The following is a 144,179-nucleotide window of genomic DNA, read 5'->3' on the forward strand; positions in this document are numbered from 1 at the left end:
GTTTATGGGTAGTTAGTTTGTAGAATAGACAACAGGTGTGCATGTGTGTGTGTAAATAACATGTGAACCCTATGCTCTCCTGACCTATACTTGCGCAAGGCATAACCCTATTCATTTTAGTGAATTAATAAGTGGCATTTGATTTATTAAAACACAAGTGAACCACATTAGTGATGTGGATTTAAATATTATATTGTCAGTTCACTTAAATTTAATTTTTATACTGTCAAGTCATTTCACTTTTATTTTTTAATATTGTCAAGTCATTTAACTTTCATTTTTTATATTGTCGATTCATGTAATTTGTTTTATTTTAAAAAAAGGAAAAAAGAATAAGTCTCACTTTTGTTCTTAAAAAATTGTGAAAGACAATACTAAGCGGTATTATGTATGACATTTTGTAATCACATAACTATGATGAACAATGTCTTTAAATGCAGTTGAGAACGTGAAAGCGAACCGGCTAAACTCTTACGAGACAGCGGGAGCAGCGAGGAGAAGGGCTAGTTGTAAACTAGCGGGTTTCCCAGCAGGACACGCTGTCAACCAGGCCACTTCGGGAGCGCGGCCGACAACAAAAGAAGGGCACGCAGCAAACACTTTCCCTTGCACCTGGAGCTAATGGGCGGCCGCCCCGTGCGACCCTTCCTGGAGGCGATGACCCGAGATGGGCGAGCGGTCCAGCGCGCGGAAATCCATCTGCTGGTAACGCACCACACGCACGCGACCGTGACGAGACGGCCGCGGTGAAACGACAGAAGACAGGGGAGAAAGGTAGGGGAGCCTTTTGACAGGTACTGTCCAGAGAAACTTGCAGACGTCAACGACGCCTATCGACATTTCCTGACGGATGCCTACTGTCGAGCGACAGTAAATCATGGTTCGATGTTCTCTGGTCGCTAAGGGTGGCACAAAAGAAGAGCCATTAAGTGTCATCCTTGCCCAGGAATATCAGCCTGGCGTGTCAAACGAGGATACTACACGAATTTGACAACACAAACATGGAACTAAATCGAGATGTACGTGACACAGACCACCAAGAGAAACTTCATGAGAGGGCAGAGACGGCGAGATTGCACGCAACAGATTGGCAAAAAATCCCTACTGACAGCTGCGGCGACGAACCCCCTCCCCCTCCCCTTATATTGTGCCTCGGAACAGTGGAACTACTGAGTGTGTCAGTGAACAGTGATTATACGGTTCTTAGTTCAATGCATATACGTGTGTTTCTGTCACAGAAACTTTGACTCGTGTGTTTTGTAGGGGCTCGATTTATTGGTGTTTATTAGACTGACTCTTGTATTTTGCAGGTGTTCTATTTATTGTTTTTTTTTTAGACTTTGACTCTTGTATTTTGCAGGTGTTTTATTTATTGTTTTTTTTTAGATGTTGACTATTGTACTTTCAGAGCTGTTTTATAGATCAATGTTTGTTCTTGTGTGATGTATTAGATTTGTGATATTTTGTTTCGTAAATTCATTCCTGTGGCATTGCTTCGTTTATCAGTCAGATAGCTATTCACTCTCATTGGACTGAGATCGATTAGCCTTTGCATGGGGCATATTTATAGTGAGGAACCCCATAAGGGTAACAATCACTTAATTAATTGTAGTTTCAGTATAATGACACAGTGGTCATTGTTTGCTAACTAATTGAAATATAGTAGGGTGATTAAATTAGTGCCACATAGTTATTTTAATTCTACAAATTATTAGTTTTATAAGATATAGAATTTTTTTGCGATAACCACTTTGTAAAACATGTTTTTTCTCTTATCATTTTTTTGCTTTTGCGGATTGTGCATTGTAATGTTCTGCTTTATAATATTAATGTTATTTCATGTTCTTTTTTAATTGCTGCGGCACCTTTGCTATTTTCATAAATTTTGCTTGTTAATAAACAGTCATAAATTTTCCTGTGATCAGTTGGCTCTTGCAATGAGCAAATACTGGTGAACTCCATAAGGGTAACAACCAGAAATTGTTTTCATATTAATGACAAAGGAACCATTGTTTTTACTTGCTGACCGAATTAGGTCTACACTATCTTTTAAATAGGTGTCACAGATTGTGTTCTTTTTTTTCTGTTTGAAATTAGTAGATTTTAAAGATTTGTTGAAATTATTGTGTTTTAGCAAGTAGCTGGTGACCTTTTGCCTTTTCTTTACACTTTTGGTTTAAGTAGGGTGTGAGAAGCCTGCTTGGGAATGTCCTAGCATGGCCAGAAAATTCCCTGCACAGTCTTTTCCCGGAGCGTTGGGTTTATGAAAGGTCTCTGTTGGATTCCTTTCATGTTTAATTTCTTAAATCTGTTGTCATTTACGGCATAAATTCCTCTTCTAAATTTACTGTGGCGTTTCTGACTATCTTGGAGGAGACTGAGTAGTGGAACGTGTTACTTTTACACATAAACACGAACGATCTGTCACACTACTACACTTTAAAACACAGTTTATATGTAATTCATGACACAGTCTCATACGGAACCTACATCTGCTTTCTTTTATATACTGTATATGATAAGATACTGTCATCCCCCTTCCCTTCTGTGTGAGAGGATGAATGAGCAAATGTGTTTCTAGTTGCATGCTTGAGGGTAGCAGACAAGCCTGTCTGCTAGAGAACAGTAGGACCAACGTTGGAACAGGTAGCTACGCTTTCTAAAGGCAGAGAGGTTTCCATTCTTAGCATGGTCCTGCCCGTCCGTTGTCATGTTGGTATAGGAAGCTGCCCCTCTGGCCACTTCCGTTTGTATCTGTGAGCCACCCTCAGGAAGCACGCTCGGTAGGAGCGCAGGGCAGTCTGTCCGTGGCGAGCGTCTGAAGTGGTAAGATCTCCGGCTAAGCGCGTGTCTGCTAAGTCCGTAGGACAATGGATTTCTTAAGTTCAGCCTAACTGAAAATTTAAACACCTTTATTTCGGGTTTAGCTCTAAAATATCTAGGGTTATCTTAAATTGCAGCGCAGTGTAATTCTCTTGTGAAGTTCAGATTATTTTCCGGTAGTTGCTTTGTCACTACTTTATGAGTAAAGTGGAACCACGTGTTGATCAGTAACTCTAACTAAGATCAATCTTAAATGCGAATGCTTGTGTGATTATAACGTCTCGTCTTGACAATATTTTTCAATATAGCAACTTTTCTTTATGTTCAACCCACGTGGGGTGTACTTTGCGAGACCAGTACCACGTGCTTATATAACTGTTTGACCCATCAGGTTAACAGTAAGACGTTAGTAACCTGTTTGAGGTTCTTCTTTTGTAAATTGCTTTTCGATCTAATTTATTTTAACTATCAAAATTATTGTGGAGTTATACGCTTTGTGTAAACCAAGTTGACCACGTGAAGCATGTGGTGTAATCATCAAAGTAGCCCTCAGCTATTCTTTTTGGGAAGATTTCACAGAGAGTTAGTCTGAATTTAGTATACCAGTGTGTGGTAACTACATGATGCATGATGGACAGGATTGTGCTACGAACGTAATTTCTTTGGGTGAAAACTGAATCGGTTGGTTGTGGTTAATTTCCTCTTGCTTATCTTTCAACGTTCTTCGTGTGTTATTTTATGAATGCAGTGTTGTATGCAGTCTCCCAATCTTGGCTCCATATTTTATGTGTTCCGTAAGACTACAATCTCACATTTTCACAATCCTAAATAAGGCACCAGCTCAGTTATAACTCACGTTTAATATGCTGAAATTTTAATGATCAATCTTAAAATAAATTTCCAAATATAAACTGATTTCTTTCTTTTTATTTAATATATATATATATATATATATATATATATATATATATATATATATATTACCGGTTGTTGTATGACTATTAAAAGATTATAATTAATGTTAGTCTGTTTGGGAATTTGGTAAACCTAGACTAGTTACCTGGTGAAACAGTTGTGCAGTAATGCAAGGTTAACTTCTCCAGACAGCTCACAGCTTTTAACCCGCTTTTATTGGCTAGCAGTACCGCTTACATAGCAAAATAAAGCAACAACGTTACATCGTCATTGTTAAAGTGAACTTTCTCTCGCGTGATAGGAAAAATTCTTTTCTACTGCCTGAACAAAGAGAATGTCAGTTTTCAAGTAACTTATTAACTCATTTGAATATAGATTTCCTTATAGTCCTATCTCGTCAATAGATGCTGTGGTTACTATTGCTTTCACTACATTAGATTATTGGTCTTTTTCTTTTAAACTTTGTCATCTACCATCACAGAGAAAATGTGGAAAACCTATTTACATCTGTCGGGGCTTATATTATCTTCCTCTTCGTGAGAGATAGTGTGTGTGTGTGTGTGTGTGTGTGTGTGTGTGTGTGTGTGTGTTTGCAGTATGTTTACACTTTCTTCTACAAATGGTTCAAATGTCTCTGAGCACTATGGGACTTTGCGTCTGAGGTCATCAGTCCCCTAGAACTTAGAAGTACTTAAACCTAACTAACCTATGGACATCAACACATCCATGCCCGAGGCAGGATTCGAACCTGCGACCGTAGTTACAGACTGAAGCGCCTAGAACCGCTCGGCCACATCGGCCGGCTTTCTTTTACAGATTTATACGATGTCACCACTGTGAATGTGTAGTTTACGATTTCTTAGTCTCCCTGTTTACAAGTTACTAAACCTAGATGGCGGACAATTTCAGTGTGATGGGGGCAGGAATTTTGAATCTTGTTTTGGCATTAGGCTTTGAGGAGTGAAATCTCTCTCTCTCTCTCTCTCTCTCTCTCTCTCTTTCTCTCTCCACATATATATATATATATATATATATATATATATATATATATGTGTGTGTGTGTGTGTGTGTGTGGTGTAAGATTGCGTGAGAATATATATATATATATATTCGTTTCACAGTCGTACAAAAATGTGCACTTCTTAACTGGCTGCCATTGTTTTCGTTATTGTTTGGTTTTATTTTGCAGTTACATTACATTTTTAGTTTCATAATGCTTATTTAATTCCCTATACCCTCTGAATCTAAATCTACACAGCAAGATGTGCAGGTTCTGCAGAACGTTTTTTGAGTGGTTCGTTTGGCTTTTGTGAATAGTTAGCAATTAAAATTCCACTCCACTTTTTAATGTTGTCGGATCTGCTTTGATGGTCAAATCAGGAGATCCTGTGGTATACCACTAACAAACAAATAACAGCTGACAGATATTAACGCATTGGCAGCGAAAATCGAACGCTTGATACTGCTACATTTGCAATGGAGCACAAAACGTTTTATCCACAACTACTGACTCACAGTAGCCACGTGAAAGTTGTGCTGCTCCTGAGGCGCGACCATATAATCATGGCCCTCTCATTTGTAGGCTGTTATCTTCAATCAGGGTCGACACGCGTGACAAATTTCGTCGTACGCTGTTGTTGTTCCGACGGAAAAAAGCATCTTATTCAGTCACAAGACTCCAAGATAAGAGACGTCACCCTTATCATCGAAATACTTACCGCCTGCAACACGTGCGTGTTTATCAACACGACACTGCTACTTAGCATGACTTGATACTCTTTTAATCCTTAGGAAATCGAAACCATTACACTTACTGTTTTTAGACAGACTAACGCAATAAATTATACGGTATTTGAAAAAGTTATTAAATGGTCTTCGGCAAACGCTGTATCATATCGGCTGAACTTCAGCCTATCAGGTGGTTTATGTTGATAGTAAGACCGGTCACTCTATAACCGCTTTTTAAACTAGTTTTATTATTCCAGAATGACATTTTCACTCTGCAGCAGAGTGTGCGCTGATGTGAAACTTTCCTGGCAGATTAAAACTGTGTGCTGGACCGAGACTCGAACTCGGGACCTTTGCCTTTCGCGGGCAAGTGCTCTGGAGCAAGTGCTCTAAAGCAAAATTTCAGTTTTATTATTCCATTAACTAGTTTTCGAGGCATAGTAGGTTCATCTTTAGATGTTACACTTTTACACGCACTTTACGTTTTGGTTGGGTGCTGGAATAGAGACGCTGGTAAAATAAAAGGCATAAAGGTTTTTCGCTCACTTTTCTTTGCATATTGCGTGTTAATTCCAACAGAGCCCATTAATCCTGTTAACCATCAACTTACTCAGACCTCCAGTGAATGTTTTGAACATTACATAACATGCTCCTCATTTAACGTTTTTGCACATTTCCATAACACCGTAACTCTAGTATCTGGGTAGCTATATTAAATCTCTTGTAGACCTTATTAAGCAAGAATATCCAGTCAACAGTTTGTAAGACGATTCTATCCCTTGCCTGAATCTTTAGAATCCGATCCCTACTGCATAAGCTTGTAACAAACTATTTCTACCTTACTATCACGTCTATAAATTCCTGGTATCAGTCTCTCGCCATCTCTACCTATGTGTTGGCTGATGTTCTGAAAGTAAAAATAAATCTAAATTTAAAAAAATAGTATCAATAGATTTAAAAAAAAAACATTTTCCACATTGAGACCCTTAGGCTGCTTGTTTGATGTGAATCAGAGCAAGCTGTGCCCGATTACATTAAAACTAAGGCCTTTTATTTCTCTATCGTAAACTTAATCGTAGTACTGCAGTGAATTGTAATTATGCTCTAAATGTCCGCACATTTAAGGTCACAACATCATATATATCTTCATGTAACCTTACACGAAATGGTTTTGACGTAGCTACAGATTATATCTTTCGACAACCGACTTCAGCATGCTAAAGTATGTGATATAGTAGAGTGTTGTACCTCAAAATTAAACACTCTTTGCGCATACGACGAGCGTCTTTACAAAAGTTGTGGTGTGTTAGCAGGTCTCAAATCAGTCACTGGATATAGAGACTTAAAAATGTCACTGACAGCCAAACTAGAGAAGTTGACACGGCTCCTTTAGGTCGTCTTCGCCTGAAGGAACGTTAATTTCTAAGTCCGTGTGTGACATGTCTCGAATTCCTTTTGCCGGCCTATACGCTGCCATTAGACACGAAGGCGTTCACAATCTTGCAAAAAGAAGGACCGAGAGTGAGCTTTCTCCAGAAAAGGAGTCGACATGCAAAGCAATAGCAGCCTTAACATTTCCCCTACGTTCTGCGTAAATAAGTATTATTTCAGTTTTTTCTTCTATGGCTGCAACATTCATCGTCCACTTGCACGTCTGTTCTCCAAATGACAGGTGGGTGTGCAGGTAATAAAGGCTGTGCGAGTATATTATATCCTATTTTTCCCCAGGAACTTGAAGATGTATCCAGTTGAAATTTACATCATATACTAAGGTATCTAGGAGGTATGATGAGGGTTAGCATCCAAGTCAATGTACAAACATTTATGTCACATATTTTGATACTCGCAAACTCACTCATCAAAACCTATAGGGTAGTTTGCTTTGATCTATAATGATGAAATTTGGCATGAATTAAGTAGGTATGATGAGGGTTAGCATTCAAGTCAATGTACAAACATTTATGTCACATATTTTGATACTCGCAAACTCACTCATCAACAACTATAGGGTAGTTTCCTTCGATCTACAATGATGAAATTTGGCATGAATTAAGTCTTCACAATACAAAAAAATCCGAAAATCGTCAGTTTGTAATTATATCACACAGAAATATTGCTTCTTTCATTTGTCATCCGAATAAACCTCGAAATTAAAACAATCAGTAGTGGTCCATTCAGACTCACTGGATTGAAACTGTAAACGTCAAATATCGCTCCTGGACATGTGACGATGGATAAATTGAGAAACGCGTCATATGGGGAACAGTCATTCCTTGCCTGATATTCGGCTTTTGCTACTGAAGACCACTCAGGCTAAATGGAGAACTACCGATTATTACACTAATGACCATCTGCGTCCTGCATGCCTATGTTACATTTATATTACTGGAATCAAAACACTCTCGAAAATCCTGGGATTCCTGGTAGCGATATCTCGCTAGTATCAATGTCGATAACACGTAAAAACGGTAGAGACTCTTGATTCCTAAACTGTTTATATACAAAAGTTTGTATGGAAACCTCAGTGCCCGAGACCTTCTCCCTCCTGGCCAATTTTTGATTTTTGCAATGGTTTTATTTTTTGTATGATCTAATCTGACTTCGAAAGGGAATATTAGCGGGAGAACCTCCGACATGAAATATTTATTCCTGAGCACTGCATCGCATAGACTTGTGTTAAAAAGTGTGTCATGATCCGTCATCCATGCTTGAACAGATGATTTCCGGAACATACCAGTAATGTGCTCCTTTTTACCTGCAAGGTGGTGGCGAGCCCTGGTCGAGTGTGTCGCTGATTTTGTTGTGTGTCGTAAGGTATGAAAATGGAAATGAGCGTTTGGCGTCATTGGCTGGGAGGCCCGTTACGGGGCAGGTCCGGCTACATTAGTGCAGGTCTTATTGCATTCGACGCCACATTGGGCGATCTGCGCGACAGATGGGGATGAAATGATGATGAAGACAACACAACACCTAGTCCGTGAGCGGAGTATGAAACTCTAGAATTTATTTAATTTATGAAAAAAACGAATGAACTGTTATATTTTAAACTTCATGTTTAGAAAAAACACAAATTTTATAGTTAATTGCCTCAATTTTTACCACAGTTTTTAATAGATTTGGAAAATTCTAGAGTTTCATACACCTTTAAGTATGGTTTCTATGCTGTGCAAAATTCATCGAAGAATCTCTCTTACTTCTGAAGAAAGGTGTACCTATAGCAACAAATGCTGCCATTAGTAAGTGAAAAAATGATGAAATTTCACACGTAAAACAATTACTTCGTTATGTTTTGGAACTTCCACTGCTGTGAGTGTGAATTCTGAATCCTTCTGGTCATGCTGACAAAGTTGTATGAACTTATTTGTAAAAGTATAGACACCGGAAATTGAAATGTCCTGTGGTGCCTCTCCTGCTCCAAGTCGGCCCCTTTGACGTCCTACGCCCGTTAAAGAAGAAATCCACAACATTTTGTTTTGAGCTGTAAATTAGTATTATTTATTTCGCATTTTCTTCGCCAACTGTTAATATACAAGACTATCACCAACTGTACAACTTTGATCAACCATATTAGATATTTTATCGGACCTTGTCATCACATCTGTACTTATTTCATGAATCTTACTTTTAATGCTAGTATTTATCTTGTACCTTCGACATTCTATCCCAAATGCTAATTTCTTTAGTACTTTGCATGCACTCTCACGTCTTACGTCGTCCTTTGTCCTTCCCTCCCCTGACTTACTTGGCTACAGGCCGGCAAAAAATAGCGTTACAGTTAAAAATCACAACTGATTGAGAAACCACGGTTTTCGCAGTTACAACGTATAAGCATCGGGCTGTGGTATCAATCACAACTACAACGCGCACCTTGTGTTTTATGGCATTCATACTACCATGGAAGTCTCAAGCTGTTTCGACTATTCTCAAAAAGAGTATAAGTAAGAAGTAGCAACTAAAATTGTAACATGCCGTTCCATGTGGCATGTATCATCTGTTGGCCAAAGTTCGTACTTTTCTTCAAAGAAACTTTAGTTATGTCATCGAGTATCAGCTATTGTTAATATTATTTCGACTGTTTTCAAGAACAGTATAAAGGCCCTCAAATGCTATCAAACCTACTGTCAAGTTCACTCTTATCTATCCACACATTCGTCATACAAGCCCGTACATGATCCGGCTAGTTTCGTTATTTAAACTCACGTTTGAAGCACAAGCTGTTCGTGTATGCTGTATTTGGACACTAGTCAGAAAGGCTACAACTGCAGATCAAGCCAAGTGTGCCCACAAGATAGTTTGTGTGGGGGTGGGGCTGGACCTGGTGGTACTGTATATTTGTAATATTTTGAAAGACGAATGGTGACTAGTATGCAGCACTAAAATTTTTTTATACCCGACCATGTTGAAAATATATGTAATACTGACTTTTAAAATTTTTTTAAAGAAAAACACCTACTATACCACATTTTTTCCCTTTCCTTGAGAGCTAGAGCCGGAAAGGGACGGAGCGGCGCCTCCTTGTTAGTAGGTAGGGGTGCCCTTGGATCAAGTGTTTCTAGAATTGACTCTGGTACTGTGTTTAAAAACCAACAAGAAGATGAAATCAACATGTTGCTCTAGGGAATTATTTAAAATGAGAGAAATAATCACATGAAAATCTATTACACTACTGCCCATTAAAATTGCTACACCACGAAGATGACGTGCTACAGACGAGAAATTTAACCGACAGGAAGAAGATGCTTGATATGCAAATGATTAGCTTTTCAGGCCATTCACACAAGGTTGGCGCCGGTGGCAACACCTACAACGTGCTGACATGATAAAAGTTTCAAACCGGCATTGCCTGGTGAAACGTTGTTGTGATGCCTCGTGTAAGGAGGAGAAATGCGTACCATCACGTTCAAATGGTTCAAATGGCTCTGAGCACTATGGGACTTAACATCTGTGGTCATCAGTCCCCTAGAACTTAGAACTACTTAAACCTAACTAACTTAAGGACATGACACACATACATGCCCGAGGCAGGATTCTAACCTGCAACCGTAGCAGTCGCGCGGTTCCGGACTGAGCGCCTAGAACCGCTAGACCACCGCGTCCGGCGTACCATCACGTTTCCGACTTTGATAAAGATCGTATTGTAGCCTACCGTGATTGCGGTTTATCGTATCGCGACATTGCTGCTCGCGTTGGTCGAGATATAATGACTGTTAGCAGAATATGGAATCGGTGGGTTCTGGAGGGTAATACGGAACGCTGTGCTGGGTCCCAACGGCCTCGTATCACTAACAGTCGAGATGACAGGCATCTTATCCGCATGGCTGTAACGGATCGTGCAGCCACGTCTCGATCCCTGAGTCAAAAGATGGGGACGCTTGCAAGACAACAACCATCTGCACGAACAGTTCGACGACGTTTTGCAGCATCATGGACTATCAGCTCAGAGACCATGGCTGCGATTACCCTAGACGCTGCATCACGGACAGGAGCGCCTGCGATGGTGTACTCAACGACGAACCTGGGTGCACGAATGGCAAAACGTCATTTTTTTCGGATGAATCCAGGTTCTGTTTACAGCATAATGATGGTCGCATCCGTGTTTGGCGACATCGCGGTGAACGCACATTGGAAACGTGTATTCGTCATCGCCATACTGGCGTATCACGCGGCGTGATGATATGGGGTGTCATTGGTTACACGTCTCGGTCAACTCTTGTTCGCATTGACGGCACTTTGAACAGTGGACGTTACATTTCAGATGTGTTACGACCCGTGGCTCTACCCTTCATTCGATCCCTGGGAAACCCTACATTTCAGCAGGATAATGCACTACCGTATGTTGCAAGTCCTGAACGGGCCTTTCTGGATACAGAAAATGTTTTAATGGCCAGTAGTGGACGTTACTAGAGTGTAGACAATCCTCACTGGTTACGGAAAGTTAACCAGCAACGTCCTTGGTTGGTTAACGTATGGTGTGGCATCATGGGGAATAAAGTCATAGGTTCGCATTTTATCGACGGGATGTTGAATGAACGCAGATATTGAACGTTTTTGGAACAAGAAGTACCAGTACTGTTTCCATTGACGTTCGACAAGAAATGTAGTTTCAGCCTTACGGTTGCCCAGCGCAATACGCAACTGAAGTACGGGAGATATCAGACCGTTTATAAACGTTCGGTTCATCAGTGGAGGTGGCCCTATCAACTGGCCCGCTAAGTCACCGGATTTGACGTCGCCAAACTTCTTTCTGTGGGGATATTTAAAAGGAAAAGTGTTCCAGTATGTGCCAACAGACCGTGAAGACATGGTCGACAGCATCAGAAACGCCTGTGTTGACATTCCCGCAGATATGCTTCTGTCCTGTGTATGGTCATTTGAAAAGTGGATCACTAACTGTATTGAAGTTGGCGGTACTGCGTGTGAACAGAACAGCGTTCGCCTCGAGCCATGGTTACAGTGACGCGTCGAGTAGTCCCCTGTTCGCTATGTCGGAGAAATAGAATGTTGTGAATGGGGTTTCCAATCAGAAGTTATCGAATACCATACCCTCGCAGCATGGAGTCTCACGTGCCATTCGATATTCAAGGGCCGTTGAGTTGCATTCCGTAATTGTGCTTTTGTACCCATTTATACTCCTCCGATTACAGAACCATCTATGCCGATACGAAGAAAATGCTTCTGACAAAACATACGTAGATTTTGCCGTAGCGTAGCATTATGTAATAAAAAACAGGGTTTCCCACTGAAGATTTCAAAGTTGCTCCTCGCCACCCATACATGTGTTGGGTTGCCGAGGGGGGGTGGGGGGGCGAGGCGAGTGTGGCATCATTGGATGTCCCCCTCCAAGGCAAACAAATTGCCGTTTTGACCGGATGTGTTGGTTTTAGAGATATTTCAATGTCTTCCATTAAAATGAACAGCCTGTATAACAAGTTTTAAAACTGCTGTCTTAGGTCTAAGAAAGTCAAAGTACTGTGAGAACCCTTCATAGACATTCATGGCAGGAGCTAAGGAAGTGTGTGACTGTATACGTGTTGAGGTAGTAGACAGATATTCTTCTTCTGGACACTTAGTAGCTGCTAAATTGTTCTACAAGAAAAGCTTCATTTGTTTTAAGAATGAACACCCGACAGACAGGTAGTATTGGCCATTGCAGCAAATCCCATGACTGACAAACAAAGGCCTGAAACTGAAATAAAACTATTCTGTTGTAGTCTGATAGTCAAGAGTAAAGTTGCGAAAAATTTATGCTGGAAATTGATATAGATGATAATCTTTCTGAAATTGCGAAACCGACAGAGAAACTTGTTGACAATTCCCATGATGCATTAGAGGCAGAACGTTGTTTTTCAACAATGAATAGGATAAAAACTTTTCTGAGAAGTGCTAAGAACTTGGGAAGTCTAAATACGCTTCTTGTTTATTCAATGGAGAAAAACTTCGTCACTTGTCATCCACAGATCAGGGAGAAAATTACTGGCCATTTTCATTTTTGAATGAATAGATAAAGCATGAACTGTAAACATCTAGGTTAAAGTAAAAAGGAAAATTTGATTTTGTTCTTTTAGGATTTTGTCAAGTTTCTGAATAAATTTGACTCTTACACGTGTTTCTTTAGTTACAAATTTTAAAACAAAGGCTAGCAATTTTCTGGAGTAGCGGGCCACTGACTTAAGCTATGAGGTGCCACTGACTGATGGGCTGATATTGTCTTATATTTCCTCTATCAGGTTATTTGCTTATACTACATAAGCGAGATATTTATGCTGTCTAACTTACGGTAAGGTCACTTCAGGAAATGAAAAAAAAAGCTGGTCGTAGGCTGTGTTCCAAAAATGAACAGCATAGAGACAGAAGTGATGACTTTTTCTACAGGACCTGACCATCATTTTGCAGGACAATGCTCAAGCACGTACTGTGCAAGCTGTTACTGATTTGTTTGACTGATGGGGCTGCTAAGTGCTATACCACCTACTGCACTCCCCTGACTTAAGCCCTCTTGAGTTCAGCTCTATTTCTAAACTGCAGGAAACACTTCATGGCATTCGCTTCAAGACTGCTACAAATTCGTTGGGCAACAGACCACGCCCCTCAAACTGTCAACACAACTGGCACTGCTAAGAGTACCCTAGACTCCCACACCGCTGCCAACGGGTTATACACAGTGCTGATGACTACTTTGAAGGTCAGTAAAACTTTGAAACAGGTATCCATTGTGTACGAGCTATAAATAAATAGTTGCCACTATTAAAGTTCCAACCCTCGTATATTTTCTCAGTCTCAGAGGGCCGAGTGCCTCTCTCAAGATCTCTACACGACATCTTCTCCTCAGAATCCCCAGGTGAAGTTCTCTCTTCCGAATCCTCAGACCACGAGATCCGTAACCAAAAGACCTTATCTCTCCTCTCTTCAAGTCCACACACCTGCTGTCCACATACGAAAAAGGATCTCCAAAATGCTGTCAATAATATTTATTTAACAAAATAACTAAGCCCCACTTGGAAAACGTTTTATAAGGTTAACCAATCATATACCTCCCGTAAATGTAAATGTCGTGTGACTAGGGCCTCCCGTCGGGTAGACCGCTCGCCGGCTGCAAGTCTTTCGATTTGACGCCACTTCAACTACTTATGCGTCGATGGGGATGAAATGATGATGAGTAGGACAACTCAACACCCAGTCCCTAAGCGGAGAAATTCTCTGACCCAGCCGAAAATCGAACCCGGGTCCTTAGGATTGACATGCTGTCGCGCTGACCACTCAGCTACCGGGGGCAGACAGAACTCCCAAGAACGCAGGTATTAACCAGTTTCTGTTACACTCACATTCTTCATGTAAGTTTTTCCCTTCAGCCACTACGCTTGTCCCCATGTCTGAGTTCCTCAGATACTGGGGTGCCCTCTTACAACTTTTTAGACAGGGACATGGCTTTCGCCCAACGCTAAACGGCGCCAGAATGTCGGCTCATCCCCATACAAAGACGGAAAAGAACCACTGAACGAAATACAGCTGTATCGCTCCTCAAGGAATACTGTGATCTGCATCTGTCACTGATTACCCCCTCCACAGCGTTCTAGCAAGACCAACCGTCAGCGAAAAACAAATTTCTTTTGACTAGATGGCACAGCTTGTAAAAAACCAAGACAGTGCACAAGCATAGGTATTTGTCACTGTACGTAATAGTGTTGTAGATGCTGTAGAGGCACTTGACTTGGAGTCAATGCCCAGTGCCCCTCTTTCTACTCTGGCTCATTGTGGCCTCGGCTAAACTACAGAAAATATTACATGCAAAACTGCCACTAAGAAAGAGGACAGCATAGTCTTGACAGTCACTGAAGTTAATTGACAGGAATAGAACTCAGATTGTGATGAATTTAAAACAATCATGAATGAAACATGAGAGGCACCAGTCCAGTAATGGATCGTCGCATTTGAAACGGAATGCATACGAAAATGTTGTGAGTGCCACACATGAAGAAGGAAGACGGAAACGTGTTGTAAATTTTTTCAATACTTTTCCTAAATGCGGCAACTTTGCTGAAAATATTATATGTCCACAATTTAGGTACTTTGTGAGAATCCTAAAATCGAGCAACGTGGGTTCGACGTAGCTGCTCTGCTGGCTAGCCCACCTGCTCTGTACACCCCCCCCCCCCCCTCCAGTTTATATGAGATGCATCCGGAACGGGCCACACACAGAACGTTTTTGGTTTTCGCAGTCCTTTTAATAGTCAAGCATTCGCATAACGAAACATTAAATCACATACCACTATCCCATTTGAGCAGGTATGGTTTCTTTGAAATTTTTCCTAAAAATGAGACCACTTGCTTTCTTCTCACCTATGAAACTGTGTTTGTGTGATTTTATGCAAGTGCCGAAATTTTTGCTTTTACTTCTATAAGGTTTATCAAAAACTCCTACACCTGACGTCGATGTGAAGGCCTTCAGGCATGACACAGCTTCATAATCTAAACTGACTTTCATAATATCATTAGCAACTTTGACGGCTGGTGAAAATGGTTGCCGGCCGTTGTGACCGAGCGGTTCTAGGCGCTTCAGTCTGGAACCGCGCGACCGCTACGGTCGCAGGTTCGAATCCTGCATCGGCCATGGATGTGTGTGATGTCTTTAGGTTAGTTAGGTTTAAGGAGTTCTAAGTTCTAAGGGACTGATGACCTCAGATGTTAAGTCCCATAGTGCTGAGAGCCATTTGAACCATGTTTTGAAAATGGTTCCTAGATAAACTGCAGTGACCAGGTCAAAAATGGAAGCAAACACGAAGTACTGAACAACTGCAACGATCACAACATGGCACCAGCTCCATGAATGTGATGTATAACCAAATTTACTGTTCGTACCTTTAATCTATGGCAAATCTCAATTTCAATTAAACATCTCTAAAATGCTAACACGTGGGCTACTGGTTACAGTGGCATGAATCTCCGGCTCCTAGGTATTTATATATACGAACACATATCCGTAATGAAAAGAACGGGTCATCATAAAATGCAGTTTCAGTACTCGACGTACTTTTAACAGTGAGGTCACGAATAACTGCTCGTTGGTCGTCTGCAGTGGCGGGACGCTCCGAAGTAACTGCCAAACGCACCGACATGGCAGTCTTCAAGAAACTGGAAATGAACCGAGATGTTCTACGTTTATACTCGTATATACTGGGCAATACAAATCCACTGTCAGAAAAAAAAAAATTAGGACACGCTTTTAGAGATTTCCAATTCAGTCAAGATTTACTGTGGTAACAGTGCATATGGAGTACATAAAGTGATTACATTTACAGATCAGTAGCACACACCTGCTCAACCTGTTCATCCAGTTCGGTAAAAGATGTTGACGAGTCGCAAGAGCCACCTCTTGTCCCATCACATCCCACACGCACTGGACTGGAGGCAAGTCCAGAGATTGTGCTGGCCAGGGATGTTGCTGCACGTCTTGCAGAGCACGTTGAGTTTCACAGGCAGCGAGTGGGCGAGCATTATCCTGTTGGAAAAACACATCACCTTCCTGTTGCAAGACCTGCAAAAGAACGGGCCTAACACCACTCTGCACATACCAAGCGCTGGTTAGCGTCCCCTCCAGAAAAAAGAGAGGTCAACGAGAGTTGTAGCTTATCGCACCCCAGACCATAAGACCTAAGGTGCAGCCAGTGTGTCTTGGACGAATGTGCTCTACGAGACAGCTCCAACCATCAGCTACGTGCAGGCAGAATCTGTTTTGATCGCTGAAGACCACGGCTCAGATTCCATGTTCCAAGTTATCCTGCAGTGCCACCAGTCGAGCCGTACATGTCGGTGGTGTGGCGTGAGTGAAAGATGAGATAGAGGTGTGCCTGCCTGTCGTCCCACTGGCAATAATCTGTGGTAGCTGTACGATCTGCCACTGCTGCTCTCTTACAATTCGACAATCCTGATAGGCGTCTGTGGTATGTGGACGTCCTCTGTGTCTGCCGATGATGCTGTAGTCTACAGGAAAGCAGTATCACAAGAGAGTTTTGAACAAATCAATGAGGATTTGCAGAAAATAAATGCGTTGTGTAATGATTGGCAGGTATCTCTCAATATTAGTAAGTGTAACCTACTGCGTACAACGAGGCTAAAATCCCCATTAATGCACGAGTACAAAATAATTGCCCAGTCTTTGAAAGCGGTAACATCCGTCAGGTATCTGGGTGTGACTATTCGAAATGATCTCAAATGGAATGATCAGGTTACCCAAGTAACGGGCAAGGAGAACTCTAGATTGCGATTTATTGGTAGAATCCTAAAGCGATGCAGTCCTTCAACAAAGGAAATAGCTTACAATACGTTAGTTCGTCCAGTCTTAGAGTATTGTTCGTTTGTATGGGACCATTACCGGTTGGGTCTGATCCAAAAGTTTCAGAAAGTCCAAAGAAGAGCGGCAAGATTCGTGACTGGTACATTTAGCCATCGCGAGAGCGTTACAAATCTCATAGAATGTTTGAAGTGGGACACACTTGCAGATAGACGGCGCTCTAAGCGAAAGGGGCTGCTCACTAAATTCCGAAATCCGATCTTCGCCGAGGATGTAGAGCATATATTATTACCACCAACTTTCAAATCGCGCACTGATCACCATTCAAAGATAATGGAAATTAGAGCTCGTACTGAGGCGTTCACACAGACGTTTATCCCTCGCGCGATCCGAGAGTGGAACAGACGGGGGAAATATGACTGGCGCGAATTGTGCTCTCCGCCACACACCGCTTGGTGGCTAGCGGAATTTATATGTAGTTATAGATGTAAATGTAAATGTAGAGTATTTTCACGTGACCACTGATATCAGTATTGTTGCACAAGTGACGCAGCACGTCCAACTCCTGTAGCAGTTCTCCGGAAGGACTATGCCGCCACTCGAAAGGCTACGATGAAACTTCTTTCGAATCACTCAGTTGGGTGTAGGAAGCACGAGCGCGTCTTCGTGGTATGGTTCCCTGCTTCCTTTACACGTTTGCACCACACTGAGCCTTCCGGCTGTGAGCTTTCCCTATTAAAGGGTAGATGCTGATGGCGATCTGTACCTGTGCCACTGCACTATCTGTTGGCGGACGACGTTGAAACCATTATCAGTACAGTCACTATCCCTCAGCTCCCATATGCCGTCAGTGGATCAAAATCGACGTTGCCTTTCCAGGTGTAATAATTTTTTTTCGGCAGTGTATGTAAAATATCTAGACCAGTGCTCATCAAAACTATTTTGCCCGAGAGCCGATACTGACATTGTGGGGTGTGACCGTGTGCCGTATATGTATCGATCTGATTATTAATTCATAACCTACATAGACTGGTATTTATGAGCTCCTAAGAGTCTAGCTACAATACGGGCGCAAAAAGTTGGCCGGCGACTACCATGTAGTGATGGTCCAAAGTCGGCAGCATTCGGGACATTCCTGTCGATTGTTCTCTGTTTCAAATTGCTACCGCCTTCGGTGACCCAAAAAGTAGTGATACTGTATTTACCTGACGAAGTGCTGTTGCACTGTCTGTGAGTGCGCATGATCGATTAATAACAATATTTTTACTTGTATTTTAATGCATTATTCAATTTGAGACTTGACCACAAATCATAATTTTAGATAAATATATTGCGAAATACAGATCTCTCATTTAATAACGGCATCAGTCATAGTTGGTTCCCGAAAAGTACCAAAAAAAATATTTTCCTTTCTTATTAGAAATAGTCAGATCTAAGAATTTGATGATTCGTTGTTTTTTTGTGTTCAGTTGCGAATGTCAAATTTGGATGCATATTATTTCTAACGCAAATTATTTTTAACGCAGTTTTATACGTCGACTTTTACTTCTCGAGATAAAAATTTCCGAATTCCAGTTTTGATTTCAGTTTAGTTTTAATAAACTGGTCTCTTCGCTGCAAGCATCGACTGCAAAATTTCAGCACACTGGTGCGCCGCTTCTGCTAGCAACGCCATTCTCTTTCATATTTGACAGTGCGCATCGACCACTGTCGTCAAGGCTACACACGGCGTCCATCGAATTCACCTTTGCCAACGGACAGCCATTTCAACCACGATGTCTCCTTGGAAACGGCATCCTTACGCATTCTAAACGATGACTCGAGAAGGCGCTCGTACACCACAAATCTTATAATTTTTCGTACTACTCTGAAGTATTTTTAACAAACCAATTACACTAATGTCAATATCTGTGTAATTAATCGTTATTTACGTACTTTTATTACGAATATATAAGTGATGACTTAACAGCAGTTGCTATGGACACAGTGTCTACGTAATGCTATTGCCTCCAGACGACGTTCTGGGTTACAGTTTACCCTGTCGCGTTGGCTTATTACTTAATGTCTTATAAAATCGATTTTAACGTACACGGTATCTCTAGAGTATTGAAATCCCTGTTTATTAGCCGTTTGTCGTTAAACTTATATACATTTTTGAAAATGGAAGTTCAAATGTTAACATACGACATATAAATCTCTTCCCATTGGCTGACATTGGCGTCGTGCGGCTCATGCGCGCCCTCTTTCACTCTAACCCGTGGCTGATCAGCTATCAGCATTTTTTCTTTTTCAAAGCTAGCAACAGCAGTTTTGCGAAAAGGGTCAACATAGGTGTTCCAAGCATGATCGTTAGCTGGGTGGGTAATGGTACTTCATTGTAACATGTATACTTTTCAATGTTTTCTGACTTTCTTATGTAAATCAGTGTTTTCAGTTTTTATTTTTACAATGCATTATCTGAGAATGATCTACTAATAAATTACTGTGCGATTCAGATTGTTTTTTACTAATTGTGCGATCACGGATGTTTACTAAATGTTCTGAATATCATTTCTCTTCTACTCACAGTGCTGAATTAAAGAGTCTTAATTTAATTTCATATTCCTTGCCACGAATATGTGCTGCATTTGAAGATGATCTTTTATAATTCATATGCACGGATTCATGTTGCTTCCGTGACAAAATTTATACGACAGCAGCTGATAGGTACAAGTCGCGCATGCCCATGCGTTGTCCGTACTGGAAGACAAACAGTAAAACATTCCCACTTTCCACGCCCTCTAACCCCCAAGCACCGACTTTCTTTGTTCCTCTTGCCCTTGAGGTAAGCGGCCAACTCTACTTATCTCAAGACCCAATTCATCAAAGTCAGTTTAATATGAACACATTTTAAAATATTGTTGACTTTGTATTTTTGTTTGTTACTGAGCAGGAAACGACGCTCTTAAGAATCACTTAACAATAGTGGATGTTTTTGAATTTGTTTGTTAATTGATAGATACGTGTTGATACACAGGATGTGACTGAAAACGTTCGGTGAACGATTTCTGAAAATAAAGGAAACGAGAGTTACAAACAAAATACTTTTAGTGGGATTCAAAGTAATCATCATTAGTGAGCCGTGGTAAAATTTGCTGTTTTGAAGAGCGCGCCGCAGCGCGTAGTGTGAAGCAGTCGCTCTCCGTTTCTGGCGGTGGCGCCGCTGTGGCAATCGCAGCTTTGGTGTCTCCCACTGGTGTGAAAGGGGACGTTTAAGGGACGCTATGAGCTCGCTAGGTGGAGCCTGGTCAGTTGGTCAGTCGGAGTGAGTCTGGGTCAGTCACTCGTCACCAGTTGGTGGTCTGTCTCCCGTCCACATTTGTTAGGCAGTTAGTGTCTGTCTGTCTATCTGTCTGTCGGTCTGCCTTACGTTAATAGCTGCCTCTGTCATGTTTGTCGGATTCGGTGTTAACGAATTAATTGCTTGAAGTGTAACGGCCGAATTCCTGAAATATGTTTTTATCTTGCCTATCGTCTTGAGAAGCGGTATATGTGTAATGTAGAGCATGTTTGTATATTTTATGTAAGACTGCATTTCATGGGTATTTATTTAAATGGTCATTTTAGTATATAAAGTTGCCACCCTTCCACCGTAAGAGTTCTTTTTTTAAAATCAAGTTGCACCTTCGGTGACAAGTTAATTTTTTTAATGTTAGTGTTTGTACCATTTCCATCCCTCCTACGGGGTGCATAGTTTATGTGCTTGTGTGAGTTGTTAAAATTTTTAATTTAAAGTAATCTGGTGTGTAGCAGGTTTGCACCTGTGTAGTCTTCCAGAGGTTGTTGTGAGCGGTCGTGACTATGGCCGTGTCAAAAGGCAGCGGCAAGGTTCTCAGCCGCCGGCCGGGGTGGCCGAGCGGTTCTACGCGCTACAGTCTGGAACCATTTTTTTTTGTTTGTTTGTTCTCAGCCCGAAAGCTCATACTGTCAATATTTGTTCTTTCTGCCCCTGAATAAAATTGTAACTTGCTATATTTAGGGTGCCCTCTGACTACAATTTTAAATCTGTTTTTAAAAAAAAGGGCTTTTAGGAATAAAATTTCCATTTGTTGAAAGAAATTTAATTTGTTTCCATCAGTTACCACTGGCAACTACTTCCACGCTCACATAGTGTGATTAAATGTGTTAACGTTCTTGATGAATAGTTGGTAAATAAAGTAAATTCTTAAGGAAAGGTTTTGAAGGTAAATGCACCGTCCAATTAGCTAGAACACAATTCTGACAGCGGTTGTCAAGATGTAGGAAGCTAGTTTATAAGTAGGAGAGTGATACTACAGCAGCAATAGATAATTCGAATAGGTGTCCAATTGTCGAGAAAACCTAGAACTGTCTTCTGACACATCCCATACAGAAAGGTGGGTATTCATAACTCTACCAAGTACTATTGAAGATTTATTAATTCGTTGATAGTGGCTTCAAATGGACGAATTGCTCCGACTCTTCTCTGTGCTCCGTGCACCTCAACAACGTTGACTGTACCACTTGCAGTACATTAAATTGCACATACCACCTGAAGAGGAGTATCTAAGTTACTCCGTGTGAGTAGGGTAGTGTATTCAGTGCCTTATTAAAAGTGCGCTCCCTTCGAAAAAGTACTTTATACTGGTAGAAATTATATCCCAGGTTTGTAGGTTTGTGCAAGTATTAGTTCACTTTAGAAATTTCGCTAATGTAGCACCGACGGTTCAAAAACTGGTTCAAATGGCTCTGAGCACTATGGGACTTAACTGCTGAGGTCATCAGTCCCCTAAAACTTAGAACTACTTAAACCTAACCAACCTAAGGACATCACACACATCCATGCCCAAGGCAGACTGTAGCGCCTAGAACCGCTCGGCCATACCGGCCGCGCACCGACGGTTAACAGGAGTCTGTATGCTCCTATTACTTCTGATGGATTATGTAATCTATTGCATAATTATGTCAACCGTTATGGAAACACACGTATGTGTAACGAATCAAACGATGCCTATTGCTGCAGTGGTGCTGTCCCCGCAGTCAACGGTCCATAACGGCACAACACACACTCAGCAGAGAAACAGCTCCGCGCTCCCGTCTACTTCGGAGAGACAACGCGTAAGTCCTCGGACCTCGCCACTGTAAGTAAGCAGCCTTTATTTGTAGGTGTGGTATCGTAAATACAAACCTGAGAATGTGAGCTGACAACCTAAATGTGCTACTGAGCTCAAAGCCACATTAAATTGAAAATAATTGTGTATGTGAAAGCCGATCTCATTTCGAAACAAATAAATAAGCAAACCAATAATTTCACGCTCAGTAGACTTGGTCAGTCTGTACTGTCCGAAAAAAAGTAACTGTACACAAAGAACAAACCAAACTGTAATGTCGACCTGTATAAGAACGTAACCTGAAACACACGAAAATTTCTGCACCGACATGTGGCCCTGGTAAAATAAAGAAACTGACAGAACCTGCATTACAGAAAGGAAACGACGCAATCACGTATTATGAATCTCACCTGCAAAATGAAGTACTGGCAGAAACAGCTGGACTCCGCAACAGCTACAAAAATACTGCTAAAAACTAACTAGAGTTGGTCCAGGGAAACTGGGTTCATAATCTTGACATAGAATGCCAATGAAACACATGACTCAACCTTTAAGTCCTGAAATTTCAGTTAGGAAGGAACTTATCAAAGGAAACAATTATAGACTCTAATATGAGGATTCATTTAATCTAGTAACTTTCATGGTACAGTAAATTAACGCAGTAGATTAATCAATAGAATAACTATTAAAATCTAGACTGTGACGAGGGCGAAGTGGACCAAAAATACAAGTCTACAACATTAAAAATAAACTTTTTGCTTCATGAAATAACACCTTGTTCTTTATTTCAAAATATGTTTATGTCCATATGCTATCCAACCATTGTTCTGAGTCATCATTCCTCCTCATAATAAACCTGCAACTCACATAGTTCCTAAAGTGCGTTAATGCATTGCACTGTACACTCAACGAACCCGTGTATGCTGCACACCGCAGCGATCCACTACTGTCTGTGAACGATTCTATGACTCCACAGTGCTGCGATCACAGACACAGATATTGTTGCCTAACAACAGTTTATCTGGCCTCAGTTCTTCAAATACATCATTTTACTTTGCAAATATTAGCACATCTGATAACATCATCAAAAGATTGCCATCTTACAACACACTTCAAGAAATATCTGTATAACGCAAGAATGTGGCTGTGCTACCACTACAACATAATCAGCCACATGACACCAGTATTTCTATCCCCTGAGGCCAACTAGAAACCGTCGGACAGCTGGGGCTATGATTTGGCGCCCACCCCGTGAGGATGCTGCCGTTAAGACAACGACGTACGTATGAATCAGCTGCCAAAACTGCCACCGGGCTTCGAAGCCTCGACTGCTGCCTAACCGCCCAGGCTTTTGTTGACACCACGAACCACTAGCTAGGATCCAGCTGCCCTCCCATGTTCCGGCACTTGAACTAAGGCCTCTCCAGGCGTGTGCCGTTGGGGCCTTACGCAACTATATGTTGTGGAGTTGGGGGCACTAGGTTCTCCTGATGTTGCTTGGCCACTTTTCCCAGGGCAACAGTGGACGGCGCGGCCAGGTCTGCTGTGGACTCGGTTATACGAGACATCCACGGAGCCTGACGCAGCATCAGCGGGCGCCCGCAATGTTCTGCTGCTGACAAGGACGAGGGGCGAGGACAGCTGCGTTGTTAGACGTTGCAGCGGTGCATTTGCCGCATTCGCACAATTGCCAGAGATCAAAAACCGTGATCAAGAAGACTGAATGATTGTAAGTAATAAACAATAAAGGGCATCTGTATCCATGGGCTGCCTTCTCCTACTGCACCCACATCCATCTCCGGCAGGGAATCATTTATTCATTCCAAGCTACCTCAGCACCTCGCCACAAATGCTAACAATTTCAATGTGTACTCTTACGAGTTGGTGAAGTCCAATGCTCATCCGATCCACTAACTCGACAAAACACTCTCCATTGTACCCACGACGAGCCTCCTGTACACCTAGTAAAATATGTAACAGCCGTTACAAACTTGAATCATGTGAAATGGCTTCTATGAGAGCTGGCTATACCGGAAACTGCGTGACAGTGCATTGCGGAGCAGTATACACATTACAGTTCCTCGAATTTTCTCAGATGTTGCCTCAGGAGGCCAGAATATTGGAGTCGATTGATGGTCAGCGAATGGTAAGGACACCTAACGGTGCTCTGTGCAGTGGCCAGCCTAGAGTGCGCGCCAGATACAGTCACAGAAAATCAGGGAACAGAGATAGTTACGTTGACATATTATCAGTTACAAGTTAGAAGAGAGGAACAGAAGCTTAAGATCGAGGCAAGGTTCCCTGACAAACAGAACCCAGACAAATTTGAGTAGTACTCGCCCCCTGATTGTTCTAAATAAACTTAATCCATAAATATTATAAAAGTTGATGTATGTATTTATGAATGTCTGTTTCACATCGCCTCCTAAACCTCTGGATCGATTTCAGCCAAATTTGGTACGCCTATTACTATCTGGAAAGAGACACTGCACGGAAAGAACCAGCAAAATACTAACGTTGTGGTGTGACAAAGTGTAGAGACAATGAGGAAGAGATGGACATGCAGAGAGGGGGAAGGAGGGGATGGAAATATATATATATATATATATATATATATATATATATATATATATATATATATACAAGGAGGAGATGGACAGAAAGTTGGGGATGGGTAAATGGAGAGATGATGGGAAGAGGAGGACATGGACAGAGTGGGAACAGGAGGCGACAAAGCGAGAGGGGGGAGGAGATGGACTGAAAGTGCAACAGGGGGAGATGGACTGAGAGAGGGGGAGGAGGAGATGGAGAGAGAGAGGGGTGAAGAAAGAAATGGACTAGTAGAACTAGAGTAAACACATACCTGGGCAATGCTGGGCACTCGTCAAGTTATATATCTATATATATAACTTGATGAGTACCCAGCATTGCCCAGGTATGTATTTACTCCAGTTCTACTAGTCCATGTCGGTTGGGTCCTAGACGACTGGAAAACCTTGGCCTGGTCAGATGAGTCCAGATTTTAGTTGGTAAGAGCAGATGGTAGTGTTGGAAGCCATGAACCCCTATGTCTGAGAGGATAAAATGTCCAACCCAGCCGGGAATCGAACCCGGGCCCTTTTCGCTTAGCTGACCACGCAGCTACCGAGGAGGACTATAATTTACATTAAATACTTAACTTCGGTGTTAGAGAGATAAGTTCGCTCACAGAAGCACACATCTGATCAGTTTTCCCTTCCTTGTGCGCAGAAGGCATAGCCAAGACGGATTTAGAAAATGTGTTTCTTTCCAAAACAACTTGCTCTTTGTTCTCACGAAGTGATGAGTGATATCGACAGGGGACGTAAAACTGATTCCATGTTCTTAGATTTTCCAGAAGGCTTTTGAGACTGTTCCTCACAAACGATTTCTAACTAAACTGCTGTACTATGAAGTATCGGCTCAGCTGTCCAGCTGTGTGAGCGGCCCTCTTAGAGTGTTTGCAAATGATGCTTTCACGTAATGTAGTGTAAAGTCATCAGATGATCAAAACGAATTTCAAAATTATTTAGACAAGATATCTGCATGATGCAGAAAGTGCTAGTAGATTGTAAATCACGAAAAATGTGAAGTAATACACATGAGCACTAAAAGGAACCGGCTAAATTTCAGTTACACGATAATTCACAAAAATTTAAAGGCTGTAAGCTTAATATTTGGGGACCAAAATTACGAATAAATTAAATTGGAACGATGACATAGATAATGTTGTGGGGAAAGCAAACCAAAGACTGCGATTTATCGGCAAAACACTTAGAAAACAATACAGGTCTACGAAAGAGGCTGCTTGCACTACGCTTGTCCTCCCTCTTCACGAGCACTGCTGTGTGGTTTGGAATCCATATCAGACAGATACTAGATGGCGTCAAAAAAATGGCTCTGAGCACTATGGGACGTAACATCTTAGGTCATCAGTCCCCTAGAACTTAGAACTACGTAAACCTAACTAACCTAAGGACATCACACACATCCATGCCCGAGGCTGCGACCGTAGCAGTCCCGCGGTTCCGGACTGAAGCGTCTAGAGCCGGCCTAGATGGCATCAGATAGATTATATAATGCTAAGACAGAGATTTAGGAACCAGGTTTTAAATTGTAATACATTTCCAGAGGCAGATGTGGACTCTGACCACAATCTATTGGTTATGAACTGTAGATTAAAACTGAAGAAACTGCAAAAAGATGGGAATTTAAGGAGATGGTACCTGGATAAACTGTCTAAACCAGAGGTTGTAGAAAGTTTCAGGGAGAGCATAAGGGAACAATTGACAGGAATGGGGGAAAGAAATACAGTAGAAGAAGAATGAGTAGCTCTGAGGGATGAAGTAGTGAAGGAAGCAGAGGATCAAGTAGGTAAAAAGAAGAGGGCTAGTAGAAATCCTTGGGTAACAGAAGATACATTGAATTTAATTGCTGAAAGGAGACAATATAAAAATGCAGTAAATGAAGCAGGCAAAAATGAATACAAACGTCTCAAAAATGAGATCGACAGGAAGTGCAAAATGGCTAAGCAGGGATGGCTAGAGGACAAATGTAAGGCCGTAGAGGCCTATCTCACTAGGTGTAAGATAGATACTGCCTACAGGAAAATTAAAGAGACCTTTGGAGAAAAGAAACCACTTGTATGAATATCAAGAGCTCAGATGGAAACCCAGTTCTAAACAAAGAAGGGAAAGCAGAAACTGAAACAGAAGAAACTGCAAAAAGATGGGAATTTAAGGAGATGGTACCTGGATAAACTGTCTAAACCAAAGGTTGTAGAAAGTTTCAGGGAGAGCATAAGGGAACAATTGACAGGAATGGGGGAAAGAAATACAGTAGAAGAAGAATGAGGTGCTCTGAGGGATGAAGTAGTGAAGGAAGCAGAGGATCAAGTAGGTAAAAAGAAGAGGGCTAGTAGAAATCCTTGGGTAACAGAAGATACATTGAATTTAATTGCTGAATGGAGACAATATAAAAATGCAGTAAATGAAGCAGGCAAAAATAAATACAAACGTCTCAAAAATGAGATCGACAGGAAGTGCAAAATGGCTAAGCAGGGATGGCTAGAGGACAAATGTAAGGCCGTAGAGGCCTATCTCACTAGGTGTAAGATAGATACTGCCTACAGGAAAATTAAAGAGACCTTTGGAGAAAAGAGAACCACTTGTATGAATATCAAGAGCTCAGATGGAAACCCAGTTCTAAACAAAGAAGGGAAAGCAGAAAGGTGGGAAGAGTATATAGAGGGTCTATACAAGGGCGATGTACTTGAGGACAATATTATGGAAATGGAAGAGGATGTAGATGAAGATGAAATGGGAGATACGATACTGCGTGAAGCGTTTGACAGAGCACTGAAAGACATGAGTCGAAACAAGGCCCCGGGAGTGGACAACATTCCATTAGAACTACTGACGGCCTTGGGAGAGCCAGTCCTGACAAAACTCTATCATCTGGTGAGCAAGATGTATGAGACAGGCGAAATATCCTCAGACTTCAAGAAGAATATAATAATTCCAATCCCAAAGAAAGCAGGTGTTGACAGATGTGAAAAATTACCGAACTACCGGTTTAATATGTCACAGCTGCAAAATACTAACGCGAATTCTGTACAGACGAATGGAAAAACTGGTAGAAGCCGACCTTGGGGAAGATCAGTTTGGATTCCGTAGAAATATTGGAACACTTGAGGCAATACTGACCTTACGACTTATATTAGAAGAAAGGTTAAAGAAAGGCAAACCTACGTTTCTAGCATTAGTAGCCTTAGAGAAAGCTTTTGACAATGTTGATGGAATACTCTCTTTCAAATTCTAAAGGTGGCAGGGGTAAAATACAGGGAGCGAAAGGCTATTTACAATTTGTCCAGAAACCAGATGGCAGTTATGAGAGTCGAGGGGCATGAAAGGGATGCAGTGGTTGGGTAGGGAGTGAGACAGGGTTGTAGCCTTTCCCCGATGTTATTCAATATGTATATTGAGCAAGCAGTAAAGGAAACAAAAGAAAAATTCGGAGTAGGTATTAAAATCCATGGAGAAGAAATAAAAACTTTGAGGTTCGCCGATGACATTGTAATTCTGTCAGAGACAGCAAAGGACTTGGAAGAACAGTTGAACGGAATGGACAGTGTTTTGAAAGGAGGATATAAGATGAACATCAACAAAAGAAAAACAAGGATAATGGAATGTAGTCGAATTAAGTCGGGTGATGCTGCGGGAATTGGATTAGGAATGAGACACTTAAAGTAGTAAAGGAGTTTTGCTACTTGGGGAGCAAAATAACTGATGATGGTCGAAGTAGAGAGGATATATATAATGTAGACTGGCAACGGCAAGTAAAGCGTTTCTGAAGAAGAGAATTTTGTTAACACCGAGTATATATTTAAGTGTCAGGAAGTCGTTTCTGAAAGTATTTGTATGGAGTTAATTTTCCCGTCCGGATCGCTTTTCACGTGCTCAGTGAAGTATTGTTTCGAGCCTGGCGCCTTCACTCCCGATATCCTGCAGTTTTCCTCGTCCTCTTCGAGATAATTTGATTACGTTACCATATGTTACAAGGTCGCAAGTTGCCGCAGGCTGAAGATATGATCTGCGATCGGTTCTCTCTATAGGATTAACGCAGTAAAAGCTGTTTACGTATATCGAGCACGCTCTGTGGTGCAACCCTGCTGACCGCAAGGTCGACTCACGTGACAACGCATGTCACATGATTTCCATCGTGCTTACCAGCGGCGACGGCACAGACCACACACACAGACGGCCTTATCACGTAGCGTCACTGACTTCTAGCGTAACCCTCGCGGCTCACATGCTTCGGAATCACATGCCTCTGATAACAAACCTGGCTTGTCATTCTTCACACCTAGCGCTCATCCTGACGTACGACACTGCAACAAACGCAAAATAAGAATATACACGCGTTATTCAACTGACCGCTTTCCAGGAAGAATTTCATACTGTGCCTATTCAGAAAAGCGTCTGAATTTCGTCTACGAGCCGCATCAGACAGAAGAAGGAGCTAATTTGTTGGTCTACTGATGAGAGAATGTCATGAACGGTCCAACGAATGTATGCAGCACGACACGAGTTTAGGTCCGTCTAAATGGAGAAAGAAGTTGGACGGTTGGGCAGTGTGGTCTGCAGAAATTACAAATGATGCGTGTTTCCCGTGAGCCGTCGTGGATCCTCGAAAGCCTAAGCTAAAATTTGCGTCCAATAGATACTAGGGGGCGTAGAATATACTGTAAATGTTAAAAAAAAACAATTACTGAGTCGCACCTGATACTTAAATAATACTTTCCACACAAAACCCTACTCAGTTTTCTGTGGGGTAGAATATAAAAAACTGGTAGAAGCCGACCTCGGGAACGATCAGCTTGGATATCGGGGAAATGTAGGAACAGAGGAGGTAATACCGACCCTACGACATTTCTTAGAAGATAGATTAAGGTAACCCATAATTATGTTTGTAGCACTTGTAGACTTAGAGAAAGATTTTGACAATGTTGACTGGAATTCTCTCTTTAAAATTGCGAAGATAGTGGGAGAAAACACAGAGAGGGAAAGTCTATTTACAACTTATATAGAAAAAAAGCGGAAGTAATAAGAGTCGAGGGTCATGAAAGGGAAGCAGTGGTTGAGAAGGCAGGGAACAGAGTTGTGGCCTATCCCCGATGTTATTCAGTCTGTATATTTAGCAAGGAGTCAAGAAAACCAAAGAAAAATTTGGAGCAGGAATTAAAGGTCAGGGAGAAGAAATAAAAACTTTGAGGTTTGCCGATGACACTGTAATTCTGTCATAGATAGCAAAAGACCTGGTAGAGCTGTTGAACGGAATGGACATTGTCTTGAAAGGAGAATATAAGATGAACATCGACAAAAGGAAAACAAGATAATGGATTTTAGTGTAATCAAATCAAGTGATGCTGAGAGAATTAGAATAGGAAACGAGACACTTAAAGTAGTAGATATTTTTGCTATTTGGACAGCAAAATAACTGATGAAGGCCGAAGTAAGCGAATATAAAATGTAGACTGACAGTGGCAAGAAAAGCGTTTATGAAGAAGAGAAATTTGCTAACATCGAGTATCGACTTAAATATTAGGAAGTGTTTTGTGAAGATATTTGTCTGCGGTGTAGACGTGTGTGGAAGTGAAACATGGACGATAGACACTTTAGACAAGAAGAGAAGAGAAGCTTGTAAAATGTAGTAACGGCACCGTGCTGAAGATTAGGTAGGCTGGTCAGTAACTAACGAGGTGGTACTGACTAGAACTGTTGCGACAAGAAATTTGTGGCACAACTTGACTAAAAGAAGGGATCGGTTAATAGGACGCATTTTGAGACATCATGGGATCATCAGTTTAGTACTGGAGGAAAGCGTGGGGCGCAAAAATTGAGGGAAACCAAGAGATGAATACAGTAAGCAGATTCAGAAGGATGTAAGTCGCAGTAGTTATTAGGGGGCCGAACCGCACAATAACCCTGGGTTCGGTGTGGGGCGGCGGAGGGGTGAAGTGGACTGCGGTGTTCGTCGTGGGGTTGCGGACCACTGCGGCTGCGGCGGGGACGGTGCCTCTCCGTCGGTTCTAGGGCCCCGGTTAACATAACATATCATAACATAACCAAGTGGAGAAATCGGAACATTCTTCTGTTTGAGTTGAATAGAGGGTTGACAGCAGCGGAGGCAGCCAGAAACATTTGCGCCAAATGTGGGGAGATAATAGCATTGGACAGAGCACGGCAAGGAAATTATTTTCTCCTTTTACGGAGGATCGTTTTGACATTAGTGACTCTTCATGTTCAGGAAGACTTTCGGGGTTTGATGAACTTCATACAAACGCGTTACTCAATAATGATTCAAGTCTCTCTTATCTGCATCTGTTGTGTTTATTAAACTTACGGAAAACTGGTACGAACTATGCACCAATCCAATTTTTCCCCCACTTTTCCAAAATTGCGTTTTCCGAACCAATTGTGCTTCGTGTGCTACCAGTCCCCGTGCAACCAGCTACAGATGCCGCAGGTCAGTAGTGAACAGACAGCAGTTGTACAGGGCGAGCATAAAGTCTTTCTTTGATTACAAAAAAATGTATGTCTAAGAAATTATGCTAGATGCAGTACTGTATTTTACGGACTATAAGACGCACTTATTTCTGCGAAAAATTGTCTCCAAAATTCAGGTGGGTCTTATACTCGAAATTAATACAAAAATGTTCAGCGTTTGATCTAAAATTCCCGCCAGTCTTAAGAATGGCCATATATTCGATGCCGCGGGAAACCTATGTCTACCTGGCAACCCTGAATTCTACTGGCAGCAGCAGTACACCGATGCGACCAACCTGAGTTACGGGGATTCACAAGCTTGCTAACGCTGTCTTCCTCCCGCCGCGCCGTCACCAACCCAGAATACTGAGTACCCTATGATGCGTCGTTGCAGTCTACGGTGTCACTGAACGTGAATTAAAAGTGGTTTGTGTCATCGGTATTTTTGCTAGTAGGTAGTTCCGTAGCTATTCGTACGAGGCGGGCTATAAATTGAGAGTAATAGTATATGCCGAAGAACGGAAAGAGAGCAGCTGAGGGGCATTTCGACCCTCCACCAACAGAAAAAAATCATTCGCGATTGGCGGGCTAGTAAAGAAGAACTGAAAAAAAAAACAAGGAAGACTAAATGTGTATAGAGAGGACTGAATGCATAATGGCCAAAAACAGATGATGACATAGCGAAATGGATTCAAGAGCACTGTCAGAATGGCACTGGAATTAATACAAAAATTATTCAAATACACGCTGGTATGCTAGCGCTACAGTGGAACTTAACAGACTTTAAGAGTGGAGTTGGTTGGTAATGCTGGTATGTGAAGTGTCATTCACTTGGCATGCGAACCAAAATCAAAATATCTCACAAAACTCCACAAGATTATAAAGAGAAAATATTGTCTTTCCGCTAAATTATTATTCAATATCGAAACCAAACCAGTCTTGAGCTAAGCCATATATGGAATATGGAAGAAACTCCTCTTACAGTTGATTTGAAGAGTGACAGAACTGTTGCTATGAAAGGTGGTAAAACTTTAACTAAAAAAACAAGTAGATTAAAAGAGTGTGGGAGAGAAGGAAAGCTGCTTTATTGAAGAAGAGTTCTCTTCTTGTGTTAGCCGTTTGAAAAATTCTCTGAAATAGAAATCCAGACAGGGGAGTGACAGAGCATGCTGTTCCGGAAGGACTTAATTCGCAATTGCCACCTCTTAATGTCTCGATAAATAAACCGTTTAAAGTGTGTATGAGAGAGGATGGAACAAATGGATGATGAATGAAACCCGGTGTGAATTCACGCCCAAGGGAGCTTTAAAGCGACCTACAATCAAATAAGCGTATCGGTGGACAAAAGCAGTCATGGTTTAGAGTGAGAGAAGATATTATTGTTAAATCTTTAAAGAAGTGCGGCATTAGTAACGGTATATAAGTAACGGCAGTGAAGACCATCTCGTTTATGACGAGAACGACTATGACGATGAAGAGGAAGTCGAAGACGAAGAAGAAGAAGAAGAAAAAGTTCAGATGACGATTTTCAAGGATTTTAAAGGTAAGTTCCGTTTTATAAACTAAGACCTTTTTTAGTCTGGCTTTGCAGTCTAATAATAAAAATAGTAAAATGCTATTTTTTTAAAAATGGTTAAAAATTAAGGTGTGTCTTATAGTCCTTAGCGCGTTACAGTCGTAAAATACGGAAATGCAGTTTCTTGAAAATGGTAGCTTAACCATGAACTTCCTGAGAATACACCTGAACATGTGTTCTGACAGCATCGGATTTCTTTTCTCTCTTTCGCTTGCTACGGAGTGCATAATTTAGGAGTGCTGCTGTCACATTGCTGTCTATACAGGAGAAAGCGCAATGTGTTTTGTATTTTCATAAAGCACGGTCGCCTATTACAGTTCAGAGACATCCCCGATATGCCTATGCCCGAGATTCGCCAGAGGTCAAGGGTATCAAAGGATGGTACCAAAAGTTTAAACAGAGTGGCAGCGTTGGTGATTAGGCAAGATGCAGCAGACACTGAATGAGTGACGGCACTATTGATAGCGTGCGCAAAATATTCCAACACAGTCGGCAGAAATTAATGAGACGTGTTTCGAGAGGATCGGGCATACGCCAGAGCACTGTAATGAAGATTTTGCACAAACGGTTGCATTTCCATGAATACAAAGTGCAGCTCCAATAAGCCATGAAACCAAATGATACAGTAGGTGCAGACGTGGGAAGTTTGCAAGAAACATTCTGGAACGAACTGATGCACGGGCAATGACTACGTTAAAGTTTATCTTTCCGGCGAAACGACTTTTCACATCTTCTGGAAAATAAACAGCCATAATGTTCGCATCCCGGGGTCGGAGAACCCACGAGTCCTGATACAGCAGATAAGGGACAGCCTGAAAGTGGATGTTTGTTTTGGCAAAATGAACAACATAGTTTTTGGATCGTTCTTTTCACCGAGCCTACCATTTGGGCAACAGTTTACCTGGACATGTTGGAACATTGTTGCGCTCCTCAGTTTGAGGAATTTCAACCACGGGTAGAGTTCCAACAAGATAGTGCGCTGACATACTGAGGTTTATTTGTTCGCCAGTTCTTGGATGAAACCTTTTCAGACATACGGATCGGAAGTCTCAGTCCAGCACCATGGCTACCACGTTCACCAGACGTAACACCACTTGACTTTTTTGTGCGGTTATGTTAAGCATGAAGTGTTCAGTTCATTAGTTACTGAGATACAAACTATTACAACACGAATATGAGACGCTGTAGATGTGGTGACGCAAGAGACTTTGTCACAGACATGGAGAGAAAAAAAAAAGCCTTATGAGCTAAGCTGCCATTTGCAACAAACCGCATAGCTGTATCTAGTGTAGATCCTTATGAGTGAGTTTTAGTAATCAGAGCAATACTTTACGCTCACCCTGTATACCTTTCATGACGCACTGACATGAACACTGGTACACAGCTTTACACTGACGTCGTATGTGTTCATCAGTTCTTGAGTAGGACCATCTGTCTTGACTGTCCACAACGTATCCTTCTCGAATTTAATGTAATTGCTCAGTCTGAACACGTGGTTACGGTTCTAAAGTGTCTACGGTGTTTCCTGACGTGATACAATGCTCTAACCAATAGCCCATTCTTTCAGCAAGTGGAGTTATATTTGATCGGGGCGCAGACTTTTCACGTCCGGTACGTAGTTGTATTCCATCCGCAATACAGGGCTATGGATCATTCTCTGTACTTGAAAATGCATTTTATGTACACTATATCAGGACACTGCTATTTACTTTTTGTTCAGGAGTTGTACAGTAAGGCGATAAGCTTCTTTCGGCTGCCTTCCTCTATTCAAGCGATCTGCACCTATATACCGCTGTTAGTATATACAATTTTTACGTTGTACATGTGACTGGTTTTGTAACAGCGAGTCGAGTACTTACTTCCATATCTCATTGACGACGCTGTAGCTGTCAAATAATTCAACGTATTGTATTTGTAGTGCAGATTGAGTTTTTTTGTTTATAAGTATATTTTCTCGACATTAGACGTTGCTGTTGAGTAATATATATACATACATATATACATATATATATATATATATATATATATATATATATATATATATATATATATATATATATATATATATATATATATATATCGGGTTATCAGAAAGTCAGTATAAATTAGAAAACTGAATAAATCACGGAATATTGTAGATAGAGACGTACAAATTGACACAAATGCTTGGAATGATATGGAGTTTTATTAGAACCAAAAAGATACAAAAGTTCAAAAAATGTCCAACAGATGGCGCTTCATCTGAACAGAATAGCAATAATTAGCATAACAAAGTAAGACAAAGCAAAGATGATGTTCTTTGCAGTAAATGCTCAATATGTCCAGCATAATTCGTCAACAATAATGTCGTGAACAGCACTGTAAAGCATGTCCGGAGTTATGGTGAGGCATTGGCATCGGATGTTGTCTTTCAGCATCCCTAGAGATGTCGGTCGATCACGATACACTTGCGACTTCAGGTAAACCCAAAGCCAATATTTGCACGGACTGAGGTCTGGGGACCTGGGAGGCCAAGCATGACGAAAGTGGCGGCTGAGCACACGATCATCACCAAACGACGCTCGCGAGAGATCTTTCACGCGTCTAGCAATATGGGGTGGAGTGCCATCCTGCATAAACAGCGTACGTTCCAGCAAGTGTTTATCAGCTAGGCTGGGCATGATGCGATTCTGTAACATATCGGCGTACCTCTCACCCGTCACGGTAGCAGTTTTGCTGTCCAGCGCCATCTGTCAGACTTTTGTGAACTTTGTTTCTTTTTCGGCTCTAATAAAATCCCATGTCATTCCAAGCTTGTGTGTCAATTTTTACCTCTCTATCTACATTATTCTGTGGTTTATTAAGTTTTCAAATTTATGCTGACTTTTTGATCACCCTGTGTATTGGGAATTGTGTGGTGGTTATAGACTCTCTGTGTAGGTTTGTGTGAGTAGTCTTGCCTTATCATGTTGTCTATTAACGCGTTCTAAAATTTCGACGAAAGTTTTTTCAAACTAAACTTTTATGCTGAAGTTCAGTTTTTTTCGTTTAGAGTTTGGCTGGGTAGTTTAGTATGTGTGTGTATACATCCATTTCCTTGAAAAGTGTTATTTTTGGGTCTTTACGTATTACTTGTAGAATTTTCATTGCGTGGTCCAACTAGCTTACACTGTAGGCTCTCAGCAATATAAAATTCTCTTTACTATGACTTTCAGCGACCTTCGATGATTCACTAAAATATGTTGCCTCACGCCACGTCCTTAGAGATGTTATTCTTTAGTTATGCATCAGTGTATATTAAACAGTTGACATACTAAAGTATGTATGTAAATTTTTTTGACTCCGTAGCTGTACCTCAGACACGTTCAGAGTCGAAACAGTTGTACCTAACACCCCAATTACATTCACATAGTGAACATCTTCCGCCGTTGACAAGTGGCAGCGTTATGTAGCGCAGAGGCAACGGGGCAGCTTCCGACGCCACGCGTGTAGATAATGGCCGGCCTATAAAAGGAGCGCAGTCCCTCACGAGGAGTCAGTGCTGTGGGGACGCCCGTGCGTAACAAACACGCTTCTCTCTCGCTTTGGCTACTCCAGCAGATACCTGCCGGCCGCAAGACTGCACCTACTACTGTACCAACTGACCACTGTCTGTGACGTCGCGACCTTTCGCCTACGTCAACGTACAGAAAGGAGTTGGAATCAGGTATGTCCGGCACATGCGTGCTGGTTATATTTCCAGCAGTGTACACAACAGCCCACATTTCTACTGAGGTAGGAGTCAGGGGATACCTCCCAGTATTGTGACGGACCTACTTTTGCCCGACGCAGTGCAGCGACTCGACGTGGCTCGGACTCAACAAGTCACCGGAAGTCCCATCCAGAAATATTGGTCTAAACTGCCTATACACCCGTCCATAATAACGAAAGTGTTAAAGGTGCATGTTGTGTACATAGTTCCGCGTAGTCAGCGCGTACACAACTTTCCCACTAGAGCGCGCCCCCATAACCACAACAGCGCAGGCGCAGCGCACGTCCGTCTCCGCACTACGAGATGGCGTTGTCATAGAGACGGACCAAATTCTGCCTCCACCGATCCGCGTATTAATATGTAACGCAGCCAATGAGATTGCTGCTAACGTAGAACCTTTTCTCCCCGCGGATCACACTCGCGCAGTGATACATGAACGCGCGAGGTATTATAACGAGTGTACAGACCTCCGATTAGTCAGTCTGCATTTATCTGCACCTGTCTGTACCAGTCTGCATTAGTCTGCATTAGTCTGTAGTCAAGTTTCAGTCTGCGCCTAATAAGATTATCATATTCCTGTACACAGCCATGAAGAGAAATGTATAGACACTTTGTCAAGTATCAGAGATGTGAGGATAAGATTAACGTAACAAGACCAAAGGAACTTCAGATTGTAAATTGTAAATAGCAATCAGAACCAAGTTAAGTTATTTTTACTCTTGTTATTATTTTAATAAATGTGTGTGAAAATTAATCAAGTTCTGTTTAAAGTTGGTCACCGTCAATCTGCTACTCTAAGCGTGCAAGTGGCATTTCTATCGTCTGACCTAACGGATGAAGATAAACACGCCACGATAAGACCACGAGACATATTGCTGACACTCGCCTACTTCGTTAGAGCGACAAGTCAAATAATCTGATGGTGCGTGTACCGAAGGTCTTACAGTACGCACACCAGTGCAGTATTTTTGTGCACGAACTGAGCTCTCGATTATGTCCTATAAATTTTCCATGGGATCCATATCAGGCGATCTGGGTTTACAGATCTATAGTTCAAACTGTCTAGAATGTTATTCAAAACCAATCGTGACCAGTGTGGCCTGCTGATGTGACACTGTTGCTTGGAGGCATGATGTGCATGAATGGCTGCACATGGTCTGAAAGTAACCAAACATAACCATTTACAGTCAATGATCGGTTCAGTTGGATCAGAGCAGCCTGGCCATTCCATGTCAACACAGCCCACACCATTATTGAGCCATCACCAGCTTGCAAAGGGCCTTGTTGAAAACTTAGTTGCATGGCTCTGTGGGGTCTGAGTCACACTCGAAGCCTGCCTTCAGCTCTTCCTACTGAAATCAGGACTCATCTGACTACGCCACGGTTTTCCAGCCTTCTAGGGTCCAATTGGTGTGGATACGAACGCAGGAGAGGCGACACAGAGGTGATGCAGGTGATGTGGTGCTGTTAGCAAAGGCGCTGGTGTGGTTATCTGCTGCCATTGCCCAATAAAGACATATTTCGCCCCCTGTCCTAACGGATAGGTTTGTGGTACGTCAGTCCCACACTGATTTCTGCTGTTATTTCACGAAGTGTTGCTTGTCTGTTAGCACTGATACCTCTACACAAACGTCAATGTCCTCGGTGACTAAGAGAAGGCCATTGGCCACTGAATTCACCGAGATGAGAAGTAATGACTAAAATTTGGTATTCTCGGCACACTCTTGACGCTGTGGATCTTGGAATATTGAATTCCCTAACGATTTTTCGAAATGGAATGACCCATGCGTCCAGCAGCAGCAACCATTCCGTGGCTGTCCCACGTCTTCGTCACCTCAGTGTGTACTCTCCATCTGCAGTTGTTAATTGAAATAGAAATTGAGGGGCTGGGAGTACAATTGCTGCAAGTGACATTTCACAAGAAACTGATCTAAATGCACATTTGGTAAGTTAAAGCACGAATCTCTTCTGAGTGAAAGAAGTACACGCGAGATCCTGCATAGTGCGTCACTCTTTGATGATACAATTTAAGCTCAAAGCCAATAGCTGAACTCCACTTTGAATACAACTAGTGTAAGCGAAGTGGTGGACAGAAGGAGAATTGCTAATATCTTTAATGAAGGTTCAGGTATGTGTTTTTTTGAAGTACAGAAATAGTCTAATGCTTGTGATTATAAGACTATTTACAGTACTGTTTAATATATGTTTCAATAGCCAAATTTTGAAATACCACTCGTGCATCTTAAGGCAAAATCAGCATATTTACACCGTATATCATAAAGTCCTTGGACCTGGCCACACGTATATGGAATGTGATAAAGTATTTTGGTCTGTCTGAAAAGGAAAAAAAAGACTTCAGACATGTATTTGTTGCCCAACACAGGGTGGAAGCAATGAAGCAGATCAGCAGCAAGCTTTCAGTGGTGAAAACGGAAATCTTTCCTTCAAATAAAGCCATGGATGCCACAGCAAAAGATAAAGGTGCTAAAGACATAGATGGTAACAAAATTCAAAGGAGGTATACCAGGTGGATCTTCTCGCTATCAGCTCAAGTATACACTAAACCGTGCACTTCAGATTATGCAAGTGGATTATAGGAGGCCCAATAATGGTGCCGCTCACTACTTTTTAACCAGCCTTTGCATCGACACGAGTTTGAAATAACATTTGAGAAATAGAAAGACCAGGAAATGAAGAACTAAGTCTCTCCACTTTCCCACGAGTTCTGTAATAATATATCATATTCCCAGACATCAGTTACCGCGAGTGTAAGAAGAAGGAGTGGAAAAAAGGACATGGTCAAAGAAGAAGACGAAGATACTGAAAAATGTACAACACAATTTTACAGCATCACGAGTGTCGCCCAGGAAATTATCATCATTCTGTGGACACCTACTGTGAGGGGATTATAGGAAGTAACTATGAATAATTTCTTAGATGTGTTAGAACCACACGAATATATTTTCGTTTTGGTACTTTCACTTTATTATTTTACTGTTTTTCAGACTGTTGTATAAATTTCACTTTAATTACTCACATATGCTTGTTTTATAACAAACTTGTATTTTGCTATGTACATCACGTGTGTTGTACAAAAAAAGCTTCAAAATATAGCACAGTAAATAAAATGTTTCTACACTTCCACTTTGTTTATTCTACAAAGTTTTAAGACAATAGATGTATAGGGCGTTTTAATGGATGGCTCTAAGCACTATGGGACTTAACATCTGAGGTCATCAGTCCTCCAGACTTAGAACTACTTAAACCTAACTATCCTAAGGACATTACACACATCCATGCCCGAGACAGGATTCGAACCTGCGACCGTAGCAGCAGCGCGGTTCCGGGCGAAAGCGCCTAGAACCGCTTGACCAAAGTGACCGGCGTATTTTTAATATATTATAAAAAATAATGCAGGGGCGCTACACTCTCTAAGCATGCCTGCAACTGTAAACAGACTAACTGACCATTAGGGAAAAATATTTAATGTTTCGATAGTAACTCATATAATTTATAAACAGCATTTTTACTTCGGCAGTCATTTAATCAGGTTGTTTCAGCAGGCACTTGTACTGCATGTACCCTGTCCGGCAGTTGTTTGCATACCGAAGTATGGCGAATGTACGAACCTGTTTGCAAACATTTTCGTAATGACAAATTTAATTACTATTTCTGTATTTAGAAACTAAGAAGCTTCTCTTTAATTTTCGGCGCTTGCTTCGGCAGTTTAACTTCACACTACCTGCAACTTTCCTAGTGGGTGTGAAACCCTCATAGCCGGCCGGAGTGGCCGAGCGGTTAAAGGCGCTACAGTCTGGAACCGCACGACCGCTACGGTCGCAGGTTCGAATCCTGCCTCGGGCATGGATGTGTGTGATGTCCTTAGGTTAGTTAGGTTTAAGTAGTTCTAAGTTCTAGGGGACTTATGACCACAGCAGTTGAGTCCCATAGTGCTCAGAGCCATTTGAACCATTTTTTGAAACCCTCACCACCTTGGCTTCGTGAAGTTGCCCGTGCTAATCTAGGCCTTCATTTGCTTCCTAAGTTCAGCGTCGCTCTATCGCCTTCAGTTTCACGACCTTGACATGTTATTTCGCGATAGTGCCTTTGTGTACACTGATGGCTCTCGGACTGACCGTGGTTCGGGTGTGCCTTCGTTTTTGGCGCCCATGTCTTCAGATATCGGCTTCCGGCACACTGCTCAGTATTTACAGTCGAGCTCTTCGCCCTGTATCAGGCCACAGAGTACATCGGGGACTCCGATTTTTCCTTTGTGTCCTCTACTCAGACTCTCTCGGCGCCCTTCAAAGTCTGTGTGCGCTGTACACTGCCCATCCCTTAGTGCAACGGGTCCAGGAAAACTGTCACTTGCTCACTCTTGGTGGAGCCACTGTGCAGTTTCTGTGGGTTCTTGGTCATGTCGGTCTGCCAGGATACGAGGCTGCTGACGCTGCTACCAACGCTGCAATCCTTGTACATCAGCCCACTAGTTCCTATATTCCCCCCAACGATCTCTGTGTTGCCGTCTCTCAGGAGGTGGTACCCCTTTGGCGTCGCCATCGGTACTCCCTTCATGGGAATAAGCTCAGGATTATTAAGCCTCTCCCAGCCGCTTGGACGACATACTCTCGGCCCTCCCGCAGGCAGGAGGTCATTTTAACTATGTTACGTATTGGGCACTGCCTTTTTATCTATCGTCATTGGTAAGTGGCGTTCCCCCGCCACTTTGTCCGCATGTCGAACAAGATTTAACTATCTGCCACATCATGTCGGAATGCCCATTTTTTAACCGTTTACGCCTCTGCTTGACCCTTACACGACACATGAGCAATTAAAAAATAATGCCACGTAACACAAAATTCACACATTTTTCACGGTTCTAGGCGATTCAGTCTGGAACCGCGCGACCGGTACGGTCGCAGGTTCGAATCCTGCCTCGGGCATGAATGTGTGTGATGTCCTTAGGTTAGTTTGGTTTAAGTAGTTCTAAGTTCTAGGGGACTGATTACCTCAGAAGCTAAGTCCCATAGTGCTCAGAGCCATTTAAGCCACACATTTTGCGTATGAAAGGCACACATCACTTGCCTCCCTTAGATTAACTGACGACAATGACGTCATGAAGGGCATCTGAAACCAAAGTTAACATAAATTTACCAAATGACGGAAACCTGCTGACTCCGTATTACAGGATAAAAGCGAGGAAGCAAAGACGGTAAAACACCATTCCACCAACTAGAATTTGTTCACACAATTACGTAAACAAACTTGCTTTAAATTGTTATGTTACATAATACACGTTCACCTTACTAAACTAGAAACGTGTAGAAGATATACACAAACAAAATGAAATCTACTGTGTGCTCATGCCTTGTAGTCTGAATATTTTAAGCAGGCTTGTATGATGTAACACACTTTTATGTCGTTGTGATTGTACCTTTAGATTAAATTATAGGTATTGTTTTGTTCGTTACATTCAGTTTTTAGTGCATGGTAATTTTATGGATTGACTCACGAACAGCTTAGGGGTTCACGTCACACTTAAGCCCACTTAAATGTGGACCTAATTGAATAGTTTACCCTTCAAATGCATTAGTACTAACTGGGTCAGCATGTTATACTGTACTTTGGAGTCATGATTACTATAACGTTTTTGATTCTGTTCTCATACACTTTGATCTGTGTCAGTTTTCGCTATCAATTCTGACATACCATGTATACTGTATGTAGCATTTTTGTATCATTTCTCCAGATTATTCGCGATTAAATAGGCGTTACACAATTTCTATTACAGGTTTCTTAGAGGTCGTAGAGGGAATGTAGTAGGTAATGCTTTTATAAGGAACCTAGTCTGGAAATGTACCGTTTTAATATAAAATAAGTTTGAAGATCGGATCACTCTAAAATCTCCCGCTTCACGCTACGCACACAATCTGAGAAGAGGGGCCGGCTGCTGTGGCCGAGCGGTTTTAGGCGCTTCAGCCTGGAACCGCACGACCGCTGCGGTCGCAGGTTCGAATCCTGCCTCAGGCATGGATGTGTGTGATGTCCTCAGGTTAGTTAGGTTTCAGTAGTTCTAAGTTCTAGGGGACTAACGACCTCAGATGTTAAGTCCCATAGTGCTCAGAGCCATTTGAACCATTTTTTACAGCAGGTGGCCATATACGATCTCTGCTTGCTCGTGATCAATTGGTTCGTGAACAACAAGACCATTTCTACCCTGTATCCTTACTAGTGTCGATAAATGGTGTCTTTATGCTAACATAAGGGAAAAGGGAGGAATGGTCGAGCCCAAACAACGCAGCAACTCCCCACACAAAGACTCGTGCACATCAACAAAATATAATGTTATGTATCTGGTGGAACTGCGACGATATGGTGAACTACAGATTGCGTGTCCGTGGTGTAAGCATCACTGATGACATTTATTGTCAACAACAGAGACGTCTTGTAGACGCAATCCAAGAACAACCACCAGGAAGACTGCGTGAAGTGACGCAATCCAAGAACAGCGACCAGGAAGTGATGCTACTGCACGATAATGTCCTCTGCTTACTGTTAGACTGAGAAAAAATGCTATATGGAAGTTATTCATCTGATATTGCGTCCTCAGATTTTCACCTTTTCCGCTCTCGATCAAACAACCTTCGAGGAATTTTCTTTTCGGATGAAAATGCGCTCCGAACAATGCTCGACGAGTTCTTCTCCTCAAAAGCACGTGATTTCTACAGTCACGGAACCGAAAAGTTACCCCTTCGTTGGCAGACAGTTGAAAATAGCAAAGGAAAATATGTAATTTATGACTAAAGTCTATGCTATGTGTATCTGTTGTGTTTATTAAATGTATGGAAAGACGCTACGAACTTACGCAACAATCCAATGTTTCAACGGACATGAAAGAAGTGTGACATCATTACTTGGATAACAAAAGGAATATCCGTTGCCGCTTTCCATTTTGCGACAGTTTTACAAATGTTAGTAAAGGTCTGCTGTAGCCAGTGGAGATTACATTCAAGCTGAATAAAAGCATTTTCTTCGTATCTGCAGGCGTATTTCTTATGTGATACGAAACACCAGGAATATTTTGTACATCTCGCACTTTAAATCGCGGCGTATAGTAATGGTTTTCAATACACAGAATGTTTCACAGGTCCTACTGCTGGCTCCCCAGGGTTGTAGAGGGGATTTAGTAGACAAAGCTCTGATGAGGAACCCATGTTCGTAAATGTACCGTTTGAAAGTAAAAAATGTTTGAGGTTTGGCTCACTTTCAGGTCTCTCGTTCCACCGTACGCACACAGTGGAGACGACAAGCTTTGACTTGCATGCTCTACAGGACCCCGTGGCGTGGACAATATCTCGACGTGTTTCTACGTGAGGAAGTACGTCCTGTTCAAAGACGAGAGTGTGTCGCATCCGTGGAGCACCTCAGTCCACCCTCCTAGTTACGAACGTACCAGTGTCTCGCTGCCGTTGTAGTCGAACGGAAGTGTAAGTGATGTCATAATTATAACAGGGACTGACGTCGGAGCTCTCTTCTCAAAAATGGTTCAAATGGCTTTGAGCACTATGGGACTTAACGTCTGAGGTCATCAGTCCCCTAGAACTTGGAACTACTTCAACCTAACTAACCTAAGGACATCACACACATCCATGCCCGAGGCAGGATTCGAACCTGCCACCCAGCAGTCGTGCGGTTCCTGACTGAAGCGCCTAGAACCGCTCGGCCACCACGGCCGGCACCACCAGCTGATTTTTGTGATTTGCGGTGCCTGTATACCTGATCTTTGAACGTTCCTCATTGCATGAAAATGTCTCACGATTGTGGAATGATTACAGTTCATCACGTTTGCCAGTTCTCGAGTACAATGACGTGGATCACTGTGAGTTAATGCGTTTAAAAGTTCTTCATTAAGTCCGGAACGTCTTCCTGAACGTGGAGAGTCACTAAAGTGGAAACCATCCTCCTTGAAACGAGAAAACCGTTTTCTTGCAGTGCTCTGTCCAATGGTACTATCCCCACATAGAGCGCAAATGTTCTGGCTTCCTTCACTGCTGTCACTCTTGTACTGAACTCAAACGGAAGAATATATCGGAAATGTTCAGATTTCTCCACTTGGCACTCCGTTTTCCGTCGTCCACAGTTCCGTTCACTATCTCCAAATAACAAAATGACGATATGTAAACTCAAGTAGGAACATTGTACTACAAATAAAAAATGACAATCGATAAATAAACCCACGACAACCGAAATACCAACACGCAAAACAAGAACTCTACTAACTTATGCACCAAACTAAAATGTTACAAAGAGCTGTGCACTACAACCATGCCTATACTTCGTCCCGACTGAACTTACAGATCCAGGTGCTAACTAATGCGACGTTAGGTACGACGTAAGGCATATTTCAGCCATAGGTGTCAATAGAATGTGCAACAGTTTCATCAACTTCCGTGGCACGAACAGTCCGATCGCCTACCTATCTCCGGTTTTATTGGCGGCGTAAACACTTGCCGTTTGTCACCACTTTGTGAGATGGTCGCCCACTTTGTGACAGCATTTGTCGTTGTTGGTCCGTGCTGTCTGACATTTTGAGGAAGATAAACGCGAACATGCCGCATTTTCAGCAGTCTGTACTTCGGCCCCGAAGTGCTGAGCAGGATTAAACCTCATTTCCTGTTTACGAAATGCAGGAAGATCGGCAAAGGATCGACGCTTGGTGCAATGATTGGCAGATGACTCTCGTCGTATGCAATGTAACGTACTGAACATAAATTGGCGGGAGGCCTATTATTGTATACATATCCAACTGCAGGACAGTCACTGAAAACAGTGATACACATAAAATATCTAGGTATCTGCGGACGGAGCAATTTAATTTGGAACGACTACATGAAACTAATCACATGTGAGGCAGATGCCAGACTCATACCAAGAATCCTCACCCAGATAGGAGGAAGCCAACAAAACTCTCATTCGACCAATATTGCTCTTCAGTCGGGAGCCAGTAGCAGATAAGACTGATAGAAGAAATAGAAGGATCCAAAGAAGAGGAGCGCCCTTCGTTACGGGTTCACTTAATAAGCACGAAAGCGTGGCAGAGTTGCTCAGTCGACCCCTAGCAGCAGAAGTTGCAAGACAGGCGTTCTGCATCATATGTGTGGTTTGCAAATTTCCGGGAGGCTACGTTCTGCTTCCAACAGCTAGGTATATCTCCAGAAAAGACTGTGAACTTAAAAATGGAAAGTTTCGAGCTCAGATGGCTGCTAACCCACAAAATTCCGCGAACCATTAGCGTCCGGAGTAGGAAAGGGAGGAAGGGGGCAAGATGACAATAGAATACAATGTGCTCTCCGCCACATAGCGTAACGTGCCTTGTGGAATACAGGTATTGATATACATGTAGCCCCTGTTGCTCTTTTTCACAACTGTAACAAAACTACATGTTCTTGTCAGCAGCAGAGATACATACTCCAGCTCTGAGTGTTCCTCTCACTCCGTGTCATTTTCCCCACAATCATCACTGAGCACGCCTGTACACGTGGTATCATTTAGATATCAACACAGCCAACGAACGTTCGAGGTGCTCTTTATACAAGGTGGTCCATTGATCGTGATCGGGCCAAATACCTCACGAAACAAGGGTCAAACGAGAAAACTACAAAGGACGAAATTTGTCTAGCTTGAAGGGGGAAACCAGATGGCGCTATGGATGGCTCGCTAGATGGCGCTGCCCTTTTTTTTAAAAATAGCAACCCCCACTTTTTATTACATATTCGTGTAGTACGTAAAGAAATATGAATGTTTTAGTTGGACCACTTTTTTCGCTTTGTTGTAGATAGCACTGTAATAGTCAGAAACATATGGCTCACAATTTTAGACGTACAGTTGGTAGCAGGTAGGTTTTTTAAATTAAAATACAGAACGTAGGTACGTTTGAACATTTTATTTCGGGTGTTCCAATGGGAAACATGTACCTTTGTGAACTTATCATTCCTGAGAACGCATGCTGTTACAGCGTGATTACCTGTAAATACCACATTCATGCAATAAATGCTCAAAATGATGTCCGTCAACCTCAATGCATTTGGCAATACGTGTAACGACATTCCTCACAACAGCGAGTAGTTCGCCTTCCGTAATGTTCGCACATGCATTGACAATGCGCTGACGCATGTTGTCAGGCGTTGTCGGTGGATCACGATAGTAAATATCCTTCAACTTTCCCCACATGAAAGAAATCCGGGGACATCAGATCCGGTGAACGTGCGGGCCATGGTATGGTGCTTCGACGACCTATCCACCTGTCATGAAATATACTATTCAATACCGCTTCAATCGCATGCGAGCTATGTGTCGGACATGCATCATGTTGGAAGTACATCGCCATTCTGTCATGCAGTGAAACATCTTGTAGTAACATCGGTAGAACATTACGTAGGAAAACAGCATACATTGCACCATTTATATTGCCATCGATAAAATGAGGGCCAATTATCCTTCCTCCCGTAATGCCGCACCATACATTAACCCGCGAAGGTCGCTGATGTTCCACTTGTCGCAGCCATCGTGGATTTTCCGCTGCCCAATATTGCATATTATGCCGGTTTACGTTACCGCTGTTGGTGAATGACGCTTCGTCGCTAAATAGAACGCGTGCAAAAAATCTGTCATCGTCCCGTAATTTCTCTTTTGCCCAGTGGCAGGACTGTACACGACGTTCAAAGTCGTCGCCATCCAATTTCTCGTGCATAGAAATACGGTACTGGCGCAATCGATGTTGATGTAGCATTCTCAACACCGACGTTTTTGAGATTCCCGATTCTGGCGCAGTTTGTCTGCTTCTGATGTGCGGATTAGCCGCGACAGCAGCTAAAACACCTACTTGGGCATCATCATTTGCTGCAGGTCGTGGTTGACGTTTCACATGTGGCTGAACACTTCCTGTTTCCTTAAATAACGTAACTATCCGGCGAACGGTCCGGACACTTGGATGATGTCGTCCAGGATACAAAGCAGCATACATAGCACACGCCCGTTGGGCATTTTGATCTCAATAGCCATATATCAACACGATTTCGACCTTTTCCGTAATTGGTAAACGGTCCATTTTAACCCGGGTAATATATCACGAAGCAAATACCGTCCGCACTGGCGGAATGTTACGTGAAACCACGTACTTATACGTTTGTGACTATTACAGCGCCGTCTATCACAAAGCGAAAAAAGTGGTCCAACTAAAATATTCATATTTATTTACATACCACATGAATATGTAATAAAATGCAGGTTATCAAGATTTTAGTGAGTTTGACCGTGGTGTTGTAACAGGCACCTGAGCGATGGGTCACAACATCTCCGAGGTAGCAATGAAGTGGGGATATTCCGGTACGACCATTTCACGAGTGTACCGCGAATATCAGGAATCAGGTAAAATATCACATCTCTGACACCACTGCAGTTGATATCCGTTTGACCTATGGCAGATCCATGTAGCGGGCAAACCATTACGCCATCTAGTTTCCCCCTTCAAGCTAGACTAGTTTCGTTCTCTGTAGTTTTTTCGTTTCACGCTTATTTCGTGAGATATTTGGCCCGGCCACCATCAATGGACCACCCTGTATAAAACTCTGCATACTTTGCAATCGTAGCAATAACTGTGTACTTCCCATAAACAACATGTTTGTATCACTAAGAGGCATTTAAATTAATAGCTAAAAAGCTTTTGTGTCTTCTACTAAATCTTTCAGAAAGTGAGGCCTTTTTTCTTTTTTTTTTTCATTCTAGATAAACTTCATGGCCGTCGACTGGTTTACTACCTGCGCCCTGGTGGTGTTGGCTGCTTGGCTGCTATGGAAGTACCTGTCGTGGAACCACAACTACTGGCAACGCCTGGGCGTGCCTTGTGTGGAACCCTCGGTGCCTTTCGGCAATTTCAAAGACTTATTTCTTGGCAAGACATCGTCAACAGAATCGTTCCTAGAGATTTATCGGTAAGCGAAGGAAGAAACTCCTAACACAAATTTCTGGTTCAAACTTGTTCGTCCACTTGCATTATCACGAACACTATCAACAGAAGGCATTTATTTCGGCCATCTTTGTCGCTTGTAAAAGACACAGAGAAATTCACATTGTCAGCTGACAAACTATCAATTTCTGTTAAAGCTTTGAGCAATTGTGCTAGGGAATAAATACTGTGAATAGATAATTTTGTCTCTAACATTTTCTGTCGCCGCAGTTACCCTTCGGTTATATCCGTACACACATCAAAAAAAGTTCTGCATCACTCCGGTTCCCAGAACTCCTGAAGATAGACGTTGACAGTCGATATTGTATCACAGACACAGTCCCTTTGACTGTTCAGAGTTGTCACTAACCCGCCCAAAGATGTAAACAACCGCGCGTGAGCAGCGCCTATTAGATGGAGTCGGTCCGACAGCAGTCATTCCACCAGGAAGGCGGTACACGGCTTGTGTTGTCTGTAGTTCAACCATGCCTAGACGACCAATATCGCGGTTCGATCGAGTCCGCATTGTTACTTTGTGCCAAGGAGGTCTCTAAGCAAGGGTAGTGTCCAGGCCACTCAGAGTGAACCAAAGCGATGTTGTTCGGACATGGAGGAGATACAGAGACACAGGAACTGTCGATGACATGCCTCGCTCAGGCCGTCCAAGGGCTACTACTGCAGTGGATGACCGCTACCTACGGATTATGGCTCGGAGGAACCCTGAGAGCAACGCCATCATGTTGAATGATGCCTTACGTGCAGACCCAGGACGTCGTGTTACGTCTCAAACTGTGTGCAATAGGCTGCATGATGGGCAACTTCACTCCCGACGTCTATGGCGAGGTCCATCTTTGCAACCACGACACCATGCAGCGCGGTGCAGATGTGCCCAACAGAATGTCGAATGGGCCGCTCAGGATTGGCATCACGTTCTCTTCGCCGATGAGTGTCGCTTATGCCTTCAACCAGACAATCGTCAGAGATATGTCTGGAGGCAACAGGGTCAGGCTGAACACCTTAGACACACTGTCCAGCGAGTGCAGCAAGGTGGAGGTTCCCTGCTGTTTTGGGGTGGCATTATGTGGGGCCGACGTACGCCGCTGGTGGTCATGAAAGTCGTCGTAACGACTGTACGATGCGTGAATGTCATCCTCCGACCGATAGTTCAACCATATCGGCAGCATATTGGCGAGGCATTCGTCTTCATGGACGACAATTCGCATCCCCCATCGCGCACATCTTGGAAATGAGTTCCTTGAGGATAACGACATCGCTCGACTAGAGTGGCCAACATGTTCTCCAGACATGAACCCTATCTGCCATGGCTAGGATAGTTTGAAAAGGGCTGTTTATGAACTACGTGACCCACCAACTACTCTGAGGGGTCTACGCTGAATCGGCGTTAAGGAGAGGGACAATATGGACCAACAGTGCCTTAATGAACTTGTGGATAGTATACCACGACGAATACAGGCTTATATCAATGCAGTAGGACGTGCTACTGGGTATTAGAGGTACCGGTGTGTGCAGTAACCTGGACCACCACCTCTGAAGGTCTCGCTCTATGGTGGTACAACATGCAATGTATGGTTTTAATGAGCAATAAAAAGGGCGGAAATGATATATATGTTGATCTCTATTCCAATTTTCTGTACAGGTTCCGGAGCTCTCGGAACCGAGGTGATGCAGAACTTTTTTTGATGTGTTTATATGTGATAAAATGCCCATTACAAAGATGCAGCTCGTCATAAGGTTTTATTTGTGAAACAATTGACTAAAAGCAAAGTCTGACGACCTCAGAAGAGGCCTTGCCATGTATTCACTATGTCAGTTAAAACTACATTTACACCCCAGACCGGATTTTATATTAATATCTCACGTAGCTTTGAACCTCTGGATATCGGTAAAGGATAATGATATTGAAAAATCTTTCAAACTTCCTCGAGAGTAACATCTTAAGAACATATAGCAAATATTTTGTCGTTTTACCATGTGTAAACTTTATAGAAGTGGCCTTAACCTTAAATCATGGTTTTTTAGGTGTATTTTCACAATAGATACCGATTTTCGAAAACCGGAAGCTGGCATTTCAAGATGAATGTATGAAGACTGTACAGTCCAAACTTGAGCGGTTTCCTATTGTTTGCTATTTAGATAATTGTGAGCCACAGTGCGAAAACGTCTAAAGATCCGTTTGCACAGATTTCTGCATGAATTCATCCTCTAGATCTCGGTAACGGATAGCGATATCAAAGAAAGTTTCGAGGTTCCCCGAGAACGTCATCTTAACATCATACGATAAAAATTTAGATGGTTGTCCATAAATATGATTTGTAGAACTGGCCAACCCCACCACTGGTACTTTTCATACCCAAAAATAATGGTGTTTTGGTTTTTTCAGGAGCTGCCTATAAAAAATTGTGCTTTTATAAGCAGCCTAAGGTTCATCCAACATCACAGCTTATGCAATAATCATTTACTCAATTTGTCTGGAGTGGAGGAAGTGTTTAATGTTTAAATTTTCGTCATGTAATGTAGGATAGCTACAGTATACCCGTTATTCGAGGGCGTTACAATGGTCGCTAGCTCAAGGGTTATTAAAAATACTTAACAGCTGATCGCTGTGATCACGAGAACCACAGATATGACCTCCTGCAAAACTGCGTTTTCGCCCGCTGCTTTTCAAAACATATTGTTGCCCTGCACTACAACAGCATCTCTGAACACTGTCTCGCAATCAGCAGAGGAGGTTCCGCGAACCTCTGCCCCATAGCACCAAATTTGATAAAACACTCTCTTATTGTTCGTGTATTTATCTATGTACTTGAAGCCCAATATTCTTTGCTCCACTGTTGCAGCTATCGGGTAACTTGCTTGCAAATCGTTCCAGACTTTCACATTGCATGAGACAGTCAAGAAATTAGATATAGTATATGGTTTTCATTTGCATCAAGTGCGCCAAATAGACGGAGCAACGGTGCGACTGAATGCTGAAGTGCCAAGCCCTCGCGATTCTGCGCAGCACGCTTACCAGACCTCACATATTTGGACTTTGATCTGTTGGGAAAATTAAAATAAGAGGTCTAAAAGGAACCGTTGACGTCTGCCGAAGACTTTAAATGCTGCTTGACACGAGCCTGTGCTAAGAAGAGTCAGGATGAAATTTAACATGCAGTACTGTCTGTCCGGAGTCGCCTAATGGCACGCGTAAATGTTCAGGTCAGCTTACCATCGGCTACCTTAGACTGCCATAAGTAAGCGAAAACTACGGTATGAATTAAAAAACGCCTTCAGTTACAATTTTTCGTGTTTTATTCAATACACGATGCATTTCGGACCCTGTGCGTCCATCTTCAGGTGTAAGTCGTCTTAATATAATTTTTTGTTTTTTCAATGAGGTGAAATGCATATTCCTGTCACGAACAGGTTTGATGTTAGGTTACGCAAGTTCAAATGGTTCAAATGGCTCTAAGCACTATGGGACTTAACATCTGAGGTTCAAATGGTTCAAGTGGCTCTGAGCACAATTGGACTTAACTTCTGAGGTCATCAGTCCCCTAGACTTAGAACTACTTAAACCTAACTAACCTAAGGACATCACACACATCCATGACCGAGGCAGGATTCGAACCTGCGACCGTAGCAGCAGCGTGGTTCCGGACTGAAGCGCCTAGAACCGTTCGGTCACAGCGGCCGGCTATTTCCTAAGTCAGACGCGGAAAAATATGTGCGAAATAGTGGAAAAGATAAACCGTGTAAACTTACCAAATAACCTAAGAGAAACGTTTTTAACGTTTTAGCAACGGCATACGTTTTTCTCTCCATCATTTTCAAACATATCACTTCATTCAAGAGGTACATTCGCAGACACATGTTTGTAAACACTTCACAAATGTTTTTGTACATAGTGTGGTCAAAGATTAATTTTTCATAGTAGTAAAGATATAATTATTAAACAGTTGACATATGCACGAAACAAATTGACATATGCAGGATATAATTTTAGAAAAGATCTTTAAAATTACTGAAATAGCTGTGGCTTGCGAAATTTGTTTGTTTATTTAAAATCGATTCTGTTTTTTTGATTTTGTGGAGGTGTATCTCCAGTTGTTCTAATAGTTTTACGGGAAAAAACAGAAACGATGTTAAATGAATAAACATATTTCGCAAGCCGCGGCTCTTTCAGTAATTTTAAAGATCTGTTCTAAAATTATATCCTGCATAGGTCAATCTGTTTCGTGCATATGTCAACTGTTTAATAATTATATCTTTACCACTATGATTAATTAATCTTTGATCACACCACGTAGAAAAACATCTGTGAAGTGTTTGCAAACACGTGTTTGCGAATGTACCTCTTGAATGAAGTGATATGTTTGAAAACGATGGAGGAAAATACGTATGCCGTTGCTAAAAAGTTAAATACGCTGTTTTTGTATTATTTGGTAAGTTTACGCGGTTCATATTTTCCAGTATTTCGCACATATTCTCCGCGTCTGATTTACGAAATTCGTAACCTAACATCGAACCTTTTCGTGACAGAAATATGCATTTCATCTCATTCAAGAGAAAAAAGGAAGGGTACAATGATGGACGTGTTGACAAAATGCTGTGTTGGCTAATTAAAGCACATAATACTCTTGCACAGCCCCATGCCACTGTAACAGCTTTACTCACACAAGTACCTCTCTCCTGATTTCCGAAATTTGCATTAGCTCTCCTGCACATGCTGTTGGATTATCACTCCAGGACGAAAGGATACTGCAGAGCCACAGCCAAGGGAACTGTTTGTAGAAGTGCCAGCAGAAGTGAGTGCAAGCCATGAGTCGCGCCTGGATAGCTCAGTCGGTAACACAACTGCCTGTGAAAATTAGGTTCAGGGTTCGAGACCCCATCCAGTACACAGTTTTAATTCGTCTGGAAGTGGGTTACTTGCCAATTATTCACGAAGATGTACTGGAGATAGTCTATAGGGGGCAGCCTCCATTCTGAAACTGCAGTCCGTAAACACAAAAGCAAATAAATTAATCATGCGTCATTAAACAGTAACGAAGCTGCGAATGCCATTGCTCTCACCTGATGACATGTTATTCCGTTTGTTTGCAGCAAGATGGATGGTGTGCCGTTCTGCGGCGTCTACCGCCTGCGGGAAGTAGCGCTGCTCGTGAGGGACGCCGAGCTGGTGCGTCAGATGCTGGTCAGGGACTTCCCCTCCTTCCAGGACAACAACGGCTTTGTCGACGAAAAACTAGATCCTGTATTCGCGAGGAACCCATTCTTTCTCAAGGGTGAAAGGTCAGTACTCTCTGTGACAAAACATAATATGGCATGATTGCTGCAGTTACTCCTTACATCAGTGTTAGACAAAGTCATCTAGTGTAAACAGACAATTTCAGACTTTCTAATATACAATAGCACTTGTTACTCAAAAGCACACAGAGAGATATATTTTTGAACCTCTGAAGAGAGACAGATAAGATACCCACTAGCAAAAGAAAACATAACATCTAAATTAAAGATACCAAGTACAATAACAAAAATCAAAGGTTACAACTGCACCTTAGTCGACAAAACTTAAAACGCGAGATTACACTCAGATGAAAAAAACAAGCAAGGACAAATTATAGCAAAAATACACAATTTACTATCATGTCATATTGGGAAAATTTTCAGATAAAGGCAGACAGGGACTTCAAAAAAACCTACATACAAGTAAACTTCAGCAAGAACAACATATGACAATTAAAAATTTGTCATAATATAGAACAGTCCTGCAAATTTGTCCATTCGTATTTATAAGTTAAAAAGCGATAACTGTGAGAAAATACACATAGAGGAAAACGGGAATAAATTTCAAAGCAAGATTTCAAGAATGTCTGAATCTCACTGACACAAACCTGAAACTTGCTGGCAGAATAAAATTGTGTGCCGGACCCAGACTCGAACGCGGGACTTTTGCCTTTTGCGGGCAAGCGCTCTACCATGTGAGCTACCAAAGCATGAATCGCAACCCGTCCTTACAGCTTTAATTCCGGCACTACCTCGTTTCCTACCTTGCTGACTCCACAGAAGTTCTCCTGCCCTGCAGAGCTTGCAGAACTAGACCTAGCACTAGTTCTGCGAGGTCTGCGGGAGAGCTTCTGTGAAGTTTGGAAGGTAGGAGACGAGGTACTGGCGGAATTAAAGCTGTAAGGAGGAGGCATGCGTCGTGCTTTGATGTCTCACATGGTAGAGCGCTTGCCCGCAAAAAGGCAAAAGTCCCGCGTTCGAGTCTCGGTCTGGCACACAATTTTATTCTGCCAGTATGTTTCATATCAGCGCCCACTCCGCTGCAGAGTGAAAATTTCATTCTGGTGATACAAACCTGTCTAGATTTGGGTCACACTTGGAAGAACAATATCACAAGGCCAGTGATACTATACAGTGCATATCAGCCTTGCATATTGCCAAAAATGGAAGTTAACTAAATGTTTTGGAGCAAATATAAATCTTCGTATGTATATAATGAAACCTCACGAAATTATTTTAAACGAAGAGACCGATCTTAAAAAAAAAAGTTCGTCGAAAATTTCATTAGTATGCTTTAGCGCTCCACACATTTCTTTGTTCTGTTAACAGGGATAATCAGAAGTAAAACTGTATATAGTCTACGGTATGCAACAAATAAATATGCTTGCATGTACAGTAATTGTCATTGACAACGACATATTCTCATAAAAATTTCTTATACTGATTGCATGTGCGGGGTGATTCAGCTACCCTACCTACGGGTTTTATGCAATCCACAATGCCTTCAGAAACCACGTGCAAAGTTTCCATATTCTCTCTCATTACGCGCAGATTATTAGTTCTACAGAAAAATGAACAGGACCTTTTTGCAGAAAATTTAATGTAGTTGAATTTTGTACTGGGATACGTTTTCGCTGGAGGCTACTGTTTTCGAGTTATTCAAGAAAAACGTGAAAAAGCGATCTTCAAACGTGTTTTTCTTTAACAACTCGAAAACTGTTGCCTCTAAAGGAAAAGTATCCCAACACGAAATGCAACTACACTAAATTTCTTACAAAAAGGTCCTGTTCATTTTTCTGTAGGACTAATAGTTTGTGCATAACGAGCGAGAAAACATGAAAATCTTGGACGTGATTTTTGAAGGCGCTGAGGGTTGCATGAAACCCATAGGTAGGGGCAGCGTAATCATCCTGCATATCGATATATGCATATAAATCACCTAATAATGCTGTTATATGATTACTACGAAACACCATTTTTGACATATAGTAAAAAGCACTACATACAAGGCAAGTCACACACAATAATACACAAAACCAAATACAAAACACTATATACAACAAATAACATGTTTCATGAAGTGCAAAGAGGAGCAAAACGTAAGCACGAAAGTGACGTTCGCATGATGTGTCATGACAAGTAAGCTTGACGAAACTTCCACCATACGTAGAACTGCTACTATATAACGCAGTAGGTAACATAAGGAAATACACAATGACACGAACAGAAATGACAGTTTTATTCTCTGTATCCGGATCCCACTCCAGCTACTGCCGAGTCTGCGTGCTGACGAGTCCTCTCCATTTGGCTCGGTCCTCCTACTACTTTTCTTCCTCCACTTGCTGCCAGGTCACACCTCTCCTTTCCACAGATATTCTCACTCCCATTTTCCACCGTGTTACTGGGCACCCTCTAGGTCTTTTCCCATCCATCTTTAGTTCTTCCATAATTTTGGGGAGTCTCTGCCCACGCATCCTCTTAACGTGCCCATACCATCTTAATCTCTTTTGTTTTCTCAATTTCTTCAGTTTCTTCTGTCATACTTTCTTGTTTAAGGTCCTTTCTAATCTCTAGATTCCTTACTAAGTCCATTTTTGTTTTTCCCTTAACTGCTTTGAGAAATTTCATTTCATCTGCTTGCAGTCTGCTCCAGTCCCTTTCTGTCATTGTTCATGTTTCTCCACCATAGGTGACAATAGGGAAGTATTAATTCTTATACATCAGGAGTTTTGCTTTTTCTAAAACTTCCTTATTCCAAATCAGGTGTTTTATTGTTTGGTAGAAATTGCCTCGCTTCTGTAACCTCCTATTAATTTCGTTAGTTATTTTTCCATCCCCAGATATTTCACTCCCTAAATAAGCGAAACTTTCTACCACTTTGAGGGCTTCTCCATTCCAGGTAATATTTCCGTTGATCCCTTTCTCTCTATCAAATACCATTACTTCACTCTTATCTTTATTTATTTTTAATCCTTCCACGCATCAAGTTGTAACTGTACATCTACCTCTTTATCACCCCATATTACCATATCATCTGCAAAAGTCATCTTTTTGTCTTTTTCTTTTACTATATCTTTAATTGCCCTATTCATACCCTCCATAACAACATTAAAAAGTGCAGGAGATAGAATACTTCCTTGCTTAAGTCCTTGTCTTATTTCGAAGTATTCAGAGTTCCCCAATGGTTTTCTAATTCTACAATTGTGTCCTCTGAACATTGTCTTTATCACATTAATGTATCCATCTTCTATATCTAACTTCTTCATTTCCTCCCAGAGTCTTTCCATGTTAACTGAGTCACACGCCTTTTCTATGTCTATAAAAACCATTATCACCCTTTTGTTATACTCCCAGATTTTTTTTTCATCAGTTGGCGGATAGAAAATATCAGCTCGATCGTGCTTCTTCCTTTCCTAAACCCATGCTTTTCTTCACTCAGCTGCTTTTCTATCTTTTCACTTATTCGATTTAGCAAATTTCTTTCAAAAATCTTGGTTGTGTGACTCATGAGGGTTATTCCTCTGTAGCTATTTTACAAAGCCTTTTATTGCTTTTTTTGAAACAGTAGGGTCAAATCCTGAGTGGTTCGTTCCGAGGCTCGTCTGTGTTTTGAAATCAATATATAAAGACTTTCCTATTTTCTTGCTAGGCCTAACGCAAGAAAGGATTTTGTGTTGGGGTTGTCTCCCTTAGCCTTTGGAGTTTCTCCTCCACCACAAGGCAGTGGTTCGCGTCTCGTTTAATTCCCAGAAAGGAGGGTTGCCTCATCTACCAGCTACGCCGTTCCGAAGTCTTCCTTCTCCGCCGTCGCTGCCATTAAGGTCTTCACCCGTAACCCTAGGCATGGGTTCCGTGTTATACCCCACGGGATTGGGTCCCTGCCTAGCACTCTGGCCTACTGAGGTGTAGGATGTCCACCCCCGCGACGTGGACGCGCCAGACAGGAACTACCCCAGTGGAGGAATAGGGAAGGGGACCCTACGTCCCTGGTGCCGGGTTAATGATTGTGTATGGTGCCACAATCAAAGGTGACACTTTTATTCAAAGACAATAATTACACACAAGTCTCCGCGATTTATGATGGTATTCTTGACATTACAAAAGGTGGTATATTTTTCTTAATAGGATGTGTGATCACCGCAGAGGGCAGTCGATGCTCTGCAGCGTGCTCCCATACTGGACACGAACGCTGGTAAGGAGATCGTGTGGTAGGGCGTCCCATTTCTCTATCATCAAGGTTAACAGCTGCTGGATAATCGCTGTTGCATGTGAACGTACTGCAATACGTGTCTCCCCAACGCACCCCACATGTGCTTGATGGGATTTAACTCGGGGGAACAGGCAAGTCAAACCATTCGCCGAATATCAGCTGCTCCACCTGCAATATTCGATGCGCTCGCACATTGTCCTCCATAAAAATGAAGTCACAGCCGAATGCACCACTGAACATGCAAGCATGGGGAAGGAGTAATATGTCACATGAACGTTGACCAGTGTGTGTACCTTGTTCAAAGATACGGAGTTCAGTGCGCCCATGCCTTCCCACACTATAACACCTGATCACCAAAATGATCAGGTGGTGACAATATTCCAGCGTGCATTACGCACCTTCGTATGGCGAGAGATGTGGACACGTAATACACCCACGAACATTGGCAAATATGATTTTTGTGGTAGTCCAGCTGTTAAAGTGCGGGGAGGCATAATGTTGCGGCAGTATACTGACCTACAGATCTTTGAACACGGTACATTTGCCGGTCAACGTCATTGTGACACTATACTTCTTCACCATGTTGTCTTTTCAAGGGTGTCTCGGCCCTGACGTCATTGTAATAGATTACAATGAGCGATCGCATTGAACTGCGCAAGTGGAGGAACTCCAGGAACGAGAGGATATTCGGCGGATGGACTGCCCTGCCCTATCCCCCAACTTAAGTAGCATTGAGCACGTGTGGGATGTGTTGAAGAGACGTACTGCAGAAACAACAGTCCAGCAGCTCTCAATTGCGCTGGTGGAAGGATACAATGCCCTACGCCAAGAACTCCTCACTGAGATTATGTCGAGCATGGGAGCACATTTCAGAGCACTGTCGTCTTTGGTGGTCACTCACCCTATTTAGAACCACGTCCCACCTTTTATAATGTGCAGGGGACAATCGTATGTCGCGGTGACTTTAGTGTAATTATTGTCTTTTAATAGAAGTGTTATTTCTGTACCTCTCATTGCGTGTTTCTTTCAGTTACCTTCTGGTCCACATTTCACCGAGCTACGTTATTTTGCAGTGACACATCATGCGAAAGTTACTTTCGGCCTTAAGTTATGCACACCAGTGTATTTGTCTTGCTTAATAAGTGTACCGACAATGATGAGCGAACGGCCGGGAGTAGCCCAATAAAATAAACCCAAAAGAACTGCTTACGTCAAATACGTAGGGTAAGAGTTAGACCATTGGGTGAGACGGACCAGTGGCAGATTTCACAAATGCGCCACTGGAGAGCGGATCACACTGTTTGTGAGGAAGTTCTTTTGTGAACAAACGTGATGCAGAAGAGTTGCTGTCACTTTCGTGTTAGTTCTGGAAAAAAATCACATTCTCTGTTCTGGTAAACAGAAAAGCGTTATTGTGTTGTTATATAACTTTAGTATTAAGGCTCAATTTTCACAGTACCGATACAGGTTTTTTTTTTTTTTTTTACTGCAAGTTTGAGAAATGTGTAGGCATGAAATTAACCTAAAATGGCCACCGCTGCCTACAGACAGAAGTTGGTGAAGTCCATCTCTCCTAGACAATCGGGAGAGATCGACCACTTGTTTTTATGTGGGAGAGACGGAGCACAATTAAATTTAGCTTCAAGGCATGTGTAATAATGCCACTGATGGTAGCCGCAGTTTCAGGCTATACTTATTTGTCGGAAGATATATCTGTGCCAGAAAATGCAAGAGCGGAATCTTGCACACAGGCCAACCAACCACCTCAAAGCTCATCAAAGGACTTGTTGATCCCAAGCACACCAAAAGAGCAGAGTTATCTGCCTAAGTCAAAACTAGAACTTTCAAGATTCCAGAATGAGATTTTCACTCTGCAGCGGGGTGTGCGCTGATATGAAACTCCCTGGCAAATTTAAACTGTGTGCCGGACCGAGACTCGAAGTCGGGACCTTTGCCTTTCGCGGGCGAGCAGACGAGGTACTGGCAGAATTGAAGCTGTGAGGACGGGTCGTGAGTGGTGCTTGGATAGCTCAGCTGGTAGAGCACTTGCCCGCGAAAGGCAAAGATCCCGAGTTCGAGTGTCGGTCCGGCACACAGTTTTAATCTTTCAAGATTATCACCTCAAAACTGACTACTCCTAAGCCAGCACAGACAATACTTTTTCTTCTATTGACAAAACCGTGACTGTTAAGAGGAAGGCAACAGTTGTATCCAAAGGGCTAAACTCTGCTGAAAATATTGTAACTGTAGGGAAAAATAGGGAAAAGAGGAGAAAGGAAACAGAAAAAGGCACAAAAAATTATCAATGAATGATCAATGGGAAATACCAGTATATTAGTGAAGAGAAAAACAGACCGAAAAAGCTCAGTAAGAAAAATACTGCAAATACCTCTCTGTGTTAATCAGGTGCAGATCCTATAGAAGAATACGGAAATCAAGATTTGATGAATAAGATGAGGATGAATGTGTTGGCTGTGATGAAATTTACTACCAAACGTAAAAATTACTATTGGATTGTGTGTGTTTCCTGTTCACGATGGTCAAAATATTTCTAATAAGTCTAACTCACGATAATCAAAATTTTGATAATAAGTGTAACTGCTATGATGAGAGAAAGCCATGGTAAAGCTTGAACAAAACCAAGAACTCATTAGAATTTGTATTAAACTGATAAAATTATTCTGAACTAAAATATTTAATACTAGAATTCTATATTCATTAAAACATATTCAAAACAAAAATATGAATTTTTAATTGACTTCTTTCTTCATGTTTATCCATTTTTATATTGTTGATCTCTCCCAGTACACTGGTTCTCTTACCAATACACCTAACACCAACGTGCTGCCAGACGTCAAAAAAAGTTGAAACACACACACACAAATCTTATCCTGAGGAAAAAAGAGTGGCCCAAAAGTGGTCATTATTAATATGATACACTTGCAGTTCCACTACCGCTGCTGATATCTTTGCAGCTCAACTGCAATCGGATAATTATCACTTGAATGTCTTTGTCCTTTACACTGACTGAAATGGAATGTGTTACGCCATGTACTTTGTACATAATGACAGCACGATATCAAACTTATGGCCCATTGTTTCCATGTCTCTGAGATATGTTGACAAAAATTTCATCCTTATGAGAGATTATTTTAAGTGTTTTCAGGACAGAAAAAACCAATCCTATACAGGCTGGAGAAAAATTGTGTCACGTAATTTTAACTCTGGATAGCTGATGCCAGTGGGAACCAAAATCACTGACGTTGTGTAGGGCGACAACGCACCATTTTAAACTACGGAAACTTGGCGCCAAACGCTCCGATTGGCCGCGGGATTGCCCTGTTGCCGGATGCTCTGGACAACGCATGACCGCAAATGCTTTGCCTGCTGGAGATCGGGATGTATCCAAGGCGGGCCGCACGCGCGGTGGTAGCGAGAACCATAGCACTGCCTGTCAACAGACAAACGGCAACACGGCAATCCACGGCCAATTGGAGCGCGTGGCGCCAAGTTACCGTAGTTTAAAAATGGAGCACAAATTTAGTAAATTTGATTCCAACTGGCATCAGCTATCCAGGGTTAAAATTTCGTGACAGTTTTTCTCCACCCAAATTATGGGAGTACATTTCGGATATTAGGTGTGTCTAACGTTAATAGAACATCGTTGTCGCCTTCTTTCGGACTTTAAGAAAGATCGGATCATTGGCATCAGGAGCATGGAGGCAGATCACATTGACATTCGGCTGTAGTGCAAAGACAGCAGAACAAGTGGTTCAAAGTGGCTCTGAGCACTATGCGACTTAAATTCTGAGGTCATCAGTCGCCTAGAACTTAGAACTAATTAAACCTAACTAACCTAAGGACATCACACAAATCCATGCCCGAGGCAGGATTCGAACCTGCGACCGTAGCGGTCGCTCGGTTCCAGACTGTAGCGCCTAGAACCGCACGGCCACTCCGGCCGTCAACAAGTGATGACGACACGACTAAGGACAACGGTGTGGCACGGTCCTTCAAGGACGATCACACCACGAGGAGATCACAGAATTGAGCGACTGGCTCTGCCGTATAGACAGCCGTCAAATCATGAAATCCGTGCAGGAGTTACAGGCAGATTGGTGCCACGAGCCGTCGGGAAGAAATCGCAGGAAGCTAGCGGCCACGCATTCTTTAGAGATGACAACATGCCACACATTATGGTGTAACACTATCCATTGCAGTCATTTGTAACTGAATCTACGAGGGCTATTCAGAAAGGAAATGTTTCCGTCTGAGGCCGCTAGACGCGCGCCGACCGCGTATATTTTAGTATGTACGTGTTCAGCAGCTTAGTCGGCATCCATCCGTGACAGCGGGAACGTCTCTGCGTATCTGGTTGTTTCGATATTCGAATTTGAAATGTGCGCTGCAATCGAAAATCCCTCCAGTTGTGAGGTGCGGTCTGGATACGGTTCTTGTTGGCGAAAAACCTAAAACCTATAGAAATTTATCATGAACTGTGCGAAGTGTACGGAAACAACGTAATGAGTGAATGTTCCGAAGAAAATAGTGCACTCGGTTCAAAAATTGCCAAATCTACGTTCATGATGAAGAGAGGAGTGGACGCCCGAGCATTGTGATTGACGATCTTGTCGCTGAAGTTGATGAAACGATTCGTGAAAACCGTCGCTTCACAATAACGGAGTTTTCACTTTCTTCTCCACAAGTTTCACGGACTTTGTTGTTTGAAATTGTCACTCAAAAGCTAGGCTACCACAAATTTTGTGCACGATGGGTGCCCAAAATGCTTACAGAGCACCATAAAGAACAGGGAATGGGGTCAATGTTGACATTTCTGGAGGCCTGCCACAAACATGGTGATTCATTACTGGATCGAATCGTAACCGGTGACGATACTTGCGTGAAACACGTCAATTGCGATACAAAATTACAGTCCATCGAGTGGAGGCACACAAGGTTCCCCCAAAAACCAAGAAAATGTTTGCAAACCTTGTCAGCAAGGAAGTTGATGGCGACATTGTTTTGGGGTAGGAAAGGTGTGCTTCTTATTGATTTTCTCGAACGTGTAGCAACCATAAATTCTGCCTGGTACTGCCAAACTTTGCACAGCCTTAGAAGAGCAGTTCAAAACAAAACGCCGAGAAAAGCTGACGTCCAAAATTTTGTTTTTGCACGGCAATGCCAGACCTCAAACGGCAAAACGCGCTAAAGAACTCCGTAATTCATTCAAATGGCAAATTTTCCCTCATTCGCCCTACAGCCCCGATCTTGTACCAAGCGACTTCCACTTGTCTCCCAAGATGAAGAACTGGCTTGCAACGCAGCGCTTTGATGACAGTGCGGAACTCTGGGCGGGTGTGACTCACTGGCTGAAGTCTCAGGCGGCTGAATTTTACGACCAAGGTATTTCAGATCTTGTCCACCGCTATGATAACTGCCTCAATGTGTTTGGTGACTATGTGGAAAAGTAGTATGTCAGTCGCTCTTTGAGATGTATATAATAAAATGTATTTCTTGTACTTAGTTTTTTTATGCCAAAACGTCCCCTACTTTCTGAGTAGCCTTCGTAATTAAATAAAACGTTTCGTTTTCTCGTATATATGTTCTTCTGAGCAATTGAATTACAAACCGTAGCGTGGAGCATCCTTTGTTTCCCTGTTGGTGAAGATGCGTCATGGCATGCATCTTTTGAAACACCACAAGCTTTGGGAAGCCATCTGACCACTTCATAGCTGCTCGTAACTTATCTGCTTGCGATGGAACAACGTCCAAGGCTAGCACATTTCACTCCATGGCCTCCTAGATGCGCTCAGTAGATTTGACGCCAGGTGATTGGAGGATGATGTGGCAATAAGGGTAGCGGTGACACAAGAATTTTCTTGTCCGTCAGCTGTTCTCAAACCATTACGACTCTCTTGCAGTATGTTGCAGGCGAACAAACGGGTGCACGGGAGCGGAGAATTCCAACAGTGCTTTGTTAGCAAGCCGGTTGTAGTGCCTTATGGCGTATTGAGTCTTTACAGAATATACTCAGAGGTTTCAAAAAACGAATACGAAATCTGTAAACGGTGTTAAATGTTCGGTTGCCCAACAATACCTCATTTTAATATCTTTCTTCGAAAATCACCGGTCTTGTAAAGATCTTGACCAAGAAAAAAGTGAATCATCAAGCAGAGCAGGAGGAAACGGAATGGAACTTCATGGATCGAGGTGATATGTGATGTTCCTTCAGTGATTACAAAATCAAGTCAAATTTGCAAAGAACTTCAAAGTATGAACACAGTTATCAATTTGGCCTGGATGTAAGTTGGCTCAGAACTGTTGTCACTGGTATTTGATATCCTGCGTAACAGCACTGAGATGCAGCCGGCGTCAGAGTTGGTCCCACAGATCAGAGGATCTTGCAGGCCACCAGAGTACCTCTACATCATACAGACACTTCATAGAGACGCGTAACATCTGTGGACGAGCATTGTGCTGTTGGAAAATGGCACCACTGTACTGTAGTGTGAGATGTAACTTTTAAGAGGACGCAGGATGTCCGTGACGTACTGTTCTGCCGTTTTTTACTCAAAAACTACCAGTCGTTACCAAAAGTGGTACGCGATGGCTCCCAACAATTTGACGGCAGGAATGACACGAGTGTGTCCAGATCGCCGACGATGGCCATCCGGCGTAATGCAAAACACCGATTCACTGCTGGACACAATACGACGCCGTTCATCTTTCCGGGTGAAGGCACCACTCGAATTGCAGCTGTTTTTGTCGTGGTGTTAACGGCAACATACCCTTCGAATGGTAAATCCCTATTCCAGCCGCTGCTACTCTCTGACCGGAGGTGTGGGATGATACAGAATGTTGCAGTCAGTCCAATACTTGTTCTCGGATGGTAGCAGCAGACGTGAGGGATTACATTGTGCTTAGTGCATAGAACGACGATCCTTCCTTATGGCGGTCAGACGTAGTCCACAAGAACCTTGATGACCAGTATACCTGTCCCCACATTCGCATGCTGTCCAACATCGGGGCACTGTCATATCCAAATAATCCAAAAATCTGGATACTGCACTATTCGATCAGCCGGCCAACATGCTGATAACGCTGTCTCACACTCGGACGCAGCATCTCCTTGTCACTCAGAATGATCGCTCAACATCTGACACAGCTCATGTCCTTGTGTACCCCACGGTGCCTTGTAACAACACAAAAGACGAACAACACGAATGCACTGTGGTGGCCACTGTAGCTGTCGCAGACAACTGCAGTCATCTACATATCCGTCAACTGTGTGTATGTGACGAAGTTACTCATATGTTGACATCCGAGCTTGTCTTCCGAGTGTGTATACAAACACAGTGGGTCTACAGCTCAACATCTGACACAGCTCATGCCCTTGTGTACCCCACAGTGCCTTGTAACAACACAAAAGACGAACAACACGAATGCACTGTGGTGGCCACTGTAACTGTCGCAGACAACTGCAGTCATCTACATATCCGTCAACTGTGTGTATGTGAGGAAGTTACTCATATGTTGACATCCGAGCTTGTTTTCCGAGTGTGTATACAAACACAGTGGGTCTACAGCTCAACATCTGACACAGCTCATGCCCTTGTGTACCCCACAGTGCCTTGTAACAACACAAAAGACGAACAACACGAATGCACTGTGGTGGCCACTGTAGCTGTCGCAGACAACTGCAGTCATCTACATATCCGTCAACTGTGTGTATGTGACGAAGTTACTCATATGTTGACATCCGAGCTTGTCTTCCGAGTGTGTATACAAACACAGTGGGTCTACAGCTCAACATCTGACACAGCTCATGCCCTTGTGTACCCCACAGTGCCTTGTAACAACACAAAAGACGAACAACACGAATGCACTGTGGTGGCCACTGTAGCTGTCGCAGACAACTGCAGTCATCTACATATCCGTCAACTGTGTGTATGTGACGAAGTTACTCATATGTTGACATCCGAGCTTGTCTTCCGAGTGTGTATACATACACAGTGGGTCTACAGCTCAACATCTGACACAGCTCATGCCCTTGTGTACCCCACAGTGCCTTGTAACAACACAAAAGACGAACAACACGAATGCACTGTGGTGGCCACTGTAGCTGTCGCAGACAACTGCAGTCATCTACATATCCGTCAACTGTGTGTATGTGACGAAGTTACTCATATGTTGACATCCGAGCTTGTCTTCCGAGTGTGTATACAAACACAGTGGGTCTACAGCTCAACATCTGACACAGCTCATGCCCTTGTGTACCCCACAGTGCCTTGTAACAACACAAAAGACGAACAACACGAATGCACTGTGGTGGCCACTGTAGCTGTTGCAGACAACTGCAGTCATCTACATATCCGTCAACTGTGTGTATGTGACGAAGTTACTCATATGTTGACATCCGAGCTTGTCTTCCGAGTGTGTATACAAACACAGTGGGTCTACAGCTCAACATCTGACACAGCTCATGCCCTTGTGTACCCCACAGTGCCTTGTAACAACACAAAAGACGAACAACACGAATGCACTGTGGTGGCCACTGTAGCTGTCGCAGACAACTGCAGTCATCTACATATCCGTCAACTGTGTGTATGTGACGAAGTTACTCATATGTTGACATCTGAGCTTGTCTTCCGAGTGTGTATACAAACACAGTGGGTCTACAGCTCAACATCTGACACAGCTCATGCCCTTGTGTACCCCACAGTGCCTTGTAACAACACAAAAGACGAACAACACGAATGCACTGTGGTGGCCACTGTAGCTGTCGCAGACAACTGCAGTCATCTACATATCCGTCAACTGTGTGTATGTGACGAAGTTACTCATATGTTGACATCCGAGCTTGTCTTCCGAGTGTGTATACAAACACAGTGGGTCTACAATCTATTATGATTATCTTCGGTTAATAGCTAGATGTTGGACCCTACAGATTATCGAAAACAATAGAGGTGGTTGTTTTAATAAGAAACGTAAACGTGTAACTCTTCAGGCTTTCCCGGCGAGATCTTGACATGTGGAATAATCGGGTCTACTGCCGTATGTTTGTGTCGCTCTGGCACCGGGCAGCGTCAGGCGGGTGCGGACGGCAGAGACAGCACTCAGCGCCCTCTGGGCATAAATACTGGACAAGATCCTCCAATACGGCAGTCTCAGGTAGCACCTGAAGAAGGCAACGAGTTACGTGGCCGAAATATTGTGCCAGAGCGACACAAACATCCGGCAGTAGACCCGATTATTCCACATGTGAAACTAAACGTGTTATTCTTTTTACACTATTAATGTTACAAGCCCATTTCACAGCTGACGTGCTCATGAAATTATCAACACATGTAAATACATTAGCCTTTTGCATCACACTTGATTCTAATTTTTATTAAAAATGTTAGCTGTGGGCTAGAAGTAATTGTCCAGATAAAAAGTTACCTCTCCGTCTTCCAAATTTGTCTGAGTAGTACGATGTAGTTTTGTGTACCTCTGTCCGTAACGTAAGCATCTTGTTTGCAGGTGGAGGAAAGTCCGGTCTCAGCTGAGTCCGTCGTTCACAGCTAGCCGCCTGAAACCCATGTTCCTGCTGATCAAAGACGTCTGCGATAACATGGTGCGAGTGCTGAAAGAAGAGGGGCCAAAAGCTAGTTCAGGTATTTCATGCAATCATTGTGGTTTACAGCAACGATCCAAATGTAGCCAACAAGACCTACTACTTAAACGAAATTAGAACTAATTTAATACTTTCAGCTGCTAACGGGCGTTGCCATATATCAACGGACAGGTGAAAATGTGTGCCCCGTATGGGATACGAACCCTGGATCTTTTTTTCTTTTTTTTTTTTTTTTAATCAGTCCCTAAGCTTACACACTACTTAATCTAAATTATTAATCAAAATTTAAGCAGTAGCGGGTTTCGAACACGCAATCTATGACGTCTTCATTACTGATCAAAGACTCTACCCCCCCCTTTTTTGTGTAAGCTTACAATGCACGAAGATTTCCACTTTTTTTAGTTTTTTCTTTTTTTATCCATCTTTTTTTGTTGTTGTAAGAAAAAAAAAAATAAAAATAAAAACGCGGTTCCTCCGCTTTATGGTCAAACTACGCGACCACTTCTTTTTTTTGGGAACAGGAAGGCAGGGTAAACAAACAATCTTTTTCGTACAATTGTGCTGTCCTAGGGATAAGAAAAGTGTGGAGACAGCAAAAACAATTTGGAAACCATAAGATCAACGCAAAGGCCGCCTTTTTTTTTTTTTTTTTTTTTTTTTTTTTTTTTTTTTTTTTTTTTTTTTTTGTAACAGGAATAAAGTAAATGACAATCCTAGTCACGGGCGGGAGTGAAAATGAAGTTATCATCTGCATCACAATCCCTGCAGCACGCGGTGTCGCATCATAAACCCGGCAGAATAATATCTTGACCATTTCTGCCAGTGTGGGCGGTATGTATTTCTCCTGCGTCGACCATTCAAAGGACCATTATCTGAGGCGGTTTCGGTGTTTACCATCGTTGTGTGTGTGTTTTTCTTTTTGTTTTTGTTTTGTTTTCACGTTAACATAATCCAGTCATAACTGGCGCCAACAGGTAGGGGCCAGTTTTCTTCTCAGTGTGCTATATGCCAATATAATTGAACCGCGCAGTACTATCTCTAGTCGTGCTGCTGCAGGAGCCTTCTCAGTTCTGGGACACCCCAGCTGTCGGGCGGATTGTGAAAAACACTTCCTAAAAAATTGGAAAAGTAAGTCCTGTATTTCGTATGACTCCGTATGAGCTCGTGTTGTTCTTGTAAATACTTCCAGTAATCTATCACGGACTTAATATCCTTCGAATACAAATATTTCGTCGCATGTCCAGCGATCCAATTGACCGCATACGTCTTTTGTTTGGGAAAAAAGGTCTTGTCCGGTAGAAAAAGTACATCCGATGTGATTTCTGTGTAGTTAGTGCGCCGAAGGAAGGCCAGTATTCGACGCGTCAGTATCCAGACGTCCGTCGCTGCGGCACACACTAAACCATGTTCTTCCGTTGCTAACAGTCCACAGTTTGTGCAAAGAGGAGAATCGACCATATGAATTGTATGTAATCGACTCCTGATCACAAGTTTATGGTTTATAAGCATATGCCATATCGATCTCGCTGCTGTTGACAGTAATGGAGTACGCACTGCACACCAAATGTGGTTCCACGTTCTCGACGGGTATTTGAATTCCATTATGTTGCGGCCATGGTGATCCATCAAGCATCTATAGATCTCCCGAGTCGTGGGTATTCTCGTCGAAGGTACTTTCAGACGAACATAACTGTAATCAACAAGAAATGAGGCAATGTGTGCAAGAGAAGGCGAAATATTGCCCACCGCAATAGGGGGTTCGTACGAAGGCGGAACAAGTACTTCTATCAGGGCTGACGTTATGCTATGCTTTCTTTGTTGCCAATTTCGTATCATCGCTCGCATGTAAAGCGCCAGAGCTTTGTTTCGCACGTTTGTGAGGTTGAGGCCACCGTTCCGGAATTGTAGCGTTAACGTATCATATTTGATCTTAAATAACATCCCAGTACTAACATAGTAACCAAAGGCAGCCATGAGGCGGTCTGCAGTACCCTTCGGTATTGGTAGGATCTGCGCTAAATGGGGCAGTCGTGACGCTATGTGAACGTTGGTGTATGCTACACGTTGGATCATGTCAAAGGCTCTCAGTGAGTTGTTGCGTATCGTCAGACGAACATTCTGCAGAAGCCGCCGAGAACTCGCCGCCGCTGACCGCCGTAGTGAACGGGTAAATGTAATCCCCAGACATCTCAGCGATTCCACGGTCTGAAACGGTCCCGGTACGTCTTCCAGACCCCGTCCAATGTGCATAATTTTGGATTTCGTCATGTTAACGGCAATGCCTGCCGCCGTCCCGTAAGAGTCTAGATGTTCAACAGCCTGACGCACTTCATGTCCTGATCTGACAAGAAGGATCAGGTCGTCCGCATATGCGCGACAAACGAAAGAGTTCTCATTAAGCGCTATCCCAGTAAGTGAGCGCCTCATAACACACATCAGCGGCTCAAGCGCTATCGCAAACAGCATCATGGAGAGTGGGCACCCTTGTCGGACTGAGCTGTTAATAGGAATCGAGCCCGCTTCCCGACCGTTTACAGTCACCTTCGATGTAGCCCCTCGTATTAGCCTCATAACGATGGAGATGAAAACAGATGGAATCGCCATTCGGCTCATGACTGACGCCAAGAAGTCATGGTTTATACTGTCGAACGCACGATCGAAGTCCACAGATATCATCGCTGCTCGCATTTTACACGTTTCCGCAAGGGCGATAACGTCACGGTATTCACTTAACGCCGAGGAGACGTTGCTTCGCACACCTAGGCAAGCCTGATCAGGGGATATTGTCCTGGATATCGCCAGCTTGAGACGAGACGCTAGTAGTCGTGCAAAGATTTTATAGTCGGTGTTTAGCATAGTGAGAGGCCGATATTGATTAACACTGCGACTCCCCGCCATCTTCGGGATGGGAAGGAGAAAGCCCGTCACAAAATCCGACGGTAGGCGCATGTCCGGACGCATCGCCTCATTGTACATCGACACCAACTGTGGCATCATCATGTCCACGAATTCTCGATAAAACTCTAGCGTAATCCCATCTGGTCCTGGTGATTTATGGGCGCTCCTTTTGAGTGCCACCTTTATATCGCCTCTGTGAGTGGCTCCATAAGCGCTGCCTTATCCGTCTCTGTCAGTGTCGTTTGCAGATGGTGCAGTATCTCTTCCCCCACCAGACGGTCCGTCGGTGTACCGGCATAGAGGTGGCGGAAATGGTCTAAAAATTCATTTACAGTGTCCTGTTGTGTTGTCAGTTGACGGCCATCTAAACCGTGGACCACTGTTACCAATGCCCGGCGGTAACGTTTATGTTCCCGCGACAGATGGTGCATCGAGGTACGTTCCCCAGTGATGGTGTCGAGACATCTTGCCCGTATTGGGATGCCACCCAATCGTCGTCGCGTGATCGATAGGATTTGTGCCTTGACACGATGAACTTCCGCATGGTGTTCTGCAGACGGCACCTGGAAGGACAGCTCACGAAGCATGGTGTAATAATAATCAAGAGTGTCTCTTTGCCATCTCGTCTTATCCCGACCATACTGTATGAGAGCTCTTCTTATTGCCGGCTTAGTACACTCGAGCCACCATTGAAGCACGGAGGTATATGTTGGTAGACGGCGTTGACATGTGGCCCATACTTCCTCGACTCTCTGACGACATTCGGAGTCCGCCAAAAGTGACGAATTGAGCTTCCATGTCCCGCGGCTTCTCCACACACTTTGCCTAGGGAGTGATATGGTACAAATGTAAGCCATATGATCAGTAAATGCCGCAGGCCATCGTTCCGCGTCGACCACCTTACCCTGTAGGCCAACCGAAACACATATTCGATCGAGTCTGCTCGCCGAGTGACTGGTATAAAAAGTATATCCCTCACGGTTCCTATGAATCATGTCCCAGGTGTCGCTTAAATCCAGATCCCGGCATAGCACATGCAACTCACGACAGGTATTGTAATGTGGAGTCTGGTCTTTTTTGGCTAAAACACAATTGAAGTCACCACCTATAATGAAATGATCGAATCTGCCGGTAAATAAGGGCACAATCTCTTCCGAATAATATCTCGCACGCGCCCGTCTGTTGTCTGTGCCGGAAGGGGCATAAACATTGAGAATGCGAATTCCATTAACAGTTATCGCCAGTCCTCGTGCCGAAGGTAGATAAGCCAGGTCGCGAACCGGAATCCCGTCCCGGACCAATATCGCCGTTCCACTGTCGTTGTTCGAGTGCGGCGAGGTGTAGGAGATGTATCCATTGACTTCCTGGAACTCAGGAATGTAATCAGTATATCCACAACCGACGCATATATCATGTCCCTAAACAACTGCTGTTTCACGGGCGATCTAATGGTATTTACATTCACTGTCCCTATTCTGTATGCCTGGGGTCGAGTAGCTGTCATCTCCACATGATGTTAAAATGACAAAGTTTCACCGTATCGATAGTCCCTTTGCACATCCGCAGAGGGTCGCCCGACGGACGTGTCCCTGCGGCATTAGGTTTCTTGACATGCGGACGGATGCGAGTCCCCACCAGTAGAATGGTCCGCATCGGTGATTTCGTCGTCCTGCTCATACCAGCTGATATTATTGGGGGGCTCCAAATTTTCCTGTGCGGCATTGATGTGTGACATCTGTTGTTCTTTCGCAGCTTTAGACTCCACCGCAGAAGGGGTAGCAGGCCCCTGAGCGGATGCGTCGTCTGAACGACATGACATCTTTTCACTGTCCGAATTCATATGGTCTGCGACATCCGAAGCTTGTGGTTCCAAGTCAATGGTTCAAATGGCTCTGAGCACTATGGGACTCAACTGCTGTGGTCATCAGTCCCCTAGAACTTAGAAGTACTTAAACCTAACTAACCTAAGGACATCACACACATCCATGCCCGAGGCAGGATTCGAACCTGCGACCGTAGCGGTCACGCGGTTCCAAACTGAAGCGCTTAGAACCGCACGGCCACACCGGCCGGCAATTCCAAGTCAGACAGGTCCATAGTGTTAGACCCATCTGGGCTCCCAAGAAGAGAAGGGAGCGTCTCCGCAGAGTTTAGTCGGCGCTTCTTGCGGTGCTTTGGCGAGAGTTGTTTGTGGGCCCTAACCTCGGCCTCTGGTGTTGGCGAATCTTGCATCACCTGCGTTCTCGCCGCCGCCACAACGCCCTGGGGCGGTTCCACTTCAGCATCCATGCCTGTTGTGATGCTGTCATCCTCTTTCTGCACCACCAGTAATGTCTGGGATTGGTGGTTGGTCGGAGCCATTCCATTTTCAGTGGGGTCCGAAGGCGCCTCAGTCAACTGCGGCGTCGGTTCGATAGTGCGCTCCGACCTCGGCGTCACCTCCCCGCGAAGCGCCGCCACGTAAGTCATCGGCAGTGACGTTGGCGTAGTCGGATTCTGGAGGTCTCCGCTGGGGAGTTGCACGAGTCTCCTCTGCATACACGCAGATCGAAGATGTCCTTCACCACCACACCCGGAGCACGTCCGGGGCTGTCCATCAAAGATGACAATAGCTCGACAGCCGCCGATGTTGATGTACGATGCCACATGTTTCGTAAGGGCAATTCGCACCTGTCGGACACCATTGAGCACTGGATACGTGCTAAAACTTGCCCAACGTTCGGCCGTATGACTGATAACTCTGCCATATGGTTGGAGCGATTCAGTGACCAATGATTCTGGTACCTCGAAAGGCAGCTCGAAGACTCGAATCGTACGCACGCCCAGGTCCGAATGAGCGACTAAAACTTCGCCAATATGACCATCGGAGTGTCGGAACTGGAATCCTCGTTTGGCGGCTTCAATGATCCTATCGCATGCTGTGTCGTCAATCATCTTTACGTAAAGAGTGCTGCTCACGATTGATAAATGAATTCCAATAGTCTCCGTGTAATTAAGTTGCACTTCGTCCCTCAAGAAACGTTCGATTTCGAAAGCCTTCGGTCGTGCATACTCGTTACAGAACGTGAACTGTATCGTGGTTTTTCGGAAATTGTGTGCCATTGCGTTCGATTCAAACAGTAACACACGCGAGTGACGACGGTGTAAACACCGCTTCTTCCGCGAACGTTCGCAGCCGGAATGTAAACAAGTCCGAGCCGCTCCGCGGCTAAAGGCGGACTGATCTCGTGCTTACATGACAGACACACTATCCATCTGAGCAACCGAGGGCACAGAGGACAGCGCGACTGCAGGGACTATCTCGCGCACGTCTCCCGCGAGACCCACATTCTCACCTTGTATGTCCACACACTACATTCGTAGTGTCCCTACCCAACACACTCATTACTCGTGGAAGACATTCTTACCAAGTCCCGTAAGAGTCCGGGTAATATGTGTGCATTCGCCCAGAAGAAGAAGTTCATGGTCGGTACTGCCAGAACTATATACTTATATGGATACGGTGTATGTTCCTTCGGACATCTTCGAAGGAACAGACACCATATCCCTATAAGTATATACTACTTAAACGGTTGTGAAACGTTGCAGCGTGGCAGTAAGAATACTGATTAGACCTAGATAAATGTTTCGGAGTCGTGATGGCCTAGCAGTTTGTGCTTTTGGTTCACTTGACTGGTGTTGTCACTGTGACTAAGTGTTACACTCGCTGTTGCGGTCCTGGCCCCATATTCGTTAGTTGGCATAACTCGTACAGTTGTATATTTATTTATTTATTTATACAGCAGTACATTGTTACTAGAAAAAATATTGCCACTATTCACAGTAATGTCAAACTGACGAGATCTACAGACAGAGCATTATAATTATTTTTCTATTATACAGAATTTCATCCCCCCACCCTGAGGGCAGGCGATCATCTATCCAAAGAGCGATCTTCTGCCAACATGATGTATTTTCGACTTACAGCTCTGTTTTAAAGTACTGCATGAGATAAAGGGTTAATATGTCCAAAGTCTTTTTATAAATAAACTGTATTTACTATTTGATGGCTGTGCACACAAGTGAATGAACAGTTGCTCCTGGTAATTCTAGGTGGATAAATGAGTGGATATGTTGGAATGAAATAAAGCAGGTAACAGGAACTTGGTATTACGTTCGCGGAAGCGCTTTAATGTATATTTGAGAGTCAGATATGGAGTGGGAGCTGTGAAATGTGGTATTGAGGGGTAGATAACAGAGCCTTGATATACGGAAGAAAGAGGAAAAGGTGAAGGGGATCATAACACAGAATTTGGTTAACGTTTCTTTGAGACATGAAGTGTGTGGTGATGAACAGAATGAAGTGCGTGTTGATAGTTGGCAGCGACCCATATTGGAAGAGGAGTAGGAACAATGTAGGATTCTGCCGATAAAGTTTCCAGGGTGCGTTGAATTCCTGCAGCAATTTGAGAAGGGATGGGAATTTAATTAGCTGCTTAAGGTTTCGCATAGGCAACGGTTGGCTGGTGTGGGATGGTAAGCGAGAAATAGCACGTTACAGAAACTGTTGTTGTTATTGTTGTTGCTGCTGCTGTAGTCTTCAGCCCGAGGACTGGTTGATGCAGCTGTTCTCACGAGTCTGTCCTGTGCAAATCTCTTCATCTCCAGTGAACTACAGCAACGTGCATCTATTTGAGCCTCCTCAACGTATTCGTCCCATGGTCTCCCTCCACAATGTTTAGGCACCATACTTCACTCCATTACGAAACTAATCCCTCAGGATGTGTCCTATCGACAGATTCCTTCTTTTGATCTATTCGTGCCATAATGTTTCTCCCCAATTCTATTCAATATCTCCTCGCTATTTGCTCATCTACCCATCAATTTTCAACATTTCTCTGTAGTGCCACATTTCAAAAGATTCTATTCTCTTCTTGTCTGAGCTACCTGTCATCCTTGTTTCACTACCATACAAGGCTACACTGCACACAAATACCTAACACTTAAATTTATATTCGATATTAACAAATTTATCTCCTTCAGAATAGCTGTTTCTGTCATTTCCAGTCTATATTTTAAAGCCCCTGTACTTCGGTCATCATCCGGTATTTTAACTCCCAAATAGTAGAACTCGTCAGCTACTTTTGGTGTCTCATTTCCTAATCAAAGTTCTTCAGCATCACCTAATTTAATTCGACTGCATTCCATTACCATTGTTTCTCTTTTGTTGATATCCATCTTAAACCCTAATTTCAAGACACTGTCTATCCCATTCAATTGCTTTTCCAAGTCCTTTGCTGTCTCTGACAGAATTACAATGTCGTCGGGAAACCTCAAAGTTTTTATTTCGTCTCCGTGAACGTTAATTCCTTCTACAGTTTTTCTTCGGCTCCCTTTACTGCTTGCTCAACGTACAGATTGAATTACATCATTACATCTGGAATAGGCTACAACCCTGTCTTACTCTCTTTTCAACCATTGCTTCCCTTTCATGCCTTCGATTCCTACAACTGCGGCCTGTACAAGTTGTATATAACATTTCTCTTCCTGTATTTTACGGCTGCTAATTGTTGAATTTCAAAGAACGTATTCTCGCCAACAGTGACAAAAGCTTTCTTCATTTCCAAATACTAGAAACGTTATTCTGCCATTTTTATTTATTTTTCTACAGTATGCTGTAAGGTCGCATTGCCTCGCGTGTTCCTACATTTCTTAAGATGCCAAACTGAATTTCCCCAAGGTCGGCTACCAGCATTTTTTCCATTTTTCTGAAGTAACTTGAGTCAGTATTTTACAACTATAACTTACTCTACTATTATTTCGGTAATGTGCACAACGTGTCAGATCCTGTTTTATTTTGAACTACATTCTTCTTGCAATCTGAGCGTGTTCTCTTGTCTCATATGTTGCGAAGTAAGTGGAACAACTTGTCATGGCTGGCTCTCATGCGGGTCCCACTACTTCTCAGGAACAGCTGTCGAATTCAGCTATAAAAAGTATACAGTTCCATTAAAAAAATCGTACATGCTTCAATATCCCTGTTGATACCAATGTCGAAAACATTAACCAAACAAAAAATACGTGCCCCTCGGCGTTCTAACATTTGCTGTAAACCGAGTTTCGATCTGTGTAAGCGGTACGAAATAAAAGGGGCTTTACATCTTGCGTGACTCACCCTGTATATTTGCTGTGTGGGGAAAAAATATTGAAGCAGGCTGGTATTAACATGAATGTTGACAAGTAGCGTTACAGTAAATTCAGGCTCAGAAAATTCAAAACTTGGACGTAAGATGCTGCATTGTCTCTAATCTTACGTTACATGACCTTGAATTATTGCATTATGGCCGATGTTATAAAAAATAACATCCTCTAGTTGACAGATCGCGTCAAGTTACTGATGGGTGAAACAGCTGTCAATACGAGTCATTGTCTTTTTTAAAAAAATGTTTTAACCAAAGTTACTTACCTAAATAGCACAAAAACTATAATTTGGTAGGTTACTGGCAGGTACAAGCACAGTAAAGTAACGGTTGGGGGTGGGGGGGGGGGGTAGGGGTGAGTGGGCGGGTTGTATTATTAGCTGTTCGCTATAAACCTTAGAAGTACTGCGCCAAAAATTTCTTCTTATTTTCACTTTGATCATTGAGAAGATATTCTTATGTTATACGTGTGTTGATAAAAATTTAAGTTTGTTCAAGAAGCCTTTGTGAGCAAGATGAAGTGCTTGAAGATTCTGGTCTTTGCTATTTGCGGAACGGCTACGTTGGGTAAGATGTATAGCAAAATTGGATTTCTGCAGGTTGTTAAGATGGAGTACATCAGTATGCTCTAAGAATCTTGTAGCGAAGTTTCTGTCAGTTTGTCAAATATAGAAGCTTAGACACAAGTTGCATATAAGTTCGTACTTGTATTTTTACACAGTGTTTGATACTATAAATAATTTTATTTTGTATCTTACTGTTGGTGTGGAAACATTCTTACGTCACATGTCTTAAAGAGGTTGGCCATTAGCTAAAAAACCTTACCTCAGAAAGGCAGCTTTGCAAAATTGATTTCTTGTTTGTGAGTGGCCGTTCACAACTGGTTCGTCTAATTCTTTTTTGTAAAGTATTTTATGTATTAAAGCAGAATAGTATATAATGCTGAATGTAACTGAATTTATAATTTTCATTTTTAAGGTATTTTAGTTTTATTCATTAATATACTGAGCTTGCAGTTAATTATGGGTTTGAAGCATGTCATTTTATGTTGGTCTCGCTGGCGGGAAGACTTGAGATGACTCTTGTTTTGGACGCAATTTTATTATCTAAATTTTTTATTTCACTGGGGCTCTGCAGCTGGTAGAAGTAATACGCTGCCTTACGCAGTGGTGCGTCGCCGTAATCTGCAAACCCGTGGTCTGGGGGTAGCGTCTTTGATTCCTAATCAGAACGTCTCCAGTCGCGGGTTCGATCCCCGCCACTGCCTAAATTTTGATAAATAATCAGCATTGGCGGCCGAAGACTTCCGGCATAAGAAGTCAGCCTCATTCTGCTAACGGCCTTGTCAAAGAGGGCGGAGGAGCGGATGGAGGTTCAGGGCCCTCTCTTGTCCTATGGGTGGGAAATTGCCCCTAAAGGCGGAAGAATCAGCAATGATCAACGACATGAGGATGCAGAAGGCAATGGAAACCACTGCATTAAAGACACGTAACGTGTATCCACAGGACATGTGGCCTGTAATTGAAGAAGTGTCTTGATGATCTCTCCATTGGAAAAAGATTCCGGAATAGTCCCCCATTCGGATCTCCGGGAGGGGACTGCCAAGGGGGAGGTTACCATGAGAAAAAGATTGTATTATCAACGAAAGGATAACGTTCTACGAGTCGGGGCATGGAATGTCAGAAGCTTGAACATGGTAGGGAAACTAGAAAATCTGAAAAGGGAACTGCAAAGGCTCAATCTAGATATAGTGGGGGTCAGTGAAGTGAAGTGGACGGAAGACAAGGATTTCTCGTCAGATGAGTATCGGGTAATATCAACAGCAGCAGAAAATGGTTTAACAGATGCAGGATTCGTTATGAATAGGAAGGTAGGGCAGAGGGTGTGTTACTATGAACTGTTCAGTGACCGGGTTGGTCTAATCAGAATCGACAGCAGACCAACACCGACAACGACAGTTCAGGTATACATGCCGACGTCGCAAGCTGAAGATGAACAGATAGAGAAAGTGTATGAGGATATTGAAAGGGTAATACAGTATGTAAAGGGGGACGAAAATCTAATAGTCATGGGCGACTGGAATGCAGTTGTAGGGGAAGGAGTAGAAGAAAAGGTTTCAGAAGAATATGGGCTTGGGACAAGGAATGAAAGAGGAGAAAGACTAATTGAGTTCTGTAACAAGTTTCAGCTAGTAATAGCGAAAGCCCTATTCAAGAATCACAAGAGGAGGAGGTATACTTGGAAAAGGCCGGGAGATACGGCAAGATTTCAATTAGATTACATCATGGTCAGACAGAGATTCCGAAATCAGATACTGGATTGTAAGGCGCACCCAGGAGCAGATATAGACTCAGATCACAATATAGTAGTGATGAAGAGTAGGCTGAAGTTCAAGACATTAGTCAGGAAGAATCAATACGCAAAGAAGTGGGATACGGAAGTACTAAGGAATAACGAGATACGTTTGAAGTTCTCTAACGCTATAGATACAGCAATAAGGAATAGCGCAGTAGGCAGTACAGTTGAAGAGGAATGGACATCTCTAAAAAGGGCCATCACAGAAGTTGGGAAGGAAAACATAGGTACAAAGAAGGTAGCTGCGAAGAAACCATGGGTAACAGAAGAAGTACTTCAGTTGATTGATGAAAGGAGGAAGTACAAACATGTTCCGGGAAAATCAGGAATACAGAAATACATGTCGCTGAGGAATGAAATAAATAAGAAGTGCAGGGAAGCTAAGACGAAATGGCTGCAGGAAAAATGTGAAGGCATCGAAAAAGATATGATTGTCGGAAGGACAGACTCAGCATACAGGAAAGTCAAAACAACCTTTGGTGACATTAAAAGCAACGGTGGTAACATTAAGAGTGCAACGGGAATTCCACTGTTAAATGCAGAGAAGAGAGCAGATAGGTGGAAAGAATACACTGAAAGCCTCTATGAGGGTGAAGATTTGTCTGATGTAATAGAAGAAGAAACAGGAGTCGATTTAGAAGAGATAGGGGATCCAGTATTAGAATCTGAATTTAAAAGAGCTTTGGACGACTTACGGTCAAATAAGGCAGAAGGAATAGACAACATTCCATCAGAATTTCTAAAATCATTGGGGGAAGTGGCAACAAAACGACTATTCACGTTGGTGTGTAGAATATATGAGTCATACCATCTGACTTTCGGAATAGCATCATCCACACAATTCCGAAGACGGCAAGAGCTGACAAGTGCGAGAATTATCGCACAATCAGCTTAACAGCTCATGCATCGAAGCTGCTTACAAGAATAATATACAGAAGAATGGAAAAGAAAATTGAAAATGCGCTAGGTGACGATCAGTGTGGCTTTAGGAAAAGTAAAGGGACGAGAGAGGCAATTCTGACGTTACGGCTAATAATGGAAGCAAGGCTAAAGAAAAATCAAGACACTTTCATAGGATTTGTCGACCTGAAAAAAGCGTTCGACAATATAAAATGGTGCAAGCTGCTCGAGATTCTGAAAAAAGTAGGGGTAAGCTATAGGGAGAGACGGGTCATACACAATATGTACAACAACCAAGAGGGAATAATAAGAGTGGACGATCAAGAACGAAGTGCTCGTATTAAGAAGGGTGTAAGACAAGGCTGTAGCCTTTCGTCCCTACTCTTCAATCTGTACATCGAGGAAGCAATGATGGAAATAAAAGAAAGGTTCAGGAGTGGAATTAAAATACAAAGTGAAAGGATATCAATGATACGATTCGCTGATGACATTGCTATCCTGAGTGAAAGTGAAGAAGAATTAAATGATCTGCTGAACGGAATGAACAGTCTAATGAGTACACAGTATGGTTTGAGAGTAAATCGGAGGAACACGAAAGTAATGAGAAGTAGTAGAAATGAGAACAGCGAGAAGCTTAACATCAGGATTGATGGTCGCGAAGTCAATGAAGTTAAGGAATTCTGCTACCTAGGCAGTAAAATAACCAATGACGGACGGAGCAAGGAGGACATCAAAAGCAGACTCGCTATGGCAAAAAAGGCATTTCTGGCCAAGAGAAGTCTACTAATATCAAATACCGGCCTTAATTTGAGGAAGAAATTGCTGAGGATGTACGTCTGGAGTACAGCATTGTATGGTAGTGAAACATGGACTGTGGGAAAACCGGAACAGAAGAGAATTGAAGCATTTGAGATGTGGTGCTATAGACGAATGTTGAAAATTAGGTGGACTGATAAGGTAAGGAATGAGGAGGTTCTACGCAGAATCGGAGAGGAAACGAATATGTGGAAAACACTGATAAGGAGAAAGGACAGGATGATAGGACATCTGCTAATACATGAGGGAATGACTTCCATGGTACTAGAGGGAGCTGTAGAGGACAAAAACTGTAGAGGAAGACAGAGATTGGAATACGTCAAGCAAATAATTGAGGACGTAGGTTGCACGTGCTACTCTGAGATGAAGAGGTTAGCACAGGAAAGGAATTCGTGGCGGGCCGCATCAAACCAGTCAGTAGACTGATGACCAAAAGAAAAACGCAGTGGTGCAGAGTACGTTAGCACCGAATTAAAAGCTGGTTCTCACGGAGGCACTGGAGACGAATAAATCGTACGGCACAGTAGCGAGCCACTGGAATGGGCAAAGGTACGCGGGCTACGAGGAAAATTTTGTTTGACGGCCGATACGTAGGGAAACCACAGGCGTTCCAGTGCGAAACTCAACATTTTGTTTATTAAAAATTAATGGTTCAAATGGCTCTGACCACTATGGGACTTAACATCTGTGGCCATCAGTCCCCTAGAACTTAGAACTACTTAAACCTAACTAACCTAAGAACATCACCCACATCCATGCCCGAGGCAGGATTCGAACCTGCGACCGTAGCAGTCGCGCGGTTCCCGACTGAGCGCCTAGAACCGCTAGACCACCGCGGCCGGCTATTAAATATTAGTTACCCGTTTACCTTTGTCATGGCAAATACCACGAGGAGCCTAAGAGTCATCGTATCTTTAATTCGACAGTACCACTATGCAGTAATCCAGTTTAATTAGTAGACAAATGAATACTGTTAAGACACGACGATGTACGAATAGCTGCGAAGTTTTACGAAGTATGCAGGAGATTTCGACTGTGCACCAATCTATTCAGACGACGATAAGACGTACTCAAAGCGTGTTCTCCTGTAATAGTCGGTTTTACCAAGCTCTCGAATTTCATTAACTTTCTGAGACGAATTGTTTCAGACTGTTTCACTATAACTGTTTTACGACGTTCGCTAATAAATGCTTCGTAATGGCATCCCCGGACTTATTTCAAGTAAATTAGCTACCCGCACAACCACTTATAATCGCAAGCCACCTGTTTGCACCTTCTAATGTATCCAATGCGCTAAAAATAGCTGCTTAGAGAGACTTCATCTACAAGAGCTTGTAAGAAAACAGGTAGGAGGAAATCTTACATGCCGAATCATTAAGAGGGGTAGGACGTCAAACTGGCCGACTTGGAGCAGGAGAGGCACCACGGGACATTTTAATTTCAACTGTCTATACTTTTATAAATGAATTCATAAAACTTTGTCAGCATGACCAGGAAGGGTTCAGGATACAGGTTCATAGCAGTGGAAGTTCAAAACTATAACAAAATATATTTTTTTACATGTGAAATGTCATCATTTTTTCACTTACTATTGGCTGCATTCGTTGCTATAGGTACACTTTTCTTCATAAGTAAGGGAGATTCTTCGATGAATTTTGCACAGCATACAAACCATACTTACAGGTGCATGGAACTCTAGAATTTCCCTAATCTATTAAAAACTGTGCTAAAAATTGAGATAATTGACCATTAAATTTGAGTTTTTTCTAAACATACAGTTTAAAATGTAACAGCTCATTCATTTTTTCATTAATCAAATAATGATAAATATTTTTTTACATGTGAAATCTCATCATTTTTTCACTTACTATTGGCTGCATTTGTTGCTATAGGTACACTTTTCTTCATAAGTAAGGGAGATTCTTCGATGAATTTTGCACAGCATACAAACCATACTTACAGGTGTATGGAACTCTAGAATTTCCCTAATCTATTAAAAACTGTGCTAAAAATTGAGATAATTAACCATTAAATTTGAGTTTTTTCTAAGCATGAAGTTTAAAATGTAACAGCTCATTCATTTTTTCATTAATTAAATAAATTCTAGCGTTTCATACACCTGTAAGTATGGTTTGTATGCTGTGCAAAATTCATCGAAGAATCTCTCTTACTTGTGAAGAAAAGTGTACCTATAGCAACAAATGCAGCCAATAGTAAGTCAAAAAATGATGTAATTTCACACGTAAAAAAAATTTATTTTGTTGTACTTTTGAACTTACATTGCTATGAGTTTGAATCCTGAATCCTTCCTGGTCGTGTTGACAAAGTTTTATGAATTTATTTGTAAAAGTATAGACATTGGAAATTAAAATGTCGTGTGGTGTCTCTCCTGCTCCAAGTCGGCGCGTTTGACGTCCTACCCCCCTTGAGATAACTCAGGAAGGGGTTAACGTAAGTAGCGTAGTCTCGGGTGGTAAGCCTGAGCACTTATACTGAATGTCACCTACACTAATTTCTATGGTGTCGTGGCTAAACCGAGAAACTTTTACGGCCGTTTGGCAAGGGGTCTTTTAATATCTAGTTCACAGTTCTTGGCTTTCTGTGAATTTCACAACTGTGTTTTTTGTCTTTATTAGAGATTCTAAAATTGAAATAATTAATTCCACTTGGTGTTTTGTGTTCTACAGCGACTTGACTTTTGTGTTGTATCTAATTTAGTACTTATGCTTTATTAATATTATTATTTCAGACGGGTTGGAGGCGTGGCGTCTATGCATGCGGTACACGGCCGACGTGGTTTCGTCGTGTGCGCTGGGCGTCAGAGGACGCGCCCTTGAGGACGAGCACTCGCCTTTACTAAAAATGTTTCAGAAGCTTCTTGAGCCAACCTTCATGACCATTTTGACGATCTTTATCATGGCTACGTCACCGAAATTGGCTACGCTTCTCCGTCTAAGGTACTGTTATCATTACTGAAGCTTCTTCGAGAAGCATCTTGAGCGCTCATACATATCTACAGACATTATTTCCAAAATGCTGTGTGGTATTTGGTCTGACTGGTCAAGAAGATTATTCGTTTCTATTGACGCTCACTGGTGGTGTGTCTTGTCGGCATGAAATGTGGATTTACTCCCTGAGATGGAACATAGCATTTATGAGGGAGAATAACATTTATGCGGGAGAAACTGCCTCAGATCAGTCTCTGGGCATTCTGAATAAGGCGTTCTGTTATTTTCCTAAATAGACTCAAATGGATGACTTGCTATTTCTTAATCTGACAATAGACCCTTGAAACTTCCTGGCAGATTAAAACTGTGACTCGAACTCGGGACCTTTGCCTTTCGCGGGCAAGTGCTCTACCATCTGAGCTACCGAAGCACGACTCGTGCCCGGTCCTCACAGCCTTACTTCAGCCAGTATCTCGTCTCCTACCTTCCAAACTTCACAGAAGCTCTCCTGTGAGTTCGAGTCTCGGCCGGGCACACAGTTTTAATCTGTCAGGAAGTTTCATATCAGCACACAATCCGCTGCAGAGTGAAAATCTAATTCTGCTAACATCCCCCAGGCTGTGGCTAAGCCGTGTCTCCGCAGTATCCTTTCTTTCAGGAGTGCTAGTTCTGCAAGGTTCGCAGGAGAGCTTCTGTAAAGTTTGGAAGGCAGGAGACGAGGTACTGGCAGAAGTAAAGCTGTGAGTACCGGCCGTGAGTTGTGCTTCGGTAGCTCAGACGGTAGAGCACTTGCCCGCGAAAGGCAAAGGTCCCGAGTTCGAGTCTCAGTCGGGCACACAGTTTTGTCTGCCAGGAAGTTTCATATCAGCGCACACTCCGCTGCAGAGTGAAAGTCTCATTCGGGAATAGAACCTTGTTTTCCAGTTCTTCTCCAAGTATACTTGGCCGTCGCCCGTAATGACCTCGACATGACGTTGTCCACTGTAGTTGCTTAAATATTTCAATTTAGTATGCAAGATACCCATCTGCTTCCATCTCGTCGCATCTAATGCCATTCATGCCAGACTCCAGCTCATCTAATGCACTTTGCTATCGCCATCAATGGTATCGCAAGTGCAGTGGGCCACACAGGCTCTCCGTCACTGTAAGTGGACGACTTTTGCCTCTACTATGTTTCTGCATCAATGCGAACCGCTTAGCGCCAACTTCAGGGGGCTGCCTGGAGAGTCCATGATCGGGCCCTGAATCACGGCTATCAGTTTTATGCTGCGAAATCACGAGTTACGCGTTTCTGTCGACTCTGGACTGTGCACCCACACCCTGAAATTTATCTTGTTTATCTGGTCCCTTATTATTACTGATGCTTAAGGAATCCAATACACTGTTTCTTTTTCCCTTTTTTAATAAGATGGTAACGCGTGCTTTAACCATTTCGGTCAATGAATCCTGTAAAACGGATAACAATGACTAAGATTGTTTTACAGCAAAACAAAAACAGCGAGTGCTATATGTGTCACCTGCGTTTTGGCATAGACATGTTATAAGAACAATTTAAAATTATAGCCTGGTAGAAACGATGTAGCTCTTTAAATTTAATGTGGGCATGGTGCCCACCCAGAAGGAATCAATTCAGTATATCAACTTGCAGATGAGGTGAATGATGATGATAATGATGATGATGATGATTATATGTTTAAAGGGACTAAACGTCTGTGTCATCAGTCCCTCCTTATCATGAGCGAAACATATCTCTCTCTCTCTCTTCTCAGTGATCACAGGCCCTGTAGACCACGCGCTGCATCAACGATCTGCTCCCACCGCCTTCTATCCCTCGCAGCCTCTCTCCACCCTGCGGAAATTCCTAATGCTGCGAGGTCATTCTCTATGTCATTTTTCCACCTTGTACGAGGTCGGCCTAATGGTCTTGTTGACTGGAGAGTTCCTTCAAATGCTGTCTTGGTGATTCTGTTATTTTCCATTCTGGTCACATGTCCAGCCCATTGCAGTCTCCTGCTTTTTAATTTCTGGATGGTAGTGGGTATCAACTGATAAATTTCATTGTTCTTTCGAATTCTCGATATGTCATTCTCCAACACAGGTCCCCAGATTTTTCTCATTACTTTTCTTTCAAAAACATTCAGTTTTTCTCTTTCATTCTTTGTAAGCGTCCAGCTTTCTAAACCGTACAGTACTATGAGGCAGGTAATAGTGTTGTATGTCTTCATCTTTGTGATGATTGACAAAGCTTTACATTTGAGTGGGTTGATTAGTGAGTACAGACATCTCGACCCTGAGGCTATTCTTTCATTTATATCCATTGTTATGATATTTTTACTTTTGAAACGTGATCCAAGGTATTTAAACTGGAGAACTTTTCTGAATTTAGAATGTTGATCAATTTCAAAGTAAGGATTTGGGTTTATGACTCGACCTATTTCCATATATTAGGTTTTCTCTTGGTTAATCAAAAACCCGATTTTGCTGGCCCTCTGCCTGAGATATCTGTCTGTATATGTCTTTCAGTTCTTCTTGAGTTTCACTCAGCAACACTATATCATCTGCATAAGCCAGGAGTTTTACTTCACTGTGTTCGAATCGGAGACCATTGTATAGATGTAAATTACTCTCCCGAACCACTTTCTCTAATGCATGGTTGAAGACGACACATGAAAGAGCGTCTCCCTGTCGTAAGCCTGTTTTAATTGGAAAGGTGGGGGATATGGATCCTCGGAACTTCACTGCTGCCTGGGAGCCATCCATGCACAGTTGTATCATCCTAATGATTTTACTGGGTATACTAAATTCTCGTAAGGTGTTGTAGAGGCTACTTCTGTGGATACTGTCGTAGACTCACTGTAAGTCAATGAAGAGACAGTGGATGTTTTTGTTAAATTCCCAGTATTTCTCAAAGATGTGTCGTATAGTAAACAAATTATCAGTTGTGGAGCGATTTGTTCGAAATCCAGCCTGGTAATCCTGAATAATGTTTCCCGCATAAGTTTTAAGTTTTTCCAGAATGGTCATTGACAGGAATTTGTATGTTACGTTCAGCAAACTGAATCCTCTGTAATTTCCACATTCCATTCTGTTTCCTTTCTTGTGTGTGGGACAAATTATTGCAGTTTTCCAATCTTCAGGCAGCGTTTCAGTTTTCCAGATCATTGTGATAAGGTTATAAATTTCTTTGTGTAGTTTGCTTCCACCTTCTTCTAACATCTCTGCTGATGCCTGGTCCTCGCCTGCTGCTTTGTTGTTTTTGAACTTTTGAATGGAGTGGATCACTACCTGTTCTGTGATTCTACATTCGTCATTATTAATGCTGTCACTGTCTCAGACATTGCGTAATTGAAGGTTATGTACGAATCAGTGCAATTTAACATTTGTGAGAAATACTCTTTCCATCTTTCTAGGATACTTTCCAGCTGCGTTAGCATATTTTAATTTTTATCTTTTATAAATAGGTTTTCACTTTGATAACCTCTCTTACTTTCCTTTATATACTGAAACAACTTCTTTGAGTTTCTATTCCTGCTTTCCACTTCTATAGATTCTAGGACACCAGTTAGATATTTCCTGTTCTCTGTTCGCAGAACTCTTGCTGTTTCTCTTCTAACCGCATTGAACTTCTCCCTCCTGTCCTCACTCTCTTTATTATGCAGCCATAGCATCCTGGCTTCTTTCCTCCTTTCTGCTGCTCTCTGACACTTTTCGTTGAACCATTTCTGTTTCTTCGTTTTCTTTTTCTTGCCCAGTGTTTTTTCTGCTACATCTGTTACTACAGTCTTTATTCTTTCCCAAGCCTTCTCGACACTATTTTCCTCCTCAGGTTCTTGCAATGCTGTAAATCGGTTATTTATTTCAATCACATAGGTTTCTTTAACAGACAGTTCCTTCAGTCGTTCGATGTCTAAATTAGGTTTTGGTGTGGCTTTTGGTTGTTGATTCCAAACCATCTTGATTTTCATCTTTCCTTCAACGAGGAAATGATCCGAGCCAATTTCAGCTCCTCTATACGTTCTGACATCTCTTATAAATGAAGTGAAACGTTGATCTGTCATAACATGGTCAATCTGATTTACTGTTTTCCTGTCTGGAGAGCACCATGTACTTTTGTAACATGTCACATGTAAAAAGGTAAAAAGCGAAAAAAATGTAGACCTGGTTGCTCAAACTATATAAGCAAATCAAAGTTTAAAAAATGTGAAAGTAGCTGTAACACGACAGGTAAAAGAAAACAGAGATAACCCAGGCATTAATTTGCACAGGAGAGTCTAAAGACACAACAATCCGAGAGTGGAAGAAAATAACCTGCGGTTTCTCGGTGGGTACCCGTCACAGTGGGAGGCTCTCGTCCCCACGACCACCCCTAACATTGGAAGTGGAAGAGTATTAAAAGTCAGAATAAAATCCGCTCTCCCTCTTGAAATGCAACACTTTGGAAGTGGCTGTCACGTCATCCGTATGCATCCCAGGTTGCGAGGTTGGCAATCTGCGACTGTGCCGCAGATCGGCCAGCAAGGCGCACTCAATGAGAAGACGCGCTGTCGTCGGTAGACTACTGCAGCTGCAGTGAAGAGGATCCTCCTGAGGCAAAATAAACTCGTGGGTAAGTCTCGTGTGGCTGTGTCTTTAGCTAGACGGTCGGCGAGTTCTTTCCCTGGAATGCCTATCTGGCTCGGTGACCAGATGAAGGTCACTGTCTTTCCAGAGCTCTAGAGGTCAGCCAGTAGGTCCTGGATAGCACAGAGTTATGCCTTTTAACCAAATTATGGAATCGCTACAGATCAGAAAGATCGTCTTGGCCTGGGCGTACCGCAAAGCCTGAGAGATGGCAACCAACTCTGGAGTGTCCACTTGGCAGATAGTGCTTCTCGTATCCCCTTGCATGTGGAAAACTTAACCCACCCTGTCGTTGACTTTCGACTCATCCGTCTAGATGCTTACTGAATTAGAATAATCGTGAAGGACTGAAGGAAACAGGTGTCAGAGAAGGATAGATTCAGCATCCTTCTTGGGGCCACAAAAGAGGTCCATCCGTATGACAGGACGGGGGATGCCCAGAGGGAGCTCTAGGAACCCAGACTAACGGATACTTCATCTACATCTACATCTACATCCATATTCCGCAAACCACCTACGGTGTATGGCAGAGGGTACTTTGAGTACCTCTATCGGTTCTCCCTTCTATTCCAGTCCCGTATTGTTCGTGGAAAGAAAGATTGTCGATATGCCTCTGTGTGGGCTCTAATCTCTCTGATTTTATCCTCATGGTCTCTTCGCGAGATATACGTAGGAGGGAGCAATATACTGCTTGACTCCTCGGTGAAGGTATGTTCTCGAAACTTCAACAAACGTCCGTACCGAGCTACTGAGCATCTCTCCTGCAAACTCTTGGAGTTTATCTATCATCTCCGTAACGCTTTCGCGATTACTAAATGATCCTGTAACGAAGCGCGCTGCTCTCCGTTGGATCTTCTCTAGCTCTTCTATCAACCCAGGTACGGATCCCACACTGGTGAGCAATATTCAAGCAGTGGCCGAACAAGTGTACTGTAACCTACTTCCTTTGTTTTCGGATTGCATTTGCTTAGGATTATCCAATGAATCTCAGTCTGGCATCTGCTTTACCGACGATCAACTTTATATGATCATTCCATTTTAAATCACTGTTAATGCCTACTTCGCAGCACATTACACTTGTCTACATTGAGATTCAATTGCCATTTCCTGCACCATGCCTCAATTCGTTGCAGATCCTCCTGCATTTCAGTACAATTTTCCATTGTTATCACCTCTCGATATACCACAGCATCATCCGCAAAAAGCTTCAGTGAACTTCCGATGTTATCCACAAGGTCATTTACGTATATTGTGAATAGCAACGGTCCCCTGCGGCACACCTGAAATCACTCTTACTTCGGAAGACTTCTCTCCATTGAGAATGACATGCTGCGTTCTGTTATCTAGGAACTCTTCAATCCAATCACACAATTGGTCTGATAGTCCATATGCTCTTACTTTGTTCGTTAAACGACTGTGGGGAACTGTATCGAACGCCTTGCGGAAGTCAAGGAACACGGCATCTACCTGGGAACCAGTGTCTATGGCCCTCTGAGTCTCGTGGACGAATAGCGCGAGCTGGGTTTCACACGATCGTCTTTTTCGAAACCCATGCTGATTCCTACAGAGTAGATTTCTAGTCTCCAGAAAAGTCATTATACTCGAACATAATGTTGTTGTTGTTGTTGTGGTCTTCAGTCCTGAGACTGGTTTGATGCAGCTCTCCATGCTAATCTATCCTGTGCAAGCTTCTTCATCTGCCAGTACTTACTGCAACCTACATCCTTCTGAATCTGCATACTGTATTCATCTCTTGGTCTCCTTCTACGATTTTTACCCTCCACGCTGCCCTCCAATGCTAAATTTGTGATCCCTTGATGCCTCAGAACATGCCCTACCAACCGGTCTCTTCTTCTTGTCAAGTTGTGCCACAAACTCCTCTTCTCCCATATTCTGTTCAATACCTCCTCATTAGTTATGTGATCTACCCATCTAATCTTCAGCACTCTTCTGTAGCACCACATTTCGAAAGCTACTATTCTCTTCTTGTCCAAACTATTTTTCGTCTATGTTTCACTTCCATACGTGGCTATACTCCATACAAATACTTCCAGAAACGACTTCTTGACACTTAAAACTAGACTCGATGTTAACAAATTTCTCTTCTTCATAAACGCTTTCCTTGCCATTGCCAGTCTACATTTTATATCCTCTCTACTTCGACCATCATCAGTTACTTTTCTCCCCAAATAGCAAACTTCCTTTACTACTTTAAGTGTCTCATTTCTTAATCTAATCCCCTCAGCATCATACAACTTAATTCGACTACATTCCATAATCCTCGTTTTGCTTTTATTGATGTTTATCTTATATCCTCCTTTCAAGCCACTGTCCATTCCGTTCAACTGGTCTTCCAAGTCCTTTGCTGTCTCTGACAGAATTACAATGTCATCGGCGAACCTCAAAGTTTTTATTTCTTCTCCATGGATTTTAACGCCCACTCCGAATTTTTCTTTTGTTTCCTTCACTGCTTGCTCAATATACGGATTGAATAACATCGGGGAGAGGCTACAGCCCTGTCTCACTCCCTTCCAAACCACTGCTTCCCTTTCATGTCCCTCGACTCTTATAACTGCCATCTGGTTTCTGTACAAACTGTAAATAGCATTTTGCTCCCTGTATTTTACCCCTGCCAGCTACAGAATTTGAAAGAGAGTATTCCAGTCAACATTGTCAAAAGCTCTCTCTAAGTCTACAGATGCTAGAAACGTAGGTTTGCCTTCCCTTAATCTAGCTTCTAAGATAAGTCGTATGGTCAGTATTGCCTCACGTGTTCCAATATTTCTACGGAATCGAAACTGATCTTCCCCGAGTTCGGCTTCTACCAGTTTTTCCATTCGTCTGTAAAGAATTCGCGTTAGTATTTTGCATCCGTGAATTATTAAACTGATTGTTCGGTAATTTTCACATCTGTCAGCACCTGCTTTCTTTGGGATTGGAATTATTATATTCTTCTTGAAGTCTAAAGGTATTTCGCCTGTCTCATACATCTTGCTCACCAGATGGTAGAGTTTTGTCAGGAATGGCTCTCCCAAGGCCGTCAGTATTTCTAATGGAATGCTGTCTACTCCCGGGGCCTTGTTTCGACTCAGGTCTTTAAGAGCTCTGTCAAACTCTTCCCGCAGAATCGTATCTCCCATTTTATCTTCATCTACATCCTCTTCCATTTCCATAATATTGCCCTCAAGTACATCGCCCTTGTAAAGGCCCTCTATATACTCCTTGCACCTAAGATTTGGAAAGTTTCAACGACTTCAGGTAACCAGTTCCTTCTTTTTGAAGTGAACCAGTCAGCGAGACATTTTTGTACATTTTAACTCGAACTGCAGCCTTGTTCAGCGAGAGCGTGCCCCAGCGATAGAAACAGGTGATAATCGGACGGAGCCAAGTCTGGGGAATAAGCCGCACGCCCTAGTATTTCCCAACTGAACGCCGCGATCGTTTCCCTGACCCGTTGTGCTGTTTGTGATGGAGCGTTACCTTGGAGCAATATGACCTTGTGTTGCCTTCTTCCACATTCCGGCCGTTTTTCACGTAATGCTCGATTCAAATCGATCATTTGCTGTTGGTAGCGATCAGTGTTAACATTTTCACCAGGTTTTAGCAGCTCATAATAGATGACACCTTTATTATCGCACCAGGCACAGAACACTGTCTTTCTTTGGTTTTGCATTGTATGTCAATGGTTTGCCTGAACTCACCCACGATTTACGACGCTTAAGATTCTTGGAAGAGCACTTGAACAGAATGAACAGTGTGTTGAAAGGAGGGTATAAGATGAACATCAACAAAAAGCTAAACGAGGATAATGGAATGTAGGCGCATTAAATCGGGTGATACTGAGGGAATTATATTAATAAATGAGACACTTAAAGTAGAAGAATGTAGAGTGGCAATGGCAAGCTAAGCGTTTCTGAAGAAGACAAATTTGTTAACATCGAGTATGGAAGTGAAACATGGACGATAAATAGTTTGGACAAGAAGAGAATAGAACCTTTCGAAATGTGGTGCTACAGAAGAATGCTGAAGATTAGATGGGTAGATCACATAACTAATGAGGAGGTATTGAATAGAATTGGGGAGAAGAGAAATTTGTGGCACAACTTGACTAGAAGAAGGGATCGGTTGATAGTACATGTTCTGAGGCATCAAAGGATCACCAATTTAGTATTGGAGGGCAGCGTGGAGGGTAAAAATCGTAGAGGGAAACCAAGGGACGAATACACTAAGCATATTCAGAAGGATGCAGGTTGCAGTAGGTACTGCGAGATGAAGAAGGTTGCACAGGATAGAGTAGCATGGAGAGCTGCATCAAACCTGTCTCTGGGCTGAAGACAACAACAACATCAAGATTCTCAAAATACGCGTATATCCATTTTTCGTCATCTGTCACTATTCGATGGAGAAACGACTTTCTTTCGTATTTGGCGAGCAGCATTTGGATTTGCTTACTGTCTTTCATTCAGTTCACGCAGTACCCATTTTCCTATCTTCTGCACCTTTCCCATAGCTTCCAACGGAAGAGAAACGGCTTTCTGCGTCACATTCAGAACTTGTTTTTTGGCATGGCATTCACAGCCTGCCGGAAAGGTGAGAGAAATATATAAATAGCAATGGGGTTTATTTTGAATAAAATATTGTTTATCAGTTTTAAACAACAGACGTGCAATGATCGCAACCAAATTCCAGTTTCATACTTCTACACTCGGTGGGTCCTGTCCATTCCATCCGCTGCCTTCGCCGGTTTCGCTTCGGAGAGTTCTTGTATTTTGTTATCGCTGCAACTCATGCGGTGCTAGCTGGAAACCGGTATCTCGATTGACAATGTTATCATGGACTCATATCTCTACGGCCTCTTTAAATAGAATCCCAGAACCCGTCGCCCTGCACAACAGCTTTATTTGTTCGAAATCTGGCGGTTTTCGTTGAGGCTGTGTTCCGCCACTGCAGATTTCTCTGTTTGCTCCAGTCTAGGCGAATGCTCCTTACGTGTTCGGAGCAGCGCTGCGGCATACATCGCTCCTTTTGGCCGATGTACTGCTCGTCACACTCGCAGCTGATGCTGTAGACTACATGTGTCTGTACTCTTAGTTTACTCTTCACCGAGCCCAGCATATTGTTGATTTTGGCGATGAGCAAAACATGGTTCTAACGTTGCTCTTTTCTAATATCCTAGCAATCTCTGCCGTGGGCGGTCCAGCATACGGAAGGAACGCTAAGCGCATAATGTCTTCTTCACCTACGTCTTCTCTTCTTCTTCTTCTTCTTCTTCTTCTTCTTCTTGCTATATTGCAAAGCGCATCTTCTCTGCTTCTCAGAATAGCCATTCTCGAAGAAAGTTTTTCTTGTCTCGACTGTTAACCCGAGAAGACTTCATCAATGATTACTATTGTACTTGTACACACTCGTTCCTCGTGTGTATCCTTCTTTCCAACCAGATATTCTTTATTTCCCATTATTCTCAGTCGGTGTAGTCTCTCAAAATTTCATTTTCCCAGAACTCGCTATGTTTATTTTGCACACCTATAAATTCTTTTTATATCTGTCTCCATTATTATTATTATTGTTATAATGAGTTCCAGCAGCAGCAGGAGTAGAAGTACTGCTAGTATAAACTGTATTAGATCATAGTCAGCATTATTTATTCACACTGTCACTATAGACACTCAAATCATTTTCATGATATTTGTCATATTAAAATTGTTATTTATTTCCTAAGTAAGATGTAAAAATATACTGTAGGTGTGAAACGATATGATGCAGTAGTTAAGATGTTGTTTCCGACGCCCTTTGAAGTACATGCTGGCGTGCTTATGTCGTAGGTTGATGCCTGTGGAGGTCCATAAGTTCGTGCACAAATTGGTGACGGACACAATCGCCCAGAGAGAAAGTGGAAACGTGCAGCGCAGAGACTACCTGCAGCTGCTGGTTGACCTCAAGACCAAGGGCTACCTCGATAGTGAGGGACAGGTGCTCGCCGATAAGTCGAGTAAGTAACACCCGTAATACAGTCGCAAACGCCTCACGATTTTGCCACGGGAAATGGAACGTGAAACGTATGAGCATTTCTGCATTCCTGCTTTCTACATCCCTTGGAATCGCATTAAGACAGACCAATATCCTTAATATCGGTTTGCTGCAAAATGCTTGAGCATAGTCTAAATTCCAATATGCGAGGGTCACTCCAAAACAAATGCACACTATTTTTTTTTAATCCATGTTTTATTCTACATGTTTGAAAGTTTTATAGTGTGTAGATACATCCTTTAGGAACAATATTTTAATTTCTCCACATAATTTCCATCCCTCTCAACTGCCTTACGTCATCTTGGAACTACCGTCTGTATACCCGCACGGTAAAATTCTCGACCAGCCTGTTGGAGCCACTGTTTGGCAGCGTGCACAAGGGAGTCATCATCTTCAAACCTTGTTCCATGAAGAGAGTCTTTCAGTTTCCCAAAGAGATGATAGTCACATGGAGCCAGGTCAGGACTGTAAAGCGGATGTTTCAGTGTTGTCCATCCGAGTTTCGAGATCGCTTCCATGGTTTTTTGACTGACATGTGGCCGTGCATTGTCGTCCAACAGCAAAACATCCTGCTTTTGCCGATGTGGTCGAACACGACTCAGTCGAGCTTGAAGTTTCTTCAGTGTCGTCACAAATGGATCATAATTTATGGTGGTTCCAATTGGCTTGATGTCCACAAGCAAGAGTCGCTCGGAATCGAAAAATACCGTAGCCATAATTTTTCCAGCAGCAGGTGTGGTTTGGAATTTTTTTCCTTGAGTGAATTTGCATGATGCCGCTCCATTGATTGCCTCTTCGTCTCTGGTGAAAAATGATGGAGCCATGTTTCATCACCTGTCATAATTCTTCCAAGAAATTCATCTCCACCATTCTCGTATTGTTCCAAAAGTTCGCTGCATACCGTTTTTCTTGTTTCTTTGTGAGCAACTGTCAACATTCTGGGAACCCCCTGGCACAAACCTTTTTTAACGCCAACACTTTCAGTATTCTGCAAAAACTTCCTTCCCCTATCCCAACTCAGATGGTTCAAATGGCTCTGAGCACTATGGGACTTAACATCTGTGGTCATCAGTCCCCTAGAACTTAGAACTACTTAAACCTAACTAACCTAAGGACGTCACACACATCCATGCCAGAGGCAGGATACGAACCTGCGACCGTAGCAGTCGCGCGGTTCCGGAGTGAGCGCCTAGATCCGCTAGACCACCGCGGCCGGCCCTATCCCAACGTAGCGTGACAATTCGTTCAGTGTGATGCGTCTGTCAGCAGTCACCAATTCGTTAACTCTCTGCACATTGTCTGGAGTATGTGCAGTACGAGGCCTGCCGCTCCGAGACAGTCCTCAAAATTGCCGTGCCCGCTTTCATCACGTAACCTGCTTGCCCACCGACTGACTGTACTGCGATCGACAGCAGCATCTCCATACACCTTTTTCTATCTCTTGTGGATGTTTGCCACTGTCTCGTTTTCACAGCACAGGAATTCTATGACAGCACGTTGCTTCCGACGAACGTCAAGTGTAGCAGCCATCTTGAAGACATGTTGTGACGGCGCCACTCACGGGAACAGGTTGAAAACGAGCGGGAATGATGTATCTACACGCTGTAAGACTTTCACACATGCAGAATGAAAACTGCATTTTTACAAAAATAGTGTGCATTTCTTTTGGAGTGACCCTCGTAACAAATTTCCTTGAGAAAACAAAGCTTCTGTCCAGAGATCAACAGATATTTAGAAAGTATCACTCGTGCGAAACTCAGCTCCCCCTCCCCCTTTTTCTCGCATGATATCCTGTGCACCACGAATGGAGGGCGACAGGCGGATTCCATATGCCTAGATTTCCGTAAAGCGTTTAATGCGGTGACCCACTCCAAATTGTTGCCGAAGGTTCGAGCTTTTGGAGTAGGTTTACACTTCTGTGAGTAGAAGACTTTTCAAGTAGTAGAACGCAGTACGTTGTGATGGACTGCGAGTGTTCATCGAAACACAGATCTCCTCAAGCCCCAGGGAATTGTTGACAAGACTGTTCTTGTTCTCTGAAGACATAAACGATATCACGGATGGGGTGAGCAGCTGTCTGGGACTGTTTCCTCAGGAAGCTGTATTGTACAGGAAACTCTCGTCGTTGTGTGACTATAGGAGGATCTACATCTACATCTACATACATACTCCACAATCCACCATACGGTGCGCGGCGGAGGGTGCCTCGTACCGCAACTAGCATCTTCTCTCCCTGTTCCACTCCCAAACAGAACGATGGAAAAATGACTGCCTATATGCCTCCGTAGGAGCCCTAATCTCTCTTATCTTATCTTTGTGGTCTTTCCGCGAAGTGTAGGTTGGCGGCAGTAAAATTGTACTGCAGTCAGCCTCAAATGCTGGTTCCCTAAATTTCCTCAGTAGCGATTCACAAAAAGAACGCCTCCTTTCCTCTAGAGACTGCCACCCGAGTTTCTGAAGCATTTCCGTAACACTCGCGTGATGATCAAACCTACTAGTAACAAATCTAGCAGCCCGCCTCTGAATTGCTTCTATGTCCTCCCTCAATCCGACCTGATAGGGATCCCAAACGCTCGAGCAGAATAGGTCGTAGTAGTGTTTTATAAGCGGTCTCCTTTACAGATGAACCACATCTTCCCAAAATTCTACCAATGAACCGAAGACGACTATCCGCCTTCCCCACTACTGCCATTACATGCTTTTCCCACTTCATATCGCTCTGCAATGTTACGCCCAAGTATTTAATTGACGTGATTGTGTCAAGCGCTACACTACTAATGGAGTATTCAAACATTACGGGATTCTTTTTCCTATTCATCTGCAATAATTTACATTTATCTATATTTAGAGTTAACTACCATTCTTTACACCAATCACAAATCCTGTCCAAGTCATCTTGTATCCTCCTACTGTCACCCAACGACGACACCTTCCCGTACACCACAGAATCATCAGCAAACAGCCGCACATTGCTATCCACCCTATCCAAAAGATAGTTTATGTAGATAGAAAACAACAGCGGACCTACCACACTTCCCTGGAGCACTCCAAATGATACCCTCACCTCCGATGAACACTCACCATTGAGGACAACGTACTGGGTTCTATTACTTAAGAAGTCTTCGAGCCACTCACATACTTGGGAACCAATCCCATATGCTCGTACGTTAGTTAGGAGTCTGCAGTGGGGCACCGAGTCAAACGCTTTCCGGAAGCCAAGGAACATGGCATCCGTTTGATACTCTTCAGCCATGGTTCGCAAGATATCATGTGAAAAAAGGGCGAGTTGCGTTTCACAGGAGCGATGCTTTCGAAAGCCGTGCTGATGCATGGACAGCAACTTCTCTGTCTCAAGGAAATTCATGAAGTGAGTACATGCTGCACTGTTGCTTGTGATACATGAGGACGTGAAGGCTCGGTGGCCACTTGGTGCTACTGAAGAAGAGTACAGTATGTGCCGAGGCGGCATCGGACTTCACTTTCTCCCTTCTCTATCATCATCCAGCACGAACCTGAGACCACCCTACACACACACACACACACACACACACACACACACACACACTTATTATAGTCACCTACACTTATTAGATACGCTTGAACACACACGTCTCACATTTCGCGAAGAAGAGGTGCCATTGTGCCTTCTCATTACGCGACTGAACCAATCCTTTCGTGTTTTCCATCCAGCAGTGCCATACGACTTTACAGTTTTGACCTGTTTTATCAGTGCTGAATCTCGTCCACTTTCTTCATCCTTTGAATTAATCAGCACTCCATCTTCAGGTCACAAGTGGCTCATCGGGACCATCCGACTGCCGTCTCATCCTCAGCGGAGGATGCAGATAGGAGGGGCGTGTGGTCAGCACACTGCTCTCCTGGTCGTTATGATGGTTTTCTTTGACCGGAGCCGCTGCTATTCGGACGAGCAGCTCCTCAATTGGCATCACGGGGCTGAGTGCACCCCGAAAAATGGCAACAGCGCATGGCGGCCCGAATGGTCACCCATCCAAGCGCCGGCCACGCCCAACAGCGCTTAACTTCGGTAATCTGACGGGATCCGGAGTAGCCACTGCGGCAAGGTCGTTGCCTTGAATTAATCAGGATCTCTTCTAAATAGGGACGAAGTAAATTGTCACCCATGGTTAACATTGCGTAAGACATCAAATATATCCCTTGTTCCTTGTATATTTCGTCTCCATTGGGGAGAGTCAGCTGCTGTCCTGAGAATTCTAGGGAGATCTGTTTACAGTTTACTATTTTGTAGATGCAAGAAGCCTGCAGAAAAAAACCTAAAAATTTCGTAAAGTGAAATATTTTCTTCTTCTCAGGTCGCTGATATGTAAGTCGCGTCCAGCAAGAGCAAAAGACCAGGGTTCAATTCAGATGCTGTGCCACCTTGCCGGTTTTGCTTCTTTCACATACAGTAGCAATCACGCGTTACTCCACGATTAGGGAATTCACGGAGGTTCGTGTCGACTGCTCGTTCTCTAACGTAGAATCCTGATATGTGGGAGTGCTTTACACGTGCTATCTTATTCCCTGATGTATTTTTTTCTTAATTGTAGGGATATTCTGGGCGCACATTGTGTCATACAGAAATGTGAAATGTGTTCGGTTTCATTAGACTAAACTGCTCAGCAACAACGAAAATTATGTAAAAACGTAAATTATTCCTGAAGGTGGACTCATGGGGCTGAAATGCAGCGGGGAATAAAAAGCAGTACAGATACTTGTAAGTGAAATCAGTTTTTGTAAACAATCTGTGTGTGGGTGTTTCTCGTCAAGACCGATAACAGTCGTGCATGGGTAGCTCAGATGGTAGAGCACTTGTCCGCGAAAGGCAAAGGTCCCGAGTTCGAGTTTCGGACCGGCACACAGTTTTAATCTGCCAAGGCCGGCCGCGGTGGCCGAGCGGTTCTAAGCGCTACAGTCTGGAACCGCGCAACCGCTACAGTCGCAGGTTCGAATCCTGCCTCGGGCATGGATGTGTGTGATGTCCTTAGGTTAGTTAGGTTTAAGTAGTGCTAAGTTCTAGGGGACTGATGACCTCAGAAGTTAAGTCCCATAGTGCTCAGAGCCATTTGAACCAATCTGCCAGGAAGTTTCATATTAGCGCACACTCCGCTGCAGAGTGAAAATCTCCTTCTGCATTTAAATTATTAATCATGAATAAATTCATTCTATTTTTATTCTGTTCTAAAATGAAAAGCCACAAAAATGTCATTTAGCATACTGATAAAAAATAAGCAAAAATGCCTTTTGAGACAATTCTAAACAGCCTGGACTTACATTTACGTCAAATAGTGCGTATGATATTTACGTGATTCGAAAACTGATGCGCTGCTTCAGCGTGAATAATATCTCTCAAAGACATTTACTAATTCCTGCTTTTTGTGCTTTGCCAGTAAAAGTTTGTGAACTCTGTTTCAGCCTTCACAGACATTGACATAGTGGCGCAGGTGATGACATTCATGACGGATGGAACCCACACCAGCGCCACGACCATGTCGTTCGCCCTTTACGAGTTGGCTCTGCATGAAGACATCCAACAGCATCTACGGGAGGAACTCCGAGAGGCGGTGGACAAGCACGGTGGGCAGCTGGGATACGAAGCCATCAACGACTGCACCTACCTCGACATGATCTTCTCTGGTCAGCATCAGCGAATCTTTAATATTTCCGCTGGCTGTCTACTTCATGCTTAAACTTGCAGGAACCAGATAACTATTACCTGCTATATCGAATATAACAGTAACTTCAGATGGCTGCAGTATATGTACACAGAGGTGACAAAAAATTTTGTATCCTGCCTGGAAGGCGATGCGTGGGTTTGCTCCTGTAAACTGAAAAGTTGGCCGAATGAAGGAAGTGAGTAGGAGCAGGAAAAGGTAATACACCTCGGTACTGCGAGAAAGTAATACTGGTTTACTGATGCATGAATATATACAGAACATACATAACATTGTCCTGAGGTGCGAAGCGTTAAACCAGTCATAAGTAGAGGAAAGTATGTGAAGCGAAGCTGAAGCATAGTGTCCCGGCCGTCTGCTCTTGATCAATGGGCAGAATCTCCAGCGGCGCTCGTAGACCTCAACAGAGCCTGCTAGAGGGCGCTGTCGTCGATAGTGCCAACTTGCACCTACGTCGTGGCGCCGGCCACGGTGGTCTAGCTGTTCTAGGCGCTCAGTCCGGAACCGCGCGACTGCTACGGTCGCAGGTTCGTATCCTGCCTCGGGCATGGATGTGTGTGATGTCCTTAGGTTAGTTAGGTTTAAGTGGTTCTAAGTTCTAGGGGACTGATGACCACAGATGTTAAGTCCCATAGTGCTCAGAGCCATTTGAACCATTTTGAACCTACGCCGTGGCATCGTTGCTATCGATACCACAAAAATCATGGGATATCTCCGAATCTCTTATTGGACCTCCTTTTGCCCGGCGTAGTGCAGGAACTCTACGTGGCAAGGACACGCCAAGATGTTGGAAGTCCTTTGCAGAAACATAGGACCATACTGCCTCTATAGCCGTTCATAATTGCGGAAGCGTTACCGGCGCAGCATTTTGTGCACGAACTGATCTCGCGATCATATCCCATAAATGGTCGATAGGATACATGTCGGACGATCTGGGTGACCAAATCAATCGCACGAGTTGTCCAGAATTTCCCTCAAGCCAATCGCGTACAATTGTGATCTTGGACAGAGCGCATTGCCATCCATAAAAATCCCGTCATTGTTTTAGAACATGAAGTCGATGAACGGCTGCAAACGGTCTCTAAGTAGCCGAGCATAACAATTTCTAGTCAACGATCGGTTCATTTGGGCCAGAACACTCAGTCCAGCACCGTTACCGAACCACCACCATCTTGCACAGTGCCTTGTTGACAACTTGGGTTTAAAATGGTTCAAATGGCTCTGAGCACTATGGGACTTAACTTCGAAGGTCATCAGTCCCCTAGAACTCAGAACTACTTAAACCTAACTAACCTAAGGACATCACACACATCCATGCCTGAGGCAGGATTCGAACCTGCGACCGTAGCGGTTGCGCGGTTCCAGACTGTAGCGCCTAGAACCGCTCGGCCACCCCCGCCGGCGACAATTTGGGTCCATGGCTTCGTGGGATCTGCGCCGCGCTCGAACCCTACCATCAGTTCTTACCAGCTGAAATCGGGACTAATTTTACGAGGTTAAGTCAATTGAAAACCTTAAATTTGTAATAACAAATCGAAATTTCGCGCCGTTATCCTGTAAGTTGGTAAGCGTGCTACAAACAGCGTGCAGAATGGCCTGTAGGTGGCAGCATAATGCAGATGCACACATACCGTCGCAGTATCAGTATAAAGATGGCCGCCCCACTTGCGACTTGCACCAGGGAAGAACAGCGTTCTGTTATTCGGTTTTTGCGTTGTGAAGGTGTGAAACCTATTAAAATTCATCGACGAATGAAGGTTCAGTACAGTGATACATGTTTGTCACAGCAGCAAGTCTACGAATGGAGTAGGAAGTTCGCAAATGGTGTCACTTCAGTGGAAGATGCTCCTCGTCCAGATCAGGCACAACGAGTTGTCACTCCACAGAACATTGCAGCAGTTGAAGCCGTAATGAAGGAAAACCTCCGAGTGACACTGAATGACATTGCAGCATGTTTACAGATTAGCCATGGGTCAACACACCACATTGTGCATGATGTGCTCCAGTTTCACAAAGTGTCTGCAAGATGGGTGCCACGGCAGCTGACTCCTGAAATGAGAGAACGATATGTTGATGCTTGTGAAGAATTTCTTCGGCGCTTTGAACGAGAAGATGATGGCTTCCTTACAAGAGACGTTACTGGGGACGAAACCTGGGCTCATTTCCACCAACCGGAAACGAAGAGAGCGAGCAAGGAATGGCGCCATTCCTCATCACCAAAACTAAAGAAGTTTCGAACAGAACCATCAGCAGGGAAGGTTATGCTGACTCTCTTTTTGGACGAAAAAGGCGTCATTTTGGAGCATTACATGCCTAGAGGGACCACTGTCACCACTGCATCATACACAGATCTCCTAAAAAATCATCTGCGGCCTGCAATCAAATCAAAGAGACGTGGATTGCTGTCAGCAGGTGTCCTATTGCAACATGACAATGCAAGGCCCCACACTGCCCGTACAACAGTTGCAACTATCACAGAACTGCATTTTGAGTGTCTTCCTCATCCACCAGGAAAGAAGTTCCGTTCTGATGAAGAGGTACGCCACGCGGTGCATGAGTGGTTGCGCGGACTACCAAAAGAATTTTTTTCTACAAGAATTTATGCACTTTGCAAGCGCTGGAGGACTTGCATTGAGCGTGGGGGAGATCATGTAGAAAAGTGATACAGCTTTGTACCACTTGTGCACAATAAATAATATTTAAGTAAATATTTAAGGTTTTCATTTGACTCACCCTCGTACCAGGTCACGGCTCCCTAATCGTCTAGGGTCCAACCAGTACGGTCACGATCCCAGGAGAGGTGCTGTAGGTGACGTCGCGCTGTTAGCAAAGGCACTGCAATAGCCCATAACTCCAAATTTCGCCACGTACGACGAACATATCCCCTTCCCACAGTAGGCGTACTTGGGTAGGTTATTCGCTAAAATGGCGTCGAACTGAAAGGCCCACGTAACGACGGAATAGCTTTTAATACAGTCAGATGCTAAATCTACGTTCGTCGTACGTCTCGCATTGATTTCTGCGGTTATTTCACGAAGTGTTGCTTGTCTGTTAGCACTGACAATTTTACTCAAACGTTGCTGCACTGCTCTCGGTCGTCAAGCGACAACCATAAGCGCTGCCCGTCAACCGACGAACGGCAACAGAGCAATCAGACGGCCAACCGGAGTTCGTGGCGCCAAGTTTACGTAGTTTGAAAATGGTGCGTTGTCAACCTACACGACATTAGTAATTTTGGTTCCTGCTGGCATCAGCTATAAAGAGTTAAAATTTCGTGACACAATTTTTCTCCGCCCTTTTAATAAAAACGAGCAGGAGTTTCATGTCGAATGCATTAGGCTCTGAGACTGCGGAAAACTACCGAAAATAAATAACCAAACCCTCATATGTATTTAGTCTAGAAATTAAACCATTGAGCACTGAACTACAAACGTGACACATTTTTCCAATAATATCACAGGCAATGCGCTTCTTGGAACTAACGTCCCAAGATTCTTTGAAAAATATCATTGATCGCTGCAATGGCCCTGGCGCAATTATGCATCGTGCAGTTCAAAGATGAAAACAACGACTATCACAATTTAATATTTGGTTTGATTCTTCTGAGACAAAGCCGGAATGCGGATGCCGTGCCTCCTTCTTCCGCTCCTCTACCGCACGAAATCAGGTTTCCCTGGAGCTGCATTAGGAAAAAAAATTTCCCCATTTTTCGCCCTTCTCCCACAACTCAAATAGTGTTTGACATTTATTATCCCACTTTTTACATTTGAAAATAATGTTTTAGCTGAAAATAAAATAACTTACGTTTATGGACTTTTATAAAATATTGAAAAACTTGAAATGGCGGATTCTTGAACATAGGTGTCAACTATGTACATCTACATCTTCGTGATGACTCTACAGTTCATATTTAAGTGTCTGGCAGAGGGTTCATTCAACCACTTCACTCTATTTCTCTACCATTCCACTCTCTAAGAGAGTGCGGGAAAAACGAACACTTAAATCTTTCCGTGCGACCTCTTATTTCACTTATTTTATTACAATGATCATATCTCCCTACGCAGTATGGTGTCAAAAATATTTTCGCATTCGAGGAGAACGTTGTAAATTGGAATTTCGTTAAAAGATCACGCCGCAAACAAAAGCGCCTTTGTTTTAATGACTGCCACCCCAATTCGCGTATCATATCCGTGACACTCTCTTCCATGTTTCGTGATAACACAAAACGAGCACTCTTCTCTGTACTTTTTCTTTGTCCTCCGTCAAACCTATCTGGTAAACATCCCACTCCGCACAGCAGTACTGTAGGAGAGGACGGATAGCGTAGTGTAGGTATTCTCTTTAGTAGACCTGTTGCATTTTCTAAGAGTTCTCCCACTAAAAGATAGTCTTTGATTTCCCTTCTCCACAACATTATCTATGTGATCGATCAAATTTAAGTTGTTCGTAATTGTAATTCCTGGGTGTTTAGATTGTGTGATTTACCATGTAACCGACATTTAATAGATTCCTTTCAATAATCATGGGGATAAAATCACACTTTTAATTATTTAGGGTCAATTACCACTTTTCGCACCATACAAATACCTTGTCCAAACTATTTTGCAATTATTGGCTTGATAAACTGATCACATTATTAGATGGTAAACGACTGCATCATCTGCAAACAATCTACTCGTAAATTGACTGCCCAGATCGTCTTCTACATCATTTATGTAGATTAGTAACAGCAGAGGGCATATAACGAATCCGGTCGCACAACTGAGGCGATATTCCGTATGCACGCAGTGTGATCAGAAAGCGCTTGTGAAGAACGGTATTAAAAGCCTTTTGGAGATCTGGAAATATGGAATCGTTCGACATCCTCTGTCGACAGCGCTCATAACTTCGTCAGAATAAAGGGCTAGCTGTGTTTCACGAGAAGCATATTTTCCAAATTCGTGCTGACTGTGTGTCAACAGATATTTTTCCTGAAGATAATTCATATTTAAACACAGTATATGTTCCAAACTTCCTCAAATCAGCGTCATTGAGACGGGTCTATAATTCATCGCATTACCTCTACTTCCTTTCTTGAGTATTGGTGTGACCTGTGCTACTTTCCAGTCTTCAAGTATGGATCTTCCGTTGAGCGAGCGGTTGTATATGATTATTAATTAATGAGCTATCACATCAGCATACACTAAAACTAAGCTCATTGGTATAAAATCTGTACTTGACTTTCTTAAGTGATGCAACCTGATTTTATACATCGAGAATTACTGCTTCAACAGTTCTTCATCCGAATTCTGGAATATCTATTTCGTCTTCTTTGATGAAAGAATTTTGAAAACCGCACTTAGTAATTCCGATTTAGTGACACTGTCATCGGTAACATTACCATCACTACTGCGCAGTGAAGCTATCAATTGTGTCTTGCCGCTGATGCATTTCACATACGACCAGAATCTCTTCGCTTCGCATTTTCATCCAGATTTGGAGACAGAGGTTAGTTGTGGAAACTATTAAAAATATGTCGCATTGAAGTTTGCGAAACCCAAATTACAAATTTAAGGGAGGACCCTAGGAATATACTAGAACCTCCAACGTATCGCTCCAGTAGTGACCACAAAGATAAATATTCACTACATACAGTGCTAACAGAGACGATAAACAACCATTCTTCCCGAGTTGTGGAAGCAAATGGAACGGGAAGAGGTCCTATAAAATGATGAAGTGGAGGTACCTCTGCCACGCATTTTGTAGCTGTTTCCAGAGTGTGGATATACACGACTGGCCATTACAATTGCTACACCACGAAGATGACGTACTACAGACGCGAAATTTAACCGACAAGAAGAAGATGCTGTGCTACGCAAATGATTAGCTTTTCAGAGGATTCACACAAGGTCGGCGCCGGTGGCGACACCTGAAACGTGCTGACATGAGGAAACTTTCCAATCTAACGTTGTTGTGATGCCTCGTGTAAGGAGGAGAAATGCGTGCCATCAAGTTTCCGACTTTGATAAAGGTCGGATTGTAGCCTATCGCGACTGCGGTTTATCGTATCGCGACATTGCAGCTCGCGTTGGTCGAGATCCAATGACTGTTAGCAAAGATGGAATCGGTGGGTTTAGGAGGGTAACACGGAACGCCGTGCTGGATCCCAACGGCCTCGTATCACTGGCAGTCGAGATGACAGGCATCTTATCCGCATGGCTGTAAAGGATCGTGCAGCCACGTCTCGATCCCTGAGTCAACAGATGGGGTCGTTTGCAAGACAACAGCCATCTGTACGAACAGTTTGATGACGTTTGCAGCAGCACGGACTATCAGCTCGGAGGCCATGGCTGCCTTACCCTTGAGGCTGCATCACAGACAGGAGCGCCTGCGATGGTGTACTCAACGACGAACGTGGATGCACGAATGGCAAAACGTCATTTTTTCGTATAAATCCAGGTTCTGTTTACAGCATCATGATAGTCGCATCCGTGTTTGGCGACATCGCTGTGAACGCACATTGGAGGCGTGTATTCGTCATCGCCATACTGGCGTATCACACGACGTGATGGTATGGGGTGCCATTGGTTACACGTCTCGGTCACCTCTTGTTCGCATTGACGGCACTTTGAACAGTGGACGTTACATTTCAGATGTGTTATGACTCGTGGCTCTACCCTTCATTCGATCCCTGCGAAAGCATACGTTTCAGCAGGATAATGCACGACCGCATGTTACTGGTCCTGTACGGGCCTTTCTGGATACAGAAAATGTTCGACTGCTGCCCTGGCCAGCACATTCTCCAGATCTCTCACCAATTGAAAACGTCTAGTCAATGGTGGCCGAGCAACTGGCTCGTCACAATGCGCCAGTCACTATTCTTGATGAACTGTTGTATCGTGTTGAAGCTGCATGGGCAGCTGTACCGGTACACGCCATCCAAGTTCTGTTTGACTCAATGCCTAGGCGTATCAAGGCCGTTATTACGGCCAGAGGTGGTGGTTCTGGGTACTCATTTCTCAGGATCTATGCACCCAAATTGCGTGAAAATGTAATCACATGTCAGTTCTAGTATAATATATTTGTCCAATGAATAGCTATTTATCATCTGCATTTCTTCTTGGTGTAGCAATTTTAATGGCCAGTAGTGTAGATGTAGATTTAGAACTTGTTGATACACTTGTCCGTGGTTGTTACGACCTCCATCACCATTGCAGAGGTGCTGCGACTGCACCCGCCGGCCGGACACCTGGAGAAGACGTGCACGGCGGCCTACCCCATGAGGACACCCTCGGGCCGCACCTTCACTCTGCAGCCGGGCACCACGGTCATGGTCTCCATCGATGGCCTGCACAGGGACCCGCGCTACTTCCCGGACCCGGACACCTTCGATCCTGAACGCTTCTCGCCGGGCAGCAAAGATCGTAACGCCATGCAGGCGTACATCCCTTTTGGACTGGGTGCGCGCTCTTGCATAGGTGAGGCCCTGATTCAGTGACGCTGTCAATTTATAATTCAGCAGTGTGTGTGTGTGTGTGTGTGTGTGTGTGTGTGTGTGTGTGTGCGTTTCAAAAAATTGTTATTTACAAAATACTTTACATGTCATATTTTGGAAGCCAACTGCATTACTTATCCGTTAGTCGCATAACCCATCGACGACGCTGGAACATCAGCTGGACATGAATTACTCGAATAAGATAATTGAAACAACAGTTGTATTGCAATCCAACGCCGGCCGGAGTGGCCGTGCGGTTCTAGACGCTGCAGTCTGGAGCCGAGCGACCGCTACGGTCGCAGGTTCGAATCCTGCCTCGGGCTTGGATGTGTGTTATGTCCTTAGGTTTGTTAGGTTTAATTAGTTCTAAGTTCTAGGCGACTGATGACCCCATAAGTTAAGTCGCATAGTGCTCAGAGCCATTTGAACCATTTGTCATCCAACGTCGTTTATTCAAAACATGCTACAAGTTTCAAAGCCAAAAACCGCCGTCTTCAGGCCCAAAACGTAATCTACCATCATCGTACGAACCACGAAGACAAAGACCAACGGAGTCTTGAAATAGAAAGAAAGTAGATTAAAACTGTGTGACGGACCGAGACTCGAACTCGGGACCTTTGCCTTTCGCGGGCAAGTGCTCTACCAACTGAGCTACCGAAGCACGACTCACGCCCCGTCCTCACAGCTTTACTTCTGACAGTACCTCGTCTCCTACCTTCCAAACTTTACAGAAGCTCTCCTGCGAACCTTGCAGAACTAGCACCCCTGAAAGAAAGGATATTTCGGAGACATGGCTTAGCCACAGCCTAGGGGATGTTTCCAGAATGAGATTTTCACTCTGCAGCGAAGTGTGCACTGATATGAAACTTCCTGGCAGATTAAAATTGTGTGCCGGACCGAGACTCGAACTCGCAGGAGAGCTTCTGTAAAGTTTGGAAGGTAGGAGACGAGGTACTGGCAGAAGCAAAGCTGTGAGGACGGGCCGTGAGTCGTGCTTGGGTAGTTCAGATGGTAGAGCACTTGCCCGCCAAAAGGCAAAGTTCCCGGGTTCGAGTCTCGGTCCGGCACAAAGTTTTAATCTGCTATGGAGTTTCATATCAGCACACACTCCGCTGCAGAGTGAAAATCTCATTCCAGAAAGAAACTAACTTATTGAGAAAGTTACGCCGGCATATACAACTAACGAAGTCGGGTGCAGCGAGGCCAAAACCAAGAGGATTCCGCATGTAGCAGTAACAAGCCCACCAATGGTGTGCTCACGTGACTGGGAAACATGAACAGTTGATGAACGTCCTTATATTGTGTTCAGCGACATTCGGGATCTCCACTACCCCAGATGGCTATAGTCGGCGAGTGTGGCAGCGACCTTGGGAGAGGTCCCATTCTTCCAGTGGTTTCGAGACGCACAGCTGTGTTACTCCTGCCGTCATGGTGTGCTGAAGCACCGGCTATGATTTCAGGTCACGATTTATGGTGACTGAAGGAACTTCGACGGCGCAACGATATGTCTTGGACGTCCTGCATCCTCATGTGAGAGTATCGTGCAGCCAGTTTTCAACAGGACAATGCTCGTCCACTCGTCACGCGTCCCTATGTAGGCGTGCGGGAGACCGAAGTACAGCCGTGCCCAGCAAGTGCCCCAGATCTACATCTACATCTACATCCATACTCCGCAAGCCACCTGACGGTATGTGGCGGAGGGTAACTTGAGTACCTCTATCGGTTCTCCTATTCCAGTCTCGTATTGTTCGTGGAAAGAAGGATTGTCGGTATGCCTCTGTGTGGGCTCTAATCTTTCTGCTTTTATCCTCGTGGTCTCTTCGCGAGATATACGTAGGAGGGAGCAATATACTGCTTGACTCCTCGGTCAAGGTATGTTCTCAAAACTTCAACAAAAGCCCGTACCGAGCTACTGAGCGTCTCTCCTGCAGAGTCTTCCACTGGAGTTTATCTATCATCCCTGTAACGCTTTTGCGATTACTAAATGATCCTGTAACGAAGCGCGCTGCTCTCAGTTGTATCTTCTCTATCTCTTCTATCAACCCTATCTGGTACGGATCCCACACTGGCGAGCAGTATTCCAGCAGTGGGCGAACAAGTGTACTGTAACCTACTTCCTTTGTTTTCGGATTGCATTTCCTTAGGAGTCCTCCAATGAATCTCAGTCTGGCACCTGCTTTACCCACGTTTAATTGCATATGGTCATTGCATTTAAGTCATTCCTAATGACTTCTCCCAGATAATTTATAGAATTAACTGCTTCCAGTTGCTGACCTGCTATATTGTAGCTAAATGGTAAACGATCTTTCTTTCTATGTATTCGCCGCACATTACACTTGTCTACATTGAGATTCAATTGCCATTCCCTGCACCATGCGTCAATTCGCTGCAGATTCTCCTGCATTTCAGTACACTTTTTCATTCTTACAACCTCTCTATATACCACAGCATCATTCGCAAAAAGCCTCAGTGAACTTCCAATGTTATCCACAAGGTCATTTATGTTTATTGTGAATAGCAACGGTCCTACGACACTCCCCTGCGGCACATCTGAAATCATTCTTACTTCGGAAGACTTCTCTCCATTGAGAATGACATGCTCCGTTCTGTTATCTAGGAACTCTTCAATCGAATCACACAATTGGTCTGATAGTCCATATGTTTGTTCAGTAAACGACTGTGGGGAACTATATCGAAGGCCTTGCGAAGCCAAGAAACACGGCATCTACCTGGGAACCCGTGTCTATGGCCCTGTGAGTCTCGTGGACGAATAGCGCGAGCTGGGTTTCACACGATCGTCTTTTTCGAAACCCATGCTGATTCCTACAGAGTAGATTTCTAGACTAGTCTAGATCTGTTTGTGACAGTACGTCTGTGGCGCCAGCTCGGATGTCAACTCTGTACTGGTGGAAGTACCCAGGATATAACGGACCATTTACAACAGTCGTGCAACTGTTTGCCTTAGGAGAGGATACAACGGTTTTATAATAACTGAATCATTTTGTACATCCGGGCCAGACTGGGTATAACGTCATGCTAATAATACTGTTAAGTGGGTTCATACTGGCAAGTTCTTCGTAAATCTGACGAAATTTTGTAATCGCTGAAATTTCATCAAGTACCCTTTCGACCTGTTTCCTCATCCTCTTCTGGCTGCTTCTCTTTTTTTGGCGGACTACGTATTTCGGCGATATCCCACAGTAGGACTGGGGTCAGCATTGTCTTCTGGCGATAAAAGATGGGGCTCACGCATACTGATGTACTCTAAACGGAAACATTCTTTCTAATTATAACAGAATACTTCAGGGTTGTTTTTATTTTTCTCAAAATTTGCTGAGGTATGCACAGATAACCCGAAAACCGAATAACTCACATTGAGATAAATGGGAATTCGTCGTACTCATTTGCACGTTCATCATTGAGGTAGAAAGTGCATCTGTTGAGAAGGGCGAGAGGGGCTTGCCAGGCGTGACCAAAGATGCCAAGAAATTACCTGGCAGTTCCTGAAATCCCAGCCACGAGATGCTTCACTGCCTCCACTTGCCTGGAATACACCAAATTGTTCACATGATCGCACAGGAAGTTGGTCACAAATGCCGAAAGTGGTTTACTTGGTGACTGGCCAATTGTTTCGTGTCTTCTGCAACACCTCTCGTCAACTATTATATCCAGGTGGTCTCGCAGATACTGGGGCTCCGTCTATGCTGGAACCACTTGCCTTCAAGGATTTGATGAGTCAGATTGTCTAGCATATCTGGTTGTGCATTACTGTAGAAAAATAACATTGTTGCTTTCATTATAAATGAAACAAAGACCAAGCAAAAGTGTCTACAGTACATGTCCAAAGAGCACTGGAAGTATCTACAAACAAATGTCACGTGATAGTTGTCATCTTAAAGCCCTCGTCTGTTCCGTTCTTCTCTGGTGAGGTGAATTTACTAAAGAAACACAATGAACCATCAGATAAATTTAGTAAACACAGTGAAGCAATCAGAAATCACGCTTCTACCGAGACCTTCCCAACAACCGCTCAATAAATTTCTGCTTGAGGAGAAAATACTGTCTGTGGTAGTTGAAGGAATGTAGCCGAACCTCATCTGTAGCAGTTGTTGTCCAATGTTTGTTGCTCAAGAGCCAATACTGACATTTTGTGCATATCATTTATTAATCGGTAACTTACATATATCTGTATGTTGTGAGCCCCCAATAAACCAACTGTACAGTCAGGTGACAAAAGTCATTGGACAGCGACATGTACATAAACAGATATCTGGTATCGCCTACACTAGATTAAAAGGGCGGTGCATTGGTGGAGCTATCATTCGTACTCAGGTGATTCATGTGTAAATGTTTCCGACTTATTATGGCCGTACGATGGCAGTTAACAGTTTGAAAGCGGAATGGTAGTTGGAGCTAGACGCTTGGGACATTCCATTTCAGAAATTCTTAGCGAATTCGGTATTCCGAGATACACAGTCTATAGAATGTCCCGAGAATACCAAATTTCATTCATAAGTCTCACCAAGGACAACGCAGTGGCCGACGGCCTTCGCGTAACGATCGAGAACAGTTGCGTTCGCGTAGAACTGTCAGTGCTAACAGACAAGCAACACTGTGTCAAATAACCACAGAAATCAATGTGGGCCGGCCGCGGTAGCCGAGCGGTTCTGGGCGCTTCAGTCCGGAACCGCGGGACTGCTACGGTCGCAGGTTCGAATCCTGCCTCAGCCATGGATATGTGTGATGTCCTTAGGTCAGTTACGTTTAGGCAGTTCTAAGTTCTAGGGGACTGAAGACCTCAGAAGTTAAGTCCCATAGTGTTCAGAGCCATATGAACCATTTGAACCACAGAAATCAATGTGGGGCGGCCGCGATGGCCGAGCGGTTCTGGGCGCTTCAGTCCGGAACCGCGCGACTGCTACGGTCGCAGGTTCGAATCTGCCTCGGGCATGGATGTGTGCCATGTCCTTAGGTTAGTTAGGTTTAAGTGGTTCTATGGGACTGATTACCTCAGATGTTAAGTCCCATAGTGCTCAGGCCATTTGAACCATTTGAAATCTATGTGGAACGTACGACGAACGTATCCATTAGGACAGTGCGGCGAAACGTGGCGCTTATAGGCTGTGGCAGCAGACGATCGACTCGATTGCTTTTGCTGTCAGCACGACATCGCCTGCTGCGTCTCTCCTGGACTCATGACCATATCGGTTGGACCTTAGACGCCCCAAAGTTGTGGCCTGGTCAGATGAGTCCCGATTTCAGTAGGTAAGAGCTGATGGCTGGGTTCGAGTATGGTGAGGACCTCACAAATCCATGGGCCCAAGCTGCCGACAAGACACTGTGCTAGTTGGAGATGTCTCCATAATGATGTGGACTGTGTATACATGGAATGGACTGAGTCCTCTGATCCAAAGGATCATTGACTCGAAATAGTTAGCTCGACTACTTGGAGATCATTTACAACCATTCTTGGACTTCATGTTGCCAAACATGTCACTGGACCACAATTGTTTGCGATTGGTTTGAAGCACATTCTGGACAATTTGATCGGATGATTTGGCCACCCAGATCGTCCGACACGAATCCAATCAAACATTCATGGGAAATAATCGAGAGGTCAGTTCGTGCACAAAATTCTGCACCGACAACACTTTCGCAATTATGGACGGCAGCACAGGCAGCAGGGCTCGGTATTTCTGCAGGGCACTTTCAAGGACTTGTTGAGTCCGAGCCACGTCATGTTGCTGCACTGTACAAGGCAAAAGGAGGTCTGACACGATATTAGGTGGTATGCCATGAGTTTTTGCACCCCAGTGCAGCAAGTGCGAAATAAGTTGGCCGCCATCTTACCCTGTGGGGTCGTTAAAGGTCGGCACAATTCGGAAAACTTAGCTTCGATTGTTCTCTGCCACGCTCAGCGCCCCAAGGTTTGGGCACCGCAATTCCCTGACGAACGTTTGTTGTGTTTTCTGTGCGAGTGGATGATTAATTCATTAATAACAGCAACTGTATTTATATTTAAATGAATTATGCAATGAGACACGACCGCAGACGAAACTTCCTGACAGATTAAAACTGTGTGCCAGAGCGGCACTCGAACTCGGGACCTTTGCCTTTCGTGGGCAAGTGCCCTACCAACTGAGCTACCCAAGCACGACTCACGACCCGGCCTCATAGCCTCAGTTCTGCCAATACCTCGTCTCCTACTGTACAAATTTCACAGAAGCTCTTCTGCGAACCTACCAGAACTATCACTTCTGGAAGAAAGGATATTGCAGAGACATGGCCTAGCCACATTCTGGGAGATGTTTCCAGAATGAGATGTTCACTCTGCAGCGGAATGTGCGCTGATATGAAACTTCCTGACAGATTAAAACTGTGTGCCGGACCGAGACTCGAATTTGGGACCTTTGCCTTTCACGGGCAAGTGCTCTACCAACTGAGCTACCCAGACACGACATCTACGAACGCAGATGTTTGCTAAATTTTTTGAATGTCATTTTTGCTCTACTCTTTTCGTTGTACTAGAACAGCCTTAATTTAATCTCAAATTCCTTGCTACAAAGGGGATGTACCGCACTTGAAGATGGCAGTCTCTGCAATTCACATTGACGAATTCATGTTACTTTCGTGTCAAAATTTATACCACAGTACGAATCGCAAGACAAACAAGCAAACCTTTCCCCCGCTCACGTCCTCTAATCTCGCAGTGGACGCGCTATTTTCCCTTCTGCCCCCGGGCAGGCGGCCAGCTTTACTTTGCTGACTAGCGAATTCACCGTTTTCAATAAAAATTAAGCACAGCTTAAAATATTATTGCCTATGTAAGTATTTTGGTTTGCTACTGAGCAGAAAAACTACACTCTTAAGAAGTTCGTAACATTAACTAACGTGTTTGGATTTCATTCCATTCCGTTTAAAGCGCTTCATGAAGACGCTATCAATGGTCGTGGAATATGATGTTGTTCTAGAACAGTACATGGATTGTAGACTGCCAACAGCAGGGTCTTCTGGAATCAGTCATGAAAATCGGCATCCTTTCATTGACCCATATGGAAATACGCCTTTTAACCACATTTTATCGACAGCAGCTTTTCCCACGAGTCGTATGCAAATGGGGCACAGAAGGGTGAAAGTAAAGCGGCTTGCGCAGTGTAGATGTAGCTGTAGCTGCCGATGAAGGTTTCAGAGATTTGAACTATTTCCAACCATACTTCCTTACGTGAACTAATGTATCGTACTCAGAAGTATATAAAAGACGTTTTTTTTAAATTTTGGAACGTAAAAGTAAGAGATAAAGTGCGGTATGGTACATCATTGTAATCTGTCACTAAGTTTCACAATAGCATACATTCCGTATGGCAGAAAATTCATTTTCGACACAGTGATTTGAAACGCTTATTTAAGTTGTGCTCCAGAGATATCAATCCTTTATCTGTCTTCCGAATGTTTATCTGACACAGAAAAAATAAAAAACAAGATTTTTATAGAAATTAAAAGTTTCTGCGAGAATCCTAAGCTTTCCTTTCTTTACATTTTATTTCGACTTTGACCGTATTCTCGTACCGAACGAGGTGGCGCAGTGGTTAAACACTGGACCCGCATTCGGGAGGACGATGGTTCAATCCCGCGTCCGGCCATCCTGATTTAGGTTTTCCGTGATTTCCCTAAATCCAGGCAAATGCCGGGATGGTTCCTTTCAAAGGTCACGGCCGACTTCCTTCCCCGTCCTTCCCTAATCCGATGAGACCGATGACCTCACTGTCTGGTCTTCTTCCCCAAAACAACCCAACGTATTCTCGCAAGATTGTGTAGATTACATAGAGCTTATACCTCAGGCACTTAAATCACCTTGTCCACCTGTTCATCCTTTTAAAACAGTAGCTTTTTCAACGGGTAGTGCAGAGAAAAATAAAATAAAGTGGGCCAACAATGGAATGGATTGGCGGGAACTGGAAGCCACAGGTGAAGTGGATCGTGCAACAACAGAGATGTTTTACAGTGTTACGCCAAGATCGCAGTTAGCACTGACTACTGAGGCAGCAAAACTCTATCAGGCAGAAAAGAATCTCTGTGTCAAAATGAAGAGTAGGAAAGTAGGGGACAAAGGAGGAGCCGTGAAACTTTTGCTCTCAATTTACATAGCAAGAGATGAGTGTGATGGATTGTATACATGAAGTACTTACGATGGAGATGTCGTTTGTTTAAACTCGGTGTAAGTAGATGTGAGGAAAGTAGAAAGAACACTGTAATTTGTGGTCCTGCTGGGACTGAAATTATTAAATATGGTGGAAAAGCTGGTACAGAAGTATAAATTTGGTGAGGCCTCGTTTAATAAAACATTTGACTACGGGATTCCACGATAAACTATTGCTCTAGCCACTGCAGGAGTTTGCTCAGTTCCTGAAGCTTATTCATAAACTCTCACGCATCATGTTTCATAATGTTGTACGCACATCGACACGGTCAATGCAGTCGGACAGTCTAACGCTGCGTAATAATCGCAAAAAGTATTCAATACCGCCAGTGACTGCACCACTAACTTCCTACTTCTCTTCCCTTCTTTTTATTACGTTGGTGGACCTGTCATTCTCTGCAGCCTTGGAGAGTTTTTTTCTAGCTGATTCACAACACAGTAGTTTACTTAAAAGGACCAGGGAAGGTGATACACACCGAGGTGACAGAAGTCCTAAGATAACGATCTGCACACATCCAGATGGCGGACGTATCGTGTGCACAAGATATAAAAAGGCAGTGCATTGGCGAAGCTGTCATTTGCACTCGGGTGACCCATGTTAAAATGTTTCGGACGTGATAATGGCCGCTCGACGGGAACGAACAGACTTCGAACGCGGAATGGTAGTTGGATTTAGACGCATGGGACATTCCATTTCGGAAACCGTTACGGAATTCAATATCCCGAGCCCCCAGTGTCAAGAGTGTGCCGAGAATACCAAATTTCAGGCGTTACCTCTCACCAGGGACAACGCAGTCGATTTCACTCAACTACCGAGAGCGGCGGCTTTTGCGTAGATTTGTCAGTGCGAAAAGACAAGCAACATTGCGTCAGATTACCACAGAAATCAATGTGGGACGCACGACTAACGTATCTGTCAGGACAATGTGGCGAAATATGTCGTTAATTGGCTATGGCAACAGACGACCGACGCGAGTGCCTTTGCTACCAGCACGACATCGCTTGCAGCACCGCTGCTGGGCTCGTCAGCTTACCGGTTGGACTCTGGACGACTGGAAAACCGTAGCGTGGTCAGACGTCTCGATTTCAATTGGTAACAGCTGATGGTAGGATTTGAGTGTGGTGCAGACCCCACGAAGCCATGGGCCCAGGTTGTCAACAAGGCACTGTAGAAGCTGGTGGTGTATACATAACAGTGAGAGGTGTATTTATATGGAATTGACTGGCTACTTTGTCGAACCGAACCAACTATTGTCTGTAAATTGTTATGTTCGGCTACCTCCAGACATTTTGCAGACATTCATGGACTCCATGTTCCCAAACACCGATGGAATTTTTATGGATGACAATGTCGCCATGTCACCGGGCCACAATTTTCCGCGATCCAATCCCAAAGAAAGCAGGTGTTGACAGCTGTGAAAATTACCGAACTATCAGTTTAATAAGTCACAGCTGCAAAATAGTAAAGCGAATTCTTTACAGACGAATGGAAAAACTGGAAGAAGTCGACCTCGGGGAAGATCATTTTGGATTCCGTAGAAATGTTGGAACACGTGAGGCAATACTGACCTTACGCCTTATCTTAGAAGAAACATTAAGGAAAGGCAAACCTACGTTTATAGCAATTGTAGACTTAGAGAAAGCTTTTGACAACGTTGACTGGAATATTCTCATTCAAATTGTAAAGGTGGCAGGGGTAAAATACAGGGAGCGAAAGGCTATTTACAATTTGTGCAGAAACCAGATGGCACTTATAAGAGTCGAGGGACATGAAAGGGAAGCAGTGGTTGGGAAGGGAGTGAGACAGGGTTGTAGCCTATCCCCGATGTTATTCAATCTGTATATTGAGCAAGTAATAAAGGAAACGAAAGAAAAATTCGGAGTAGGTATTAAAATCCATGGAGAAGAAATAAAAACTTTGAGGTTCGCCGATGACATTGTAATTCTGTCAGAGACAGGAAAGGACTTGGAAGAGCAGTTGAACGGAATGGACAGTGTCTTGAAAGGAGGATATAAGGTGAACATCAACAAAAGCAAAACGAGGATCATGCAATGTAGTCGAACTAAGTCGGGTGATGCTGAGGGAATCAGATTAGGAAATGAGACACTTAAAGTAGTAAAGGAGTTTTGCTATTTGGGGAGCAAAATAAGTGATGATGGTCGAAGTAGAGAGGATATAAAATGTAGACTGGCAATGGGAAGGAAAGCGTTTTGAAGAAGAGAAATTTGTCAACATCGAGTATAGATTCAAGTGTCAGGAAGTCGTTTCTGAAAGTATTTGTATGGAGTATAGCCATGTATGGAAGTGAAACATGGACGATAAATAGTTTGGACAAGAAGAGAATAGAAGCTATCGAAATGTGGTGCTACAGAAGATTGCTGAAGATTAGATGGGTAAATCACGTAACTAATGAGAAGGCATGGAATAGAATAGGGGAGAAGAGGTGTTTGTGGCACAACTTGACAAGAAGAAGGGGCCGGTTGGTAGGGCATGTTCTGAGGCATCAAGGGATCACCAGTTTAGCATTGGAGGGCAGCGTGGAGGGTAAAAATCGTAGAGAGAGACCAAGAGATGAATACACTAAGCAGATTCAGAAGGATGTGGGTTGCACTAAGTACTGGGAGATGAAGAAGCTTGCACAGAGTAGAGTAGCATGGAGAGCTGCATCAAACCAGTCTCAGGACATAAGACCACAACAACAACAACAGGTTTGGAGAACATTCTAGAAAATTCCATTGAATGATCTGGCCATCTCCCGACATAAATCCCATCGAACATTTATGGGACTTAATCGACATGTCAGTTCGTGCACAGAAACCGGTACCAGCAATGCTTTAGCAATTACGGACGGCTATAGAGGCAGCACGGCTCTGTATTTCTTTGTAGGAGTTCCAACGACTTGTTGAGTCCATGCCACGTGGAGTTGTTACACTACACTGGACAAAATGAGGTCTGACAAGGTATTAGGAGCAATCCCCTGCCTTTTATCACCTCAGGGTACTTCTTCAGAACTGAAAACCCTCCTTGAGACCAGGTAAGTGATGCAGAACTCACTTCGTTCCACCTCCTTTCACCTATCTGCCATAAAACAGTACTGTTTGAGACACTAGGATGGATCTTTCAAATGTTCTAATGTATGTGAAATCTTACGGGACTTAACTGCTAAGGTTATCAATCCCTAAGCTTACACACTACTTAACCTAAATTATCCTAAGGACAAACACACACACCCATGCCCGAGGGAGGACTCGAACCTCCTCCGGGATCAGCCGCACAGTCTATGATTGCAGCGCCATAGACCGCTCGGCTAATCCCGCGCGGCGATGAATCTTTCTTTGAAAGATAAATTCTAAGCCAGTTTTAGCCTTCAGAAATGGTAGAGCTTGAGACCCGGCATTCTTCTTGGCAGCCACGCTACAGAAGAATGTTCATTTAAAATCCTTGCTACGGGCTTCCTAATTGGCTCATAATACTTATTTCTGTAGAACGCGCACTTTCTCGCGTGTGTTACCTTGTGAGCCCTTACATTCATCAGATTCGGAATCCTGTCAAGGGGTGCGAGAGAGTTTCTAACTCCCTCGTGACGCCACGCCACCATTGGCTAATCATAAAAAATTTAGAAGGAGCAGGAGCTTTTTAACTTATTCACAAAATTATTTTCGGGCAATCGTTTTCTGAAGCCCGAGAGTTTCTTATGAATAACACAGTAGTAAAAATTCTTAAAAGAGTTGAGCTAGAATCAAGAAAGGACGAATAACTCACAGCATACACAAAACACAAGTGAAGTAACAAAAGTGGTCGCACCTTATCACTCCTGTTGTTCAAGTTCTATGCCGAAGTCACGGTTTCCGAAGAGGGATAAAGGTTCACGAAATAAGATTCGCATACGATGTAGCCCTACTGGCCGGATCTAAGGGGGACCTAGAAGGCAAGATTAAAGGAATGGACGAGGTACTTAGTGTGCAATATGGCTTAAGAATACACAGAGCGAAGGCGAACACGTTGAGGACTAGTATAAAGATGAATAACGACTTACTTGTCATCAAAACTGTGAACTGCACAGTAGTGGAAGGAGTGAAAGTAAGGTAACACTGGATGGCTGAAGCCAGGGAAGATAGCAGAAGCATAATGGCCAGCAAAAAGTTTCCATTGGGCTGCGTTGATGCAGTGTATATGGAACCTGGGGCTATTCCGATGCTGGTAAACAAGTAGCGGTATGCTGTCAACAGGTTAGTGTGGTCTTCGAATGGAAACTTATTTTATTGCCCCTTTTGCACAAGCGAAGAAAGCTTTCATGAACGTAAGAGGTCTACTGCTATTATTTACATGGAGTTGACGAAGAAGTTTCTGGATGTGTGCGTCTAGAGCATACATTATTGGAAGTCTGCTGTTTTCTGTGCATTCGGATGTCAGTTGGGTTGAAGTGTGTTCTCGGTGTGTTGCAGGACAACGTTTCGCGCAGTCGCAGGTGAAGATGGGCCTCGCCACCCTAGTACTGAACTTCAAGATCACTACCACCCCACGAACTCCAGTGCCTCTCCAACTGGATCCCAGAGGGTTCCTGAGGACCGCCAAGGGCGGATTATGGCTCCGGTTCCAACCTCTGGCTCACTGACCGTGCCAATCAAAGCGGGTGTAATACATTCTGATTCTCGAGGTTTCATATGTGCTGTGCTGAGTTGTACATAACATACAATAAATTCGACATTTCACTTATGACCAATGTGGATAATTATTATTAATAAACACTCTTACATTTACAACAATGTGGACTTTGTTTTATATGTTTTTCTCTTCTGTTTCAATGCCTTTGAATGTTCTCCAAGCAAGTGGTGTGGGTGATAAAGTCTATTTTTATTTGTTTACCAGTGAGTAGAAATTTGTTTTAATAAACTGCCTCTGATATGTCATTAACATGCACTACAAAGTAAAGCTTTAGATTCAGTAATCATATTTGCAGTTTAACTTCTGTAACATCATCTAAGTTTAAAGATGAACGTTTATACAACAATAAGTGACATAATTTCTGTCAGAAGATAAAGACCCAAATTCTGGAGTAACATAAAATTTTAATTACCTCGGAAGAAGAGAAATACCAATAGACTGCAGTGTTGGAAGTATGGCAACCTCAAACATGTCAACACAAGAGTTCCTATTTTGCACTATGGATGGGTTCCTAACTCTTCATATGAACCAATTTACAACAAATTCATCATATAAGATTTGTTAAATAATCACTTAAATGTGCCCTTTTGTTGTATACTGTAATGTGGCATCAGTCTTGAACATAAGCATACAAGTGCCGAGATCTGCCTGAAGGATGAAACTAGTTGAAATAGCTCATATAAATCTTACAAAACTTGCAAACAGGGATATAAAAGCTAGGAGGGAGTAATTGGATACCCCCTTCCTACAAGTGTACTATCACATTAGCATAATTCTTCTTTAAAGGTTACCGAATACTTAGAGATCCATCTCTCTAATTATATAACATTCTAACAAGACGTGGCGTTCATGTAAATGTACCAATATATACAAACATTTAACTAGCATTCGTGACAATCATCCTTTGACTGTACATTCAATGTACCATACGACAACAATAATCAAAAAATTCAACAGCTGGTTGTGTTAATTTATTGGAGAAAGTACACCCAAAAGTAATGATAATGTAGAGATAAATATGCAACATTAGTACCCAATGTTGAGGAGCATACACATCTGTAAATACAGTCAGCAGTAAGTGTTTCTTACAAAATTTCAGCAAGTGGATGTGTCAGTTTGTTTGACAGAACACACACACCGAAATAACAGTAACAGACAGATAAGTGTAAGACATACATTTAGTGGCAGTGTCGAAGATGTAGGAAAATATATTTATACAAACTGATATAATTCTCCTGGCTTTCTAACTTGGCGAAGGGAGAACTCATTGACTGACTGTAGTACAGTGTTAATTTATTCTCAGTAATAAGGACAAGTGAATGATGATTCTCAAAAGGGGACTGCAACTATGTACGCTACCTAAATCACACCATAACATGACGAGGAATAAAAATATTTAAAAGGAGGTTATAGACACAGTTATGATCGAAACGTCTCTTTGTGATGACAACTGAGAAGTGATGAAATCCATAATACAACATAAACAAACAAAAAAGACACGATACATTAGTGAATGGGTGGTTACATAACACACAAACCATGTCGTAGTTAGGAAAAAACTATGAGCGATTGAGTGACATCAGAAGCTGGACAGTTGGATGAAATGCAGAGTGACATAATAAATAAATAAGAAAAACGCATAAGCCACAGATAAAACCTTCAGATTATCATTTGGTGATACATAGGCTCACAGAGCACTCGACTTCATAGTCCTATTTGTGCACAAAAAAGTTAATATCTTTTCACACAGTATTAAAGGTAACTCCACATAAATGACTATGGGTAACATTAACCGATTTACCGTGTTGGTCTGAGGCACTTCACACAATCTTTCTTATGATGTTTTATGATGACAGTCCAAGCTTTTCCTCTGCACAATATTAGTTGCTATTCTCTGTCAGGTTTGGTAAGCCCCCCACCCATTTCCCCTCATTACTTTCCCAGTGGACCATGTCTTGACTCATAGTCTGATAACAATATGTTGTAGTATAGTAGAGACACTGTATTGTGCGTATTGCAGTTACCAAAGGAAAATGAGAAATTAAATGAACCACAGTGATTTCCTTGTAGGAGTGTGATATACATACATGAGTTACAGGTTGAGCTGATACCGTTGGTAAAGATAAATTTGAGACCACAGACGTGGAATTATCCAGCGGATTGATAGTCCCCAAGTAGGAGACGATTTAGATAGGGCAAATTCGGACGATAAACGTAAGTAGCCTGCAAGTGTAGCTGCATTACCGGAGAAAACACCACACTTGGAACGGGTAGAGAAGTTAGTGATGGAGCAATGATCGTCAAACAACGAAGCACGTTCAGTCATCACAGGTCTTTTCTAGCGACCCCAGACACAGTGCAAAAACCAACTGAGAATGAACTGCCTGTGTACTGTTAACGGTACTGTATACCACATGATCTGCAACCAAGGACGAATGAATTTAGTGCCCAGTTGACATGAGATGCTATTACTGCGAAACATTCTAGGCCCTAGGAAACAGTAATAATCATTCCAAACAAAAGTGCAGATAATACGAGGGAGTATCGCTTTTGTTGTGACTATCGATACGTTAACAACGGTACAGTATCAGATGCTTATCCAATTCTGATTATAGTAGAAACTTCGGTTAATCTGGTGCAATGAAGATACTTTTTACCACGAATCAGGGGAGTGGCTGTTACTAGTTAGAGATACCAGTAGAATATTAGTCAAAGACAGCATTTACAATCCTTTGAGTACATAATCAGTATTAGCGTATGTTGTTTGGGCTGAAAAACGCATCGCCAATGTTTCAGCGCCTCTTAGACAGGGTATTGTAAGGATTGAAATCAAAGCATTGTATGTATTTAGGTGACGTAATACGAAATAGCATGTACTGCAGACAAGCGAAATATTAAACGGCTGCAAATTGTAGATCTAACAGTCAGCTTGGAAAAGTGTCAATTCGTGCTGGAAAAAGTACATTATTTGGGGTACATAAATAATCACAAAAGCTTTGGGATGGAACCCCAGAAAAATAAAAACTGTTCAAATTGGTTCAAATGGCTCTGAGCACTATGCGACTTAGCTTCTGACGTCATTAGTCGCCTAGAACTTAGAACTAATTAAACCTAACTAACCTAAGGACATCACACACATCAATGCCCGAGGCAGGATTCGAACCTGCGACCGTAGCGGTCGCTCGGCTCCAGACTGAAGCGCCTAGAACCGCACGGTCACTCCGGGCGGCAATATAAAAACTGTACAGCATTTTCTAGCACTGTGCACGTAAAAAGAGTTGTAGTCTTCCTTGAGCATGGGAAAATATTACCAGAAGATTTCACCGAAATCTGCAGAAATAACATGGCTGCTCTATTGAAGAATGAGAGAAGTTTCACAGGTTAGTAGAGCGTGAATATGCATTCAGTGAGTTGAAGGTATTATTAACAACTGGACAAGTATCAGTTTTCCTAAATTTTGGAAGATATTTGTGTTGCCATGCAATGTAAGCGATCATGCACTCAGCTACGTTTCGTCAGGAGGTGGTCAGGGCCTAACATACGAGTATGTTCGCCTATGGCTCACAGCAATTGAAGAGAATGGAAAAGAATTGATCTACAATGGAGAAAGGTATGCTGAGTCTCAACAGAGCATTACTCATTTTCGATGTTAGCTGTGTGGGAGAAAATTCAAGGACAGAAAGCGTCATACAGCTTAAGATGCATATTAGGTTCAAAATATTCGTCAACGCAGTAAACAAGCTGGGCACTGAAACTCAAAGAATGAATTTGATTTTGAGTGATTCATCGACCCAGCAAATCACGTAAAAATACTAGTATCCTGAGTCAGAAAGTTTGTACGATACAAAATGGCAGAAGGAACAATCAGCTGATGCAGATTGCAAGCTATTTTGCAACTTAACCACAATTCTGTGTGTACGATGGAGAGTTACGTAAACCGACAGAACTCGGTCCTCATGTGGTGGTACCAGCTACGTTGGGCACTGGAATATGAAAATATGTGCAAGACCTTGTATTGATGGAGGACGTAGAACAACAGAATGACGTGTAGCCGAAGAATATTTGTGGTAAACACGAAAGTAGGGTGTAGAATAGTACGCAGTGAACTGTGGACCTTGTGCACAACAAGCCAAATCAATGTATCTGCTGTAGAGATGGGAAGCCATTAAACTGTTTGAGACGATTGGTTTCGACAAAGTTTAGACATTTTAGGCCCTTTCGGAAGGACACCGGCAGGTGATTGTTAGATGCTAACAGTAATAAATCACTATTTTATGAGCAATTTTCTTTGTAGGCTGAATGATTTTCGTTGTGTTCTACCAATAAACTGAAGTCTTGCAATTGGGTTGGTAACCTTGCACAGGGCCGCACGTACGGAGACAGAGCTCTCGTGAAAGATAAGTTATTTAAGTTGTAATTAACTGTAGTTGAACACTTTTAACTAATTAAATACGTTCTTTAGTGTACTCTTCAAGCTCACCATTACAAGTTTTTCTCTTATTTGCGTAGTGTTCTAGTAATCGCAAAAAGTTCGTTTGTTTACTTACTGCTACTTAGGCCTAATTTTTCGAGTGTGCATATTTAGCGTTATACCGCAATTGGAAGTGCAATTGCTGTAGTTTAACTGATTAAATACGTTCATTAGGGTGCCTTTCAAGCTCACCATTAAAGGTTTTTCTTTCATTTGCGTATTGTTCCAGTAATCGCCAAAGTTCGTTTTGTTTATATTTCGCAGCTTTGCCTTACTTTCCGAGTGTGCATACTTAGCGTTATACCGCAATCTTAAGTGCATTTGGTATAGATTAACTAATTAAGTACATTCATTAGTGTGCTCTTCAAGCTTTCCATTAAATGTTTTTCTTTTATTTATGTATTCTTCCACTTATCGCAAAAAGTTCGTTTTGGCTACATTCGTCTGTTTAGGCCTAATTTTTGATCGTGCATATTTAGCGTTATACCACAAATTTAAGTGCATTTGGTAATAGTTTACTTACATATTAGTTTCCAAAACATATTTAGTGTCCTTTTGCATCTGTATTTAATATATTATCGTTATCGCTTAGTAAATCTCTTAACTAATATCCAAACTACCATGGATACTAAGTGTGTGAGCTGCAGTAGGAAAGTTAGTTCAGGGGTTTTGTGCAGCTGTTGTGACAAGTGGTTTCATTGGGGAAATTGTAGCGGCGTGGGAATTGGGGAAGCAAACGAGACTCTTCCATTCTCTTGCAGGGTTTGCTCAAGAGATAGGATTATAACTGAACATGAGGAGAAAATTAGAGTCCTTCAGGCTGATTTGGACAGAGCGAGGGAGGAAGTGAAGAGGTTAAGGGGGGAAGAGGGCAAACAGCGGTGGGAAGTGGTAGCTGGGAACAGGGGCCACAGAAAGAGGACAGTGTGTGACAGTTTCTCAATTGGCACAACCAATAGATTTGCCTTGCTACCACAGTTAAGTAAGGAAGAGGCTCCAGTAGAAGCAGATGTAGTTAAGATGCAACAGAATCTCACTAGGAAACCAACTGTTTCAAAAAAAGTAGAAAGTAAGAGGAAAGTTCTGTTGCTAGGTAGCAGCCATGGAAGAGGTGTGGGCCAGATTTTGCAGGAAAAATTAGGTGCCAGGTACCACGTCACAGACTTTTTCAAACCAAGTGCAAGTCTTAGCCAGGTGGTAGAGGATATAGGTTCCTTGTGCAAGGGATTCACAAAGCAGGATCATGTGATGATAGTGGTTGGAGTGGGAAACAGTATTGATGGGGATAAGGGCTGTGACCTGGTGAAAATAGCCTCAACAACGACCCATACCAGCGTTGGGCTGGTGCCTGCTTTTGTGCGGCATGATCTGCCCCAGTTGAACCGCTCTGTCAGGAGGGTAAATATGGAGTTCGATCAGTTGCGTAGGGCGGCCACTCTGTCAGACATTGGATTGGTTCCTGTCGAGGCTATTGATAGAGGGGATTTCACAAGACATGGCCTACATCTCAACAGGAAAGGGAAGGGTAAACTGGCAGGGTTGTTAGCGAAATCCATAAGGGGGGACACTAGTACTCATGGATGTACCTCTTTTTTAGACTAATATCAGTGTCCAATGAGAAGTTCAGGCAGGCAGGTGCTAAAGAGGTCCAAAACTCACAAAATTCTCACAACAGGAAAGTAAATAATAATGTTACCATATTTAACCAAAATATTGGTGGATTAAAGAAAAAAGTAGATTCTCACAAAAGTAAAGTAAAAAATAATGTTACCATTTTTCACCAAAATATTCCGGGATGGAAGAATAGATGAGCTCCTGGTTTGTTTAGATGACATTGAATCTGATAATGTAATAGATATACTATGCCTGTCTGAGCATCACATTGTGTCTGATATGGAACGGGTAAATATCAGTGGTTATAAACTAGCTGCACATTTGAGTAGAGAGAATAAGGTGGGAGGAGGAGTTGCCATATATGTCAGAAGTTATCATTTTGTAGATAACTTAAATACAAAAACGTTTTGTCTAGAGCAACATATAGAAGCATGTGCCCGTCAAACTGAAGGAGGGCTATTTTATAAATGTAACAGTATTATGTTCCCTTCAGGAAACTTTCATTTATACCTAGAAAACTTGGATGCCTTGTTGTGCTATCTGTCAGATAGGGGAAAGAAAATTATTATTTGTGGGGACATCAATGTTGATTCACTGAAAGAGTGTAATAGGAAGAATGACCTGGAAGTCTTTCTCAGTTCTTTCAGTTTGACATCTGTCATTAATTTTCCTACTCGGGTAGTAAAGGACAGAGCACATTGATAGATAACACTTTTGCAGACCAAGATAGGTTTAAAAACATAAATTCTTGTCCTGTTGAGAATGGGCTTTCTGATCATGATGCTCAGCTAGTTACAGTATATGACATAGCTCCATTCAGTAATTCAAAACTACCCTCCAAAGTTGTGCATTCTATTAATGACTCAACAATTAGAAATTTCAAGAAAATCTTCAGCAGTTAGACTGGGATGAGGTGTACAAGGAACCCAATGCTAATTTAAAATATAACTTATTTCATGATACACTTGTAAGAGAATTTGAAAACTGTTTCCCCAAGAAAGTAGTTAAATCTAATTATAAGAAACCAATGCAAAATACCTTGGCTTACTAAAGGAATAAAAATATCTTGTAACCAAAAAAGGGAACTGTATCTAACAACAAGAAAGAATAATGACCCAGAAACAGCCAAATATTATAAAAACTACTGTGCTACATTAAGAAAGGTTATTAAAAAGTCCAGAAGCATGTGCATCATGTCTGAGATTAATACCTCTGATAACAAAATCAAAACAATTTGGAATATTATTACAAGGGAGACAGGACAACCAAGAGTACAGGATGACGGTATCACTAACAAAGCGAATGGAAACTTGATAAACAACAAGCCAGAAGCCGAAAATATTTTGAATAATCATTTTTTAAATCTTGTAGAGAAAATAGGATCTAAATGTGCATTAGAAGAAGCAAAGCAGTTAATGGAAAAGGCTTTACCCACATCATTTGATAGAATTGAAATTCCACCCAGCTCTCCTTCTGAAATTAGGAAGATAATAAACTCTCTCAAGAATAAAAGCTCACATGGAATTGATGGCATTTCCAGCAGGATAATAAAAGCTTGTTGCCAAGAAATAAGTGGGATTCTTAGCCACATATGTAATAGCTCTCTGAAGCAGGGCATTTTGCCAGATAGACTGAAGTATGCCATTGTTAAACCACTGCATAAAAAAGGGGATATGACTGATGTCAACAACTACCGCCCAATCTCTCTGCTGACTGCCTTATCCAAAATTCTTGAAAAAGTAATGTATTGTAGAGTAGCTTCACACCTTTGTAAAAATAAAGTTTTAACAAAATGTCAGTTTGGTTTCCAGAAGGGTTCCTCAACGGAAAATGCTATATACACTTTCAGTAATGAAATATTAAATACTCTGAGTAACCGGAAGTCATCCGTTGGGATTTTTTGCGATCTATCAAAGGCTTTTCATTGCGTAAATCATTGAATACTTCTAGATAAGCTCAAGTACTGTGGTATGAATGGGACAGTGCTCAAATGGTTTAAATCATACCTAACTGGAAGAGTGCAGAAAGTTGAAATAAACAGTTCACATAATATGCAAAAAACTGGTGATTTCTCAAACTGGGGAACAATCAAGAATGGGGTGCCGCAAGGTTCGGTCTTGGGTCCACTGCTGTTCTTAATATATATTAATGACTTGCCATTCTATATTTATGAAGATGCAAACCTGGTACTTTTTGCTGATGATACAAGTATAGCTATCACACCCGACAGACAAGAATTAACTGGTGAAATTGTAAACGATGTTTTTCAGAAAATCATTAAGTGATTCGCTGCAAATGGGCTCTCATTAAACTTTGACAAAACACAGTATATACAGTTCCACACAGTAAATGGAATGACCCCATTAATAAATATAGACGTCGATCAGAAATCGGTAGCTAAGGTAGAATATTCAAAATTTCTAGGTGTATGCATTGATGAGGGGTTGAACCGGAAAAAACACACTGAGGATCTGCTGAAACGTTTGAGTTCAGCTACTTATGCTATTAGGGTCATTGCAAATTTTGGCGATATACATCTGAGTAAATTAGCTTACCACGAGTATTTTCATTCTCTACTTTCGTATGGCATCATATTCTGGGGTAACTCATCATTGAGTAAAAGAGTGTTCATTGCACAAAAGCATGTAATCAGAATAATTGCTGGAGCTTATCCAAGATCATCCTGCAGACACTTATTTAAAGAGCTAGAAATCTTCGCTGTAGCCTCACAATATATATATTCACTTATGAAATTTGTTATTAACAATCCGAACGAATTCAAAAGTAATAGCAGTGTACATGGCTACAACACTAGGAGAAAGGATGACCTTCACTACTCAAGGTTAAATCTAACTTTGGTTCAGAAGGGGGTAAATTATGCTGCCACAAAAGTCTTTGGTCACTTACCTAATAGCATCAAAAGGCTGACAGATAGCCATATAGCGTTTAAAAGGAAATTAAAAGAATTTCTTAATGGCAAGTCCTTCTACTCATTAGATGAATTTTTGGATATAGTAAGTGGGTAATTTCCCAACCCCACAAAAAAAAAATTAAAAATATTGAGTGTCATGTAATATTTTGTCTATTGTAATATCTTGTATAGACACCTTTTATTAACCTGACACATTCCACATCATTACGAACTGTCGTATTCATGATCTATGGAACAAGTAGTAATCTAATCTAATTTAATCTGATTTATCTACCACTCAGCCTTTGTGGTCGTTTAACTTCCTATCCCTACAAATAGCTGCACCTTACTGCTTCTTCGAGTCTTTTGTGTTCTTTAGTATGACACCCAGATCTAAATCGTTGAAATTTAATAAAAACAATTTAGCCCGAGATCTAGTAGTAATAATAGTAGTTTTATTCAGCTGCAGATCTCTTATACAAGGACATTTGCTATGTCGTGGTATTACAGTTTCAGAACAACAAAAATAAACTAATTCACATACACGGGCATTTATAAGGGGCGTTCGAAAAGAACCGAGCCGGAGGTATTATTACAGAAACCATTAACTGTATGTTAGAAGTATTGACCCGGGCTGTTGGGACACTTGTTCCACTGTGACACAAGGTAGTGAATGACTGTCTCATAAAATACCCGGGGCTGTGATGTTACCCAGTTCCGCACGTACAGCTGGACGTCGTCGTCCACACGAGTGCAGAAAAGGTCATGCTGACGTTCTTCTTTGATCAAGATGGCCCCCTTTTGATTCACTTCTTGCAGCACGGGACAACATTGAATGCCCAGCGTTACTCGCAAACCTTGACCACCCTTAGCCAAGCCATCAAATCAAAACGACCAATCTCACCACGATAGTGAAAAGCCTCATACGGCCAATACAGTCGCGGCACTCCTGCAGAAATTCAAATGGGAGGCTCTCGGCCACCCCCCCCCCCCCATACAGTCCGTACCTTTCTCCCTCTGATTACGCCGTTTTTGATCCCCTTAAAAAGGCTCTGAGGGGCAAACGTTTCACCTCGGATGACGACGTCCAGCTGTATGTGCGTGACTGGTTGACATAGCAGCCCTGGGAATTTTATGAGACAGCCATTCACCGCCTTGTGTCACAGTGGGATAAGTGTCTCAACAGCCAGGGACAATACTTCTAATATACAGCTACTGGTTTCTATAATTATGCCTCCGGCACGTTTCTTTTTGAACGCCCCTTACACATACTTACTGGTCACTGTGACAAGGATGGAACAGGTAGTCGGCTGTGGCCTCATAATAGGAATCGTCCCCGTCTTTGCCTGGAGTAGTTTAGGGCCTGTAAGAATGCAGAATATCGTGGTGGTAACATCGAATAAAAAGTTCTCAGGTTTCCAACCGCGTCAAACAATTAAAATTCCACCAGCTTTCGGTCAAATAATCTTTGGCTGTTGTGTCACACGGCATTACAATGGCCAAGGAGACTCGACCAAAAGCTCGTGCAGTTTTGATTTCTTGACGCGGCTGGAAATCCGAGAAATGTTGTTTAATTTATGATCTGTGAAATCGGACTATGTTTTCCTCACCCACACCAAACATTCAGTTGCATATTGACAACATTTAAAGTTGGTAGAGTATTGGCACCTAATGTCCAGAAATGTCAATCATTGCAAACTGTGCACTTCACAAAACTAAAAAAAATTAGTATGCCATGACTATAGTCACAGTCGTAATCTGTGAACTCATACAAATACCTGCTTGTAACAATTACTAGTGATATGAAATGGACGATCACATAGACACATTCGTAGGTAAGACAGTTGTCAGACCTCAGTTCAGTGGTATAAACTAGCGAAATGGAGTCACTCTACAAAGGAGAGTGCTTACAAAATACTCAAGTGTGTGGGACACGCACCAAATACGACTAACAACAGGTACTGATGCATAAAATGGAGTACAGTACAAGTGGTGATAGCTTTTTCAACTTTTTTTAGTCCTGTCTTCCTCAGTTTCGTGTAATATTACGGTATATTGATAATTTACGCAGTATGGCACTAAAATTGTGTTTTATTCAGTTGCTGTCAGACGCCCGCAGGGAAGTGTCACGAAGATGCTGAAGAAACTTTGGTCGCATGTGCTCGAAACTATCCGAGAAAGACTACTTACAAAGTTTGAAAAACCAGGTTTTAAGTTACGAATCTAGGAATATACTCAAGGTTTTTAAATAAAAGAACTCCTAGTAACAATCTACATCTTTATTCTTCATGTCTACACATTTGCAGCCCCCTGCCACTACAGCAGTTGTATCGTGTAACATGGCAGTGTGGAATGTAACCTTGTCAACGCGGGAGAAACAGCGTGCTGTAATCGAGTGTCGGATTTGAAGGTTTCGCTCACCATGGCAATGGCATACCACACACGAGCGCTGCCGCATCTTCTACAAACCGACGCCTTTGGTTAACTGTCGTCCATCACCCTCCACACAGTCCAGACTTGACCCCATCCGATTTTCTTCTGTTTCCAAAACTTACTGAATACCTTCGAGATTATTTTGATAATGATAAAGCGATGTAATCAGAGGCGTATCTGTGGCTCCATCAACAGAGTCAAACACTCTACAGTGACGGTATCAATAAATTGGTCTCTCTTTGTGAGAAATGTGCTTGTCCCCTGGATGACTATGTTGAGAAATAAATATGTAGACATGAAGAATAAAGATATAGAATGTTAATAACGTTTATTTTTTTAAGAAGCATTAAGATTTTCACTGAAAAAATCTGGAACCATAATTTTAAGCACTCGCTCATAGTTTTAGATGCAGAAACTCGTCCATGAACATCTTAGGTATCCTCTATTTGCTGGCTGTGGTTGCTTTTGAGAGAACGTCGTCTCACTTGCGACCGCTGACGCATTTCTATGAGAGATGAATCAGCACGAATCCTATTTAGTTAATAGTCTATGCGTACTATGCTAAGTCAGCGTGAAACGCCTGCAGACGGCAGGACGTTTCTGATTGGCCATAACGAGGGCTCGTAAAAGCCGCCACTCCAAGTGTGCGGCGCCGACCGCCGGCGCTCCACGCCGCGTCGCTGCTTCTCTACCGAGACACGGCCAGCTTTAGTAAGTCTCCCAGCTCTGCCAATTACTGAACGTTTCCCGGTGCAAACACCTGTAATGTACTTACACGGCTTTTAGCTGGCGAATAACGAGTGCGTACACAATAATGTCTACGAATTAGTACTCACAAAATGCCGACTCTAAATAAACAACGATTCAAATACGCGGCCCACCATCCCGATTCAGGTTTTCCTGGTTTCCCTAAATAGCTCTAGGCCGGTCGTCGGTGAACTCATTAGTCGACGGAGCCAAATATTAACACTGCTACGAATGAAATTTGTTTTCGGAACCAAAATTTAAAACTTAAACTTCAGTAACGGAAAAAGAAATCGCAACGCCGTGAAGGAGTTTACGACATAAACGAAAAGTTGGTAAGCCTGTTAATACATCTGAAAGATCTACATCTACATCCATACTTCGCAAACCACCTGACGGTGTGTGGCGGAGGGTATCTTGAGTACCTCTATCGGTTCTACCTTCTATTCCAGTCTCGTATTGTTCGTGGAAAGAAAGATTGTCGGTATGCCTCTGTGTGGGCTCTAATCTCTCTGATTTTATCCTCATGGTCTTTTCGCGAGATATACGTAAGAGGGAGCAATATACTGCTTGACTCCTCGGTGGAGGTATGTTCTCGAAATTTCAACAAAAGCCCATACCGAGCTACTGAGCGTCTCTCCTGCAGAGTCTTCCACTGGAGTTTATCTCCGTTACGCTTTCGCGATTACTAAATGATCCTGTAACGAAGCGAGCTGCTCTCCGTTGGATCTTCTCTATCTCTTCTATCAACCCTATCTGTTACGGATCCCACACTGGTGAGCAATATTCAAGCAGTTGGCGAAGAAGTGTACTGTAACCTACTTCCTTTGTTTTCGGATTGCATTTCCTTAGGATTCCTCCAATGAATCTCAGTCTGGCATCTGATTTATCGACGATTAATTTTATATGATCATTCCATTTTAAATCACTCCTAATGCCTACTTCCAGGTGATTTATTGAATTACAGCTTCCAGTTGCTGACCTGCTGTATTGTAACTAAATGATAAAGGATCTTTCTTTCTATGTATTCGCAGCACATTACACTTGTCTACATTGAGATCCAATTGCCATTCCGTGCACCATACGTCAATTCGTTGCAGATACTTCGGCATTTCAGTACAATTTTCCATTGTTACAACCTCTCGATATACTACAGCATCATCTGCAAAAAGCCTCAGTGAACTTCCGATGTTATCCACAAGCTCATTTATGTATACTGTGAACGGCAACGGTCCTACGAAACTCCCCTGCAGCACACCTGAAATCACTCTTACTTCGGAACACTTCTCTCCATTGAAAATGGCGTGCTGCGTTCTGTTATCTAGGAACTCTTCAATCCAATCACACAATTGGTCTGATAGTCCATATGCTCTTACTTTGTTCATTAAACGACTGTGGTGAACCGCATCGAACGCCTTTCGGAAGTCAAGAAACACGGCATCTACCTGGAACCCGTGCCTATGGGCCTCTGAGTCTCGTGGATGAACAGCGCGAGCTGGGATTCACACGATCGTCTTTTTCGAAACCCATGCTGATTCCTACAGAGTACATTTCTAGTCTCCAGAAAAGTCATTATACTCGAACACAATACGTGCTCCAAAATTTTACAACTGATCGACGTTAGAGATATAGGTCTATAGTTCTGCACATCTGTTCGACGTCCCTTCTTGAAAACGGGGGTGACCTGTGCCCTTTTCCAATCTTTTTGAACGCTAAGCTGTTCTTGAGACCTACGGTACACCGCTGCAACAAGGGGTGGGGGGGCAAATTCTATTCAGATTTTCCACCAGTAATATAAGAGTGGAGCGCTTAGTGCCACAATGAGGACGGGTTTGCTCTAAATACACGCTGTAGCGGTCTAGAGCGTCAGTTACCTATGAGACTGAAGGGGATGACGTTAGATAAGAATGCCTTTACGGCGACGAAGACGTGTTATCAACAGCTCACTGAGTTTGAAAGAGGTCGTGCAACAGGGCTACGAGATGCTGGGTGTACCCACTGTACATGACCGCTGGCAGCAGTATCCACGAGAATGTACGGTCGCGAGAAGACAGGGCTCCCGACGGCTACGTGGCACTACCGGGAGGGACGGTCGTCGTGTTCGCTATGGGAGTCTGGCGCATAGTGTTGCGTCAGCAGCAGCATTTGGAACAGCAGTTGGCACCACAGTGACACAACGAACTGTTACAAATCGGTTACTTCAAGGACGCTCTTAGCCAGAGGCCCTGTAGCGTGGATTCTACTGACCCCAAACCACTACGACTTCAGTCGGGTCATGCGAGACCTCATTGTAGGGCACGGTAGAGGTCTGTAGATAGGTTGAACAAAACATGCTACAACACATAACATCGTTATTATTTATTGATAAAATTAAATTGTAAGATATTCATAAAATTAAATATTGGCAATGACTGACGGACACTAACGTGAACAATGGACTTGCATTTTCTTGGAAAGTTAGGGAAGTCACGTTTTTATGTTGTTTTTAATTTTAGGAACGATTAGAGGCTCTCATCAATAAGATCTCTTCTCAGTTTACCCTTGGTAATGCTCATCCTTCTAACCTCACTTCAAAATAGACTCGCTCAGGCCGAAAACCGACTTCTGCGCGTGGCCTACGAAGTTTCAGTGGAACTGTACGTGCGCGACCGCACGTTATGTTTTGTGGCAGAGTCATACACAAGGGGCCAAAAAGCCGCTGTTTACGGATAACTGCTCTAAGAAAATGCCGGGATTGTTCCTTTGGAAGGTTCAAATGGCTCTGAGCACTATGCGACTTAACTTCTGAGGTCATCCGTCGCCTAGAACTTAGAACTAATTAAACCTAACTAACCTAAGGCCATCACACACATCCATGCCCGAGGCAGGATTCGAACCTGCGACCGTAGCGGTCGCTCGGCTCCAGACTGTAGCGCCTAGAACCGCACGGCCACTCCGGCCGGCTCATTTTGAAGGGCACGGCTGATTTCCTTTAGCATCCTTCAATCATAGCAAGCTTGTGCTCCGTCTCTGAAAACCTGATGTCGACGGGACAATAAACCAAAATCTTCCTGCTCCCTTTTAAACGAACAAGGCATTTTCTCATTCCTAAATTACCCTTTTGCTACGATAAAACTCTGTCTCAGTGACACGCTGTCAATTTACAAGGTACTCGAAAGTCTTTTTCCTTCATATAGTGATTTGTATTACACTATGTTCAATGTCCGCTGTGTTCCCTCCACAAAAAAAAAAAAAAAAAAAAAAAAAAAAAAAAAAAAAAAAAAAAAACCACACACCCACACACACAAAATCATATTACTAGCTATTCAGAATTTATTATGTTGTCAAAACCCATATGTCTTCAATTTTGTGTTTGTCGTTAATTTTATCACGGCATCTATTAAGTTCTTTCCGTCACTGGATACATGGGCAAAGTTTGTTATGGGTAAACACTGCACTTCTTGCTAAAAGCTTCTTTTCAGATAAGCCAATAGGACGCATTAGATCACTAATTGTCCTATTATATTTTCCCGTTTTCTGCTCCACAATGATTTCATAACTCGTTATTTACGTACGAGTATCGTACCGGCAGTCTGCCATTTCCAAGTAATTCTGCAATATACAGTAGGCCGGCCGGAGTGGCCGTGCTGTTCTAGGCGCTACAGTCTGGAGCCGAGCGACCGCTACGGTCGCAGGTTCGAATCCCGCCATGGGCATGGATGTGTGTGATGTCCTTAGGTTAGTTAGGTTTAATTAGTTCTAAGTTCTAGGCGACGGATGACCTCAGAAGTTAAGTCACATAGTGCTCAGAGCCATTTGAACCATTTGAATATACAATACAGTTTTTTTCGTATGGAACTACAAATGTACGTTAGATGGGTTATATGGCTTACGTTTATTTTTTTATTTTCATGGATATTAACATTTTTAAGTGTCACAAGGCAGTATCTTGAAGTGTTTCTTGAGACCTTTTATTTTTCATTTTGTTTTTATTTTTATTTATTTATTTATTTGCAGTTACGTTCGTTTGACGGCACAATCCACTCCAATGACACAGAATGTGTTTGCACTAAATTTATAATTCATATTTGCGGAAGTTCAGTGATTATAGCTATATACAAACTTCAAAATATTTTACGCTTCCATAGATTTGCTTAGTGTTGAGGGTTCTACTGTTTTTTTATTTATTTCCTGTCATCGTGACGCACCGAAAATTACCTTTTCTCTTTTAAGACGCAATACCAGCAAAATTCTTAATGAACAAGAAGAACTAAGACACAAGCAGTATTTAGAAAATTTTACTTACTAATTGAACGGGAAAGGGTAATTTTCAGCGTCTCGCGACGCCATGAAGTAAATAGAAACAATAAGGACAATTTCCATGACGTCAATAGGTTGAACACGACGTCCATCATATTAATTACCCCAAAGCATTACTTCAGGATGTTTTTATTCTGCTCGAAACTGGAATGATAGAATACATTGAGTTCACACACGGAGCCAGGCGCAATTTCTGAACAGAAATGCCACGACATTGAAAACACTTCATCATGTCCTCTGTCGGAAAGTGTTTTGTCATATGTATAAAATACAGATTCCCCAGAAGAAAGCAAATGAGTACTGAACGAATAAAATGATAGCTGCCTGCGATAATACGATTCATTGGTTCAAATACTACGAAGTGGAAGATTTTTATGGTTATACAGATTGATTTCTTAATCATGGATTTTCTGGACTTCAAACGCTAGGAACGTTTAGTCTCGTAAGACATGTCCGGTTTCCTCTTATGCAGTTCATAAGTCGTTAGATGTTGTTTCCACTTTTGCAAAACTTTTATCTCAGTTGCATCTTTCTCGTTGTTTATCTGTCAATCAAGGTTATAACAAATTTGTCACACATTGAATAGGTGTCAGTTCTGAAGTACCCAAAGCTTATGTTGTACTTCGTCACAAAAATCAGTCCATGTTTTTCGTATGACACAATGTCTGAAAGATTTTTCTCTGGATATAACAGACACTGACAACCGAATACTAACTTACGCTGGTTAATACAACCATTTGCTATCGTGAATGCTGCAATATGATTTCCGGCCCCTCAGTGACTGTATAATATGATGACGCACTTTGGGTACGGTTTCTTCTGTAAGCTTTAGTCTAGAGTTATGTTTTCCTCAGTCTCCACATCTACTTTCCTTGTAGTTGCGAATGCCTTTCTAAGAGTAAAGACGTTTGTTGGTGATGCCATGCAATGCCAAGAATGTTAGTTCACATACCTGAACATCCTGTATTCGTACATCTCTGTTAATAGGTATCTTACAGACCAAGAAAGAACCATGACATGTAGATTCATCTGGACTCTTCTTTGGTCTTCTTAGTAATATAGGATTTAGACCGATAAATGCAGTCATGTGAGTTTTGTATAACACGGGAAGCCATTTGATTGCATTTCTTTATTTATCTATTCCTTTCTTTAAATGAAACATTCCGAAAACATCTCAATCGTAAGCACTTACAATCGTTCAACTGTAATGTGACTCAAGGACTGTAACCTTTTTGCGTTTTTGATAGCTTCATTTCACTTAATGAATAACTTAATGCACAATCTCCGCAACAGTAACACATGGGTGTTTCTGCTTAACTTACCGAGAAAAACTCATTTTCCGGCGTATTTCGCATGCACACTGAGGCGCAGTTTTGTATCGGCCTTTGCTCCATTACTAAACAATGTAACAGTTCGAACTTCGTTTACAATGTGTGAGCAATTCCTTAAAAACTGAGAGTGGTCCTGGTAAGAAATATCCTGAGAAATGAAGCAAATATGCTACTTTTAAACAGATACAGTAACTTAATGTGAAAACCAAGTGTGAAACTGTATGCTGTTAATTAAAAATGTATTAAAATGTATGGGAAACACCTGCGTAATGAGCACGGCCACGATGTGGATGTTAGGTTATCATTGCTTAAAAAAATGAGATACATACTCGAAGGAAAATATTCATTTTACGGGTTCTAGGCTATTGAGACTATTCCTTTATTCACAATTAGATCTTTTGCACATGCTGCTATAGTAGTTATTAGTTTAATTGATCGTTAATAAACTAAATTCCGCCCGCACAGGCCATGAAGGCCCAACGGTACCGACCTGCCGCCGTGTCATCCTCAGCCCACAGACGTTACGGGATGCGGATATGGAGGGGCATGTGGTCAACAAAACGCTCTCCCGGCCGCTTGTAAGTTTACGAGAACGGAGCCGTTACTTCTCGATCAAGTAGCTCCTCAGTTTGCCGCACACGGGCTTAACGCATCCCGCTTGCCAACAGCGCCCGGCAGACTGGATAGTCACCCATCCAAGTGCTGGACCAGCCCGACAGCGCTTAATTTCGGTGATTTTATGGGAGCCGGTGTTACCACTGCGGTAAGGCCGTAATTACTCATTAATAAAATCAGAGAAGCCTACTGGTGGCATTTTCTTTGTGAGTCATCAGTCTTCTCTCCTGTACCAACGTTTTCACCTCAGAATACCACTTATAACCTGCGACCTCAATTATTTGCTGAACGTATTCCAATCTCTGTCTTCCTCTTCAGCTTTTTACATTCTGAAGCGCCCTCTAGTACCATGGAAGTTTTTCCATAATCTCTTAAGGACGTCCTATCATCCTAATTAGAATTATATTAATACCTTCAGCTGCTTCAGGCGTTGATATATATCAAGGGGGCAGGTGAAAATGCGTGCCCCGACCGGGACTCGAACCCGGGATATCCTGCTTACATGGCAGACGCTCTATCCATCTGAGCCACCGAGGGCGCAGAGGATAGTGTGACTGCAGGGACTATCTGGCGCACGCCTCCCGCGAGACCCACATTCTCACCTTGTATGTCCACACACTACATTCGTAGTGTCCCACTCCAACACACACATTCTTACCAAGTCCCGTAGCAGTTCCGGAATATGTGTGCATCCGCACAGAAGAAGAAGGTCATGGCCGGTATTGCCAGAACTATATACTTATATGGATATGGTATCTGTTCTTTCGGACATATCCATATCCATATAAGTAACCTACCATCCTGCCCCTTATCAGTTTCCGGCCGGTGTGGCCGTGCGGTTCTAGGCGCTACAGCCTGGAACCGCGTGACCGCTGCGGTCGCAGGTTCGAATCCTGCCTCGGGCATGGATGTGTGTGATGTCCTTAGGTTAGTTAGGTTTAAGTAGTTCTAAGTTCTAGGGGACTGATGACCACAGATGTTAAGTCCCATAGTGCTGAGAGCCATTTGAACCATTTTGAACCTTATCAGTTTTTCCACATAGCTCTTTCCTTGCCTACTCTGCGGTGAACCTCCTCATTCCTTACCTTATGATCCACCTAATTTGCAACATTCTTCTGTAACACCACATCTCAAATTTTCGATTCTCTTCTTTTCCAGTTTTCCCACAGTCAATGTTTCACTGCTGTACAATGTTTTGCTCCAAACGTACGTTCTCAGATACTTCCTCACATTAAGGCCTACGTTTGATACTAGTAGACTTCTCTTGGCAAGGAATGCCTCTTTTGCCAACAGTATACTGTTGTTTTTTTTATTTCTTCCTTGCTTCATCCATAATGGGTTATTTTTCTGCTTTGTTGTTGTTGCTGCTGCTGCTGTTGCGGTCTTCACTCTGTAGGCTGATTTGCTGCCGGCCACGGTGGCCGAGAGGTTCTAGGCCCTTCAGTCCGGAATCGCGCGACCGCTACGGTCGCAGGTTCGAATCCTGGCTCGGGCATGGATGTATGTGATGTCCTTAGGTTAGTTAGGTTTAAGTAGTTCTAAGTTTAGGGGACTGATGACCTCAGATGTTGAGTTCCATAGTGTTCAGAGCCATTTGAACCATTTGAACTGGTTTGCTGCAGCTCTATCCGTGCTAGCGTCTTCATCTCAGAATAACTACACCAACCTACATCCTTCTTAATCTGCTTGGTAGATTTATCTCTTGGTATCAAATGGTTCAAATGGCTCTGAACACTGTAGGACTCAACTTCTGAAGTCATCAGTTTCCTAGAACTTAGAACTACTTAAACCTAACTAACCTAAGGACATCACACACATCCATGCCCACGGTAGGATTGGAACCTGCGACCGTAGCGGTCGCGCGGTTCCAGACTGTAGCGCCTAGAATCGCTCGGCCACTCCGACCGGCTATCTTGGTATCCCTCTACAACTTTTACCCCCACACTTCATCCCAATACTGAATTGGCGATTCCTTGAAAGCCACGAATGTGTCCAAGCAACCGATCTCTATTTTTAGTGAAGCTGTGCCACAAATTTCTTGTTTTCCCAATTCTGTTCTGTACCTCCTCATTAGTTACGTGGTCTACCCACCCTCTTCAGCACTCTTCTGTTGTTGTTGTTATCTTCAGTCCTGCGACTGGTTTGATGCAGCTCTCCATGCTACTCTATCCTGTGCAAGCTTCTTCATCTCCCAGTACTTACTGCAACCTACATCCTTCTGAATCTGCTTAGTGTATTCATCTCTTGGTCTCCCTCTACGATTTTTACCCTCCACGCTGCCCTCCAATGCTAAATTCGTGATCCCTTGATGCCTCAGAACATGTCCTACCAACCAGTCCCTTCTTCTTGTCAAGTTGTGCCACAAAATCCTCTTCTCCCCAATTCTGTTCAATACCTCCTCATTAGTTATTGAATCTACCCATCTAATCTTCAGCATTCTTCTGTAGCACCACATGTCGAAAGCTTCTATTCTCTTCTTGTCCAAACTATTTATCGTCCATGTTTCACTTCCATACATGGCTACACTCCATACACTCTTCTACAGCACCACATTTTAAAAGCTTCTACTCATTTCTTGACTAAAATGTTTGTCATCCATGTTCTCTTCCATATATGGTTGGACTCCAGACAAATACCTTCAGAAAGGTCTTCTTAACACTTTAGTCAATATTCGACAGTAGCAACGTTTTTCGTGCCATTGCCAGTCTACGTTTTATATCCTCTCTACTTTGGCCACCATCAGCTACTTTGCTGCCCAAATAGCATCTTTTATTTTAAGTTCCTCGTTTCCAAACCTTTCCCTTCGCCTTATATCTTCCTTTCAAGGCACTGTCCATTCCATTCAGCCGCTCTTCCAAGTCCTTTACTATTTCTGACAGATTTAGAATGTCATCAGGAAACCTCAAAGTTTTAATCTCTTCTCCATGGGATTTAATTCCTATTCTAAATTATTCTTTGGTTTCCTTAAGTTCTTGTTCAACGTGCAGGTTGATTGTCATTCGAGATATGCTAAAACCCTGTCTCACACCATTCTCATCCACTGCTTCCCTTTCATGCCGCTTGATGCTTATAACTGCCGTATGGTTTCTTTATAAATTGTAAACAGCTTTCGCTCCCTGTGTTTTACGGTAGCTACGTTCAGAATTTCAAAGATAGTATTGCAGCCAAAATTGTCTACAAATGTTACGAACATAGGTTTGTTTTCCCTTAACCTACCTACTGAGATAAGTTGTAAGGTCAGTATTGCCTCGCGTGTTCCTACTTTCTTCTGTAAAGAATTCTTCGGGCCAGTATTTTCAACCATCACTTTTTAAACCGATATTTCTCTAATTTCCCACCCATTAGCAACTGATTTCTTTGGCATCGGAATTATTACATTCTTCTTTAAGAGTGAGAGTATTTCGCCTGTCCCATATCTCTTGCTCACCAGATTGAAGAGTTTTATCATGGCTGGCCGTTCAAAGGCAATCAGTAGTCCTGACGGAATATTGTCTACTCCCGGGCCCTTGTTTCCATTTAGTATCTCAGTGCTCTGCCAAATTCTTCTCGCAGTATTATATCTCTTCATCTACGTCCTCTTACATGTCTGTAATATTTCCTTCAAGTTTCCCTTCTATAGACCTTCTATATGCTTCTTCCACCTCTAAGCTTTCCATTCTTTGATTAGTACTGGTTTTCCACCTGAGTTCTTGATATTCATGCAGCCGCATCTTTTTTCTCCAAAGGCCTCTTTAATTTTCCTATTGGCGGTCTCTGTCTTTCCCATAGTGAAATATGCTTCCTGCTAAGCTATTTAGCACTTCCTGTCAATCTCATTTTTAGCTATTTTTATTCCCTTTCGTCTGCTTCATTTGTTGAATTTTTAAATTTCTCCTTTCACCAGTTAAATTCAATATCTCCTGTGCTATCCAAGGATTTCTACCAGCCCTTGTCTTTTGATTCTTTGCTGCCTTCGCTACTTCAAGCTACCCATTCGTCTTCTACTGTATTCCTTTCCCCCGTTTCACTCAACCATTGCCCAGTGCTCCCTCTGAAACTGCCTGCGTAGCAGAATTCCTTAACTTAGCCTACTTCGTGATCATCAGTTTTGATGTTAAGTATCTAGCTGCTCTCATTTCTGCTAATTCTCATTACTTTCGTCTTTCTTCTATTTACTCTCAATCCACATTCTTCACACATTAGACTGTTCATCCCATTCAACAGCTTCTGTATTCTTCTTCACTTTCACTGAGGAAAGCAATGTCGTCAGCGAATCTTATCATTAATACTCTTTCACACTAAATTTTAATCACAATCGTGAACCTTTCTTTTATCACCGTCATTGCTTCTTCGATACATAGTCGGAACAGTAGGCGCGAAAGACTACATCCCTGTCTTACGCCCTTTTTTAATCCGAGCATTTCGTTCTTTGTCTTACAGTCTTTTTGTTTCCTCTCGGTCCTTGTACGTATTGTATATTACCCTCTTCTCTCTGTAGCTTACCCCTACTTTCCTGAGAATTTCGAACATCTCGAAACATTTTTCTTCTGGAACGCGTTTTCCACGTAAATAAATCCTATGAATGCGTCTTGATTATGCTTCACTCTTGCCTCCATTATCAACCGCAACGTGAGAATTGCCTCTCTTGTCCTTTACCTTCACTGAAGCCAAACTAATCGTCGCCTGACATATTCTCAATTTTCTTTTCCATTCTTCTGTATATTGGAGGCAGTCTCATACATTCTGCTCACCACTGTAAATAGTCGTTTTGGTGCTTCATTGAACTGCAGATCGCTGAAGAATGTTTTCAAAAATGAATTCACGTGTTTTGCTGTTATTGGCTACACACTGAATGAAGATTTCAAAGTGAAAAAATATGTAACCTACAGAGACACTGTCGCACTGACAGTCTAATAAAACAATAACTCAATTCCGCATGGAAAATATACCTCTATGTAGTTTTGTTCCTTCTACATTTCAAGAATATTTCACTTTATTGACGTCCACAAGTCATGACCGTATGCCTTGCTTATTTATATTCTCATTTCACACATTAGTTAAGTTTTCTTTGTTTGCGAATGTGAACATAAAACATGTTATGGACATGATTTAAAAGATGAAACCGTAAGAATTGAGAATCTACCAATAAGCAAACAA

The 144,179-nt window shown here is 42.8% G+C and overlaps 1 protein-coding gene and 1 non-coding gene across 2 annotated transcripts; one reads left to right on the plus strand and one right to left on the minus strand.

The window, feature by feature from the left end:
- The first annotated feature begins 36,531 nt into the window (after positions 1 to 36,531).
- Positions 36,532 to 120,726, plus strand: LOC124804927 (cytochrome P450 6a2-like). The gene is made up of 9 exons (XM_047265302.1): positions 36,532 to 36,688; positions 48,518 to 48,723; positions 53,844 to 54,032; positions 67,759 to 67,892; positions 83,750 to 83,957; positions 94,391 to 94,557; positions 100,029 to 100,250; positions 107,485 to 107,745; positions 120,406 to 120,726. The coding sequence occupies exons 2-9, from the start codon at positions 48,527 to 48,529 to the stop codon at positions 120,573 to 120,575; spliced, it is 1,548 nt and encodes a 515-aa protein (XP_047121258.1). The 5' UTR covers positions 36,532 to 36,688; positions 48,518 to 48,526; the 3' UTR covers positions 120,576 to 120,726.
- An 18,780-nt stretch (positions 120,727 to 139,506) lies between these two features.
- On the minus strand, positions 139,507 to 139,581 carry Trnat-ugu. Its single transcript has one exon. It is a non-coding gene; the product is annotated as a tRNA-Thr (tRNA).
- Positions 139,582 to 144,179: the final 4,598 nt, after the last annotated feature.

The sequence above is a fragment of the Schistocerca piceifrons genome, chromosome 7 (genome assembly GCF_021461385.2).
Source record: "Schistocerca piceifrons isolate TAMUIC-IGC-003096 chromosome 7, iqSchPice1.1, whole genome shotgun sequence".
In the NCBI taxonomy this organism is placed as follows: Eukaryota; Metazoa; Arthropoda; class Insecta; order Orthoptera; family Acrididae; genus Schistocerca; species Schistocerca piceifrons.

Bases quoted from the DNA above. Each gene is read 5' to 3' on its own strand.
- LOC124804927 (XM_047265302.1), top strand. From the start codon at position 48,527: ATGGCCGTCGACTGGTTTACTACCTGCGCCCTGGTGGTGTTGGCTGCT. The intron at 100,251-107,484 runs GTCAGCATCAGC...TCACCATTGCAG, and splicing joins CCTCGACATGATCTTCTCTG to AGGTGCTGCGACTGCACCCG. The intron at 107,746-120,405 runs GTGAGGCCCTGA...GGTGTGTTGCAG, and splicing joins GGGTGCGCGCTCTTGCATAG to GACAACGTTTCGCGCAGTCG.